The sequence below is a fragment of the Choloepus didactylus genome, chromosome X, assembly GCF_015220235.1.
Source record: "Choloepus didactylus isolate mChoDid1 chromosome X, mChoDid1.pri, whole genome shotgun sequence".
NCBI lineage: Eukaryota > Metazoa > Chordata > Mammalia > Pilosa > Megalonychidae > Choloepus > Choloepus didactylus.
The window spans coordinates 120,599,050-120,726,497 of NC_051334.1; the positions used below are offsets into that span (position 1 = coordinate 120,599,050).

The following is a 127,448-nucleotide window of genomic DNA, read 5'->3' on the forward strand; positions in this document are numbered from 1 at the left end:
TTTTTCCTGGAATCCCGTTTCCCAGTGAACTCTGAACTTCTCAGTAAGTTCTTCATTAACATGTATTTCTCTGCCTGAAAATCATCACACAAAAAGAGGAACATTGCCACTGAGATGCAAAAGAAACTCTCAGTACATAAGTGACATGAATGGATGTCAAAATCAGGACCTCGTGTGGTAGAATTTAATAATGTCTAAATATTTAACAAGTATCATGACACAAATACTATTTGCTTCACTTAGGTCCACAGTGGAAATTAAACACAGTCCAACCCTGTGAACTTTTACTTGCCCCCATTTTTTTGCAGATGCCAAAAGATACATCAAAAATTCAATAAACTAGAGGCTAGGCCTCCCTATAATTGTGCCTAAGAGCCTCTTCCCGAGTGCCTCTTTGCTGCTCGGATGTGGCCCTCTCTCTCTAGCTAAGCCAACTTGAAAGGTGAAATCACTGCCCTCCCCGCTACGTGGGATCAGACACCCAGGGGAGTGAATCTCCCTGGCAACGTGGAATATGAATCCCGGGGAGGAATGTGGACCTGGCATCGTGGGATGGAGAACGTCTATCTTGACCAAAAGGGGGATGTGAAAGGAAATGAAATAAGCTTCAGTGGCAGAGAGATTCCAAAACGAGCCGAGAGGTCACTCTGGTGGGCACTCTTACGCACACTTTAGACAACCCTTTTTAGGTTCTGAAGAGTTGGGGTAGCTGGTGGTGGATACCTGAAACCATCAAACTACAACCCAGAACCCATGAATCTCGAAGACAAGTGTATAAAAATGTAGCTTATGAGGGGTGACAATGAGATTGGGAAAGCCATAAGGACCACACTCCACTTTGTCTAGTTTATGGATGGATGAGTAGAAAAATAGGGGAAGGAAACAAAGAAACAAACAGACAAAGGTACCCAGTGTTCTTTTTTACTTCAATTGCTCTTTTTCACTTTAATTATTATTCTTGTTATTTGTGTGTGTGTGCTAATGAAGGTGTCAGGGATTGATTTAGGTGATGAATGTACAACTATGTAATGGTACTGTAAACAATCGAATGTACGATTTGTTTTGTATGACTGCGTGGTATGTGAATATATCTCAATAAAATGAAGATAAAAAAAAATTCAATAAACTTTGAAACCAACTTCTAGAAGCTCCCCTTTTTTGCTCCTTTTACTTTGTGGAACTATACCTGATATTCATGACTTGTTCTTGATCTAAAAATTCTGGAATATTTTTCTGTCCTTTCTATGAGAGACAAAATTTTAGCAAATCCCATTCCTTGTTCTCAAATTCGTGTTCTCGCAATATTGAAACTCACGTCACCGAGAACTGAGTACACCTCTCAATGGCTTTATAGTCATTCTGGATTTGACAATGTTAATTTGTATGAGATCAACGGATTTGATGGATATTTGTGGACATTTATTTGAAACTCTATGGTCTATTTACAAAACTATCATAAAAGGAGTCACTTGAAGTTGACTTGAGTATAGCTATGGTTTGAAATCAGCCATGAATAGACAGTTTAATCCTTTGAGATTGGGATGTGATACATAACAAACCCTGCAGTCATCTTTGTGACCAATCTCTTCTCTTCCACATTGATCGCCACTGGTATCAAGATCTTTTGTTGCACATATAACTTGGAAAAAGATTTTTACCTGCAACTGTAAGGGGAAAAAATAAATTGAACTTCCCTTAATTGATTTATTCTACATTAGTTTTATCCTCGCTTATTGAGCATATTGTTGACAATACGCACTACACAAATGATATCTAACCCATTCTGTCTTCGCATAAAATATTATCTATTAAAAGATGAAGGGAACAGGTTCTGATCATGGTAGCAGGACTTTTCCTTGGGGCCACTTTTGTTTTTTGTTTTTTTTGGTTTTCCAGTGCATATAAAAGTTGTGTGTACACTATACGGTAGTCTATTAAGCGTCCTTGGGGCCACTTTTAAAAACAGGTCCACATTTCAGATCTTCTCTTCTTACTACAATGTCCTAAACATGTGTTGTATTGATGCTAAAAAATTTTAAATGACATGAGCCCACAATTATATTATAAATGCAAGTATCAAGTTATCACATTTTCTATCCCTTATAACAGTAATGAAGTTGAACTGACAATAGGACTGAAGTTGATTTACCATTCACAGCATTGCTGAAGGGATGTGTATGTGTATTGTATGCCTGCCCTGGACCACACAAAGTTTTGCACACTTGAAAGCAATTGTTGCCTTTCCTTGCTCCAACCCTGGAACATCATGTCTCAGATAAATCCTGTTCCTAACAAAGCAACATGGAATAAAGTCAATTTTGCTATGAGAGAGGCAAGGTGGGGGGCAGGGGGGCACGTGTCATTCACTTCACATTCTGTTAGGTCTTGATGCCCTCAAATCTCTGCACTTGGCCATCCATCTATTCAGCCAAGTAAATAAACCTTGATCTACTTTTCAGAATCACTGAACCCTGTAACATTCCATCTTCTAGCTGCAACCTAGTCCACAAGCTTAATTACTTGCAACTTACTAAGTAACTTACTTAGATTTGTTTTTAAACTGCACCAATGTGTGTTTCAGAAAAACCTTTAATCTTTCACAATGAAAATCCAAGTAGCACCTTAAACATCTTCATAATTTTTTCGCCCTAAATGTGTATATCAATCTCATAAATTCCATGGTTCTTGGATGACAAGATAATTTATATAATACATTATAGGCATCTCTTCATATACTTAGTCAATTAGGCAGTCATACAATGGTTTTACAAAGGAGAGACTCTGCAGAAAAGTTATCAAAATAGGCACATAAATTTACCAAACATTATGGATATCATGATACAGTGTCTCTTCTCCGTCTTCTCAGAAGCTGTGTGGGAAAGCCACTGCTGGCACTCTGCTTCTGATGGTTCCATCTTATGCTCTCCAAGATAAACCTGGGTCATCTGTCACTTCAGTTCCCAAGGGAACTGGACAATAAAATCAGCACCAGTCTCTTTGCCTTCCCTTCTTACACTTTTTATTGTGTCAAAATCCACATGAAGTAGTATGACAGAAAATGGAGAAAGTTAAAGGAAAGATGTTAGAAAACATTCATGAGATGTACAAAACAAGCCAAGGTTACAGGAATAAATAAAATCCAAAAGAAATATATTGGAAAGTACATACTGTTGATATAACAAGCAGTGAAACTAATGAATTATAGGGCAGTATATCTGGAATATATATCTTTTATTCATATGTTCACTGCATAGTCATTGTGCTGTATCTTACCTGAGGCAAGAGTTAGAAACCACATTTCGTGCAATTAAATTTTAAAACAAATATTTAGACACTGAGCCATTTAAAATTTGGGGTATTGTTTATGGCCACTGAAAAGAAAGAAAAGAATAGAAATCTGATACCCCTTTGTTTTTAATAAAAGCTATGATATGAACAAATGTGTTTGATTCATAATAACTCGATTTAATTTAAATTAATCAATTGATTCCTTTAACAAATTTATTAACATGCTGTAAGATCACTGGTTAAGACTCCTTGATTATAGAAAATAGACCTTGATATTTATACTAAAAATTGTCAGCTGATTTGGAATTCAGACATACGAAAATCTTGAAAGAATTTGACCAAAGTTTCAATTCTGAGTATATTTTTACCAGGAAAACATTTGTGCTTACATTCAATTTCATAACAATTTCCTCTTGTTTTTGTTCCAGTTGAAGTTTCTTTTGTGCATTTTCCATTAACAATTAAAAACAAACAGCTTCATGTTAATTCATATACATAATATGATTCCCATATAAATAAGGGTTGTCCAGCCATAACAAAACCTGGGTAATGCATCATCTGAGTGCCTTTACAACAGGACTTACAAAAAAGAGGAATGTCTATTTCTCATCCCAAGGAGTCAGAGCAGTGGTACCAAAGATAAACAGTACCAAAATAACAGTTATGTTTTAAGCTAAATAAACACAGAAAAAAACATAAAAGTTTACAAAAGAAAATAAAAAAGCATCTCCCCTTCCTTAAAACAGAAGTCTTTAAACCAGGAAGCACAGGTATAAAGAGAGGTATTTACAGTTCTCAACATCAATATTTTCTTAGTAGACAGAAATTGTAAACCAGGAGTGGAAAAAAATAACTTTAACCTCATCAAAATCACAAATTTCTAAAAACAGCATTAAGGGGTTTAAACACGAAGCATCATGCACTCATACACTGAGAACTGTGCATCTGTATGCATAAAGATATATAATAGATTATATATGCCCCTTATATATATATGAATATATATATATGAAATATTCAATTATGTGACAAAATACTTAATATGTGAATGTGCATATATATGGAAGATATTTGTGTTCAGAATATATGAAGACTGCATGCAATAAAAATAAAATGAGAAACAACCAAACTAAAAATTGGTAATTTATTACAACTTGTTTTACCAACATGGGTCATATGCATGGATAATCACCATCATTAGTCACGAGGTAAATGCAAATTAAAACTACAGTGAGCCAACACTTCACCTATGCTGGAATGAATAAAGCTGCAAACGATGGCAACACCAGGTTTGAGAAAGAACGTAGAGTTCCTGACTATCATACATTGCGGGTGACAATGTAAAATGATTCAGTGACCTGGAAATCTATTTTAAAGTTTCTCATTGTTAAGTAAGCCCTTAAACAGTGATGTGCCAATTGCACTCCCGGATGTTTACCCAAGAGAAAGACAACATATGTCGACACAAAAACCAGTAGAGAAACCCTCAGATTATTGGTGGAAACCTCCTAACTGCTGATTACTTGGAAATTATATGGATTGTGGTATCGCCAAACCCTAATTCTGCTGGGCAATGAAAACAGGATGGATTACTGAGAAATGCGTCCTTGTGGATGAAATTAAAACACCATGCTCAGTGAAAGAAATCTCTTGCCAAAGACACTGTCTTCTCTAATTCCATTATGTGAAGTTCCAGAGCAGGGGAAAGAAAGGAGAACAGACACAGTGCCTGGTAGACAGGAAGGCATGAACTGGGAAGGGAAACGGGACTTTCGAGTGGGGAGGTGGTGACAGGGTGTATGCATTTCTCAAACCTGACCTGCACACTCCAAAGGATGAATTTTATTGCATGTAAATTATACCTCATTAATTTTAAAAGGAGTGGTTACATGTAATACTGTTTAAACATAGAAAGAAACGAGTTCGTAACATACGGTGTTAGTGTTTTTCTTTTTACTCTTTTTTGTGTCTGTGCTTCATCGTGTGCTTATATGTGCGTGTGGAAGGGGGAGAGAATGAGGGAGAGAAATTATCCATTTGTAACTAAATAATTAAGGTCCTCAAAAATCTACTTCATTCCATTTCTAAAACACATTTCTTATTTGTATCTGATTTAACTCCTTTATAAAGGAAACCCAATGACCTAGTTGGATCCAACATATTTTGTCCCAATTCCTCACAGATTTTTAACTTTATTCCTCTCCTGATTTCAACCCCTTACATTTATTTACACTAATCTTTTGATGTATAATCTATTTGTTCTTTTATTCCAACTAGGAAGTTTGCCCAGTTCTTGCATATCATAAAAATATTTTCTTCAAATCAGTTTTCTCTAGCATATCACTCTGCAAATCTCCTTTTTAATGCAAACTCCTTGAAAAATGTTTCTTCAACCTTTTACACATTTGAGTTCATACCAAAATGTCATTATTAGAGTCAGCACTTCATTAATAATCATTGAACAATTGAACGCTTTAATAAATTTTTTAATTTTAAATGGCAATGATTAAGTTTTTCATGGTAGATATCACTTATGTGTTTCACCTTCCACACAGAACTCTTTGGAGCATGTTTTCCCCTAACTTTAAAACTGTTTAAAAATCATACATAAAAGATTTGGCCAGTGGTGAAAAACTCTAGGATTTTAGATCACTACACTCTTTTGTTGCTTCCTGTCCTTCAATTCTTTCGTGAGATGAGTCAAACGTAGCTTCCGTGGCTCACTGTCCCCTAAGCCAATGTCCGTGGCATTCTTGGGGTCTTATACCAGTGTGGAGGACAAAATCACAAAGATACTTCTAAAGAAAATATCCTTTTTGTGCTCTTCAGCATAATCCAGATATTTCACGGCAAACATGGGAGTCTGACCCTTTCAAGAGTCAGACATTTCTATGGGGTTTGTTCTATGTCATCTTTACTTACATGATATAATGTTTGAAGAGAACTGTGCCACTAAAATCAATACTATGGACCTAAGTCTTGAATGGCCCATTTTTGTTCTTCCTTTTACTAGCTGCAACAAAAAGCAAGTTCCAGTGCCTGAAAATTATCAAAATTTCCATGAGAAGTCTTCATCAGATTTTTTATTTTCCCAAGACCATGCAACATGAATTACCCTTTCCCATTTTCTTTGCATTAAAAAAATAATATGAGTGAACAGAGAGGGCTTTACAAGTTAATATGAAAAATCAAATTCAGTGGTAATAGGAAATTGAGATGCTCCTGATATAGCTTAAGTACATACACTTATCAGATGCTATGAGGAACTGAAGTGGCATGCCTGGAGTCTTTGGTTATCAATACTAAGGACTAATATATTCAAAACTCAGTAGCTGAATGGGGGGAGAGCTGGGTAGGGAGGTAGACGGACAGACTATTTGCCCCTACACAGATACACAACACACACATCGTTCCCAGCCAGCCTTCCGCTCATACCTTTTGAGAGTTATTCCACAGATACACATTTCTGATCAGCACAAATCCAGAGCAGGTACAAGAGGCAACAGTAGAATCATCACATCCTCGTTGCTTGTCAGACTTTCTTCCAGAGATTCTAAGAGTGAGCCAGGGGTTGGTGGAAGATTCTGAGTATCTGCCTCTTTTTATATCATCCCTCTCTGAACATGGCAGATAGGGATTGGATTGTCAAGCGTAAAAACTTACCTTGAAATATCAACGATAAACATCCTGGTTGGTAGACGTGTGGCAAGCCTCATGCAAATTGTTCTCTCTTTCCTTGTCTCTCTAAAAATGTTCTGGAACTGGGCCTGGAAGGGGGCGGTTTGCTCAAATTTACGTGTCCCAGGTGACATGCAGCACCTGTCTTTTTTTTATAGTGCATGGACCATGATTTCCTGCTTTGGATATCACTTTTTTTTTTTTTTTCCTTCATGGAAAACAGGGCAATTTAGTCCATATACTATAATTAATCTGGATTCTGATTCCCACTGGGTTCATTGCTGTGGCTATTTTTTTGTAACTATTATCTGTTTTATAACTGGCCTGTAGAAATTTGTAAGATTCTATACTCCCTTTACAATCTGTACTCTATACAGTGTATGCAGTCTCTGCTGTGTTTGGGTTTTTTTTTTTTTTTTTTTTTCTATTTGTCTTCTTTTTCAGTCCTGGCTTCCAAGGGAAGGTCTTCCATGACTCAACACAGCTTAGTATTAATGCAATGTTTTCTTACTCTTCCTTAAACACCTGGAGTCAACAAATGGACTTCAGTGTGCATTGAGGCAGACCCTCAAAGCTCAGGAAATTCACAATTAGCCAGTAATGGCTCAGTAACAGGGGCCCTGGCTCTTTCCTCAATATACCTGCATCCTGGAAAGTGGGAACAGCTTTCCACACTTCTGGGAATAAATCAGAGGATTCCAAAGCTTCCTGTGAAGGTCTTGTTTTCCATACTTCCATCTGACATTTTTGGGTGGCTTCTTGCTAACTCAAATGCTAATGTAGTCTCAGGTGGCTGTGATGTTCTCCTTCCCCATCCCACGCTACCAATCAGTCGCTCTTGCTTCTGACAGTGCCTCTGGGTGTAGGGCATTTCAGGTGAGTGACAGTTAAGGACAGCCCTCATCAAGGGCAGTGAGATGGCTGGCTCACCGGCTGCAGGTGGAGTGGGAGGACAGTAGCTCCAAGTGAGACACCACAGACCCACGTCTTCTCCGCAGAGTCCAGTACTCTGTCTTGAATGAACATTTCTCTAACTATTGTATGCCTTTGGTAACTTCCTACACTTTTGAAATGGCAGTCATTCACCATTTTGCTAGATGTGAAATTGTTGGTTGGGGGAGAGAATTTGTGGAGCTTCTCATCCCACCACTCTGGAAGTCCCACCACAACCTTTGGGTTTTGCAAACTGAAATTGCTCCTTTGACTCATTCCATTAACGGGGTTGTGTTGAGAAAGTGCACAATAAATGTTTGATTCAGCATGGGTAAATATTTCTCTATTCTGTCCACCTAAAAACAGGCCTTTAGTTTCTGTAAATAACCTATTGGTTCTGGCTCTCTGAATTCTCACAGCATTGATTCTAACTTTAGAGTTTATCCATTGTGTAGGAAAGACAACTCTTTCATTTGCAACTTCATTGGATCTGCTTCCTCTATCCTAGCATCTTATCAGATCTCAGACACTCCCTCAATTCTGATGACTGATGACCTTATAAGGAAACATGAGGTCCCCCACACAAAGCAGCAGGCTTTCAACTGTAGTAGCTTCCTCTACATTATGACTTGGGACATTTATCATCTGCTGGTAAATCCCACACCCTACCTCTCAGGCAGCACATTCATCCTGTTCAACCAGGACATGATTAGCATGTTGCCTGGTGTCATTTAGGAAAACAGAAGCACTTTTTAAACACGTTCTGGCCATCCTGCCACATCCCAAAATAACATTGGATGGAAGGCTTACACCATGTTGTATAAGTAGCTTCCATGATGCTGCACCTAATCTTTCTCCTCTCACTATGACCCTCCCACTAAATCTGCTGTTAGTCAAAAAACAGAACTGCTTCTCCTTCCATTATAGGCATAGTTTTCTGGATGATGATATTCAAATAGATATTTTTGTGCATTACACACCAGGCACCTTCTTCAAAGACACATCTGAGTATATGGATTAAATCAGTTTATTTAATCACTTTGGAAATCAACTAACAAAACAGAGCCTAAAGGTTGACTAGAAGAAAACCCATTTGGGTAAAATATCATCACTTCATTGGATGGAAGAATATATGATTTCAAACCAAAGGCTGTTTGTCTTCCTATTTGTGGTCCTGAGGCCATGGAGCTGATGGTGTAGCTTCTATTCTTGATATCATTATCTTTTTCAACCATGTAAAATGATTTAAAAATAAAAATATACTGATGTTTATGAAATGGGCGAGGATGTCAAAGAAAGGTAAACGCATTTGTTAAGAACAAAGGAGAAATCCTCTGCAAAAGTCATCTCACAGGAAACCTTCTATGTCTGTACATGAGTTGGGTCCATATCAGGGCACATGTCTGGAGCTACTGAGCTGCTTTCTCAGGGCTCAAGAACATATAGTTGTTTCTGGTGTATTTCCATATGATACACTATGCTATAAATCTTAAAGTTATTGAAGATAAGGTGAATTTAAGGCAATTTATCCACACTGTGTCTTACCAGAATTAATCATTTTTCACCATTCATTGCTTTCATTCCTTCATCCCTGGAGGATACAATCCTTCTGTTTAGCCTAGATTAATGATACTGTTTTTGATGTATTAAAACAAAACAAGTATGGAAGTCATAAATTCTGTCACTCTTCGACAACACAAAGTTCTCATTCTGTACCAAAAATCAATAACCCTAAGGGCAAGGAAGACTGAAAGTCAAGAGGCATAGGTTGCATATTTCTACTTACCTAATGAGTGCTCTTAGGGCAGGTGTCTGTGACAGCAAGAACAGAAAAAATAATGATCAATATTCCTCAATATTTTCAGGTATTATTTAAATAACAGATTTGCAAAAAGATGATTTGTGAACAGGAATTATTTTTCCCATCCATTTAGTTGTCCATTGTTTTCTGCTTTGCTTTTGTTTCTTTAAAAAACTTTTTATTTTTAAAAAGCTTAAGCTTTACAGAAAAGTCAGGAAGATAGAACAGTGGGTTCACATATATCCTGTATGCAAGCTCCCCTATTGTTCACACCTATTAGCATGAATACAATTCTCACAAGTAGTGAACCAGCGTAAAATCCTTAATTTTTGCTGAGTTTCCTTTTTAGTTCCCAGGATCCCATCTGGAAACCACCTTATATTTAGTCATCTTGTCACCTCAGGCTCTTCTAGACTGTCACAGTTTCTCATACTTCCTTGTTTCGGAAGGCCTTGACTGTGTTCAGGAGTAAGGGTCAGGTGTTTTGTAGAATGTGCCATAATATGGCTTTGTATCAACATTACTCCTAGGAACTCGTTCTTTTTTTTTTTAAATAATTTTCTTTTAATAGAGACTTTGTGGGTTCAGAGAACAATCGTGTATAAAACATAGGATTTCCCCATGCCACTCTATTATTAGCCCTTGCATTGCTATGGAAAAGTTGTTACAATTATCGGAAACACTTTTTAAAAATTGTACCATGGTCCATGGTTTAATTTAGGGTTCACTGTTTGTGTTATACAGTTCCATGGAAATTTTTAAAAATTTTTATTTTTACCATATGTACAACATAAAGATTTCCCCTTTTAACCACATTACAATATATATTTCATTACTACTACTTACATTCAAAGTGTTTTGCTACCATCACATCCATCCATTACAAAAATATTTCCACTGCTCCAAATAAAAACTCTGTACATTTTAAGGCTTAACTTCCCCTTCCCTCTCCCCACCCCATCCCCTGGTAAACTATATTATGGATTCTAACTCTGAGTTTTCTTTTTGTCTGAACAGGAAATTTAAACTGAGAGTCACAACCGTATAGTTGTATATCGGGTACACTTTATATTCCAGAGAAAGTATAGTGGAGTTACCTGTATCGATGACTTTTAAGATGTTTTCTTTTGGAATACCCCTTTTGACGATCTCCTCTTCAAACTTCTCATATTCGTGGGCACTTACATGATTGCCTTTTGCTGCATATTGTGGAGGATAAGCAGACGAGATTCCCATTAGTATAATCAATATTTCAGAATTTTCCAGCAAGATGACAGAATGTGGAAATCACGTCTTCCTTAGTAAAATTTGGTGGAGTCCAAATATTTCACATTTTATCTTTTGCCTTTTCTGAGAGCTACTGACACAATTAAAGACAAGTCACCTGCAAACTTGAGCACCCCTATATTAGATGCAGGGGTTGGATGATAGTTGAGCCAGTGTCTTTCAGAATTCTCAAAATGGTAGCTGTTCCTTTTGTCTCCCCCACCCCCTCACTGTCCCACATGATAAGAAAGAATTCATTCTTCACTTTTTCAAAGAAAAGAATCATTGTCCATCTATGTCAAATGTGGATGTAATATCAGAATGGTTGAAATCCACCTATCAATACCTTGCGGAATTATTCCAATATATAGTGTCCACTAGAGTAGAACAATGAGTCGAAGGGTTAAAATCAGATTTAGTGTTTTTTGTTTTTCTTTTGCATTTCTAAGAGACGATCTTAGACCCTGTCTTAAAAATTGTGATACAGTGAAAGACTTGGGGTTGAGATGAACACATTCAAGGTTGGAAATAAGTTGGAATTGTGAAGTTGAATTTAAAATCTCAGTTAACTTAACTGACATAACTCATCTCTATGAGTAAGCAGTATTTGGCTACAACCTCATGGACCAATGTGCATACTACTGGATATCCAGGGCAAATGCATGGTGTGGTTGGAAAAGCCTTCTGATACGGCCCCACAGCAGATGTGTTCTTGTCATCCTTATAGACAAACTTTCAACGTCTATGACCTAAGACACATGAAGGCTGAATTCTCACAGATGAGCATCTCTCCACGATAAAGTGCTTACTAAAAATCATGCCCGCAGATAATTCTCTTCCTCATACAAATATAAATGACGTTCATACAGTTTATTAGGCAGAGAATAAGTGATTATACACACCCGTGAGTCCAGTCAAATTTGTGGTTTCACCATTCTCATCCACATTGACAATATATCAGGTACTGTTTATTTGAATCATAAATTTGGATATAATTTTTTCCACTGTCTGAAAGACAAAAAATATTTCAAACCCCTCTATGCCTTGATCCTTTTTAATATTGATATGTATTTTTTAGACCTGTCTTTATCTGACTTTTCTGTCACAAAGATCTCTGTCTCATTAACAAGCGTCAAATACATTGGAATCAATTACGAGTGCTAGCATGGTGCAGACTTTTACATAGCATCATCATCCTAATCTAGTAAAGACACTCCTTCTTTCATGACTTCCTAAATATGATCACAATGTATGTTTGCTAATGACAGCAAAGCTCTTTGAGACGTGCACTTTCTAGGTTTCTGACAAGTAGAGACATGGAGCCATTTCATAAAAACTCTCAAGAACTGATTGTTCAATTTTCAGGAATTTTGTGGGCCAACTGTAAAATACAGCCATTACAAGACTATACACACACACACACGTGTACATATATACATATATTTATATACACACATAATTCAATAATTTTTCACTGAGAATTTGGAGTTAAATTATATTATGAAGGGCATAGATGAATTAAAACACTATGAACTATGAAATGTATTAATATTGGTATCACTGAGTAGTGGGTCACAAGAGAGGTTTTCTAAATGGATTCTCTTAGGAAATGATCAGGAATTGCATATGCCCAGGTTTGTCTTCTTATCAAGACTGTGATTAGACTTGGTTGGGTGAGGTTGGGCTGACTAAAGGGAATTTCTTTATTGCACAGTGGTCAAAACCAAGCCCAATAAAATTCATTTCTCATTGCTTCTCACAGAAATACCTGAAAATACCAGAAACAGGAAAACCTAGCATGCATGGAAGGAAAGATGGTAGACACCATTGCTTATATTATTTTCTTCTGCTGATCATCGATGAAAGCAGAAGTGAAGAAATACAGTAAGTAATGAAAGAGCAAGCTACAAAATCTCTTATTGGCAAAATCTTGGGTATGCATTATATATACTTGTACTCCAAGTAAATCCTGCCATTTGCTCATTAAACCATACTGTTAGTCACAATCATGACCAAAAATTGTACTTTTTTTTTTTCATTAAAAAATTGAACATTTAAACACCTGGCCCCTTAATTTTATGGTATTTGTGTTTGAAAATTCATTATTTTTTTAAGTATATGGATAGGAATTTGTACTACTTCCCTCAGTGCTTTCAACTAAAGATAACATTATACCAAATTCTTCTGACATTTTTACTGCTATTTTAATTATACTGATACTTCTTTTTGGAATTTAAATTAGTAGGTCATATTTATTAGACAGTTTCATCATGACTTTGTAAGGGTTAGATTAAAGGCAAAAGTAATGTGTGTGGCTGAATAACAGGTAAAACACTGTTGAAATAACTGGTTTCATTAAGTAACTATAAACACTTTCCCACATACATGGACCATATTAAATAAGTGTACTGGGTCATGTGCTTAGACACAGTTAATTATACTATTTCCCACTAGGACTTTCTATGACATAGCATTTATCCTGTGTTTGTTCAACAAATTTAATGTTTGGAAAATTAAGTAACATTTCAGTCCATTTGTAAATTAATGTAGGCACTGTTCTAGAATCCAGACATCTGGAACTCCTGGGCAGAGCTAAGACCATGAATTGGAAAACCTTCTATGGTTTGAGACATTTACTCAGATGAGAACATCATTACTTACCGTCAAGATTATATTTTAGGTCTTTTCCTGTTCTCACTCCATTTTCTGTGAACTTTAGACATTCACCATTAATCCCGGAAATAAACAACAACAAAAAATCCCTGATTCCTAATTCACTCATCAGCACACTTTTATTTGGCTTAGGGATTACCAAGCATAAAACAAAAAAGTTAATTTCTAAACCAGTAGATTTTCAGTCTTACGTTCATGTGATCTCTCCAGAGGTTGCCGGGACAGCCTATTCCAAGGTTTCTCCAAGTGACGACCTATCAACATTCTGGACTGATGATTATTTGCCATGGGGCTTTCTCCTGAGCATCCAAGGATGTTGGTCATTCTTGGTCTCTACCCAGCAGCAACCACTGCTCCCCAAGTTGAGACAACTATGGTATCTACAGGCATTGCCAGGTGCCCACTGTTGGGTATGTAGAAACTCTTCCACTTGAGAATAACTGCTATATTCCTTTCATACAAGCAATTCCCCCCTCTCATTTTTCCATCATGCAAACCATTCCTCCACCTTTATCCTAAATACCAGTGCTTCCTTGACTCTGAAGAGGTCACTCATTCTGAGCTGAGGTTGGCAATTCTGTGAATTCATTTAACATTTGTGAGCATAAAATAAGCATGTCAGACATATAGAAATGGACAGAGAAATTTGAGATCCAGGTGTCAGGTAGACATTCTTTCGCATACAGCACTTCACACTGAAGCATATGGTGGAAGAAACTTTATGTAACTTGTTTCTAATACATGTAAAAACTCTGAAGCATCACACACATAGATTCTTGGCAGATGATTTCCATTGGTTTACACTTCAGGCTTTTGAGACCAGAGTTTTCTTTACTGTCTGTCGCCTTTTATCCATTATTAACAACACTGGTACAGATGGGCTACCTACCTCCTTGCCTGCTAAGAAAATATCATATGTCCATTTCCAGGTGGCTCCTTATGATACTGGCCATACACAACCTCACCAAGAACAAATTTATTCTAAGAATAAATTTCAGAGATGCAAATCCTTGAACATGATCCTGACATTTCAATTCAAATTCAATGCCAGACATTATCCTATATTTCAGTGTTTCTGTTCCTTAAACATATAGAATATTTTGCTTACTTGACATAGAAGGTGAAGGATAAAGTTTTGCCATCATTCAAGCATTCCATGGAGCGGAGATAAACCTGAAGTGGGCCATTGTAGCCTGTCTTACTTATATTATCAGATCCTATGTAAATGGTGTGCCATGCTCCTGTCAACTAAGAAGAAAACATTTTCATAAGAAAGGTTACTCATATCTGTTCTCACTCACATCCATTGTAAACATCGCTTCTGCTTTATTTCAATAGAAAAAATTCATATCCTATTGATAAAAACAGGGTTCTATTCACTGACTTCAATTACATACAATGAAATAATGATCCAAATTCAGACATGAAATATGGAATGAGCAGTTTCTTGTAATAGCTACAACATCATCATCAAATGTCATGGAAACTCAAAGCCAACATTCTGGTTATTGGGCATGTCCATTTATACACAACTAAGATGGAGACTTGGAGATGGAAGACAAGATATTTAATATACATACATAAGCAACTGTAGTTGGAGAGAGCAAGATTCAGATAAATTTGGATACACGCATATGTAACGGGAAGAGGGAGAAACACACATTTGCCCACAGGATAGGGCAAGCCCTCCTCCCCAGCAGTTCTGCCCCTAGTACCTTAGAACAGTCTTCCTCAACTGGAAGATCCTGGTCAGCACAAACCAGACCAAGTGCAAGACCCAGAAGCAGAATTTTCATCTTGTTGATTTCGTTGGTGCTTGTCAAGCCCTCCTCTGGAACAGTGCAGGGAAGCTCTGTGCTGGAGAGAATCTGGGCTTGTGCCTCATTTTATACCCTTTCCTGTTGGCAAGACACATATCTGTTATTGATCATAAGACAATGGGCATTCTTAAGTCATCCCCTAACATCCGGTTTGGCAGTGATGGGCTCTGTGTGGCTAATTTCATTTGCTTAATGAGATTACTTTCAAGAGAAGCTTAACATGCCTGGATGTGACCTTTCCTGTGAGAGAGCACAACACATCCAAGACATTTCAAGGACAGTAATATTTATTCTCTCTTGTAAACTGAGTTTGATAATGGGCTGTGCAGTACAAGAAACGAGTTCCAGACCCCTACATTATTTCTTTCACTGGGGAGATACATTCTGACTAATTTTCTAAAACCATTACTATCTCGTTTAAGAACATTAACACATGACATCTAAATCATGAATTACATTTTCAAGATGTCCATCAGAGAGGTCTGTATTTAAATCTTACAAAGCACTTTTCACAAAAATGCATTCTTAACTGTTATCCTACTAAGGTATCTCTCCCGAACCCGTTTCTACAGTTGGCATTTGCCATGTGTGTACAACTAAATCCCGTTACATTTTTTTCTTTTACATTCCTGCCTTATTTGAGGCTTGGAATATGGAGATACATGCTTTAACCACTCAACCTCTTGAATTCTCCATGCGCTACCCAGCTAGATTCCATTTGTAGATTTCCTAAGTGAATCCAGGCAGGTTGCCTAATTTTCAAGGGCCCAAAGGTCTAGAGGACATGATATTTATTATCCCCTTCTTCCATCAAACAGCCTCTTTAACCTTCCTGGCTGCAATGACCATTCTGGGTGAGGAACATGCCCCTTATTGTGGGAAAAGCAAAAAACCAATTCATTTCTATAGTTCTATTTTTATAATATATTAGAAAAAAATTTATGCTACGATATTCTAATTGACTCAACTGATTCTTCAAACATCAAAAAAAAAAAAAAAAAAAAAAGGGTGCTAGCTATCCCGGGCAACTTTGGCTGATTCCAACGCCAATGTTCTTTGCACCACACATTTTGGTAGCAAGGATATAGAGCCATCTTTCCAAAGGATGGACTGTTTTGTGTCTCCCCTGCAGTCCTGGTTTGGAAAGATTTCTATGACTATATTTTATCCTGGAGTTTTTCATTAATAGATTTGGGACGGGGCTCAGAAGTTGATTTGAGGTATTTCTACCGAACCAGAGATAATTTCACTGGACAGAAGACATGTGGCAATGTCTTGAGGTATTTTTGGTTATCAAAACTGGTGGTCAGCTGTACATTGTCACTGCTTTGTTGTCACAGTTTGGGGAGACAGTGCCCTCCAGTAGTAAACAGAGTCAGGGATTCTGATAAACCTCCTCCAACACACATGACAACAATGATTCACTCATGTCAAGTGGGCTCAAACTGAGAAGTCCTGCTTCTCTGTGGGAGTATGATCATCCCACACAGAGTCAAAATCCTCCTCCCTACAGTGCCCTGCAGTGCCCTCCACATTTTGCTTGTTCTCCTAACTCTTCTCCAACTTCTCTATGTCCTTCTCATTCTGTTCTGGCCCCACTAGGCTGGTTGCAGCTCGGTCCCATTTGTACCTGCTATTCCCTCAATCACTAACTCCTTTCATGTTTTTTTCTTCCCTTGTAGGCAATTTCCATCCCCTGGAGAGTCAACTCCATAGTGCCAGGGTCTGTATGCTTTGGTTTTAGTTTTTCCAGTATCCCTGGTGCCTAGGACTGGTTAATAAATGAACGATCATGTCAGAGTGTTATTTTAATTGGGAAAATTGAGAAAACACTGTTCAAAAACAGGTTTACTTCCTGGTGAAAGAAAATGCCAAAAAAAAAAAAATCCTGTTAAAAAACAAGAATCCAGAATCATGCCCAACATTCTACAAATCAGCCTCACTGGAGAAAGGCTAAATAGAAGGGATTCTTGCACGGCAAGTCAGTTGGACCATGAGCATGGCTCTGAAAGGTGCAGTGTGCCCAAATCTAGGTGTGCTTAAGAAGTAAATGTGCTGTAGGATGTCACCTAACACACATCAGGAGAGATAAAGTCATGTCACTTTCAATACAACACATGGGAAAACATAATGAAGGAAGGGAGACCCAAGATACCTTACTTAAAAGAATTTGTCATTGAGACAGGATAACAAGAAGTATTAAATAAATACCTGGGTCCTACAATTTAACTTAGCTCCCATGGGGCCATTTATTCTGGCCCAGTCAAGGGGCCGTCATTTTCCCATGAAAGGTCATTCATTTGAGGATGCACTGAGGTCGTAGACTACCCAGGTCAACTCAAAAACCACATTAGAGGCAAAACTCTGCCACTTTCCTCTAGGAGGTTTCAAACTCCATGCCTACCAAGAAAAATCCCTCAAATCCATCTAGATGAAAAGAAAAATATTTCTTTAAAAAAAGCTGTTACACCTTCCATGATGTTCCTATTCTAAGAAAAGCATCTGGAAACTTTTATGTATGGATGGATTCAGACAGGACTCATTATGAAATACTACAAGTATCAGAGAGGGCAGATTCCAGAAAGAAAGAAACCATTGTCTCTCTCCACTGTTTACCTTCAGTTTTGTGCTCATGTATTAGGGTTTTTGTTTGGTCGGTTTCTGTTTCCTCTTTGATTAACCTAAGCTTGGGAGTTTCATTTACCAAATGATTGGCATTTCATCTCTTGGTGATATTTTAATCAGAGTCACCCTCTGGACATAGTCTTTTCTCAAAATATTGTCATTCGAGTGTGCATTTCTTTTTTATCCAAGTTATTGTTGACTATTAGCTTATCCCGTTGCTGAAGGAAAAGCCAAGGGCATTGCTTTGGTTTGCTAAAGCTGCCAGAAACGCAACCTACCAGAGATGGATAGACTTTTACAATTGGGGATTATTAGTTCACAAATTTATAGTTGTAAGGCTTGAAAATATCCAAACTAAGGCATCAACAATAGGATACCTTCACTGAAGAAAGGCCGATGGTGTCCAGAACACCTCTGTCAGCTGGAAAGGTAGGTGGCTGGTGTCTTTTGGTCCTTTGCTCCTGAGTTGCGTTGCTTTCAGCTTCTGACTCCGGTGGCTTTTTCCTAAAGTGCCATGGGTTCTCACTTAGCTTCTTTGAGGCAACCTTTGGATTACGTATCTTAGCTTCTCTCCAAAATACCTCCCTGTTTCTTCAAGCATCTGGGTCTGTCTTGACCCCTGAGCTCTCTTAAGGACTCTAGTTAACTAATCATGACCCACCTTGAAAGGGTGTGGTCAGATCTCCATGTAAATAACCTAATCAAAATATCCCACCCACAATAAGCCTGCCAACACAAGATTTCACTAAAGGAACATGGCTTTTTGCTGGGTACATAATAGATTCAAACCAGCACAGTCACCAGCAATGAATTGGTGAGATCAAACCTTCTCAGTCTTGACAGTCAAGGATGCAAGAAATGGCAGATCTTTCTGAAATGATTTGTTCTTTCTATTATCTTATAAACTACTGAAAAATGATGAACAGACCAATATCTTTTATCTGACCTGTACTCATATTAAAACTACAAATGTATTCAATATTTTACAATAGTTGTCAAAACTAAAATCTTGCCTATGAGATCCCCATCATTGGTATATATAGTCATGATAGTAATTCTCCTTGTTTTATCTTGGGTTTTGAAAACTGTAGGATATATGGAGGCTATATGTGTCTCAGAAAGTAAACCACTCATTTTATTTATTCCTCCTAAATACTGCTTGGCACTCGTTTTATTTCCACCACAGGGTCCAGATCTCTGAGCATTGCCTGAACACTGGAGACAAATTCTGTGTCCACGTTGCTAGACCTCTCTTCATCATGGCACATGATGGACGTTCTCCGTCTATTTTAAAGGGAGACACTGCCACTCCTCAGAGACCCTCTGGCCTGCTGCCCTCTGAAGCAGAGCAGAATTTCCCCCCCTCAGCAATCTCACACACTGTGTGAGCCGCATCTCTCCTCTGGAGCTCTCACATCACACCTCCCCCAGGGACCCTTTGACTGGATCTCATCCTGTGTCTCCAATGCAAACTCATTGCTTTCAATTTACTCTAAGATGAGGAAGCAGGAGTTGTCCCCCCAGTATCAGAAGACAGTGGTGAAGTAGGAATTTCCCCTCAATTCTGATACATCACATCATAGTTTGTCTCTGTGCAAATCACCCCAAGCAGCCTATTGTGCTCCATTCCCCACAATGGATGAGATGCTTTCTGGGCACTCTTTCCCAGACCGTTCCCCATCCGCCACATCACAATACAGGAAAAGTAGCCCTCTGTATGCTTTTTAGTTCCTTCTTCCACTTTCACCTTGACACCTTTGGGATGATCTATTTGATTATCACCAAAATTATCTCAGGTGGAACACGCATTCCATGAGAGACACCATGCTCTGTAGAGGTCTATATAAAGGAGAGATTTGTGTGTTCCTAACTCTAGATGACTTTTCCCACACACGCAAATGTATCTTGCATGAAATTTAAAAAATTCTTTAAAAATTTAGGAATCTGGTGATGTCATCAGGAAGTGACCAGTGGAGATGAAATGGGGAATGGGGTGTACCTCCCAGGAGAGAAACTCAAGGCTGCGTAGGAGCAAGGAATGCTTTCTTCTTACTGATGATTCTTATTTCACACAAAAGTGCATGTCTCATTTTCTTGATTTCACTCCCCAGGAAAGATAATGACAACAGGACAAAATGTTTGGTTGTGTTAACCCACAAGGGTGAGCATCAAGATACAGACGTTCAGGTTTCAGAGGAACTGGGTGTTTACACAGTGGATGAATTTTCTCGTGGAATTTAATACATTCGCATCCCTATGACATGGGACAGTCCATTTGGAACTTTTCCAAGGATATATACCACATCTACATACATAAATGATGGGTCCAGGACTGAGTTAGACTCCTCTCCTTACAATTTTTTTTGTAACTTCAATATATTTTCACCCAGGATTTGTGGTTTTGCTTCCTTTTTTCTCCATTTTTTTTTCCCCCAACAGGAAAAAAAAACTCATGCTTTAGCCAAAATCAATGGTGTTTTCTGAGGATATCTCCCTCTGGTAAATCAAAAACTCGTTATTTCCCATGCCATTTAATGATTTCATTAAATGTATGTTTGTAAACGGGTGTGTTTGAAAGGCCACAGGTGTCCCACGACTATGTAAAATGAGATTCTGCTTAGAAATGACACCTTCTCCTAAGTTCACTTCTCAGGGATAACTCAAGCATGAACAAAGCAAGTAGGGCTGGTTGTATAAAACCTTCAACTGAACCTTTTTCTCCTTCAGTTCTTTGCCAATGTCCCCTACTCAGCCAACTTCTGCTACTTCCTCTTCAATGACCATCATTTGTACACTTCTTGCATGATCACCAAAACTTTGTCACCCAAAAATGCATGTGCCTTCATCACAGCAACCAATCTGACCCTGTAAGGTCCCAGTGGAAGAAGTTACCTCCCATCACAAGAGTGTCTTTCATAGCAAAATTTTAAGATATTGGCCCAAAAATGTAATTAATTTTGAAAATATGGCACCAATTCAGTCACAGTATTTGCTTGTTGAATGCCTTAACACACAGATAACAGAGAAATTTAACCTACTTTCAGAGTATTAAAGCCCTTGAATTCAGTGTCTCCAATCCCTTAATAATCAGAGCTCTTAGGACAACTGTCTGAAGAAAAACAGGAAGAGGAAAACAGCACGTGATGATCAACATTTCCAAAGATGTGTTCAGGTACAGATTTTCTAAACAATAATTTTTCGTCAAAGGAATTTAAAAGAAATAAATTGGTTTCCTATAATATGTGTATATACTTGAAGAATTACACATTCAGGAGCAAGTATAGTGCCATTACCTGTTTCACTGAGATTTGTGATCCTTTCTTCTGGAATCCCTTCTTTCCTTGTCAACTCTTTGAACTTCTCAATGAGTTCTTCATCAACGTACTTTCCTCTGCCTGAAAATCATCATGCAAAAGGAAGAATGTTCTCCGTTAAGACCCAGAAGAATTTCTCAGTCCGAAAGTGACATGAATGGATGTCAAACTCAGTTCTTCCTTTAGAATTCAATGTGGTCTAAATATTTAATAAGTATCATGTCACAAAGATCAATTACCTGACTTAAATCTACAACAGAAATGAAACGCAACCCAACTCTGTGAATGTTTACCTGCCCACATCATCTACTGTCCTCCAAAATACATAAAGACCTCCATGAATTTTGGTACCAACTCTTCTGGAATCTCTACTTTTGTCCTAAAACTTTATTAAATCTAACCCGATATTCATGCCATCTCCTGACCCAAATACACTAGAACATGTTTCAGTTCTTTGCCAGGAAACATGAGCCCCTGAAACAGTTATCTGGAATCTGATCTGTTCTGGGGCAGGTATACAATATATGTACAGGCCATTCAGTAGTGCCGTGAGGAATAAGTTGACTTTGGTCCTAAAGTCAGTTCAATCTCATTGAAGTTATAAGGGGAAGGAAACAAAAAAACCAAATATATACTTCTATTTATAATAGAACAGTGGGTTCATGTATAAAACATGTTGGCATGATTCGAACACATGGTTTAGAAATGTTGTAAGACTAGAAGACTGGAAATATGGACCTTTATATGGATTTACAAAAGAAATAAAATATATATTCCAGACCACTTTATCCTTATCAGCAAATCACATTCCTTTTTTCTCAAAACTGTTTTTTTCATTTGAACATCACATCACACAAATACAGCACACCCCTCAATGGTTTTACAGTGGCTTGAGGATTCAAACTGTCACTTTGTATGAGACAACTGATTTGAACATTAAATATTTATCAAGGTTGATTATAAACCCTGGAATCTCTTTTTAAACACGTCATAAAAGGAAGAGGGCCATGGCTTGAAATTATTTATTTGAGGTCTGGATATGATACATACCAAAAATTCCAGTCATCTGGGTGACTAAGACCTTCTCATCCACATTGGTATCATTTGCTGACATCTTTTGTTGCATAAATAAAAAAACAACAAGGAATAAAGTTTTACCTGCATCTGTAAGGGAGGGGAGGGCAGGCAGAAGTGACTTGAATTACACCTTAATTATACTAGATTAGATTTATCCTGACTTATTGAGCATATTGTTTGCAATATTTACCATACCAATGACCTTGACTCATTTTTCTTTGCAGTAAATGTAATAATCAATTAGGAGAGCAAGGAAGGTAGTAGGATCTTTTCTGTATGGCCACCTCCATATAAAGGTCCATATTTCCAATCTTTAGTCTAACAACGTTTCTAAACCATGTGTTTGAATCATGCCAAAATATTTTAGACATGAACCCACTGTTCTATTATAAATAGAAGTATATATTTGTTTTTTTTTGTTTCCTTCCCCTTATAAGTTCAATGAGATTGAACTGACTCTAGAACCAAAGTCAACTTATTCCTCACGGCACTGCTGAATGGCCATGTACATGTATTGTATACCTGCCCCAGAACAGATCATATTCCAGACATGTGACAGCAATTCTTGCGATTCCTTGGAACCATAGCCGAGGAATATTATGTCACAATTGAACCCTATCACTCACAACGCAATACTGAATAAAGTCAATTGTTCTTGTGAGGAGAGGCAGGTGTGGTGGTGACATGTGACAATTATTTTCCTGCTAGGACAGGGCACCCTCAACTCTCTGGATGCAGCCATCCATCTGCAGGCATGCCACTCTGTGGGAAGAAAATAAACCTTGATCAACTGTTCAGAGTCACTAAACCCTATAACTTTCTATCTCCCAGCCACAATATACTCTACAATATCAACTATATCACTTATCAGGATGTGTTTTCAAAAATGGACCCATGTGAGTTATGTACTGAAATATTTTCCATCTTACACAGTGAAAATCCCAACAGCTTCTGAAACAACTTCAATATTTTATAGCCCCAAACCTGTATATCAATCTCGTGGAAGCCCACTCTAAACCCACGGGTCTTGGATGATGTTGAGATGTTTTGTATCATATTATGCACATCTTTTCAGATACTTACTCAAGGAGGTCATACAATGGTTTTACCAAGGAGAGGTTTTACAGAAAAATTAAATAGGTTTCTGAAGTTAATAAAGGTCATGGATATCATTACGTAAGTTATCTCCTCTCAGTCTTCTCAGAAGTCATGTGGGAAAGCTACTGCAGGCATTTTACGTATGATGGTTCCACATTATTTTCTCCAAGATAAAGATGCTTTAGTTTGCAATTCCCAGTTCCCATGGGCTTTAAAGGCAACCCCATCTTTCTCTTCCCTTCTTACATTTGTTGCATCAAAATCCACATAAAATAGTATGACAGAAAATGAGAAATGGAAAGGTAAGTTGTTAGAAGACATTCATGAGATTTACAAAAGAAATAAAATACATAGAAATAAAACCAAAATGAAACACTGGTATTTATGTACTGTGGATACAGAAGAAGTGAAACTGGTGAATTGTAGAGCAGTGTATCTGGAACAGATATTTTTTATTGGTATGTTCATAGCATACTCATTGTGCTCGGTCTTACATAAGGCAAGTATTTGAAACACAGATTCAACCAATTAAATTTTAATCAAATATTTATTCACAGAGTTATTTAAAATTTGGGATATTTTTTATGATCAGGGAGAAGAAAAAGGATAGAATCTGAACAAACATCCCCTTTGCTTTTAAAAGAAGTTCTGATTATGAATTAATGAGCTTGGCTTATAACAACAGTTTCCTTTAGAATTTAAATTAATCAAATCATACCTTTAACAGATTTATTAAGATAGTTTAAGGTTATTTGTTAAGTGTGCTTGGTTATAGAAAATTGATCTTGATATTTATAGTCAAGATTCATGTTACTCTTTAGTTTGTAATTATCTCACAACCCTTTCCTGTAACATTATGAAACAAACATCCTCAGCACATGTTTTTAGTGCCTTACTGAATTGCATTCCAAGTTTTATGGGCTCCCAAAACCTATGATTTATCCAACTGCATATGACTTAATTGTGTGCTTGGAAAATTAAGAGTTTTTGCTTCCAATTGTCAGCTGAACTGCAATTCAGACATGTGGAGTTGTTCTAAAAATTTGTGAGAAGGAATTCTCTTCTGAATATATTTTTAGCAGGAAAACATGGGTACTTACATCCAATTTCAAAAAATTTCATTGTTTTTTATTCCAGTTGCAGTTTTCCCTATGTGTTTTCCATTAACACTTGAAAACAAACAGCTTCATCATGTTAACAGAGCTACATAAACAATTTCCATATAAAGTAGGGTGTTCCATGTTTAACCCCCCTATCAAAACCTGGATTAGGAATCATCTGAGTGCCTTTAAAACCAGACCTTTGAAAGAGAAGGAAGGTCTATTTCTCAACACATGGAATCAGAGCTGTGGCCCCAATATAAACAGAAACCAAAATAATATTTATATTTAAACCTAAATAAATGCAGATAAAAACATAAAAGTTTAGAAAAGAAGAATCCTCATTTCCTTAAAAAATATAAAAATTCTTCAACTTGAATACACAGGTATAAAGAAATCTATCCAGGGTTCTCAACATCAGTGATTTCTTAGTAGACAGAAATCATAAACCATGATGGAATAAATTTAATATCATCAAAATCACAAGCTGCTTTTCTTCCATAAACATCATTATGAAAATTAAACACCAAACCTCAGGTACACACATACATACACCCAGCCTGTGCATTTGTATGCATACATATAGATAACAGATTATATCTGGCTATTATATATGTATGTATATGTGTATGTGTGTATGTGTGTGTGTGTGTGTGTGTGTGTGTATGTAACATACATTCTAATTATTGTTTTTTTATTCCAGTTGCAGTTTTTCCTATGTGTTTTCCATTAACACTTGAAAACACCTTCATGTTCACAGATGTACATGACACAATTTCCATATAAATTACATATATATATATAATATATAGTACTTAATATGTTTCTGTGTGTGTATATACATGTATGTATATTAGGCAATATATTCCTGTTCAGAGTATATTATATAATAAAAATCATAAAATGAGAAACAATCAAATTAAAAATTGGCAAATTATTTGAACATATGTTTCACAACAGGTCACATGCATAGATGTTCACTGTTATTACTCCCAAGGTAAAAGCAAATTAAAACCCCAGAGAGATAAGACTACTTCATATTCACTAGAATGGATAAAATTGCAAAGGGTAGCAACACGAGGTTGGAAAAAGAATAAGAGTCCCTGAGTATCATATGTGACTGGGACAATGTAAAATGATTCAGTGACCTGGAAATCTACTGGATAAGTACTTAAACTGTGAAGTGCTGACTGCACCCTCAGATGTTTACCCAAGAGGAATGAGAACATATGTCAACAGAAAAACTCTACAGAAACCCTCAGATTATTGGTGGAAACCTCCTAGCTGCCGATTAATTGGAGAATGTGGATTGTGGTATCACCAAACCCTAATTCTACTTGGCAATGGAAACAGGATGGATCACTGAGAAATGTGTCCAAGTGGATAAATTTAAAACATCATGTTCAGTGAAAGAATCCTCGTACCAAAGATGCCATCTTCTCTAATTCCATTATGTGAAGTTCTCGAGCAAGGGAGAGAAAGGAGAACAGACACAGCACCTGGTAAATGGAGAGGCATGAACTGGGAAGGGAAACGAGGGGCCTTTCGGGTAGGGAGGTGGTGACAGGGTGTATGCATTTCTCAAACCTGATTTATGCACTCCAAAGGGGGAATTTTATTACATGTAAATTACACCTCAATACATTGAATTTTAGAAGGAGTAGCTACATGTAAAGCCAGTTAAACATAGAAGGAAACAAAAATATAAAAAATGGGAAAAGAAAAGGTTATATGGAGTTCCTGAAAAATCATTAATAGCAGATAGGTAATTGTATTGGAAGAATTCTCAGTGTGATCAAGTGTGACTACTTTGCTGATTGTCCTATAGTTTATTACAAGTGAATTTAGTGTTTTCATTTTTACTCTTTTATGTATCTGTGTTTTGATGTGTGCTTGCATGTGTGTGTGGAGGGGGTAGAGAGATAGAGAGGGAGAAAAATCATCCATTTCTAACTAAATAATTAAGGTCCTCAGAAATCTGCTTCAATCAGTTTCTAAAACACACTCTATTAGTATCTGACCTTAACCCCATTATAATAGGAAAACCCTGACTTTCCCAATTTGATTCAGTACATTTTTGTCCCAATGTCTCACAGATTAACCACATTGTTCCTCTCCTGATTTTAACGTCTTATATTAATTCTTTCACATACAATTTCTTCATAATAAGCACTGAGCTTTTTTTCCAACCCCGAAGTTTGCCCACATCCTACAAATTATAAAAATATTTCCTTCAAATCTGTTTTCTCCTAGAGCAACTCTGCATATTTCTTCTTTTTAAACCCACATTCCTTGAAACAGTTTCATCTTCCTTCATTACTTTGAATTCTTACCAAAATGCCTTCAGTAGAGTGAGCATTTCATTAATAGTCACTGAATAATTGAAATCTCTAATACATTTAAGAATTGATTTCAAATGGTCAAGATTACGTTTATCATGGTTGAGAACATTTTGTGTTTCTATGTACAACTTTTTGGAGCATGTGTCCACCCTAACTCTGCAATTTTTAAAGCATCATTCATGAAAGATTGGGCTGGTGGTGAAGAACTCTAGGATTTTAGATCACCACTCATTCCTTGTTGTCTGTCCCTCAACTCTTTGGTGAGATGAGTCCAATGCCGATTCCTTGGCTCCTGTAAGCCAGTATCCATGGGTTTTCAGGATCTTACACCAGCATGGAGGACACAACCACAAACACACTTCTAAGGAAAAGCTCTTGGATTTTGTTCAAGATCATATTCAAGATACTGCACTGCAAACATGGAGTCAGACCGTCTCCCAAGAGTCAGACCTTTCCATAGTGCTTGTTCTGTGTAATCATTACTTACATGACAATGTTTGAAGAAGACTACAACATCTGTGTCATTAAAATCAATATTAAGTTTTTCATGTATTCCCTGTATTATGCTGAGGATGTTTCCTTCTACTCCTTTCCTTTGAAGTGTTTCCATGAAGAAAAGATGTTGAATTTTGTCAATTGCCTTTTCTGTCAAATGTTGTTTCTGTGTCAGTTGAGATGGTCATGTGGTTTTTCCTCTTTAACTTACTGATGTGGTGTAGGACATTAAATGATTTTCTTTTGTTGAACCTCCCTTCCGTACCTGGAATAAAACCCACTTGGTCATGGTGTATAATTTTTTAATGTGCTGCTGGATTCTGTTTGCAAGAATTTTGTTGAGGATTTTTGCATCTATATTCATTAAAGACATTGGTCTGTACCTTTCTTTTCTTGTAGTATCTTTGTCTGGCTTTGGTAGTAGGGTGACACTGGCTTCATAGAATGAGTGAGGTAGCTTTCCCTCCTCTTCAATTTTCCTTTTGGAAGAATTTGAGCAGGATGGGTACTAATTCTTTCTTGAATGCTTGGTAGAATTCATATGTGAATCCATCTGGTCCCAGACTTTTCTTTTTTGGGAGCTTTTAATGATCGATTCAATCTCTTTACTTGTGATTGGTTTGTTTAGGACTTCTATTTCTTCTGAGTCAATGTTGTTGTTCACACTTTTCTAAAAAGTTGTCCATTTCATCTAAGTTGTTTAGTTTGTTAGCATATAGTTGCTCCTAGTATCTTCTCATATCTCATTTATCTCTTCGGGGTCAGTAGTTATGTCACCCCTCCCATTTCTGATTTTATTTATTTGCATCCTTTCTTTTTCTATATTATCTTAGTAAGGATCCATCTATTTTCCTGATTTTCTCAAAGAAGAAACTACTGGTTTATGTTGATTCTATCATTTTCATATCCTCATTTTCATTTCTTTCTCCTCTAATCTGTTATTTCTTTCCTTCTGATTGCATTTGGGTTAGTTTCCTGTTCTTACTATAGTTTCTCCAGATGAGCAGTTAAGTCAGTGATTTTCTTCTTTCTTCTTTTTTTTTTTTTTAATACAGACCTTTAGTGCAATGAATTTCCCTCACATCACAGCCTTTGCTGCATCCCTTAAGTTATGATGTGTTGTGTTCTCATTTTCATTTGCCTCGTGATATTTACTGATTTCTCTTGTAATTTCTTCCTTAGCCCACTAGCTGCTTAACAGTGTGTTTTGAAGCCTCCATGTATTTGTGAATTTTCCAGCCTTCCTACTGGTATTGATTTCCAACTTCATTCTGTTAGGATCTAAAAAAGGATTTTGCATAATTTTGATATTTTTAAATTATTGAGACCTTCTTTAAGACACGTGGCCTATCCTATACAATGTAAGATTTCTACTTTTAACCACATTTTGACATATATTTCATTACTATTAATTATGTTCAGAATGTTGTGCAACCATCACCACCATCCATTACCAAAACACTTCCATTGCTCCAAATAAAAACTCTATACATTTTAAGTCTTATCTTCCCCTTCCCTCTCCCCACCCTACTCCCTGGTAAACTATATTATGCATTCAAAATCTATGCATTTTCTATTTCTCTGAACAGGAAATTTAACTGAGAATGACAATAGTATAGTTATATACTGGGTACATTTTATATTCTAGGGAACATATAGCAGGGTTACCTGTATCAATGCCTTTTAAGATGTTTTCTTTTGGAATACCCATTTTGACAGTCACCTCTTCAAACTTCCTATATTCATCGGCATTTACATGATTGCTCTTTGCTGCATATGGTAGAAGATAAGCAGAAGATATTCCCATTAGCATAGTCAAGTATTTCGGAATTTTCCAGTGAGATGATACAATGTGGAAATCAGGTCTTAGTAAAATTTGGTGGAGCCCAAATATTTAAGATTCTATATTTTTGCCTTTTCTTAGGACTACTGACGCAATTAAAGACAAGTCATCCTGCAAATTTGAGCACCCCTATACCAGATGCAGGTGTTGGATTATAGTTGAGCATAAGCTTTTCAGAATTTTCAAAATGGTAGCTGTTCCTTTCGTCTCCCACACCCACTGTCCCACATGATAAGAACGAACTCATTCTTCATTTTTTTCAAAGAAAAGAATCATTCTCCATCTATGTCACATTTGGATCTGATATTGGAATGGCTGAAATCCACCTATCAATGCCTTGTGGAATTATTTAGATACATCCTGTCCACTTGAGTGGAACACTGGCTTGAAGAGATAAAATCTGATTTAATGTGTTTTGCTTTTGTTTTGCAATTCAGGAGAATCAGTCTAAGACACTGTCTTAAAAGTTGTGATAAAATTAAAGATTTGGGGTTGACATTAACATATTCAAGGTTGGAAATGAATTGGAATGCTAAACTTGAATTTAAAATCCCTGTTCACTTAGCTGACACAATTCATCTCTATGAGTAAGCAGTATTTGGCTACAACCTCATGGACCAATGTGAATACTACTGGATATCCAGTGCAAGTGCACGGTGTGGTTGGAAAAGCCTTCTGATACAGCCCCACAGCAGATGTGTTTTTTTTTTTTTATCCCCGTCACCAACCTTTCAACATCTATGACCAAAGAATCACAAAGGCTGAATTCTCATGGTTGAGCATTTCTCCACTATAAAGTGCTCAATAAAATCATGCCCACCCATAATTCTCTTCCTCAAACAAATATAATTGATGTTCATACAGTTTATTAAGCAGAGAATAAGTGATTATACACACCCACGAGTACCATCAAATACGTGGTTTCACCATTCTCATTCACATTGACAACATAAAATATCAGGAACCAAATATTTGAATCATAAATTTGGATATAATTTTTTCCACTGTCTGAAAAAAAAATATTTCAAACCTCCATATAACTTGTTCCTTTTTAATATTGATGTGTATTTTTTAGGCCTGTCTTTATCTGATTTTTCTGTCACAAAGATCTCTCTCTGTCTCATTAACACCTGTCAAACATGTTGGAATCAATTATGAGTGCTATATGGTACAGAGTTTTACATAGCATCATAATCCTAATCTAGTAAAGATACTACTTCTTTCATGATTTCCTAAATATAATCACAATTTATGTTTGCTAATTATAGCAAAGCTCTTTAAGATGTGCACTTTCTAGGTTTCTGACAAGTAGAGACATGGAGCCATTTCATAAAAACTCTCAAGAACTGATTGTTCAATTTACAGGAATTTTGTGAGCCAACTGTGAAATACAGCCATTACTAGACTATATAAGTCAATAATTTGGCACTGAGAATTTGGAATTACATTACATTATGAAGGGCATAGATGAATTAAAACACTATGAACCATGAAATGTATTAATATTGGTATCACTGAGTAGTGGGTCACAAGAGAGGTTTTCTAAATGGATGCTCTTAGGAAATGATCAGGAATTGCATATGCCCAGGTTTGTCTTCTTATCAAGACTGTGATTAGACTTGGTTGGGTGAGGTTGGGTTGACTAAAGGGAATTTCTTTATTGCATGGTGCCTAAAACCAAGCCCAATAAAATCATTTTGTCACTGCTTCTTACAGAAATACCTGAAAACACAAGTAAAGAAACAAGCAAATCTAGCACACATGGAAGGAAAGATGGTAGATAACATTACTTTTATTATTTCCTTATGCTGATCATCATTGAAAGCAGAATCGAAGAAATACACTAAGTATTTTAAAGAAAGAACTACCAATTGAGGTATTGGCAAAATTTTGGGAATACATTGTCTGTATTTGTACTCCAAGTGGATCCTGCTGCTTATTTATTTAACCCTACTGTCAGTCAAAATCACAACCTAACATTGTACTATTTTTTTTTTTTTTTTTTTTTCTATTTTTAAGATTTTATTTATTTACAATTTATTTATTTATTACATTTTTATCAGCTAAGTAAATGTATGGTTAATTTTTATAAAAGATCCATGCACATTTGAAAAGAACTTGCATTTTTTTTTGTACAAAGTTCTGGCCCTGTGTATAAAATCAAATTTAAAATTATTTAACTCAGATTATCTATACCTTTTTTAGACTACTTGATTTACATTATATATTTTACTTCTTTGTTGTTTGGCATTTCAGGATCTCTCACCTTGTATAACTTTACTATAACTTGAATATTTTATTTCTTTTAGTCCTATTTAATCCCTTTTGCCTTGAATCCTACTGCATTTTTTTTTTTTCATACAAAACAAATTGTACTTTCGATTGTTTACAGTACCATTACATAGTTGTACATTCATCACCTAAATCAATCCCTGACACCTTCATTAGCACACACACAAAAATAACAAGAATAATAATTAGAGTGAAAAAGAGCAATTGAAGTAAAAAAGAACACTGGGTACCTTTGTCTGTTTGTTTCCTTCCCCTACTTTTCTACACATCCATCCATAAACTAGACAAAGTGGTGTTTGGTCCTTATGGCTTTCCCAATCCCATTGTCACCCCTCATAAGCTACATTTTTATACAACTGTCTTCGAGATTCATGGGTTCTGGGTTGTAGTTTGATAGTTTCAGGTATCCACCACCAGCTACCCCAATTCTTTAGAACCTAAAAAGGGTTGTCTAAAGTGTGCATAAGAGTGCCCACCAGAGTGACCTCTCGGCTCCTTTTGGAATCTCTCTGCCACTGAAGCTTATTTCATTTCCTTTCACATCCCCCTTTTGGTCAAGAAGATGTTCTCCGTCCCACGGTGCCAGGTCTACATTCCTCCCTGGGAGTCATATTCCACGTTGCCAGGGAGATTCACTTCCCTGGGTGTCTGATCCCACGTAGGGGGGAGGGCAGTGATTTCACCTTTCAAGTTGGCTTAGCCAGAGAGAGAGGGCCACATCTGAGCAACAAAGAGGCATTCAGGAGGAGACTCTTAGGCACAAATACAGGGAGGCCTAGCCTCTCCTTTGCAGCAACCGTCTTCCCAAGGGTAAAACTTATGGTAGAGGGCTCAACCCATCAAACCACCAGTCCCCTATGTCTGTGGTCATGTTAGCAACCATGGAGGTGGGGTAGGCGAATACCCCTGCATTCTCCACAGGCTCCTCAAGGGGGCACTACATCTTTTTTTTTTTTTTTTTTTTTTTCCCTTGTTTGTCTTTTTTCTTTTCTTTTTTTTTTTTTTTTTTTTTTAACTTTCCCTTCTTTTTTCAAATCACCTGTATGAAAAAAAAAGTTAAAAAGAAAACAAACATACAATAAAAGAGCATTTCAAAGAGACCATAACAAGGGAGTAAGAAAAAGACAACTAACCTAAGATAACTGCTTAACTTCCAACATGTTCCTACTTTACCCCAAGAAAGTTACATAATATAGCAACATTTCAGTGAACTTGTTCCTACTACAACCATCAGAAATTAACAGACCATATTCATTTCTGGGCATCCCCAGAACGTTAAATAGCTTATCTGTTCTTCCTGGATTATTGTTCCCCCTTCCTTAATTGCTCTCTACTGCTAGTTCCCCTACATTCTACATTATAAACCATTTGTTTTACATTTTTCAAAGTTCACATTAGTGGTAGCATATAATATTTCTCTTTTTGTGCCTGGCTTATTTCGCTCAGCATTATGTCCTCAAGGTTCATCCATGTTGTCATATGTTTCACCAGATCGTTCCTTCTTACTGCCGCGTAGTATTCCATCGTGTGTATATACCACATTTTATTTATCCACTCATCTGTTGAAGGACATTTGGGTTGTTTCCATCTCTTGGCAATTGTGAATAATGCTGCTATGAACATTGGCGTGCAGATATCTGTTCGTGTCACTGCTTTCCGATCTTCCGGGTATATACCGAGGAGTGCAATCACTGGATCGAATGGTAGCTCTATATCTAGTTTTCTAAGGAACTGCCAGACTGACTTCCAGAGTGGCTGAACCATTATACAGTCCCACCAACGATGAATAAGAGTTCCAATTTCTCCACATCCCCTCCAGCATTTGTAGTTTCCTGTTTGTTTAATGGCAGCCATTCTAACCGGTGTTAGATGGTATCTCATTGTGGTCTTAATTTGCATCTCTCTAATAGCTAGTGAAGCTGAACATTTTTTCATGTGTTTCTTGGCCATTTTTATTTCCTCTTCAGAGAACTGTCTTTTCATATCTTTTGCCCATTTTATAATTGGGCTGTCTGTACTATTGTCATTGAGTTGTAGGATTTCTTTGTATATGCAAGATATCAGTCTTTTGTCAGATACATGGTTTCCAAAAATTTTTTCCCATTGAGTTGGCTGCCTCTTTACCTTTTTGAGAAATTCCTTTGAGGTGCAGAAACTTCTAAGCTTGAGGAGTTCCCATTTATCTATTTTCTCTTTTGTTGCTTGTGCTTTGGGTGTAAAGTCTAGGAAGTGGCCTCCTAATACAAGGTCTTGAAGATGTTTTCCTACATTATCTTCTAGGAGTTTTATGGTACTTTCTTTTATATTGAGATCTTTGGTCCATTTTGAGTTAATTTTTGTGTAGGGGGTGAGGTAGGGGTCCTCTTTCATTCTTTTGGATATGGATATCCAACTCTCCCAGCCCCATTTGTTGAAAAGACCATTATGGCTCAGTTCGGTGACTTTGGGGGCCTTATCAAAGATCAGTCGGCCATAGATCTGAGGGTCTATCTCTGAATTCTCAATTCGATTCCATTGATCTATATGTCTATCTTTGTGCCAGTACCATGCTGTCTTGGCAACTGTGGCTTTATAATAAGCTTCAAAGTCAGGGAGTGTAAGTCCTCCCACTTCGTTTTTCTTTTTTAGAGTGTCTTTAGCAATTCGAGGCATCTTCCCTTTCCAAATGAATTTGATAACTAGCTTTTCCAAGTCTGCAAAGTAGGTTGTTGGAATTTTGATTGGGATTGCATTGAATCTGTAGATGAGTTTGGGTAGAATTGACATCTTAATGACATTTAGCCTTCCTATCCATGAACATGGAATATTTTTCCATCTTTTAAGGTCCCCTTCTATTTCTTTTAGTAGAGTTATGTAGTTTTCTTTGTATAGGTCTTTTACATCTTTGGTTAAGTTGATTCCTAGGTACTTGATTTTTTAGTTGCTATTGAAAATGGTATCTTTTTCTTGAGTGTCTCTTCAGTTTGTTCATTTCTAGCATATAGAAACATTACTGACTTATGTGCATTAATCTTGTATCCCGCTACTTTGCTAAATTTGTTTATTAGCTCTAGTAGGTGTATCGTTGATTTCTCAGGGTTTTCTAGATATAAGATCATATCATCTGCAAACAATGACAGTTTTACTTCTTCTTTTCCAATTTGGATGCCTTTTATTTCTTTGTCTTGCCGGATTGCCCTGGCTAGCACTTCCAGCACAATGTTGAATAACAGTGGTGACAGCGGGCATCCTTGTCTTGTTCCTGATCTTAGAGGGAAGGCTTTCAGTCTCTCACCATTGAGTACTATGCTGGCTGTGGGTTTTTCATATATGCTCTTTATCATGTTGAGGAAGTTTCCTTCAATTCCTACCTTTTGAAGTGTTTTTATCAAAAAGGGATGTTGGATTTGTCAAATGCTTTTTCAGCATCTATTGAGATGATCAATTGATTTTTCCCTTTCGAGTTTTTAATGTGTTGTAATACATTGATTGTTTTTCTGATGTTGAACCATCCTTGCATGCCTGGAATGAACCCCACTTGGTCATGGTGTATGATTTTTTTAATGTGTCTTTGGATTCGATTTGCAAGTATTTTGTTGAGGATTTTTGCATCTATATTCATTAGGGAGATTGGCCGGTAGTTTTCCTTTTTTGTAGCATCTTTGCCTGGTTTTGGTATTAGATTGATGTTAGCTTCATAAAATGAGTTAGGTAGTGTTCCATTTTTTTCAATGTTTTGAAAGATTTTGAGTAAGATTGGTGTCAGTTCTTTCTGGAAAGTTTGGTAGAATTCCCCTGTGAAGCCATCTGGCCCTGGGCATTTATTTGTGGGAAGATTTTTGATGACTGATTGGATCTCTTTGCTTGTGATGGGTTGGTTGAGGTCTTCTATTTCTTCTCTGGTCAGTCTAGGTTGTTCATATGTTTCCAGGAAATTGTCCATTTCTTCTACATTATCCAGTTTGTTGCCATACAGTTGTTCATAATATCCTCTTATAATTTTTTTAATTTCTTCAGGATCTGCAGTTATGTCACCTTTTTCATTCATTATTTTGTTTATATGGGTCTTCTCTCTTTTTGATTTTGTCAGTCTAGCTAGGGGCTTGTCAATCTTGTTGATCTTCTCAAAGAACCAACTTTTGGTGATATTTATCCTTTCTATTGTTTTTTTGTTCTCTATGTCATTTATTTCTGCTTTAATCCTTGTTATTTCTTTTCTTGTACTTGGTTTAGGATTGGTTTGCTGTTCATTTTCTAGCTTCTTCAGTTGATCCATTAGTTCTTTGATTTTGGCTCTTTCTTCCTTTTTAATATATGCGTTTAGTGCTATAAATTTCCCCCTTAGCACTGCTTTTGCTGCATCCCATAGGTTTTGGTATGTTGTGTTCTCATTTTCATTCGTCTCTATATATTTAGCAATTTCTCTTGCTATTTCTTCTTTAACCCACTGATTGTTTAGGAGTGTGTTGTTTAACCTCCAGGTATTTGTGAATTTTCTAAGTCTCTGATGGTTATTGACTTCTAATTGTATTCCATTGTGGTCAGAGAATGTGCTTTGAATAATTTCAATCTTTTTAAATTTATTGAGGCTTGTTTTATGTCCCAGCATATGATCTATTCTGGAGAAAGTTCCGTGAGCACTAGAAAAGTATGTGTATCCTGGTGATTTGGGATGTAATGTCCTGTATATGTCTGTTAAATCTAATTCATTTATCAGATTGTTTAGGTTTTCAATTTCCTTATTGGTCTTCTGTCTGGTTGATCTATCTATAGGAGAGAGTGATGTGTTGAAGTCTCCCACAATTATAGTGGAAACATCAATTGCTTCCTTTAGTTTTGCCAATGTTTCTCTCATGTATTTTGTGGCACCTTGATTGGGTGCATAGACATTTACGATTGTTATTTCTTCTTGCTGAATTGCCCCTTTTATTAGTATGTAGTGGCCTTCTTTGTCTCTCAAAACATCCCTGCATTTGAAGTCTATTTTATCTGAGATTAATATTGCTACACCTGCTTTCTTTTGGCTGTAGCTTGCATGAAATATTTTTTTCCATCCTTTCACTTTCAATTTCTTTGTGTCCCTGTGTCTAAGATGAGTCTCTTGTATGCAACATATTGATGGTTCATTTTTTTTGATCCATTCTGCGAATCTATATCTTTTAATTGGGGAGTTTAATCCATTTACATTCAACGTTAAAACCGTGAAGGCATTTCTTGAATCGGCCATCTTATCCTTTGGATTATGTTTGCCATATTTTTCCCCTCTCTCTATTAATATCCTTTATTGTACCCATACCGAATCTCTTTAGTACTGAACCTTTCTCCAAGTCTCTCTGTCCTGTCTTTGTTTCTCTGTCTGTAGGGCTCCCTTTAGTATCTCCAGTAGGGCAGGTCTCTTGTTAGCAAATTCTCTCAGCATTTCTTTGTCTGTGAAAAATTTAAGCTCTCCCTCAAATTTGAAGGAGAGCTTTGCTGGATAAAGTATTCTTGGCTGGAAATTCCTCTCTCTCAGAATTTTAAATATATCGTGCCATTGCCTTCTCGCCTCCATGGTGGCTGCTGAGTAGTCACTACTTAGTCTTATGCTGTTTCCTTTGTATGTGGTGAATTGCTTTTCTCTTGCTGCTTTCAGAACTTGCTCCTTCTCTTCTATGTTTGACAGTGTGATCAGTATATGTCTCGGAGTGGGTTTTTTTGGATTTATTCTATTTGGAGTTCGCTGAGCATTTATGATTTGTGTATTTGTGTTGTTTAGAAGATTTGGGAAGTTTTCCCCAACAATTTCTTTGAATACTCTTCCTAGACCTTTACCCTTTTCTTCCCCTTCTGGGACACCAATGAGTCTTATATTCGGACGCTTCATATTATCTATCATATCCCTGAGGTCCATTTCGAGTTTTTCAATTTTTTTCCCCATTCTTTCTTTTATGCTTTCATTTTCCATTCTGTCATCTTCCAGGTCACTGATTCGTTGTTCAACTTCCTCTAGTCTTGTACTATGAGTGTCCAGAATCTTTTTAATTTGGTCAACAGTTTCTTTAATTTCCATAAGATCATCCATTTTTTTATTTAGTCTTGCAATGTCTTCTTTATGCTCTTCTAGGGTCTTCTTGATTTCCTTCATATCCCGTACTAGGGTCTCATTGTTCATCTTTAGATCTTTGAGTAGCTGCTCTAGGTGTGTCTCTTCTGGTCTTTTGATTTGGGTGCTTGGGCTTGGGTTATCCATATCGTCTGGTTTTTTCATATGCTTTATAATTTTCTGTTGTTTTTGGCCTCGTGGCATTTGCTGTCCTTGATAGGGTTCTTTTAGGGTTTGTAGACCAGTTGAAGTCCTTATCTCTAATTTATCAGATCTACAGCTTCGTGGAGTACACTTTCTCTAACTAACCAGCAGGTGGCGTCCACGAGCCACCTGTTCTCCACAAGCCAGATCTCCCCTGCTTAGCCTTTTTGGTGAGTGGGGGAGTGAGTCTTGTGGGGCCCATTTGGTGTCCCAAGCTTGCGTGTGTAGTTGGTGTTGCCTGCCCTGTATGTGGGGCGTGTTTCTGGGCAGTCGGGGAGGGGGGGGTGGCCCTAACAATCAAATCTCCCTGATGATCCTAGAGTTTTAAAGCTACTGCAATAGTCTAATCCTTCAGTTCAGTCCTGCCACAGTTTGTCTCTGCCACTGACCCACAAGTCTTTGGTATTGGCGTATGGCTCCTGAGACTTGCAAGTGGGCCCCTCTTCCAGGCTGTGCACCCCGGGTCCTCTGTTGAGGGATGACTGTGCTATGTCACAGGTGAGTGCCGTCCCCCCAGGGCAGTTCTGGGCTGCTGGGCTGTGTTGGGAGGCTCCCAGTCTGCTCAAATGATGGCTGAATGGGGCTCTGTTAATTCACACTGCTCCCCCTTCCCAGCTCTGGGACATTCAGCTGAGGTTGCAGGGAAGGCTAATGTCCACGCCCAGTTTTGTGGTGTGTGCCTGTTATTTGAAGCACTTCCGTCACACTGGGTTGTCTGGGGCAGCTCTGGGCTATGGGGCTGGAGATGGGCAGGAGTGTTTCCTGTCCACCAGGATGGTGGCTGTGAGCGGACACCCCCCTTTTCTTGGGAAGTTGTGTTGTTTAGTGAATTTTCTCAGCCACTGGATTATTGCCTTTTGTCTCAGAGCTCTCTTAGTTCTGCTCTTGACTTGACGTGCCCAAATTTCAATTCTTTGAAGCTTTCTGTATTGAGCTTCTTAGAGTAATTGTTTTAGAAAAAGCAAAAAGGATTTAAAAAAAAAAAAAAAAAAAAAAAAAAAAAAAAAAAAAAAAAAAACGGCCCTCCTCAGAGATCTAATGGGTTATTGAAATGCTAATAGACAAAGCAACCAGGGCCATTAAGGAAAGGTGCCCTGGGCAGAGAGATCAGCCTTGCTTCGGGATTTGCATATGCGCCTCAAGGCCTGATCTCCGCCCTTCCCCTTTCTGTGTTCACCAGAACTCCAAAAATCCTCTGCTTTTACTTTGGAGCTTCTCGTGTTGTTTTCCTTCTATGCCCGTCTCCTCTCTGCTGGGCTGGCTGCTCTCAGAGTCTCTGGTGTCTGGCCTCAGTCTATCTATGGTTGGAGTTTGAATCAGTAGAATGAGTTTCCGATGAGAGCAGCCACTGCAATTCTCCCTTCTCCTTCCTGGAGCTGACAGCCCCTCCTCCCCCGGGACTGAGCCTGGCAGGGAGGGGCGCGGGTCCCCTGGCCGCAAAAACTTACAGATTTCGCTGATCTCAGCAGTTCCACGTTTTCATGAGTGTTGTATGAAGTATGCCCAAAGACAGATTGCTCTGTGGTGTCCAGTCCACGCAGTTCCTGGCTTTTTACCTACTTTCCTGGAGGAGTAACTAAAACATACAGCTCACCAGTCTGCCATCTTGCCTGTACTATGTTTTTAACTAGAAAAAAATGGAGGCTTAAACATCTGGCCCCTAATTTTGTGGTACTTGTGTTTGAAAATTAGTTATAAATTTTTTGAACTATATGGATAGAAATTTGTACTACTTCCCTCACTACCTTCAACTAAAGATCATTATTATGCTAAATTCTTTTTATCCTTTCACTGCTATTTTAATTATACCAACAATTCTTTTTGGAACTTAAATTAAGTAGATCATATTTATTAAAAAAAACTTTCATCATGACTTTGTAAGATTTAGATTATTTAGTTAAAGGAAAAATTAATTTTGGTGGCTGAATAAGGGGTAAAACACTGTTGAAATAATGGGTTTAATTTGAAGTAACTTTAAACATTTTCCCACACACATGGGCCATATTAAATAAGTGTAGTGGGTCATGTTCTTAGATACAGTTAATTATGATATTTCCCACTAGGACTTTCTATGACATAGCATGTATCCTGAGTTTGCACAAAAAATTGTTTGTAAAATTAAGTGACTCTTCAGTCACTTTGTAAATTAGTGCAGGTAGTGTTCTAGATTCCACACATCTGCAACTCCTGGGCCGAGCTAAGACCATGAATTGGAACACCCTCCATGGTTTGAGATGTGTACTTATACGGGAACATCATTACTTACAGTCAAGATCATATTTGTGGTCTTTTCCTGTTGTCACTCCATTTTTTGTGAACCTTAGGCATTCACCATTAATCCTGGAAATCAACAACAACAACAAATAATCTCAATTCCCAATTCACACATCAACACACTTTTATTTGGCTTAGGAACTACCAAGCATTAAAAAAATGATAATTTCTAAACCAGTAGATTTTCAGTCTTTTGTTCATTTGATCCCTCCAGAAGTTGCTGGGACAGCCTATTCCAAGGTTTCTCCAACTGACCACCTTTCAACATTCTGGACTGATGATTATTTGCCATGGGGCTTTCTCCTGAGGATCCAAGGATATTGGTCATTCTTGTTCTCCACCCATTAGACGCCAGTAGCAACCACTGCTCCTCAAGTTGAGATAACTATGGTATCTACAGGCATTGCCAGGTGCCCACTGTTGGGTATGTAGAAACACTTCCACTTGAGAATAACTGCTATATTCCTTTCATACAAGCAATTCCCCCCTCTCATTTTTCCATCATGCAAACCATTCCTCCACCTTTATCCTAAATACCAGTGCTTCCTCGACTCTGAAGAGGTCACTCATTCTGAGCTGAGGTTGGCAATTCTGCGAATTCATTTAACATTTGTGAGCATAAAATAAGCATATCAGACATACAGAAATGGACAGAGAAATTTGAGATCAGGCGTCAGGTAGACATTCTTTTGCATACAGCACTTCACACTGAAGCATATGGTGGAAGAAACTTTATGTAACTTGTTTCCAATACATGTAAAAACTCTGAAGCATCACGCACATAGATTCTTGGCAGATGACTACCATTGGTTTACACTTCAGGCTTTTGAGACCAGAGTTTTCTTTACTGTTGCCTTTTATCCATTATTAACGATACTGGTACAGATGGGCTACCCACCTCCTTGCCCGCTAAGAAAATATCATATGTCCATTTCCAGGTGGCTCCTTATGATACTGGCCATACACAACCTCACCAAGAACAAAGTTCTAAGAATAAATTTCAGAGATGCAAATCCTTGATCATGATCCTGACATTTCAATGCAAATTTGATGCCAGACATTATCTGAAATTTCAATGTTTCTGTTCCTTAAACATATAGAATATTTTGCTTACTTGATGTAGAACATTAAGGATAAATTTTTGCCTTCATTATAGCATTCCACCCAACAGAGATAAACTCCAAGTGGGCCATTGTAGCCTATTTTGCTTATGTTATTGGATCCCATGTAAACGGTGCACCAGGCTCCTGTAATCTAAAAAGAAAACATTTTCATAAGAAAGATTAGTCAATATCCAGTGTCACACATATCCACTGAAACACTGCTTCTGCTTTATTTCAATAGAAAAAAAAATCATATCCTATTTTAAAAAAAAAAAAAACAGGGTTCTCTTCAGGGACTACAATTACACGCAATGAAATAATGATCCAAATTCAGTCATGAAATATGGAATGAGCAGCTTCTTGAAATAGCTACAACAGCATCCTCAGATGTCATGGACAATCAAAGCCAACATTCTGGTTATTGGGCTTCTCCATTTATAGACAAATAAGATGGAAATTTAGAGATGGAAGACAGGATATTTAATATATCTACATATGCAACTGTAGATGGAGAGAACAAGATTCAGCTAAATTTTGATACACCCATATGTAATGGAAAGAGTGAGAAATACACACTGGCACTATAGAATAGGACAAGTCCTCCTCCCCAGTACTGTTCTGGCCCTAGTATTTAGAACATGGGTCCTCAATTGGAAGGTCCTGGTCAGCACAAACCAGACCAAGTACAAGGCCCAGCAGCAGAATCTTCATCTTGTTAATTTCATTGGTACTGTCAAGCCCTCTTCTGGAGCAGTGCAGGGTGAGCTCTGTGCTGGAGAGAACCTGGACTTCTGTCTCATTTTACACTCTTTTTCTGTTGGCATGACATGTATCTGTTATTAACAATAAGACAATGGTCTTTCTTGAGTCTTCTCATAACATCCTGGTTGGCAGTGATGGGCTTTGTGTGGCTAATTTCATTTGATTAATGAGATTACTTTCAAAAGAAGCTTAACATGGCTGGATAACTGACCGTTACTGTGAGAGAGCACAATACATCCAAGACATTTCAAGGGCAGTAATATTTATTCTCTCTTGTACACTAAGTTCAATAATGGGCTATGCAAAACAAGAAACGAGTTCCAGAACCCTGCTTGCTTCTTTCACTGAGGAGGTACATTCAGACTAATTTTTAAAAACTGTTACTACCTCATTTAACAACATTAATACATGACAACTAAACCAGGAATCTCAATTGTCAAGATGTCCATCAGAGAGGTCTATATTTAAATCTTACAAAACATTTTTCACAAGAATGCAGAAGAGAAACTCAAGGCTACATAGGAGCGGAGAATGCTTTCTTCTTATTGATGATTCTGATTCCACACAGAAGTGCATGTTTCAGTTTGTTGATTTCAATCCCCAGAAAGGATAATGACAACAGGACAAAATGTTTAGCTGTGTTAACCGTTTAACAGCCTAATAATGTTGAGCATCAAGATACAGTGGTTCAGGGTTTGGAGAGCTGGGTGTTTACATAGTGGATGAATTTTCATGTAGAATTTAATACATTTGCATCCCTATGACATGGGATGGTCCACTTGGAACTTTCCCAAGGATATATATACCACATATATATACATAAATGATGGGTCCAGGACTGAATTATACTCCTCTACTTTATGGTTTTTTAACTTCAATAAATTAATTTCACCCAGGTTTAGTAGTCTTGTTTCCTTTTTTCTCCATTTTTTTCCCAACAGGAAAAAAAAGGTCATGCTTCAGCCAAAGTTCATGTAATTTTCTGATGATATCCCTTGCATAAATTAAAAATCACACTTATTTTCTCATGCCTGGAGTAATTACATTAAATGTAGTTATGTGTGTAAGTGGGTATGTTTGGAAGGCAACATGTGACCCATGACTATGTAAAATTAAAGTGTATTTAGAAATTACACCTTCTCATAAGCTACCGCTCAGCAATAACTGCTGCATAGACTTAATCATGTGGGAACTGGTTGTATTTTACCATGAACTGAATTTTTGTCCCCTTTACTTCTTTGCCAGTGTTCCCCTACTCAGCTGACTTCTGCTCCTTCCTTTTCAACTGCCATCAATTGGATGATTCTTGCATGAAATTGCATTGTCATCAAAACTGCCTCTGCCATTATCACCACAACCAATCTGACCTTTTAAGGTCCAAGTGGAAGTAAAGTTACCTCGCAACCCAAAAGTGTCCTTTTGTGGCAAAGTTTTTAAGTTATTGACACAAGAAAGAAAGTTACTTTAAAAAATTTGGCACCTACTCAATCACAATATTTTCTTGTTGAATTGAATTATTTAACACAGTGGCATGGATTCAAGTGGAGTTTAACCTACTCCAAGAATACAAGAGGCCTTGAAATCAAAATTGTTTCTAATCCCCTCATAATCAGAGCTCTTAGGACAAGTGTCTGTGAAAAAAATAGGAACAGGAAAAAAAGCAATGAGGAGCAATATTTTCAAAGGTGTTTTAAGGTACAGATTTTATAAAGGATACTTGGATAATTTCTGGTCAAAGAATTTAAAATAAATAAGTTGGTTTCCTGATAGCATGTGTATATATTAGATGAATTATACATTCAGGAAAGAAGTATAGTCACCTTACCTGTATCACTGAGATTTACAACATTTTTTTCTAGAATCCCTTCTTTCTTCATCAAGTCTTTGAACTTCTCAGTGAGTTCTTCATCAACATACCTTCCTCTGTCTGAAAATCATCATGCAAAAGGAAAAATATTCTCCATTAAGACCCAGAAGAAATTATCAGTACATAGTGACATGAATGGATATCAAAATCAGTTCTTCATTGAGAATTCAACATGGTCTAAACATTTAATAAGTATCATGTCACAAATATCAGATGCCTGACTTAGATCTACAATGGAAATTAAATGCAATCCAACCCTGTGAACTTTTACTTGCCCACATCATCTGCTGGTCTCCAAAGATAAATAAACCCTCCATGAATTTTAGTACCAATTCTTTGGAACCTCTACTTACTATGTCTTACCACTTTGCGGAATCTACGCCCAAGATTCATGCCTTCTCTTGACCCAAATAAACTATAATTCTGGTTTGCAAAAGCTGCTATTAAGCAAAATACCAAGAATTGATTGGATTTTATAAAGGGGATTTATTAGGTTACAAACGTATAGTTCTAAGACCATAGAAGTGTGCAAAATAAGGCATCAATAAAAGAATACCTTCACTGAAGAAAGGTCAATGGCATCTGGAACACCTCTGTCAGCTGGGAAGGCACGTGGCTGTTGTCTGCTGGTCCTTTGCTCCTGGGTTGCATTTCAAAATGGCTTTCTCCAAAATGTCTCTGGGCTTCTGTTTCTCTCAGCTTCTGTCAGCTCTCTGCTGGGTTCTCTTGGGGCATTTCTCTCTAAGTGTCTGGCAGTTCTCTCGTAGCTTCTTTGGGGCAAACTCCGGGCTTCATCTCTCAGCTTCTCTCCAAAATGTCTCTCTCAGCTTCTCTGAGCTTCTCCTCTCCATGGCTTTCTCTTAAAGCACCCAGTGAATTAATCACCGGATGGGTGGAGTCACACCGCCATGGAAATGATCTAATCCAAAGGTCTCACAGTTGCGTAGGTCACATCTCCATGGAAACAACCTAACAAAATGTCACACCCCAATCAAAAGACTAGTAAGTCTGCTCCCACAAGATTGCATTAAAGAACAGGGTTATTGTGGTTGACATAATAGATTCAAATCAGCACAGCTAGATATGTTTCATTCCTTTGCCAGGAAACATGGCCCCCTGACAAACGGTTATCAGGGACCACTTATTCTTATTGGAATATCACACTCCTTTTTCTCCAAACTCTGTACTTGTTAACTTGAACATCACATCCCAAAAGTACAGCACACCTATCGATGGCTTTACAGTTGCTTGGGGAATGAAATCATCAATGTGTATGAGACAACAGATATGAACATTAAATATTTATGAAGGTTTATTGTAAACCCTGAAATTTCTTTTTAAACATGTCATAAAAGGAAGAGTTAGTTAGGGGTTGACTTAGAGCCATGGCTTGAAATCAATTCTTGGAGGTTGGGATGGGATACAGACTAAAGACTCCAGTCATCTTGGCACCAAGCCCTTCTCATCCACATTGGTAGCATTTGCTGACATAGCCTCTTTTGTTGCATAAATAACTTGGAATCAAGTTTTACCTGCATTTGTAAGGGGAGGTGGGGGCAGCAATTTGAACTATGCCTTAATTGAATTATATTGAGAATACTGTTGGCCCCAGTTACTGTACCAACAACCTTGACTCATTTTTCTTTGCAGTAAATAGAATAATCAATTAGGAGAGCAAGGAAGGTTGCAGTTACTTTTCTGAATGGCCACCTCCATATAAAGGTCCATATTTCCCATCTTCTAGTCTTACAACAATGTTTCTAAAACATGTTCTAACCATGCCAACTTTTTTTTTGACATGAACCCACTCTTCTATTATAAATAGACATATATATTTGGTTTTTCATTTCCTTCACTTATAACCTCAATAAGATTGAAATGACTGTAGGACTGAAGTCAATTTACCACTCACAGCATTGCTGAACAGCCAAGTACAAATACTGTACCCCTGCCCTGGACCAGATCAGATTCGGCACACTTATCAGCAATTCTTGCCTTTCCTTGGAACCACAACTGAGGAATATTATGTCACAATTGGACCCTGTCACTAACAAAAAATAGGGAATGAAGTCAATTTTTCTTGTGAGGAGAGAATGGGGTGACATGTGACAATTACTTTCCCACTAAGGGAGGACACCCTCAACTCTTTGGACTTGGTTGTCCATTTGCCAGGCATGCCACTTTGAGGGAAGAGAATAAATCTTGATCAACTTTTCAGAGTTTCCATCTGCCAGCCACAATATACGCTACGATGTTAATTAAATCACTTATCAGATGTGTTTTTAAAACTGTACCAATGTGAGTTACTTCCTGAAATATTTTCAGTCTTACATAGTGAAAACTCCAGGAGCATCTGAAACAACTTCAATATTTTATAGCCCCAAACCTGTACGTCATTCTCGTGGAAGCTCACTCTTAACTAAACCCATGGATCTTGGATGATGTCAAGATATTTTATACCATATCATGTGTATCTCTTCAGATACTTAGAGGTCATACAATGGTTTTACCAAGGAGAGGTTTCACAGAAGAATTAAATAGGTTTATGAAGTCAATGAAGGTCATGGATATCATTACATAAGTTATCTCCTCTCAGTCTTCTCAGAACTCCTGTGGGAAAGCTACTGCAGGCATTTTACATATGATGGTTCCACATTATTTTCTCCAAGATAAAGCTGGTTAGTTTGCAATTCCCAGTATCCATGGGCCTTTAAGGCAGCCCCATCTTTCTCTTCCCTTCTTATATTTGTTGCATCAAAATCCACATAAAATTATAGGACAGAAAATGGAGAAAAGTAAAGTTAAGATGTTAGAAGACATTCATGAGATTTACAAAAGAAATAAAATATATAGAAATAAAGCCAAAATGAAACACTTGTATTAAGGGCTGTTGACACAGAAGAAATGAAACTGGTGAATTGTAGGACAATATAACTGAAATATATATTTTTATTAGTATGTCCATAGCAGTCATTGTGCTAGGTCTTACATAAGGCAAGTGTCAGAAACAGATTCATACAATTAAATTTTAATCAAATATTTAGTCACAGAGTTATTTAAAATTTGGGATATTGTTTATGACCAGTGAAAAGAAAAAGGAAATATGAATAAACATCCACTTTGCTTTTAAAAGGTCTGATTATGAATTAACAAGCTTGATTTATAACAACACTGTCTTCTTTACAATTTAAATTAATCAAATCATACCTTTAACAGATTTATTAAGATATTTTAAGGTTATTTCTTTTGTGTGCCTGGTTACAGATTATTGACCTTGATATTTATATCCAAGATACATATTACTCTTTAGTTTTTAATTATCTCACAACCCTTTTCTATAACATTATGCAATAAACATCCTCAGCACACATTCTTACTGACTTATAGAATTGCATTCAAATTTTTACAGGCCTCCAAATCCTAGGGTTTACCTGACTGCATCTGATAAAATTATGTGTTGGAAAATTAAGTGGTTGCTCTTCCAATTGTCAGCGGAACTGCAATTCATTTCTTGTTCGTCTAAGAATCTGAGAGAAGGAATTCTAGTCTTAATATATTTTTAGCAGGAAACATGGGTACTTAAATTCAATTCCATAAAATTTCCTTCTGTTTTTTATACCAGTTGCAGTTTTTCCTATGTGTTTTCCATTAACACTTGAAAAAAACTTCATGTTAACTGAAATACATAATACAATTTCCATATAAAGTAGGGTGTTCCTTGTTTCACCCTAACAAACCCTGCGTTAGGCATCATCTGAGTGCCTTTAAAACCAGACCTTCAAAATAGAAGGGAGGTCTATTTCTCAACACAGGGAATCAGAGGAGTGATCCCCAAGATAAACAGAAACCAAAATAACAGTCATATTTAAACCTAAATAAGCACAGAAAGAAACAAAAGTTTAGAAAAGAATCCTCGTTTCCTCATAAAACAAAACAAAACAAAATCCTGAAACTAGGATGTATACTTATAAAGATATATACTCATGGTTCTCATCAATGATTTCTTATTAGACAGAAATCATAAACCATGATGAATAAGTTTAATATCATCAAAATCACAAACTTTTCTTCCGTAAACAGCATTAAGAAAATTAAATACCAAGACTCATGTACACACATACATATACCCAGACTGTGCATTTATATGCATACATATAGATAATAGATTGTATCTGGCCATAATATATATACAACATACATGATAATTATGTGACAAAGTACTTAATATATGTGTGCATGTATACATGTATGTACATTAGGCAAGATATTTATGTTCAGATTACATGAAGGCTACCTATAAATACAAGCAACATGAACAACTATCAAATTGAAAATGTGTAAGTTACTTGAACATTTTCTTCACCAAGTTGAGTCACATACATAGATGTTCACCATTATTAGACACGAGGTAAATGCAAATTTAAACCCCAGAGTGTTATCACCTCACATCCATTACAATGGATGGAACTACCAACGATGCCAACATGATATTGGAGAAAAAATAAGAGTTCCGAGTATCATACATTGTGGGTGAGTATGTAAAATGATTCAGTGACCGGGAAATCAATTTCAAAGTTTCTCACTGCTAAATAAGCCCTTAAACTCTGACATGCCAATTGCACTCCCGGATGTTTTCCCAAGAGAAATGTGAACATATGTCAACACAAAATCCAGTACAAGGAAACACTCAGATTATTGGTGGAAACCTAACTGCCAATTAATTGGAGAATATATGGATTGTGGTATTGCCAAACCCTAGTTCTAGTGGGCAATGAAAACAGGATGGATTACTGACAAATGCATCCATGTGGATAAAATTAAAACACCACAGTGAGTGAAAGAAGCCTCTTGCCAAACATGCCATCTTCTCTAATCCCATTACGTGAAGTTCTAGAGCAGGGGAGAGAAAGGAGAACAGATCAGTGCCTGGTAGACAGGGAGGCATGAACTGGGACGGGAAACGAGGAGACTTTCAAGTGGGGTGGTGTTTAAAGTTGTGTATGCATTTCTCAAACCTGACCTACAGGCTCCAAAGGGGGGTTCTTATTAAAGGTAAATTAAAAATCAATATATTCATTTATAAAAGCAGTGGCTACATATAAAGTCAATTAAATAGCAGGAAACAAAAAGAGAAAAAATGGAAAAGAAAAAGGTCATCTGATGTTCTTGAAGAATTACTAAATGTAGGCAGGTATTTGTGTCAGGACAATTCTCAGTGTGATCAAGTTGTGACCACTTTGCTGATTGTCCTCGAGTTCATTACAAGTGATTTTAGTGTTTTCTTTTTACTCTTTTATGTATCTGTGTTTTGACATGTGCTTGTATGTATGTGTGGAAGGGAGAGAGAAAGGGAGAGAAATTGTTGATTTCTAACTTAAATTAAGACCCTCATAAATCTATTTCAATCAATTTCTAAAACACATTATTTATATCTGACTACCTCATTGTGATCCAGTTTGATCCAGCACATTTTTGTCCCAGTGACTCACAGATTAACCATTTTGTTCCTCTCCTGATTTGAACCTTATATTAATTAAACTAATACTTTACATACAATTTCTTCATAATAAACACAGAGTTTTCTTTTTGCCAACCAGGAAATTTGCCCATGTTTTGCAAATTATAAAATTATTTCCTTCAAATATGTTTTCTCCTAAAACAATTCTCTGCACTTTTTCTTTTTAATGCCAAATTACTTGAAACAGTTTCTTCATCTTCTTTTATTCTTTTGAATTCTTACCAAAATGCCTTCAATAGAGTGACCATTTCATTAACAGTCATTGAAGAATTGAAGTCTCTAATAAATGTAATAATTGATTTTAAATGGTCAAGATGAAGTTTATCATTGTAAAGATCATTTTGTGTTTCACCTTGATGCACAACTTGTTAGAGCAGGTTTCCCCTAACTCAAAAACTTTTAAGAAAATCATACATGAAAGATATAATGTTATAGAAGATATAATGTCTATAAACTCTAGGATTTTAGATCACTACTCATTCCTTGTTTCCTGTCCCTCACTTTTTGGTCAGATGAGTCCAATGCAGATTCCTTGGCTCCTTCTCATATAAACCAACATCTATGGTGTTCTCGGGGTCTTACACCAGTGTAGAGGACACAACCATGAGATCACTTCCAAGGAAAAGCTCCTGGATTTTGCTCTTGATCATAATCCAGGTATTTCACTGCAAACATGATGTGAGACCATCCCCCAAGATTCAGTTATTTCTGTGGTGTTTGTTCTGTGTAATCAGTTGTTACTTACGTGACATACCGTTTGAAGGCGGCTATGTCATCTGTGTCATTAAAATCAATATTAAGTTTTTCATACATTCCCTTTATTATATCAAGGATACTTCTTCTAGTCCTATCCTCTGAAGTGTTTTCATCAAGAAAGGCTGTTGAATTTTGTCAATTGCCTTTTCTGTGTCAATCGAGATGGTCATATGGTTTTTCCTATTTATTGATATGGTGTATTACACTAAATGATTTTCTTGTGTTAAACCTCCCTTCCATACCTGGAATAAAACCCACTTGGTCATGGTGTATAATTCTTTAATGTGCTGCTGGATTCCATTTGCAAGTATTTAGTTGAGGATTTTGGCATCTATATTCACTAAAGAGATTGGACTGCAATTTTCTTTTCTCGTAGTATCTTGATCTGGCTTTGGTATTAGAGTGATGCTGGCTTCATAGAATGAGGTAGCTTTCCCTCCTCTTCCATTTATTTTGAAGAGTTTGAGCAGGGTAGATACTAGTTCTTACTGGAATATTTGGTAGAATTCACATGTGTAGCCATCTGGCCCTGGACTTTCATTTTGGGAGTTTTCTGATGACTGATTCAATCTCCTTACTTGTGATTGGTTTGCTGAAGTCGCCTATTTATTCTCAAGTCAATGCTGCTTGTTCATACTTTTCTAGAAAGTTGTCCATTCATCTAAGCTGTCAAGTTTATTAGCATATATTTTCTTATAGAAGCCTCTCACTATTGCCTTTATCTCTTTGGGGTCAGTAGTTATGTCCCCCTCCCATTTCTGATTTTATTAATTTGCATCCTCTTTTTTTCTTTGTCATCTTAGCTAAGGGTCCATCAATTTTATTGATTTTCTTAAAGAACTTCTGTTTTTTTTTTTAATTCTCTATTATTTCATGTTCTCAATTTCATTTTATTTCTGCTCTAATCCCTATTCTTTCCTTCTCATTGCTTTGGGGTTAGTTTCCTGTTCTTTCTGTAGTTCCTCCAGGTGAGCAGTTAAGTAACCAATTTTTCCTCCTTCCTTTTTTTTTTTTATTATAGGCATTTAGGGCAATGAATTTCCCTCTCTGCATTGCCTTTGCTGCATCCCATAAGTTTTGATACATTGTGTTCGCAATTTCATTTGCCTCCAGATATTTACTAATTTCTCTTGTAATTTATTCCTTTCTCACTTATTGTTTAAAAGTGTGTTGTTTAGCCTCCATATACTTGTGAATTTCCCAGCCTTCCATGTTGTATTCTTCCTAGCTTCATTCCATTATGATCTGAGAAACTGTTTTGTATAATTTTATCTTTTTAAATTTATGGAGACCTGCTTCATGACACAACATGCGGCCTTTCCTGGAGAGTGACCCATGAGCACTTAAAAATTGTGTATCCCACTCTTTTTGGGTACAATGTTACATCTAGTTTGTTAATCATAGTATTCAGACTACGTTTCTTTATTGTTCCTCTGCTTGTGATGTTCTATCCATTGATGAGTGGTGCACTGAAGTCTCCAACTATTATCGTAGAACTGTCTTGTCTACTCCCTTCAGTGGTGTGTTTGTCTCATGTATTCTAGGGCACCTTGGCTAGGTGCACAGACATATATGACTGTTAATGTCTTCTTCAAGGACTGCCCCTTCTATTAATGTATAGTGCCCTTCTTTGTTTCTTCTAATGGTTTTACATTTCAAGTTTAATTTGTCTGATACTAGCATAACTACCCGTTCTTTTCTGATTGTTGCTCACATGAAATATCTTTTTCCAACCTTTCACTTTCAACCTGTTATTGTCCTTGGATCTAAGTGAGACTCTTGTAGACAGCAAGCATGTAGACGAATCCTGTGTTGATATCTGTTCTGCCAATCTAAGTATTTGATTGGGGGAATTTAATCCATTAATGTTTAATGTTGTTACTTTACTATAAAGGCAGTACTTTCTTCAACCAGTTTTTTTCCTTTGGATTTTATATGTCATCTTTTTTTTTTCCCTCTCTCTTTTTATCCTATTCATTACCTTTGCTGATAATCTTCATTTCTACACTTTTCTCCAAACCTCTCTCTCCTGTCTCTTCCTATCTGCCTATACTGCTCCCTTTAGTATTTTTTGTAGAGCAGGTCTCTTGTTCATGAACCCTCTCAGTGTCTGTTTATCTGTAAATATTTTAAGCTTTCCCTCACTTTTGAGGAACAGTTTTGCCAGATGTAGAATATATGTATTTGGCAGTTTTTATCTTTCAGTATCTTAAATATATCATATCACTACATTCTCACCTCCACAGTTTCTGCTGAGAGATCTGCACATTGTCTTATCGAGTTTCCCTTGTATGTGATGGATCACTTCTCACTTGTTAATTTCAGAATTCTTTGTCTTTCAGATTTGACAATCTGATTAATAAACATCTTCCAGTAAGTCTATTTGGATCTATTCTGTTTGTGGGTATGCTATGCTCTTGGATCTGTAACTTTATGTCTTTCAGAAGAGTTGGGAAATTTTCAGTGATTATTTCCTCCATTATTCTTTCTCCCCCTTTTCCCTTCTCTTCTCCTTCTGGGACACCCATAACATGTATATTCACATGCTTCCATGTTGTCATTCATTCCCTGAGACCCTGTTCATGTTTTTCCATTCTTTTGGCTGTTCTTTTGTATGCAGGATTTCAGATGTCCTGTCTTCTAGTACACTAATCCTTTCTTCTGCTTCTTCAGATCTATTGTTGCATGTCTCTATTATGGTTTTCATCTCTTCTATTGTGCCTTTCATTCCCATAAGTTCTCCCATTTATCTTTTCAAGCTTTTGAGTTATTCTGTATACACATGGTGTATTCTTTATATCCTTCAGCTCTTTTCCACACTTTCTTTCAACTCACATGCTTGATTTAGAAAGTTTGTTTGAACATCTTAATTGTTTCAACTGTATCTCAGTTGAGATGTTAGTTTCTTCTTTTGACTGGGCCATACCTTTTGCTTCTTTGAATAAATCAGGATTTTTTGCTGGCGTCTAGGCATCTGATGTTCTTGATTAGATTATACAGGCTATCATTTTATCTATTTTGCATAGGCTTTTCTTGTTAGTTGGCATTGTTAATTAACTGTTCATCTCTCTCACTGGCCAGCTGTCAGACTGGCAATGCCACCCGCTCTACCCAAAATCAGGCACACATAGTATCTTGCCTCAGTAATTGTTGGTAGGTACTGGTCACCAGAGCAAGAATGAAAAAGAATGAAAGAGGACCTCTATCTCACACCTTCTACAGAAAATAACTCAAATGGATCAAAGACCTAAACTTTAGAGCTAAGACTGAAAAACTTTTAGAAGAAACTTTAGGGAAATATCTTAAACATCTTTTGAAAGAAGGTCATTTCCTAGACCTTACACCCAAAGCACAAGCAATGAAAGAAGAAATAGATAAATGGGATCTACCCAAAATTGTGTATTTTTGTACATCAAAGGACTTTGTCAGGAAACTAAAAGGAGCCTATGCTTTGGGAGACAGTATTTGGAAACCACATATCAGATAATGGCTTAATATCCAGAATATATAGTGATCCTACAACTCAACCAAAAGACAAACAACTCAATTAAAATGGGCAAAAATCTCTAAGCCAACTTGGCAAGTGGACTCACTACCTACCCCTTCTTGGGACACAACTCCTGGGGCTGTAAATCTCCCTGGCAATATGGGACATGACTCCCAGAGATGAGTCTGGACCCTGCATAGAGGAACTGAGAAAGCCTTCTTGCCCAAAAGGGGGAAGAGAAATGAAACCAAGTAACATTTCATGGGCTGATAGATTTCAAATGGAGTCAAGACGTCATTCAGGAGGTTATTCTTATGCATTATATAGATATCCCTTTTCAGTTTTTAGTGTATTAGAGTTCTAAAAGTTAGAAGGAAATATCCAAAACTTTTGAACTGTAACCCTGTAGCCTTGTTTCAGAAATGCAAATCAAAACCACAAGGAGATATCATCTCACACCTATTAAAATGGATATTATTTAAAAAAAACCTGACAACTACAAGTGTTGGTGAGGATGTGGAGAAAGAGGTACACTCATTCACTGTTGGTGGGAATGAAGAATGTTACAGCCACTCTGGATGGCAGTTTCGTGTTTTCTCAGGAAGCTAAATACAGAACTGCTGTATGATACAGAAATCCCATTACTAGGTATATAATAGAGGAACAGAAAGCAAGGACACAGACATTTGGATGCTGTTGTTTACAGCAGCATTATTCATTATTACCAAGAGATGGAAACAGTCCAAACACCCATCAATGGATGAGTGGATAAACAAACTGTGGTATATACATATGATGGAATATTACACAGCTGTAAGACAGAATAAAGCCATGATACATCAACAACATGGATGAACACTGAGGACATGATAATGAGTGAAATAAACCAGAAACTAAAGGACAAACACTGTATGGCCTTACTGATATGCACTCTCTATGATGAGCAAACCCAGAGTTAAATTTGAGAACACAGGTTATGAGGAGACAGAAAGAGGGTAGAAATAGGACATTTGATACTGAAGAAGTACAGAACATTCAGCAGGATGGATTGTAAAGATCCTGAAATGGATAGCAAAATTCTATGTGATGGTACCACAATATTGTAAGTATAATGAACAAAGCTGAGCATACAGATGAAAGAGGAAGGCTAGGGGCATGTATTACACCAGGAGGAAAGATATAGGATAAAAACCAGGGAGGTGGGGCAAGATGGCTCCATCAAGAGGTGGGAGATTTAGTTAGTACTCTAGAGCAATTAATAAATAGCCAGGAACAATTAGTATATAGTCTGAAACAATTGTTGGGTGACATTCATGATTGGACACACCATACACCAGCCTGGAATGGGTGGTCTGGCTGAGATCAAAGCACAGAACTGTAACTAAAACTCCACAAATGGCAGAGCTGGCAGCCTTCCCCCACAGGCACATCAGACTGAGCTGAAATACTTCCCTCTGGAAAAAAGAAGCTGGTTACCTGTAATGAGGGAAACTAACTCAACCAAGCTCCAATTGTGGTTTTAGTTAACAAATTGGGACTACTGAATACAAGTTAGAAGCACAGATAAACCAAGAGCAAATAGGAAAGGAATCTGAGGTTCCTCATGGCAGACAGGAGGCAGGGCTGATGGAAAAACAACACATAAATAAATACAAACAGAGGCTTTTGGAGATGGCTGGGCTCAGAATACTGGAAAATGGCTGCATCCCAAGAAAAGGGGCACAGAGGATCTTGTACCAACACCAGATGACCGGCAAAACTGGAGGGCTGGGGACTGGCTCTGAAAAGGGGCTTCAACTCTTTTTTCCCTTTTTCCCCTCAATCTAAGCAACTCATTAGAGAAAGCCTCAGGCATTTTCAATTGTCAACCCAAGCAAGGATGGAGTTAACAGAGTCAGAGAGACAAAGGAGGAATTCAAGTGTAGAAAATAATTCCCTAAATGGTGTGTCTTCCCCAAGAAAAGGGGGATGGAGCTCAGCTCAAGTGGCTACCCCTCCTCAGTGAACTCAGACCCCAGTGCCTATGGGAGGGTGGAACAAACCAGAAACAACTTAAGCTTGGCTTCTGACACCCTCAGCTCCCGGCCATGACAGGGTCCACTGAGAATTCAAGGGACCACACCACTTTACACCAGTCAGGAGCTGCAGGCTGAGAAGTGTCACCTGCTGGGCAGGATAAGAAAAGCACAGTATCTATAGGCTTCTCAGGAAATTCTGACAACCTGCTCCTCAGGGAAACTTGACACTGATTAAATCTGACCCCTGGGACATGGACCTGTGTGGTCTGGAAAATCTGATTGGGGTTATCAAGGAAACAGGATGCCCAGACAACAAAATACTATGGGTCACATTAGGGAAAATGAAGATATGGCCCAATCAAAGGAACAAACTTACATTTCAACTGAGATACAGAAATTGAAACAACTAATTATTAATCAAACAAATCTCCTAAATCAATCAAAAAATCAAGTCAACAAGTTGGGGGAAGATATGACAAAAGAGATGAAGGATATAAAGAAGACACTAGGCAACCATAAGGAAGAACTCAAAAGTTTGAAAAAACAATTGGCACAACTTACTGGAATGAAAGGCAAAATGCAAGAGATGAAAAACACAGTGGAGACACACAACAGCAAATTTGAAGAGGCAGAAGAAAAGATTCATGAGCTCGAGGACAGGACATCTGAAATCCTACACACAAGGAACAGATAGGGAAAATAATGGAAAAATATGAGCAGCATCTCAGGGAACTGAATGAAAAAATGAAGTGCAAGAATGTACATGCCATAGGTTTCCCAGAAGAAGGAGGGAAGGGAAAAGAGGCAGAAGTAATAATGGAGGAAATAATCACTTAAAAACTTCCATCACTTAAGAAAGACATAAAATTACAGATCCAAGAAGCACAGCATACCCCAAAAAGAACAGATCTACACCAAGACAGTTAATAATCAAATTATCAAATGTCAAAGCCAAAGAGAGAATTATGAAAGCAGCAAGAAAAAAAAAAATCCATCACATACAAGGGAAACTCGATATGACTATATGCAGATTTCTCAGTAGAAACTATGGAGGTGAGAAGGCAGTGGTAAGATCTATTTAAGATACTGAAGGAGAAAAACTCCCAAGAAAGAATTCTATATCTGGCAAAACCAACCATTGAAAATGAGGGAGAGTTTAAAATATTCCCAGACAAATAGACACTGAGACAGTTTGTGAATAAGATACCTGCTCTACAGGAAATACTAAAGGGAGCACTACAGGCAGATAGGAAAAGACAGGAGAGAGAAGTTTGGAGCACAATAGGGGGTGATGATAGCACAATAATGTAAGTACACTGAACAAAGGTGAATGTAAGTATGGGTGAAAGATGAAGGTTAGAGGCACGTAGGACACCACAAGAAAGATAGAAGATAAAGACTGGGACCGTATAACTTAGTGAAAACTAGAGTGGTCAATGACTGTGATTAAATGTACACATATGTTTTTACATGAGGGAGAACAAATGAATGTCAACTTTGCAAGGTGTTAAAAATGGGGTGGTATTGAGGAAAAACATAATCACTACAAACTTAGTCTATTGTTAACGGTAACATTGTAATACGCTTCCATTAATGATACCAAAGGCAATATACCAAAGCTAAGTGTCTTTAAGAGGGCGATATAAGGGAAGGGTTTGGGATTCTTTGTGTTGGTGGTGGTGTCTGACTGTTTATTGTATTTTAATCATATTTTTTCTTTTGTTGCTTTTCAGTTATCATTTTTTTCTTTTTCTTTTTCCTTTTTACTTTGTTTGGCCTTTTTCTCTTCCTTTGTGGAAGAAATTGAAAGGTCCTTATATAGATAGTGTTGGTGAATGTATAACTACGTGATTATATAGGGAACCACTGATTGTTTACTTAGGATGGAACCTATGGTGTGTGAATAAAATCATCTGTGCCAGTTTGGATGTATTATGTCCCCCCAAACACCATGTTCTTTGATGCCAGTCTTCTGGGGGCAGAGGTATTAGTGTCGATTTGCTTGGAATCCTATGATTGACTGTTTCCATGGAGATGTGACCCACCCAACTGTGGGTGAACCTTTGGTTAGATTGTTTCCATGGAGGCATGGCCCCATCCATTCAGTCTGGGTCTTGATTAGTTTACTGGAGCCCAATAAAGCCTCAGACAGAAGGAGCTCAGTGCTGCTGCAGCTTAGAGAGACATTTTGGAGATGGCCATTGAAAGCAGACTCTTACTGATGCTTTGAAGATACTAGCCCAGAGTTTGCCCTGAGCAGCTAAGAGAGACATTTTGGAGAACCCATTCTGAAGCACAACCTGGGAGCAACCTACGTGCCTTCCCAGACAACAGAGGTTTTTCCAGGCACCAATGGCCATCCTTCAGTGAAGGTACCCTGTTGTTGACACCTTAACTTGGACACTTTTATGGCCTTAGGACTGTAACTTTCTAACCAAACCCCCTTTATAAAAGCCAATTCATTTCCAGTATTTTGCATAATGGCAGCATTAGCAAATCAGAACACCATCTAAAAAATAAACAGAGGGATACAAGTGCTGGAGAAAATGTGGACAAAGAGATATAGCTAATCACCGCTGGTAGGGAAGTAGAATGGTACAGCCATTATCCATGCTTCCCAGACCTCTAGGAATAAGCCTGGGGTTTCCAAAGATTCCTATGAAAGTACTGTTTTCCATAACTCCTTTTTACATTTTTGGCTACCTTCTTGCTTGTTCCAAAACTAATATAGTCTTAGGGGGCTGAGATGTTCTCCTTCCCCATACTTTGCCACCCGTCAACTGGTCACATTTTTGAGAGGGCTTCAGCATTTGTGACATTTTTCCAGCCTGCCAATTAAGGACAGCACTAGTCAAGGACAGTGAGAAGGCTGGCTCATGGTTACCAGCCATCGAGTTGAGTGGGATGACAGTAGCTCCAAGGAAAACTCCATGGACCCCAGTCTTCTCAAAAGGTCCAGTAGTTTAGCTCGAGAGAACATTTTTCAAATTATTGTATATGCCTTTGGAAAGTTGCCAAAGTTTTGAAAGGGTTGTCTTTCACTGTTTTGCCAGATTTGAAAATTGTTGGTTGGGGAAAAAAGTTTGCCGAGTTTCTCATTTTACCACTGAGGAAGTCCTACCTCAACCTTTGGTTTTTGCAAACTGAAGTTGCTCCTATGACTCATCCCATTGGTGAGATTTCACTGATGGAAATGCACAATAGATATATGGTTCAGTGTAGGTAGATGTTTATGTATTCTATCCACACAAAAACAGGCCTTTAGTTTTTATAGATACCCTATTGTTTCTAGCTCTCTGAATTCCCACAGCATTGACACAACTTTTGGAGTTTATGCACTGTGTATGAAATAACTTTTTCATTTGCATCTTCATTGAATCTGCTTCTTCCATCTCAGGAACTTATCAGTTCTCAGACACTCCCTCAATTTTGATGAATGATGAACCTAATATAAGGAAACACAGGGTCCCCCATCCAAAGTAGCTGCTATATGAGGCAGCAGTTATGGCTTCCTCTAAGTTATGACTTGGGACATTTTATATCTACTGTTTAATCCCACTCCTTACTTCTCAGGCAGTACATCCATGCTCTTCACCCACGACATGATTAGATGCTGTCTACTGTCTTTTAGGAAAACACAGCCATTTCTTAAATGTGGTCTGGCCAGCTTCATCCCACAAATAATACTGGATGGATGCTTACACCATGTCGTATAAATAGCTTTCATGATCCTTTACCTAATTCTTCTCCTCTCACAATGACTATCCCAATAATTCTACTCTTAGTCCCAAAAGGAACTCTTTCTCCTTCCATTATAAGCATGCAGTTCTGGATGATTATATTCAAATAGGTATTTTTGTGCATTACAAACCAGGTAACTATTCCGCAAGTCCACATCTGTGTATTTGGATTAAATCAGTTTATTTAATCACTTAGATATCAAGAAACAAACACAGAGGAAAGAAGTTGACCAAAAGAAAAGCCATTGGTTAAATATCATAGCTTCCTTGGATGGAACAATATTTGAAGGTAAAGGCTGTGTATCTTCCCAATGATGGTTCTGAAGCCATAGAGAAGATGGTATAGCTTCTATTCTTGATTTCATTATCTTCTTCAACCATGTAAAATAATTTATGTTAAAATATAGGGATGAGGATATCAAAGAAAGTCAATTCAGTTGTTAAGAACAAAGGGGAAATTCTCATGCAAATCTCATCTCACAGAACTCCCTCCATGTTGTGCATGGGTAGGGCCAATATCAGGGCGATTGTCTGGAGTTACTAGTCTACATTTTCAGGGCTCAGAGTTGTAGATTATTTTCAGTGTGGATTCATATGACAAAATTCTTCTATAAATCTTATTTAAAGTTATTAATCTATTCACACTGTCTCACCAGAAATAATGATCTTTCACAATCCACTGCTTTCATTCCTTTGTGCTGGATGGGGAGAACCTCTCTGTTCAGCATAGATTAATGTTATTGTTTTTGATGGTTTAAAACCAAACTAGTTTGGAAGTCATACACTTTTTCACCCTTCAGGTAACACAATGTGGTTATTCAATACTTAAAAGTCAATAGCCCTATGGGTGAGGAAGTACCGAAAAACTCAGAAGGAATAGGTAGTCTACTCGTACTTACCTATTGAGTGCTCTTAGGGCAGGTACCCATGACAGAATGAATAGAAAAAAATGATGAAAACTTCTCAATATTTGTTATTCAAATAACAGCTTTTTAAAAAATGATTTGTGAATAGGAATTATATTGTTATAGTCTGTAATGATTTGTTTATTCTTTTAAGTTTTGCTTTTGTATCTTAAAAATTTTTTACTGTAGAATTGCTTTAGCTTTACAGAACTATTTGGGACACCACCTTATATTTAGTCATCATGCCTCCTTATGCTCTCCTAGACCATCAGAGTTTCTCAAACATAACATGTTTCAGAAGGCCTTAATTGTGTTCAGTAGTAATTATCATATCTTGGTAGAATGTCCCATAATATTGGTTTGTCTGATAGTTATCCCTGGGACCTCTTTAATTTTTAACTGTTTTTTATTTTAGTTGAGAAATTATGGGTTTACAGAAACTATGCATAAAATAAAGGATTCCCATATACCATCCTAGTATTAACACCTTGAGCTGATGTGGAACATTTGTTAAAAATGATGAAAGCACATTTTTATAGTTGTACTATTATCTGTAGTCCATGGATTCACTTAGGGTTCTCTGTGTAGTTCAGCATCATGGATTTTTTTTAAAAATTTTTACTCTGTACCATGTGCACAACCTAACATTTTGCCTTTTATCAACATTCAGATATTAATTACATTCAAAATGTTGTGCTCCCATCACCACCATCCATTATCAAAACATTTCCATCATTCTGAATTGGGTCCCTGTACATTTTAAGCCTGATGTTCCCATTCCCTTTCTCAACCCCATCCCCTGGTAACCTATATTCTAGATTCTAAGTCTGTGAGTTTCCTTATTATCTGAACAGGAAATTTAAACTCAGAATTGTAATAGTACAGTTTATGTCAGGTACATTTTACATTCTAGGGAAGTAGAGCAAGGTTACGTGTATCGTTGACTTTTAAGATTTTTTTTTCGGAATACCCATTTTGATGGTCACATCTTCAAACTTCTTATATTCTTGGGCACTGACATCATTGTCTATTGCTGGATATTTTAGAGAATAAGCAGAAGAGATGCCCATTAGTATACTCAAGTATTTCTGAATTCTCCAGTGAGATGACAGAATGTAGAAATCAGGTCTTCTTTAGCAAAATTTGGTGGAGTCCAAACATTTAACAATTTATCTTTTTCCTTTTCTTAGGACTACTGAGGGAATGTAAGGCATGTCATCCTACAACCTTGACCATATCCATATCAGACACAGGGGCCTTGTTGATAGTTGAGCTTGAGGCTTTCAGAATTCCAAAAATGAAAGCTGTTCCTTTTCTCTGCCCACCTTCTAGAGTCTATATACTGGTGTTCCCAAACTGTACCCCAATAATAAGGAAAAGGGATTTGTACTCTCCACTCTCACACATAACAAAGAACTCTTCACTTTTGTCAAAGAAATTTTCATTCTCTATGTCAAATTTGGATGTATTACTGGAAACACTGAAAGGATCAACCTATCAGTGGCCTTGTGGAGTTGTCAGAGACATAAGTTGTCCAATTGGGTTAGGCTGAATTTGAATTTAAAATTCCAGTTCACCTCTTTACTAATAAGTACTGTTTGGCTACAACCTCATGGACCAACCTGGGTATTACTGGAATTCCATGGCAAGTGCAAGAGGTTTCTAGAAAAGCCTTATGACAGGGTCACCCCATAGAGGATGTTTTTGTCATCCCTATTGACAACTTTTCAACATCTGTGACCAAAGAAACACAAAGACTAAATTCTCATGGTTGAGCATTTCTCCACTATAAAATGCTTAATAATCATCATGCCCACCCATAATTCTCTTCCTCTTAAGAAACGTAAATGATATCAATACAATTATTCTGCAGAGATTAAGTGATTACATATACCTGTGATTGCAGTCAAATGCGTGGTTTTGCCACTGTCATCCACATTGGTAAAACGTGTATCACGGTTAGATATGATATCCTAATATGAACCAATTCCACAGAATTTTCCCCACTGACTGAAAGACAGAAAATATTTAAAAAAAACCTCTGTATAGCTTGCTCCATTTAAATTGTGATATGTATTTTTTTCAGCATACCCTTATCTAGTATATCTTTCACAGTGATCTCTGTCTCATTAACAGTTCTCAAACATCTTGGAATGAATTATGAGTGCTAGCTTGTAGAGAATTGTTTTACCTATCATCATCATCCTCCCAAACTAGTAAATATACTCCATCTTTCATTATTTCCTAATATGATCACAATGAACATCTGCCAATGATAGCAAATCTCTTTCAGTGACATGAACCCAGTAGGTTCACAAGATTTCACAACAGCCAATTGTTAAATTTTCAGGAATTAGCCACTTTTGAAGTACAGCCATTACTAGACTATATTTAGGCATAAACCAATGATTTCAAACTGAGAATTTGGAGTTAAGTTTCAAAATGAAGGGTATAGATGAATTTAAAGACTATGATCCATGAGATGTATCAATATTGATATCACTGAATAGTGGGTAAGAGGAGAAGTTTTCTAAATGGATGCACTTAGGTCATGATCAGGAAGTGCAAATGCCCAGGTTTGCCTTCTTATCAAGGCTATGATTATACTTGGATTGCTTAAGGTATCCAAAATCTACTTCCCGAACCACAGTGACTACAGGCAATTTGTTTATTGTATGGTGCCCAAAACTGAGCAAAATAAAATTCATTTTTCACTGTTTCTTACAGAAGATACCTCAAATTACAAGTAAAGTAAAAAGAAAACATAGCATGCATGGAAGGGAAGATGGTAGACAACAATGCTGTCATTTTTTTTTTTTCTGGTGATTAGCAAGGGAAGCAGAATTGAAAAAATAAAATAAGTAACTGAAAGAGCGAACTATGAATTCAAGTAATGGCAAAATCTTTGGAACGCATTGTATGTAATTGTACTCCAAATAGATCCTGCTGCTTTTTCATTAAAACAGATGGCAGCATAGAGAGGAGTGGAAGCTAGTTAGTCCCCCTGGAACAATTAATAAACAACAGAAACAACAAGTAAATGACCTGGAATAACTTCAGGGAGACAAATGTGACCATCCACTCATCATACACCAACCTGAATTGGGAGGAATGCCCAAGATCACAGCATAAAATCTGTAAGTAAAAACTGTGGACCCAAACCGAGAGCCAAGAGCCCCTCCCTCATGGAAGCCTGGTTGTGCTAGAGAGCAGCACTCTCTAAACAAGTGAATATCCCTCAGCCCAGCTCCAACTTAGATTTTAATGTAAACCACTCAATACAAACTGTGAATTCCCAAAAAGCACACAGAGGCTTTTGGATGACTGACCTTGGAGAGTCGGGATGTATCTGTCTCGGGATAGATTGGGTGCTCTCTCTGGCTGATGGGTGAATCTGGGGGCCATGGATAGGAGCTTCCTGTCTCTTTCTCTCTCTGTCAACCTGGGCGGCTCAGTGGAGAAAGCCTCAACCATTTTCAGCTCACAGTGCTCTGCAGTAGAGAAAGCCTCAGCCATTTTAAACTTGCAGCACTCTGACCCAGACAAGAGTGGAGATGGCAGTCAGAGAAACAAAGAATCTATTTATATGCAAATGACCTCTCTTGAGGGGGCATGTCTTCCCAAGAGGAAAGGAGCGGGGCCCAGCTCTACTACCTGCCTTACATTCAGAACCAGACCCCAGAGCCTGGGGGAAAACAGCCACAGGCCATACCTCCCTATACCAGTCTGGAGTGACAGGCTGACAGGTGCCACCTGCTGGGCAGAAAAGCACAGGGTGTGTCAATCCTCTGAGAAACACCATCAGAGAAACCGGATACTGAATATTTCCTCCTTCTGGGACCTGAGCCTGCTCTTGTCTTGGAAAAACTGATTGGGGTGGCCAAGTAGGCCAGATGCCTAAACAACAGAAAACTACAACCTACACTAAGAAAAACAAAGTTATGTCCCAATCAAAGCAACACTTACACTTCAACTGAGGTACAGGAATTTAAACAACTAATGCTAAATCAATTCAAAAAGTTTAGAGAAGATATGGCAAAAGATATAAAGGCTATAAAGAAAACACTGGGTGTACATAAGGCAGAAATTGACAGAAAAAAAAACTAGCAGAATCTAAAGAAATGAAAGGAACAACACAAGAGACAAAAGACACAATGGAAACATACAACAGCAGATCTCAAGAGGCAGAAGAAAACACTCAGTAACTGGAGAACAATGCACCTGAAAGCCTACACACAAAAGAAAAGATAGAGAAAAGAATGGAAAAATATGAGCAAAGTCTCTGGGAATTGAATGACAACATGAAATGCAGGAATTCATGTGTCATGGGTGCCCCAGAAGGAGAAGAGAAGGGAAAAGGGGCAGAAGCAATAATAGAGGAAATAATCAATGAAAATTTCCCATCTCTTATGAAAGACATAAAATTACAGATCCAAGAAGCACAGCATACCCCAAACAGAACAGATCTGAATAGACCTACACCGAGACACTTAATAAACAGATTATCAAACATCAAAGACAGAGAATCCTGAAAGCAGCAAGAGAAAAGCAATCCATCAACATACAAAGGAAGCTCAATAAGACTATGCATGGATTTCTCAGCAGAAACCATGGAGGCAAGAAGGAAGGGATGTGATATATTTAAGGTACTAAAAGAGAAAAACAGCCAACCAAGAATCCTATATCTGGCAAAACTATCCTTTAAATATGAGGGAGAGCTCAAAATATTCTCTGACAAACAGGCAATGAGAGTTTGTGAACAAGATACCTGCCCTACAGGAAATACTAAAGGGATTTCTACAGACTGATAGAAAAAGACAGGAGTGAGAAGTTTGGAACACAATTTTGGGTGATGGTAGCACAGCAATGTAAGTACACTGAACAAAGGTAATGATGAATAGGGTTGAAAGAGGAAGGTTACGAACATGTGGGACACCAGAAGGAAAGAGGAAAGATAAAGACTGGGACTGTATAACTCAGTGAAACCTAGAGTGTTCAACAATTGTGATAAAATGTACAAATATGTTTTTTCACAAGGGAGAACAAACAAATGTCAACCTTGCAAGGTGTTAAAAATAGGGAGGTATTGGGGGAAAAATATAATCAATGTAAATAGAAAAACCAGATTCTCAGCAAAAATCATAATGCAAAATCATATTTTTTTCATAAAAAAATCAAACTTTTATAGATCTGGCCCTAATATTTTATGATACTTGTGTCTGAAAATTAGTTATAGCTTTTAGTTATAGCTATGGGCAGAAATTTGTACTAATCCCCTCACTGCTTTCAAATAAAGCTCAAATTACATCAAAATTATTTTGGTACTTTACTACCATTTTAATTATTTACACTTTTTTTGGAATTTAAATTAAGGACATCATATTTATTAAAGAGTTTCATTGTGCCTTTTAAAATTTAGATAATTTAGTTACAGGCAACAGTAATCCTGGCAGCTGAATAAGAGAGAAAAACCTCTTGAAAGAATTGTTTTAATTTTAAGCCACCGTAAACACTTTCCCATGCATGTGAATCATGTTAAATAAGTATACTGGGTCATGTTCTTAGATACATTTGATAATAACCTTTCCCACACAACTTTCCTATGACACAACATTTATCCTGGGACTGTTTAGACAATGACTGTTTGGAAAATTAAGTGACTCATCAGGTGGCATTGGTAATTAGTGTAGGAACTGTTCTAGAATCCAGACATCTGGAACTCCTGGACAGAGCTAAAACCATGAACTGGAACAACCGCAATGGTTTAAGATGTGTACTCATAGAAGAACATTACTACTCACAGGTAATTTTGTATGTTGGATCTTCTTCTGGTCTCACTGCCTCTGAGGTGAGCTTTTGGCATTTACCATTAACCCTTGAAAAAAAAAAACATCCATGATTTGTCATCACTCATCAACACTTTTATTTGGCTTGAGGGACTGCCAAGGTTAAATAACATGGTAACTGCTAAAAACATATTTTTCAGTCTTTTGCACATTTGATCTCTCCAGAAGTTGCTTGGACATCCTATTCCAAGGTTTCTCCAAGTGACCACCTATCAGCATTCTTGGCTGATAATTATTTGCCATGGGGCTTTTTCCTAAGCATTGAAGGATGTTTATCAACCTGGTCTCCACCCAGTAGATGCCAGTAGCAATGACTGCCCTCCAAATTGAGAAAATGATGGTATCTCCAATCATAGCCAGGTGCCCACTATTGGACAAGAAGAAACACTTCCAGTTGAGAATAACTGCTATATTCCTAAGATACAAGTAATTCCACCCTCTCTTTTTTTCTATCCTGTAGACCATCCTTCCAACTCTATCCTAAATATTGTTTCCCTAGACTGAAGCATTCACTCTTTCTGAGTGAGTCTGAAATTCTGTGAATCATGTTAACACTACTTGTGCAAAAAATATTCAAATATATCAGATGGAGAAACAGACCAGGGAATCTGACATCAAGGAGTCAAGTAGACATTCTTGTGGGTGTAGCACATCACTTTAAAGTGGATATTAGAAGAAACATTATGTAACTTGTTTCCAATACATATAAAAATGCTAGAAGCATCAGGGACAGATTTTTGGCAGATGACTGCCATTGGTCTAAATTTTTCTTTACTGCCTGTGTCTCTCCATTATTAATGACATTGGTCCATCTGGGCCACTGCCCCCATTGCCCTCTAGGAAAACACCATATGGCCATGCCCAAGTGGCTCCTTATGATGCTGGCCATGCACCACCATACTAAGGGCACACTTCTAAAACTAAATTTAAATGATGCAAATCATTGAACACAATTCTGGCATTTTGATGCAAATTTAAGGCCAGACCCTATGTCAAGTTTCAATGTTTTTGTTCCTTTAACATACTAGGTGGATAGGAGAGACAGAGGAAAAAAAAATCTCCATGAAAAATACTAGATAAAAGACAGAAAGTGATCCAGAACACCAGTTCCAGCAATGCACCAGCTGGACAAGTTCTGCTAAATCCACAGGGACCATGCAATTGGTGAAAATGGCAGTCTGCATTCTGAAATGAGTGTGAGCCTGCTGAATAACCAGCAGCCATGCTGCAGTCTGTGGAAACCATGGGTTGGCACTTGGAGTTGGACTAGTTTTAAAAACCCAAAAGCAGCTGTAGATATGGCAGCAAGAACTGCACAGTGAAACGTGGCAGGAACTGTGTCCCCACAACCTGTGGGCGTGCCTCAATATATGGCATGGGCGACAGCCTTTCGCACAACTGCTGCTAATTGTCTTGGAGCTAGGAAGCCAGAGATTAGCCAAAAGGGGAAAATAACCATGCCCCCTACAGCCATCTTCCCGGTGGGCTTGAAACTCCCCTGCCTGGCACTGGTGCCGCAGCCAAGAGCTGCACCAAACAACCCACTATGATGGGAAGTATTTGCAGCAACACACACACATGCCACAATATCTGGGTGGATGACAGCCTTTTGCATACCCTCAGCTAATTGTCCTGGAGCTAGGAAGGTGGAGGTGTGCAAAAAATGGGGAAATTAACATGTCCCATACAGCCATCCTTTCAGCAGGCTGGGAACACCCTTCCATGGCCCCAAAGCCCAGAACTTCCCTTGGGGAATGGCACTCACTTTGACATAGCAGTCTTTCCTCAGCAGAGGCCCTAGAGGGCACAGCTTGGAAGAGGGACCCACTCAGAAGTCCCAGGGACCATACACCAACACCAAGGACTTGTGGGTCAGTGGCAGAGACAAACTGTGGTGAGACTGAACTGAAGGTTTAGACTCTTGCAACAGCTTTAAATCTCCAGGGACACCTGGCAGGTTTGATTATTTACACCACCCTCCCTCCCTAACCACTCACATACATGCCCCACATTCAGGGTGGGCAGCACCAACTACACATACAAACTTGGTGCACCAATTGGACTCCCACAAGATACAGACCCCCACTCACCACAAAGACAAAGTTGGGGAGAGCTGGTTTGTGGGGAATAGGTGGCTTGCAGACATCACATGCTGGTTAGTTTGGGAAAGTGTACACCAACAAGTTGTAGATCTGAAAAATTAGAGGAAAGTGTTTGAATACGTCTACATATCCTAAAAGAATCCTATCAAGTTAAGCAAATGCCAAGAGGCCAAAAAACAAAAGAAAATTTTAAAGCATGTGAAGAAACCAGAGGATATGGATGACTCAAACCCAAACACCAAAATCAAAAGATCAGAGGAGACAGTACTTGGAGCAATCAATCAACGAACTAAAGACAAACAATGCAAGTAGTTTGTTGAAGATTTTAGCATCTACATTCATTAAAGAAATTGAAGTGTAATTTTCTTTTCTTGTAGTATCTTTGTCTGGTTTTCATGCTAGGCTGATCCTGGCTTCATAGAATGAGTTAGGTCACTTTCCCTCCTCTTCCATTTATTTTGAAGAGTTTGAGCAGGATAGATACTAGTTCTTTCTAGAATGTTTGGTAGAATTCACATGTGAAGCCATCTAGCCCTGGACTTTTCTTTTTTGGGAGTTTTTTGATGGCTGACTCAATCTCCTTGTGATTGGTTTGTTGAAGTCATCTATTTCTTTTCAAGTAAATGTTGGTTGTTCATACTTTTCTAGAAAGTTTTCCATTTCATCTAAGTTGTCCAGTTTATTAGCATTATCGTTACTCATAGAACCCTCTCATTATCGCCTTTATCTCTTTGGGGTCAGTTGTTATGCCCCATTCCATTTCTGATTTTATTAATTTACATCCTCTTTTTTTCTTTGTCATCTTAGCTAAGGTCTATCAATGTTATTGATTTTCTTAAAGAACAAACTTCTGGGTTTTTTTTTTAAATTCTCTGTATTGTTTCATGCTGTCAATTTCTTTTATTTCTGCTCTAATATCTGTTATTTCTTTCTTTCTAATTGCTTTGCTGTTAGTTTCCTGTTCTTCCTCTAGTTACTCCAGGTCAGCAGCTAAGTCACTTCCTTCTTTTTAAATATAAGCATGCAGGGCCATAAATTTCTCCCTCAGTACTGTCTTTGCTGCATCCCATACATTTTGATATGTTGTGTTCTCATTTTCATTTGCCTGAAGATAATTACTAATCTCTCATAATTTCTTCCTTTACCCACTAGTTCTTTAAGAGTATGTTATTTGGCATCCATATATTTGTGAATTTTCCCACCTTCCACCTGTTACTGATGTCCAACACAAATTCCATTATGATCTTTAAAAGTGTTTTCTATAATTTCTATCTTTTAAAATATATTGAGACCTGCTTTGTGACACATATGTTCTATCCTGGATAATGACCCATGAGCACTTAAAAAAAAAAAAATGTGTATCCTGCTGTTGTTGGGTACAATGTTCTGTGGATGTCTGTTAAGCCTAGTTCATTTATCATATTACTCAGACTATGTTTCCTTACTTATCCTCTGTCTACTTGTTCTATCCTTTGATGAGTGGTATACTGAAGTCTCCAATTATAATCATAGAAGAGTCTACTTCTCCCTTCAGTGTTGTGTTTTCCTCATGTATTTTGGGGCACCTAGGATCAGAGCATAGAAAATTATAATTATTATGTCTTCTTGATGCATTTTCCCTTTTATTAATACATAGTGTCCTACTTGGTCTCAATTGTTTTACACTTCAAGTTTAATTTTTCTAATATTAGTAGAGCTACCCCTGCTCTTTTCTGATTGTTTGCATGGAATACCTTTTTCCAGCCTTTTGCTTTCAACCTGAGACTCTTGTAGACAGCAAGCATGTAGATGGATCCTGTGTTTTATCCCTTCTGCCAATATAAGTCTTTTGATTGGGGAGTTTAATCCATTAACGTTTAATGTTTTTAGTATAAAGGCAGTAATTTCTTCAACAATCTTTCCCTTGGATTTTATATGTCACATCCCATTTTTCCTGTTTTTATCCTGTTAGTTATCCTTACTGATAATCTTCATTTCTATACTCCTCTCCAAACCTCTCCATCCTGCCTTTTCCCATGTGCCTGTAGTGCTCCCTTTAGTATTTCCTGTAGAGCAGATAGGTCTCAGGTTCACAAACTCTAACAGTGTCTGTTAATCTCTCTATATTTTAAACTCTCCCTCACTTTTGAGGGACAGTTTTGCCAGATACAGAATTCTTGGTTGGCAGTTTTTCTCTTTCAGTATCTTAAATATACCACAACATTGCCTTTTCAACTCCATGGTTTCCACTGAGAAATCCACACATGGTCTTATTGAGCTTTCCTTGTATGTGAAGGATTGCATTTCTCTTGCTGCTTTCAGAATTCTTCGTCTTTGACATTTGACAGTCTGATTAAGTGTCTTGGGATAGATTTATTTGAATCTATTGTTTCTGGGGTATACTGTGCTTCTTTGATCTGTAACTGTCTTTCATGTGAGTTGGGAAATTTTCAATGATTATTTCCTCCATTCTTCTTTCTGCCCCGTTTCCCTTATCTTCTCCTTCTGAAACAACCATAAAACATATATTTGCATGTTTCCATGGTGTCATTCAGTCCCCTGTGATCCTGTTTATATTTTTCATTCTTTTCCCCATCTGTTCTTTTTTGTGTAAGATTTCAGATGTCCCATCTTCTAGTTCACTAATCCTTTCTTCTGCCTCTTCAGACCTGTTATATGTCTCAATGGTGTTTTTCATCTCTTGTATCGTACCATAAAATCCCATAAATTCTGCCATTTGTTTTTTCAAGTTCTTAAGTTCTTCTGTTTGGACACACTGTGTATTCTTTATATCTTTCATCTCTTGCCACATTTTCTTTCAACTCATAGATTAGATTTAGAAGATTTGTTTGAAGGTCTTTAGTTGTTTCAACTCCTGTAGCTCAGTTGAGGTGTTAGTTTCTTCCTTTAACTGTGCAATATCTTCATGCTTGCTTGTATAAGTCATGATTTTTTCTGGTATCTAGGCATCTAATGTTCTTGATTACTTACGGGATGTCATTTTCTCTCTTTTGCCTAGGGTTTTCTTGTTGGTTGTCATTGTTGCCTAACTATACATCTCTCTCTCTCTCTCACCAGTTGTCAGACTGGCTCTGATCCCCCACTCTCCCCTGCAAAACAGGCAACCACAGTGGCCCAACTCAGGGATGGAAGGTAGGCAATGGGCACCACAGCAAGAATGAAAAAGAATGAAAGAGGAGTTAGATCTCACACCTCTACGAAAATTACCACAAAGTGGATCAAAGACCTAAACATTAGAGTTAAGGTTGTAACACTTTAGTGGAAAATGCAGGGGAATATCTTAAAGGTCTTGTGATAGGACATGGTTTCCTAAACCTTACAACTAAAGAAAGAGCAATGAAAGAATAAATAGATAAATGGGATCTCCTCAAAATTGAATACTTTTGCACATCAAAGGGCTTTGCCAGGAAATAAAGACAGTCTACACAATGGGAGACGATATTTGGAAATGACATATCACATAAGGTGTAATAACCAGAAATATAAAGAGATCCCACAACTCAACAAAAAGACAAACAACCCTATTAAAAAGTGGGCAAAAAGACATGAACAGACACTTTTCTAAGGAGGAAATAAAGATGGTTCAAAAATATATGAAAAATGCTCAACTTTACAGGCTATTACAAAAATGTAAATTAACACCACAAAGATAGTTTTTTCTTAAGTAAGAAAAATTGACTTCCACCATTGTAACATGTTAAAAATGGGATGGTATATGGAAAAAATACAATTAATGCAAACTTGGGCTTATGGTTAACAGTAACTTTGCAGTTTTCTTTCATTAATTGCAAAACAGGCAATATTCCAAAGCTAAATGTCAATAAGAGGGGGATAAAGGACTGGGGTTTGGGATTCCTGTTGTTGCCATTTCTCTTTTTCGTTTCTTCTTTTCTCCACTTCTTTGCAGCAGAAATGGAATGTTCTCATATGGATTGTGGTGGTAAATGCACCACTATGTGATTATACCAGGAATGATTGACTGTATAATTAGGATGGATTGTGTGGTGTGTGAATTAAAATGTTTAAAAAATAAAAAGAAGCATACAAGGGCTGGAGAAGATGTGGAGAGAGGGATATACCTATTCATTGTCGGTAGGGAAGGAGAATGGTGCAGCCCTCTGGAGAGCAGTGTGGTGGTTCTATAGGAGGCTAAGTATAGGATTGCCACATGATCCCCCAACCCCATTATTAGACAAAGACTTGGAATAACTGACATCAGGGACATGGATAGACAGTTGTACACTAATGTTTATGGTGGCATTATTCATAAGTTGCAATGGATGGAGGTGTTCTAAAGGTACATCGACTGATGAATATAAGGATGAACTCTGGTGGATACATATGACAGAAGATTGAGTTGCAGCAGTGTGCCAGTTTGAATGTATCATGTCCCCCAAATGCCATTATCTTTGATGTAATCGTGTATGGGCAGATGTTATCAGGGTTGATTAGATTGTAATTCTTTGAGTGTTTCTTTGGAATGCGCCCCACCCAGCTGTGGGTGATGACTCTGATTGGATAATTCCCATGGAGGTGTTGCTCCACCCATCCAGGGTGGGTTTAAGTTGATCAGTGGAGCCATATAAATGAGCTGACATAACAGAAGGAACTCAGTGCAGCTGTGAGTGACGTTTTGAAGAGGAGCAAGCTTGCTAGAGAGGAACGTCCTGGGAGAAAGCCATTTTGAAACCAGAACTTTGGAGCAGATGCCAGCCACGTGCCTTCCCAGCTAACAGAGGTTTTCCGGATGCCATTGGCCATCCTCCAGTGAAGCATTAGCAAACTAGAATAAGCAGCAAGGAATAAAGTCATGTTGCATGCAACTAGCAGAATGAACCTTGAGAACTTTATGTTGAGTGAAGTAAGTTAGAAACAAAGGAAAAATATTGTATGGCCTCACTGATACAAACTATCTATAGTGAATAACCTCTGAGAATTTCATAAGATATTATAGGTCATCAGAGGATACAAAGTTGGCAGAGATTGTGCAATTGATGATTAAGAGTACAGAATGTTCAAATAAGGCCCATTTTAAAGGTTTTTAGATCATATGCTCTTATAGCAGTCACAAGTATTCCTTAGTTTTAACTGTTTTTTCTAAATTCTGAGATGCTGAGCTCTTTTTGTATAACCTGGTAATTCCCTGGAATAATGGGTAACTGTGTGACAACTGAGACTCAAGAGTTCTGCAGCTCTGAAATTCAGCACTACTCCATACTCCAACTGTTAAAGAAGCTGAAGAAGGGATAGACTTCAATTAGAGACATGAATGAAATGGACCTGTTTAGGATGAATGTAAACCATAATTCAGGGTAAAGGATGATTTTGCCTGTATTTTAAAACTTCAACTTCCGTGTGAGACCAAAGGAAGAGATGTTTATTTTGTGCAACATTTAAATTTTCTGTATTTGAACTGTCTGGCCAGTTTATTTACACAACCTAATGACATGGAACCTAGAATATGGAATGATATCTTATTGTTTGGTACAGGATAACGTAATACCAGACACATTCCAGAGCGTTTTTGGCAGAAAATAAAGTATTTGCAAAGTCTCCTTGATGGACTGGGGAAAAATGTGGAACAATGAAATTTCCCCTCATGGGGAATTCCTGATATTTTCTCAAGCATTAGGGACTCCCAATTTAATAAGTCAAGCCCTCAATCTTGAGGCTTGAGCTTATGAAACTTATGCCTGCAATGGGGAAGTTAGGCCACCTTGTGATTATGTCTTAGGATCACCCCCAGAGAGCCTCTTTTATTGCTCAGATTTGGCCTAAGACAACTCTGCAAATATACTCGCTACCCCCCACCCATGTGGGACATGATTTCCAGGGGTGTAAATCTCCCTGGCAACAGGGACATGGCTCCCAGGGATGAACCTGGCCCTGGCAGCATGGTATGGAGACGGCCTTCCTGACCAAAAGGGGGAGAAGAAATGGAGCAAAATATAGTTTCAGTGACTGAGATATTTGAAATAGAATTGAGCAGTCATTCTGGAGATTATTCTTATGCAAGCTTTAGTCAGATATTGCAAACTACCACAGTATGTCAAGCCCCAACCAACAGTATTCCTAAAAATCCTAGGGAGTGCCCTGGGCTCTATCTAAGTCTCTATAAAAGTTTTTCTTAGTAACCTTATTTTTTTTCAGAAACTTGAGGCCTTTGGATTCAACCCATCCCAGACAAGCCCTGAAACCCAGAAGTACCAGTCTCTCCAAGAACATCAACCAGTTTCATTCCTCTACCCCAACACCCCTTTTCAGCATGAAGAATTTAAAATAGTCATTGCCCAGATATCCCTGAAGATTGAGAATGATCAAATGAGAGATAGGAGGGGTAACTGAGAAATTAGGACTTAAGTAATGACTATGACTATTTACCTATTATATAGATATTTCTTTTTAGTGTCTACCTAAGTGTTTTAGTATATACAGAAGGAAATACCTGAAGTTGTTGAACTGTAATACAGTAGCCCTAATCTTTTGATAATGATTGCATAACTGTATAGCACACACAAAAAGTCAATTGCCCATGTTTATATGGATCTACTTCTGGGTGTGTTTTTCTGTTCCATTGATTTAAATATCTATCTCTGACAATACTACATTGTTAGTTAACCTACCTCTATTGTAAATCTTAAAACTGGGTAGAGCACAATACTAGTGGTCAATTTGAAGTGGGGGTTGGTGAGTGGGTAAGGGGTTTGGGATGTATGGCATCTTCTTGTTTCTTTTTCTTTTTTTTTTTTTTTTTTGGAGTAATGTAAATGTTCTAAAAATGATCATGGTGATGAGTGCACATCAATGTGATCATACTGTGAACCACTGAATGTATAAGTTTGGATGGATTATATGGTGTGTACCTCAAAACAATTACATTTAAAAATCAATATTAAGGACCTAAGTCTCAAATGATCCATTTTAGCTCCTCTCTTTTTGGCTAGTTTCTACAAAAACCATGTTCCAGTGCCCTGAAAACTATAAACAAAGTTCCCTTAAGAAGTCTTGGTCAAACTTTATTTCTTCAAGATCATTCATCATGAATTACCCTTCCCCTTTATCTTTGCATTAAAAAATTAGTATTAGTGAGCAAAGCGGGCTTCCTAAGTTAATGTGAAAAACCAAAGTTGGCAGTAAAAGGAAATCAAGATACTACAGATATAGCTCAAGCTCAATAATCAAATAATATGAAAAACTCAAATAGCATGCCTGGAGTCTTTGACTAATAACCCTAAAGATGAGTAGCAGAAACTTAGTAGCTGAGTGGGGGGGAGCTTGGTTGGGAGGTAGATGGATAGACTAAATGCTCTTGTATATATACACATATAAAAACCACAAGAAGGACACACACATATCTTGACACAGCCAGCATGCCCCAGATGATTTTGAGAATTCTCCCCAGATGCACATTTCTGATCAGCACAAATCCAGAGCAAGTACCAGGGGCAACAGGAGAATCTTCCTATCTTTGAGGCTTGTCAGACTCTTCTCTGGGGGCTCTAAGAGTGACTCAGCCATTGATGGAAGATTCCAAATTTCTGCCTCTTCTTATACCATCTCTCTCTGTCCAAGATACTTTGTGATCAGATTGTCAAACCTAAGAAATCATCTTGAAATATTGACAATACATATCCTGGTTGGCAGCCATGTGGCAAGCCTCGGGTAAATTGCTCTCTCTTCCAATGTCTCTATAAAAGTTCAGGAACAGGGCCTGGGGGATAGCTTAGCTCAAATTTACATGTCCCAAGTGACATGCAGGCAACTGTCTGTTCTAGTGTCTCTTATTTTTCCTTGTCTATTGGCCATGCATTCTTCCTTTGGATATCATTTTTATATTTTCCTTCATGGAAAACAGGGTGATTAATTCCACATGTTTTAACTAATATGGATTCTGATTCCCACTGGGTTTGTTGTTGTGACTGTTTTTTTTGTTTGTTTTGTTTTTTAATATATCTATTATCTACTTTGTGACTGGCCTGTGGGAGTTCTTTAGAGTCCATACACCTCTTCCGGTTTGCTAATGCTGCTGTTATGCAAAATACCACAAATGGATTTGCTTTCATAAAGGGCATTTATTAGGCTACAGATTTACAGTTCTAAGATCATAGAAGTGTCCAAACTAAGGCACCAACAAGAGGATACCTTCACTGAAGCAAGCATCCAGAACACCTCTGTCAGCTGGGAAGGCACGTAGCTGGTGTCTGCTGTTCCTCTGCTCTCAGCCAATCCAAACGGCTTTCTCCAAAATGTCTCTGGGCTTCTGTCTCTCTTAGCTTCTCTCAGCTCTCTGCTTGGTTCTCCTGGGCATTTGCCTCTAAGCACCTGAGAGTTGTCTCTTAGATTCTCTGGGCTTCATCTCTTAGCTTGGCATCTCCAAATGTTTTTCTGTGTCTCCCAGCATCTCCAACCATCTGGGTCTGTGTTGGCTCTTAGGTTTTCCCTGGGAAAACTCTGGATTACATATCTTAGCTCCCTTCCAAACTGTCTCAGTTTCTCTGAAATACTCCTCTCCATAAGCTCTCTTAAAGGGATTCCAGTGAACTAATCACTGGATGGGTAGGGTAGAACTCCATGGAAATTATCTAATCAAAGTTCTCACCTACATTTGGGTAGATTATATCTCCATGGAAACATTCAATCAAAAGGTTCCACCCAAAACAAAAGACTACTAAGTCACCCACCAAAAGACTGTATTGAAGAACATGGCTTTTGTGGGGTCATAATAGATTCAAACCAGCACAATTCTCTTTACAGCCTGTACTCTAGACAGTGTACGCAGCCTTTGCCATATGTGGGTTTTTTAAAAATTCCTTTTTCTTCATTTTAGTCCTGGCTTCAGAGGGGTCATCCCTGAGTCAACATAGCTTAGAATTCATGCAAAGATTTCTCACTCTTCCTTAAACACCTGGAATCAACAAATGGACTTCAGTGTGCATTGAGGCAGACCCTCAAAGCTCAGGCAGATTATAATCAGCCAGGATCCGTCAGTAAGGGGGGATCTGGGCCTTTCCTTAACATACCTGCACCCTTTCAGGTGTCCTCAGCTTTCCAGACATCCAGGAATAAATCAGAAGTTTCCAAAGATTCCTATGAAAGTCTCATTTTCCATACCTCCCTTTGACATTGTTGGCTAGCTTCTTTCTTGCTCCAACCCTATTGAAGTCTTAGGGGAACTGTGATGTTCTCCTTCCCCATCTCTGCCACCAGTCAATTGCTCTTGTTTTAGACAGTGCCTCTGGGTATAGGGCATTTTGCTGAGTGATATTTAAGGAGAGTTTTCATCAAGGGCAGTGAGATGGCTGGCTCACCGGTACCAGCTGTAGGCTGAGTGGGAGGACAGCAGCTCCAAGTAAAACACCACACAGCCCAGTCTTCCCAACATGGTCCTGTAGTTTATCTTGAATGAACATTTCTCTAATTATTGTATGCCTTTGGTACCTTCCCACAGTTCTGAAATGGCAGTCATTCACCATTTTGCTAAATTTGAAATTGTTGGTTGTGGGGAGAGAATTTGCCAAGCTCCTCATCCCACCACTCTGGAAGCCCTACCTCAACCTTTGGATTTTGCAAACTGAAGGTGCTCCTTTGACTCATCCCATTAATGGGGTTTTGTTGAGAAAGTGCACAATAAATATTTGATTCAACATAGGTAGACATTCCTCTATTCTGTCCATTTAAATACAGGATGTTAGTTTATGTAGATAACCTATTGGTTCTGGCTCTCTGAATCCCCATAGCATTGATTCAAACTTTAGAGTTTATCCATTGTGTAGGAAAGACAACTCTTTCATTTGCAACTTCATTGGATCTGCTTCCTCTATCTTGGCATCTTATCAGATCTCAGACACTCCCTCAATTCTGATGATTGATGAACTTATAAGGAAACGTGAGGTCCCCCACACAAAGCAGCAGGCTTTCAACTGTAGTAGCTTCCTCTAATTTATGACTTGGGACATTTATCATCTGCTGGTAAATCCCACACCTTACCCTTCAGGCAGCACTTTCATCCTGTTCAACCAGGACATGAGTCACATGTTGCCTGGTGTCATTTAGGAAAACAAAAGTACTTTTTAACCATGTTCTGGCTATCCTGCCTCATCCCATAAATAACACTGGATGGAATGCTCACACCATGTATTATAAATTGCTTCAATAATGCTCTACCTCATTTTTCTCCTCTATGATCCTCCCACTTATTCTGCTGTTACTCCTGAACAGAACTGTTTCTCATTCAATTATAGGCATAGTTTCTGGATGGTTATATTTAAAGAAATTTTTTGTGCATTGCAAACTAGGTACCTTTCTTCAAAGACACATCTGAGTACATGGATTGTATCAGTTTATTTAATCACTTAGAAATCAAGTTATAAAACAGAGCCTAGAAGTTGACCAGAAGAAAAGCCATGTGAGTATAAATATCGTCACTTCCTTGGATGGAAGCGTGTACGATTTAAAAGCCAAGGCTGTTTCTCTTCTTATTCATGGTTCTGATGCCATGGAGAATACAGAGTAGCTTCTAATCTTGATGTCATTATCTTCTTCAACCATGTAAAATAATTTAAAAATAAAGAATAACTGATGTTTATGAAATGGGTGAGGGTGTCAAAGAAAGGTAAATGCATTTGTTAAGAATAAAGGAGAAATTCTCATACAAAACTCATCTCACAGAACTCCCTCCATGTTTGTGCATGTGTTGGTCAATATCAGGGTGCACGCCTGGAGCTCCTGAACTACTTTCTCAGGGCTTGAGAACATATAATTATTTCTGGTGTATTTCCATATGACACACCTATTCTATAAATCTTCAAGTTATTAAAAATAAGGTGAATTTAAGTTAATTTATCCACACTGGTCTCACCAGAATTAATCATTTTTTACAATCCATTGCTTTCATTCCTTCATCCCTGAAGGATAGAATCCCCCTGTTTAGCCTAGATTAATGTTACCTTTTTTGATATATTAAAACCAAACTAATATGGAAGTCATAAGTTTTGTCACCTGTTGACAACACAAAGTTGTCATTCAATACTTAAAAATCAATCCTAGGGGCAAGGAAGACCGAAAAACACAAGCGGCATAGGTATTGTATTTCTACTTACTTAATCAATGATCCTAGGGCAGATGTCTGTGACAGAAAGAATAGAAAAAATAATTATCAAAGTTTCTTAATATTTATAAGGAATAATTAAATAGAGTTGCAAAAAGATGATTTGTGAACAGCAATTATTTTTTACCACCCATTTATTTGTCCATTGTTTTCTGTTTTGCTTTTGTTTCTTTAAATAACTTTTTATTTTAAAAAAAGTTTAAGCTTTAGAGAAAAGTCAGGAAGGTAGAACAGTGGGTTCACATATATCCTGTATGCAATCTGCCTTTTTGTTAACAACTATTAGCATGAATACAATTCTCACAAGTAGTGAAGCAGTGTAAAGTCCTTAATTTTTGCATAGTTTCCTTTTTGGTTCCCTGGATCCCATCAGGACATCACCTTACATTTTGTCATCATCTCCTTAGGCTTTTCTAGATTGTCACAGTTTCTCATACTTTCTCATACTTCCTTGTTCGGAAGGCCTTGACTGTGTTCAGGGTCAGGTATTTTGTAGAATGCCCCATAATAGGGTTTGTATGAACATTACCCCTAGGAGCTTTTTCTTTAATAATTTTTTAATAGAGAAGTTGTGGGTTTAGAGAACAATAATGTATAAAAAATAGGATTTCCCCATGCCACTCTATTATTAGCCCCTTGCATTGGTGTGCAACATTTGTTACACTTGATGAAAGTACTTTTTAAAAATTTTTACCATGGTCCATGGCTTAACTTAGGTTCAGTATTTGTGTTATATAGTTCCACAGATATTTTAAAAAACATTGTTATTATTACCATATGCACAAACTAAGATTTCCCCTTTTAACCATATTCTGATATAAATTTCATTGCTACAAATTACATTCAAAATATTGTGCTGCCATCACTACCATCCATTACCGAAACATTTCCATCGCTCCGAATAGAAACTACATTTTAAGCCTTAGCTTCCCCTTCTCTCTCCCCACCCCATCCCCTGAGAAACTATGCTATGGATTCTTCTAATTCTATGAGTTTTCTATTTCTCTGAACAGGAAATTTAACCGAGAATCCCAATAGTGTACTTGTATATCGGGTACATTATATACACACACACACACACACACACACACACTCGGGAAAGTATCATGAATTACCTGTATCGATGACTTTTAAGATGTTTTCTTTTGGAATACCCATTTTGATGGCCACCTCTTCAAACTTCTTATATTCTTGGGCACTGACATCATTGCCTCTTGCTGAATATTTTAGAGGATAAGCAGAAGAAATGCCTATTAGTATAGTCAAGTATTTATGAATTTTTCCAGAGAGATGACAGAATGTGAAAATCAGGTCTTCTTTAGTAAACTTTGCTGGAGTCCAAGTATTTAACATTTTACCTTTCTGACATTTCTTAAGACTACTGGGGCCATAAAATGCATGTCATCATGCAAACTTGATCATGTCCCGATCAGACACCGGGACTTGGTGAAAGCTGAGCTTGAGGCTTTCAGAATTCTCCAAATGGTACCTGTTCGCTTTCTCTACCAAATGCCCACATGATATGAATGAACATACTCTTCACTTTTGTCAAATAAAAGGCTCATTCTCCATCTACTTCAAATTTTAATCTGATATCAGAAAGGCTGAAATATACCTACCAATGTCCCTGCGGAGTTATTTAAAGACACACATTGTCCACTTGGGTGAGGACACTTGATTGAAGGAATAAAATCTAATTTATTGTTTTTTATTTTTTTGTTTGCTTGTTTTTGTTTTTCTGAATAGCAACAGCACCAGAATTGAACACTGTCTTGAAAATTATGGTAAAATGAAAGATTTGGGGTTAAGATGAACACATTCAAGGCTGGGAATGAGTTGGAATGTGGAACTTGCATTTAAAATCCCAGTTCACTAAGGTGACATAACTCATCCCTATGAGTAAGCAGTATTTGGCTACAACCTCATGGCCCAACTTCGGTACTACTGGATATCCAGGGCAAGTGCATGATGTGGTTGGAAAAGCCTTCTGATACAGCCATGCAGCACCTGTGTTTTTGTTGTCCCTATCAACAACCTTTCAACATCTATGACCTAAGAACCCCAAAGGCTGAATTCTTACAGATGAGCATTTCTCCACTCTAAAGTGCTTAATACCATCATGCACACCCATAATTCTCTTCCTCATAAAAAGATAACTGATGTTAACACAGTCTATTCTGCAGAGAATAAGCCATTATACCTACCCATGATTGCAGTCAAATGTGTGGTTTCACCGTTCTCATCTACATTGACAAAATAATATACCTGGAACTGTTTACTTGAATCATAAATTATGATATAATTTTTTCCACTTTCTGAAAGACAAAAAATATTTTAAGCCTCACTGTAACATTTTCCTTTTTAATTTTTTAGGCCTGCCTTTATCTGTTTTCCTTTCACAATGATTTCTGTCTCATTAACTCATTTCAAGCACATTTGAATCAATTATGAGAGCTAGCATGGTGCAGACTTTTACATATCACCATCATCATAATCTATTAAAAATTACATCTTTCATGATTTCCTAAATATGATCACAATATATGTTTGCTAATGATAGCAAAGCTCCTTAATCCACTTAAATCCTGTAGATTCATGGCAAATGGAGACACGGAGCCATTTCACACCAACTCACAAGAGCTGATTGCTCAATTATCAGGAATTTTGTGAGTCAACTGTGACATCGTCTTTACTAGACTAAATACACACACACACACACACACACACAAATAATTAATTTGTCACTGAGAATTGGGAGTTAAATTACAATATGAATGGCATAGATGAATTGAAACTCTATGAGCCATGAAATGTGTCAATATCAGTATCACTGAATAGTGGGTAAGAAGAGAGGTTTTCTAAATGGATGCACTTAGGTATTAATCAGGAAGTATATATGCCCAGGTTGGTCTTGTTTCCAAGAATATTCCTAGACTTGATTCGGTGAGGTTGAATTGCCTAAAGGGAATTTTTTTATTGCATGGTTCCTAAAACCAAGCCCAATAAAATCCATTTCTCAATACTTCTGACATAAATACCTGAAAATACAAGTAAAGAAACAGGAAAACCTAGCATCCATGGAAGGAAAGACAGTAGACAACACTGTTTCTATCATATTCTCCTGCTGAGCTTCGATGAACACAGTAAGTAATTGAAAGAACAAGCTAAAAATTCTGGTATTGGCAAAATCTTATGTATACAATATGTATACTTGTTCTCCAAGTAAATCCTGCCACTAGTTCATTAAAACAACAATGTTAACTAACATTAATGTTAATTTTCTTGGGGTATGGTAGGAACATACTGGAAGCAATGAAGTTTTTTAGATTGTTTTTCTTATTCCATTGTTTGGTTATGGTTTGTTAATTTTCTTGGGGTATGGTAGGAACATACTGGAAGCAAAGTATTTATATCTCAGGTTATTTGTTTTTCTTAGTCCTTTGCTTTGTTTGAAATGTTGTGGGTTGTTTGTTTTTTTAATTTTTTGATAAAGTTTTAAAAACAAAAACATTATCACAGCCAAAATCATGACCTAAAATTGTACTATTGTTTTCTAAAAAACAAAATCAAACACTTAAGTATCCGGTCCATTAATTTTAATTTTATGGTTTGAAAATTAATTATAGCTTTTCTGAACCACATGGATAGAAATTTGTCCTGATTCTCTCACTAGTTTCAACTAAAGCTCAGATTTGCTCAAAATTCATTGATGTTTTACTGCATTCTAAATTAGACTAACACTTATTTTTTAGGATTTAAAACAAGCAGATCATATTTATTAAACAGTTGCATCATGACTTTGTTAAGATTTACATTACTTGATTAAAGGCCAAAGTAATCTTGGTGGCTGATAAAAGGTAAAGCAATGTTGACATTATTGGTTTCATTTGAAGTAACTTTAAACACTTTCCCATGCACATGACCCCTTACAAATAAGCACACTGGGTCATGGTCTTAGACACATGTGATGATGACATTTCCCCCATGGACTATCTATGACCTAACATTTATCCTGAGTTCCCACGAGAAAATGAGTATTTAGAAAATTAAGTGACTTTTCAGGTTGCATCTGTAATTAGCGTAGGGACTGTCCTAGAAGCTAGATATTTTGAATTCCGAGACAGAGCTGAGACCTTGAATTGGAAAACCCTCCATGGTTTGAGATGTGTACGCATATGTTCTAGTTTGCTAATGCTGCCCGAATGCAAAACACCAGGGATGGATTGGCTTTTATAAAAGGGGGTTTATTTGGTTACACAGTTACAGTCTAAAGGCCATAAAGGGTCCAAGGTAACACATCAACAATCATGTACCTTCACTGGACGACAGCTAATGGCATCTGGAAAACCTCTGTTAGCTGGGAGGGCACGTGGCTGGCATCTGCTCCAAAGTTCTGGTTTCAAAATGGCTTTCTCGCAGGATGTTCCTCCCTAGGCTGCAGTTCCTCAAAAATGTCACTCTTAGTTGCACTTGGGGTATTTGTCCTCTCTTAGCTTCTCCGGAGCAAGAGTCTGCTTTCAACAGCCATCTTCAAACTGTCATCTGCAGCTCCTGTGCTTTCTTCAAAGTGTCCCTCTTGGCTGTAGCTCCTCTTCAAAATGTCACTCTCAGCTGCACTGAGTTCCCTCTGCCTGTCAGCTCATTTATATGGCTCCACTGATCAAGGCCCACCCTGAATGGGTGGGGCCACACCTCCATGGAAATATCAGAGTTATCACCTACAGTTGGGTGGGGTGCATTTCCATGCAAACAACCTAATCCAAACATTCCAACTTAATCCCCACTAATATGTCTGCCCCACAAGATTGCATCAAAGAATATGGCTTTTTCTGGGGGACATAATACATTCCAACCAGCACAGCATACGAGAACATCACTACTTACAGTCGAGGCTGTAGGTCTGGTCTTCTCCTGTTCTCACTCCCTGCTCTGTGTATTTTATGCATTCACCATTAATCCTGGAAAAAAAAATCCCTGATTCCTAATCCAGTTACCAATGCACTTTTATTTGGCTTTGAGGGACTGCCAATGGTAAATAATACATTAATAGCTAAAAAATGTAGATTTTTCAGTCTTATAGTCATTTCATCTCCCCAGAAGTTGCTGGAACAACATATTCCAAGTTTTCTCCAACTGAGCACTTATAGATATCCTGGACCGATAATTATCTGCTGTGGGGACCTTTTCCTGTGTATCCAAAGATGTTGGTCATTCTTAGTCTCCACCCAATAGATGCCAGTAGCAACCACAGCCCCCAAGTTCAGACAGCAATGGTATCTACAGCTATCGCCAGGTGCCCACTGTTGGGAAATAAAGAAAACTTCCACTTGATAATAACTGCTGTAGTATTTGATATAGAAATTCCACCTTCTCATTTTGTCTATTGCCCAGACCATTCATTCAGCTCTCCCCTAAATACCAGTGCTTCCCTAGGTCACCCATTCCAAGCCAAAGTTGGCAATTCTATGAATTCATTTAACACCTTTTTAGCAAAAACTATTCAAGTGTCAGAGATGTAGAAATGCATGGAAAAATTTGAGATAAAAGGGTCCATTTTTTTGCATAGAAAACTTCACATTTAAGTGGATGGCAGAAGAAACTATGTAACTTGTTCCCAATACATGAAAAACTCTGAAACATCATGCACATACATTCTTGGCAGATGACTGCCACTGGTCTACACTTCAGGCTTCTGAGACAAGAGTTTTCTTTAGTGCCTCCATGCATCCATCATTAATGATACGGGCTTACCTCCCCTCCTTGCCCTCCAAGAAAGTACCATATGGCCATCCCCATGTGGCTCATTATGAAACTGGCCACACACCACCATACTAAGAACAACCTTCTAGGAATAAATTTCAGAGACGCAAATCCTTGAACATGATCCTGATATTTCAAGGCAAATTTAACTCCAGACACTATCTGAAATCTCATTGTTTCTGTTTCTTAAACACACAGTATATTTTGCTTACTTGACGTAAAACGTGTAGGACAAAATTTTGCTTTCATTCAAGCATTCCATCGAGTGGAGGTAAGCCTGAAATGGGCCATCAGAGCCAATCTTGTTTATGTTATCAGATGCCATGCTCCTGTCATCTAAGAAGAAAACATTTTCATAAGAAAGGTTAGTCAATATCTGTTCTCACCCACATCCATTGTAAACATTGCCTGTACTTTATTTCAATAGAAAACAAAATCATATCCTATTGAAAAAAAACATGGTTCTATTCACTGACTATAATTACATACAACTAAATAATGATCCAAATTCAGACATGAAATATGGAATGAGCAGTTTCTTGAAATAGTTAAAATAGGGTCATCAAATGTCATAGAAACTCCAAACCAACATTTTGCTTTTTGGGCTTGTTCATTTATGGACAACTAAGATGGAGATTTAGAGATGAAAGACAGGACATTGAATATATATAGACATGCAACTGTAGATGGAGAGAACAAGATTCAGATAAATTTGGATACACGCATATGTAATGGGAAGAGGGAGAAACACACATTTGCCCACAGGATAGGACAAGTCCTCCTCCCCAGCAGTTCTGCCCCTAGCACCTTAGAACAGTCTTCCTCAACTGGAAGATCCTGGTCAGCACAAACCAGACCAAGTGCAAGACCCAGAAGCAGAATTTTCATCTTGTTGATTTCGTTGGTGCTTGTCAAGCCCTCCTCTGGAACAGTGCAGGGAAGCTCCATGCTGGAGAGAATCTGGGCTTGTGCCTCATTTAATACTCTTTCTCTGTTGGCAAGACACGTATCTGTTATTAACAATAAGACAATGTCCATTCTTAAGTCTTCCCATAACATCCTAGTTGGCTGTGATGGGCTTTGTGTGGCTAATTTCATTTGATTAATGAGATTACTTTCAAGAGAAGCTTAACGTGCCTGGATATGTGACCTTTACTGTGAGAGAGCACAACACATCCAAGACATCTCAAGGATAGTAATATTCATTCTCTCTTGTACACTGAGTTCAATAATGGGCTATGCAGTCCAAGATATAAGTTCCAGACCCCTGCGTTACTTTTTTTCACTGATTTTCTAAAACAGTTACTGCCTCATTTAACAACAATAATCCATGCCATTTAAACCATGAATTACAATTTAAGACTTCCATTAGAGGGGTCTATGTTTAAATCATACAAAACATTTTTCACAAGAATGCATTCTTAACTGTTATCCTACTATGGCTATTACTCCCATACCCATTTCTAGAGTTCACATTGCCATGTATATACAACTAAATCTCATCTTTTTTTTTAAACATTCCTACCTTATTTATGGCACCAAATATCATGATACGTGCTTTTACCACTCATCCTCTTGAAGTTTCCATGTGGTAGGCAACTAGATTCCATTTGTAGATTTCCCAAGTGAATTGATACAGGTTGCCTATTTCTCTAGGGCCCAAAGTTCTAGAAGGCATGACTTTATCATCTCCTTCTTCCCCCCAAACAGCCTCTTTAATCTTCCTGACCACAATGATCATTCTGCATCAAGGACCTGCCCATACTGGGGTAAAAGCAGAAAAACAATTTATTTCTATTGTTCTAATTTTCTAATATATTAGAAATGATTTTATGCTGCTATATATTAGTTGACTCAACTGATTCTCCAAGCATCCAAAAAAGGGTGCTAGATATCGCATGCAATTTTGACTTATGTCTATTCTGATGTTCTTAGCACACACATTTTGGTAGCAAGGGTTTACAGCCATCTTTCCAAAACTTGGCCTGTTTTAAGACTCTGCTTTTGTCCTGGTTAGAAAAGATTCCTATGTCTATATGTTTATCCTGGAGTCTTTTATTACTAGATTTGGGACAGGGGCTCAGAAGCTGATTTGGGGTATTTGTACTGAACCAGAGATAATTTCACTGGACAGAAGACATTTGGCAATGTCTTGAGGTATTTTGGGTTATCAAAACTGGTGGTCAGCTGTATATTGTTACTGCTTGGTTGTCACAATTTGGGGAGACAGTGCTCTCCAGTAGTAAACAGAGTCTGGGATTCTGGTAAACCTCTTCCACTGCACATCACAACAAGGATTCACTCATGTCAAGATGGCTCAAGTTGAGAAGTCCTGCTTCTCTATGAGAGTATGATCATCCCACACAGAGTCAAAATCCTCCTCTCTACAGTCCCCTGCAACTCCCTACACATCTTGCTTGTTCTCCCAACTGTCCCCAAGTTCTATACGTCCTTCTCACTCTACTCGGGCCCCACTAGGCTGGTTGCAGCTCAGTCCCATTTGTACCTGCTATTCCCACATTCACTAACTCCTTTCCATTTATGTTTTGTCTTCCCTTATAGGCAATTTCCATCCCCTGGAGAGTCAACTCCATAGTGCCAGGGTCTGTATGCTTTGATTTTAGTTTTTCCAGTATCCCTGGTGCCTCAGACTGGTTAATAAATGAAGGATCATGTCAGAGTGTTATTTTAATTGGGAAAATTGAGAAAACACTGCTCAAAAACAGGTTTACTTCCTGGTGAAAGAAAATGTCAAAAAACCTGTTAAAAAACAAGAATCCAGAATCGTGCCCAATACTCTACAGTCAGACTCACTGGAGCAAGCCATAAATAGAAGGGATTCTTGCATGCGAAGTCAATTGGACCATGAGGCATAGCTGTGGAAGGTGGAGTGTTCCCAGATCTAGGTCTGCTGAAGAAGTACTTGTGCTGTAGGATGTCACCTAACACACGAGGAAAAGGAAAGTCATGTCACATTCAATACAACACATGGGAAAACATAATGAAGGAAGGGAGACCCGAGATTCCTTACCTAAAGAATTTATCATTTAGAAGTGGGTTAACAGGAAGTATGAAATACCTTGGTCTTACAATTTAACGTAGCTCCCGTGGGGTCATTTATTCTGACTGAATCAAAGGGCCATCATTTTCCCATCAAAGCTCATTCATTTGGAGATGCTGTGAGGTGGCAGATGAGCCAGGTAAACTCAAAAACCACATTAGAGGCAACAAACTGAAACTTTCCTCAAGCTTGTTCTCTCAAATACTTTCCTGTAAGAGGCCCCTTAAGTCCATGCCTGCCAAGAAAAATCCCTCGTATCCATCAATGTGGACAGAAAATTTTCTTAAAAAAAAAAAAAAAAAAACAAGCTGTGACATAGTCATGATGATCATATTCCAAGAAAAGTCTCTGGAAAGTTTTAGTCTTGGACAGATTTGGACAGGACTCATTATGATAGCCTACAAATGTCAGAGAGGACAGTTTCCAGAAAGAAAGAAACCATTGCCTCTCTCCACTGTTGACCTTCAGCTTTGTGCTCATGTGTTAGTGTTTTTGTTTGGTTGGCTTCTGTTTCCTCTTTGTTAGACCTAAGCTTTGGAGTTTCATTTACCAAGTGACTGGCATTTCATCTCTTGGTGATATTTTAATCAGAGTCAAAGCCTGGAAATAGTCTTTTCTCAAAATATTGTCACTCAGGTGTGAATTTATTTTTTACCCAAGCAACTGTTGACTATTAGCTTGTCCCATGTTTGAAGGAAAAGCCAAGGTCACTCTTCCCATTTTCTAAAGCTGCTAGAAATGCAACATACCAGAAATGTATTGGCTTTTACAATGGGGATTTATTAGTTCACAAATTTATAGTTCTAAGGCCACAAGAGTGCCCAAACTAAGGCATCAACTAGAGGATACCTTCACTGAAAAATGGCCAATGGCATCCAGAACACCTCCGTCAGCTGGAAAGGCAAGTGGTTGGTGTCTGCTAGTCCTTCGTTCCTGGGCTGCATTGCTTTCAGCTTCTGACTCTAGTGACTTCCTCCTTAAGTACTATGGGTTCTCACTTAGCTTCTCCAAGGCAAACTCTGGATTACACATCTTATCTTCACTCCAAAATGCCTTTCTCAATTTCTTCAGGCATTTAGGTCTGGGTCTTGTTGGCCCTTGAGCTATCTTAAGGATTCCAGTAAACTCATCCAGACCCACCTTGAATGGGCGGGGTCACACCTCCATGGATATAATCTAATCAAAAGGTCCCACCAGTTGAGTGTGTCACATCTCCATGGAAACAACCAGATCAAAAGATTCCACCCACAAAGAGTCTGCCTTTACATGATTACATTAAAAGAACATGGCTAGTTGAGAATCATGATTGTACAACAAAGTAAGATAATGTAAGAAACCAACCATTTATCTTTGGATAGAATACATATTAAGTGAAATTAACAACCCACTACTTAATAAATCAGACCCTTGACTTGAGGTTTTCTCTTGTGAAACTCAAGGGTTGTAAATAGGAGGCTGAGCCCTCCTAAAATTATGCCTAAGTGGCACCTCCAGGAAACCTCTTTTGTTGCTCAGATGTGGCCTCTCTCTCTCTAAGCCCAACTCAGCAAATAAATTCATCCCCCCCTCTTCCACCAGAGGGACATGACTCCCAGGGAATGAATCTCCTTGGCAACGTGGGACATGGTTCCCAGGAATGAGCCTGGCCCTGGCAGTGAGGGACTGAAAATGCCTACTTGACCAAAAGGGGGGAAAAAGAAAGGTAACAGGCTGAGGTCCCAGTGGCTGAGAGATCCCAAATAGAGTTGAGAGGCTATCCTGGAGGTTTCTCTTATGCAAGCTCCACCTAGACATCCCAGTTGGCCACAGCATGCCATACCCTTACCAAATGTAGTCCCCAAATACCTAAGTCCCTACTTGAGATTCTATAAAAGATTCATTGACTAAGTTTTCTCTCTCAGAAACTTAAATCCTCCAGAGTGTTCCTATGCCAGACAAGTCCTAAAATCCAGAGGCAGCAGCTTCTTTTAGAACAACAATCAGATGTAGCCCCCTTCCCCATACTGGGGACACCCCCTTTTAATATGAACAAGTTAGGGTGCTCACTGCCTAGACACCTGTGTTGGTTTATACATATTATATCCCCCAGAAAAAGCCATATTCTTTAATGCAATCTTGTAGGGGCAGGCATATAAGTGTTGATTAGATTGGAATCTTTTGATTGTTTCCATGGAGTTGTGATTCAATCAACTGAGTGAAACGTTTGATTGGATGATTTCCATGGAGGCGTTACTCCACCCATTCAGGGAGAGTGTTAATTGGATCACTGGAGTCATATAAAGGAGTTCACAGACAGAAGGACCTCAGAGCAACTAAGAGTGATGTGTTAGAGAAGAGGTGAAGCTGAGAGAGACATTTTGAAGACAGCCATTGGAAGCTGACACTGACATCTTGGAGAAAGCCATTTTTGAAACCAGAACTCCGGAGCAGACACCAGCCACATGCCTTCCCAGCTAACAGAGGTTTTCTGGACACCGTTGGCCATCCTCCAGTGAAGGTACCCTGTTGTTGATGGACACTTTATGGCCTTAAGACTGTAATTTTGTAACCAAATAAACCCCCTTTATAAAAGCCAATCCATTTCTGGTATTTTGCTTAATGGCAGCATTAGCAAACCAGAACAAAGATCAACACTCAAAAATGAATAATAAAAATGAAGGAAAACAAGTGAACAAAGCCTAAGGGACATGTGGGACACCATCAAATGGACAAACTATGCCAGTTTGGATGTATTACTTCCCCCAAAACACCATTATCTTTCATGCAGTCTTGTGTGGGCAGATGTATTAGTGTTGATTAGATTGTAATTCTTTGATTGAGTGTTTCCATGGAGAAGCAACTCACCCAACTGTAGGTGATAACTCTGATTAAATAATTTCCATGGAGGTGTGGCCCCATCCATTCAGCCTGGGCCTTGATTAGTTTACTGGAGCACTATATAAGCTCAGACAGAAGGAGCGAGCTTGCTACAGCCAAGAGGGACACTTTGCAGAACACACAGGAGCTGAGAGAGGAGCTGCAGCTTACAGAGACATTTTGGAGATGGCCTTTGAAAGCAGACTTTTGCTCTGGAGAAGCTGAGAGAGGACAAATGCCCCAAGAGCAACTAATAGTGACATTTTTGAGGAACTGCAGCCTAGAGAGGAATGTCCTGGGAGAAAGCCATTTTGAAACCAGAATTCTGGAGCAGATGCCAGCCATGTGCCTTCCCAGCTAACAGAGGTTTTCTGGACACCATTGGCCATCCTCCAGTGAAGGTACCCTTTGTTGATGCCTTACCTTGGACACTTTATGGCCTTAAGACTGTAACTTTGTAACCAAATAAACCCCCTTTATAAAAGCCAGTCCATTTCTGTTTTTCAAAAGGGCAGCATTAGCAAATCAGAACAACACCCCTGAAGATGGAGAAAGAAAGTAAGTTAAGAGGAAGGGGTAGCAACAAACAAGATTTAACAAAGGTCTATGAATAATGAAACTAAATATAAATATGTGTGTTTGTTTAGATGCTAGGATGTTGGAATAGCTATAAGGGGGTGGATGACATGGTAGAACTGTAACCCATAACATTCTTTGAAATTTGCTCTAAAGCTACTCATTGAATTGTGCTTTGAAAGCCTTCACCATTCTGTGTATACCACACATTGCATAATAAGGAAAGAACTGAAACTGGAACGGTAGCCCATAACAATTTTTGAAATAACCTGTATAACTGCTTGTTGAGCTGTATATCAAAAATTAACACCTTTCTGTGTCTATGTTATATTTTACAATAATGGAAATAGCTGAAGTTGTAGAAATGGGACCCATAATATTCTTTGAAATTTGCTCTCTGCTTGTCAAATCGTATTTTGAAAGTTATCACTATTATGTATATATGTTAAAGTTCACAATAAAAAATGCATTAGAAATTTTTTTTAAAAGTGAAAAAAAGAACATGGTGTCTTATAGGGTACATAATAGATTTGACCTAGCACAGTCACCAACAATGAATTGGTGCGATTGAACGTTCTCAGTCTTGGCACTCAAGCATGCAATAAACGGCAGATCTTTGCAGAATGATTTGATCTTTCTTGTTTATCTTAGAGATAAACTATTGAAAAATTCAGAATAGACATCATCTTTTATCTGACCCACACTCACAGAACTACAAATGTATTCAATATGTTAAAATAGGTGGCAAAACTAAAACTTTGCCCATGAGATCCCCTTCATTGGTATCACTAATCATGATAATAATTCTCCTTGATGTACCTGGGTTTGGCAAACTATAGGCTATATGGAAGCCGTGTGTGCCTCAGTAACTAAACCACTTAGTTATTCACCCTAAATACTGCTTGGCACTAATTTTATCTCCACCATTGGGTCTAGATCTCTGAACTTTAACCAAACACTTGGGACAAGTTCTGTGTCCACGTTGCTAGACCTCTAGGTGGTAAACCTCTTTTCATCATGGCATATGATGGATGTTCTCTGTCAGTTTTAAAGTGAGAGCACTGCCACTCCTCAGAGACCCTCCCGCCTGCTGCCCTCTGAAGCAGAGCAGAATTTCCCACCCTTGCAAGCCTCACACACTGTGTGAGCTGCATGTCTCCATTGGATCTCTCACCTGATATCTCCCCTAGGGACCCTCTGTCTGGATCTCTCCTGTGTCTCCACTGCAGACTCATAGTTCCACTTAACTTGAAGGTAAGGAAACAAGAGTTGCCCTCCCAATTTCAGAGGAAGGTGATAAAGTAGGCATCATAGTCTGTCTCTGCAAATCACCATAAGCAGCTCACAGTGTTCTGTTCCCCATAATGCAAAAGGTATTCCTTGGGGCTTTTCCCAGACCCCTGCCTATACCCTGTCATGACAGAACAAAGTAGCCACCTGTCTGTCTCAGCTCCTTTTCCCACTTTCACCTTGACAACTCCTGAGATAATCTATTTAATTATCACCAAAATTCTCTCAGGTGGAACACTCGTTCCATGTCAGACACCGTGTACTTTAGAGCTCTACTTGAAGGAGAGATCTGTGTGTTTTTAACTTTTGATGACTTTTCCCACAGACACAAATGTATCTTGTGTATAATTCAAGAAATGTATTTAAAATTTAAAAATCTATTGATGACATCAGGAAGCAGCCAGTAGAAATGAAATGGGGAATGGGGTGCTTCTCTCAGGAGAGAAGCTCAAGGTTATGTAGAAGCAAGGAATGCTTTCTTCTTATTGTTGATTCTGATGCCACGCAGAAGTGCATGTCTCAGTTTCTTGATGTCATTATGTTTTTTGGGGGGAGTGAATAGAGGACAAAACTTTAGTTGTGGTAACCCATTAACAGCCTGATAGGGGTGAGCATCAAAATATAGGGGTTCAAGGATTGGAGGAGATGGGAGGTTAAACCCAGATGAATTTTTATGTGGAATGTAATACATTGCATCTCTGACATAGTCCATTTGGAACTTTTCCAAGGATATATACCCCATATTTACATAAATGCCAGGTCCAGGACTGAGTTACACTCCTCTTCTCTAATTATTATTATTTTTTTTTTTGTAGCTTAAATAATATGAATTTCAGCCCTGAGTTGCTGGTAGTTTCCTTTTCTCTCTTTTTTTTCCCCCCCAACCAGATAAAAGGTCATGCTTTAGCCAAAATTAATGTCATTTTCTGAGGATATCTCCCTTTAATGAATTAAAAATCGCACTTATTTTCCCATGCCTAGAGTGATTTCATCAAATACAGCATGTGTGTGTAAGTGGGTTTGTTTTGGAAGGCCACATGTGATCCATGACTATGTAAAATGAAAGTATGTTTAGAAATGACAACGTCTCCTAAGCCCACTGCCCAGAGATTACTGCTGCATGAGCAAAGCAAGTAGGGCTGATTGTATAATACCAAAAACTGAATCTTTGTCTCCTAAAATTCTTTGCCACGGTTCCCCAACCTCAGCTGACTTCTGCTACTTTCTCTTCAATGACCATCATTTCCATAATTCTTGCCTGATAATGCTTGGTCACCAAATTGCATCTAGCTTCATCACCACAATTTGACCTTGTAAGGTCTCAGTGGAAACAAAATTACCTTGCATCCCAAGAGTGTCCTTTCGTGGCAAAATTTTAAGTTATTGACACGAGAGTAATTACTTTCAAAAAGATGGAACCTACTCAGTCAGCATATTTGCTTGTTGAATTAATTAACATAGTGGCATGGATAACAGAAGAGTTTAACCTACTCTCTCTATACAGGAAGGTTTGAAGTCAGCGTTTCCAATTCCCTAAATTCAGAACTCTTAGGACAAGGATCTGCAAAAAAAAAAAAAAAAAAAAAAAAAAAAAAAAAAAACAAAAACAAAAACAAAAACAAAAAAGAAAAGAAAAGAAAAAAAAATAGGAACAGGAAAAAAGCAAGTGATGAACAACATTTCCAAAGATATTTTAAGGTACAGATTTTATAAAGGATAATTTCTGGTCAAAGGAATTTAAAAGAATTAAGTTGGTTTCCTGATATTATGTGTATACATTAGATGAATTATACATTCAGGAAAAAGTATAGTTGCATTATCTGCATCACTGAGATTAATGATATTTTCTTCTGGAACTCCTTTCTTTGTCAACTCTGAATTTCTCAATGAGTCCTTCATCAGTATAATTTCCTCTGCCTGAAAATCATCATGCAAAAGGAAGAATGTTCTCCATTATGATCCCGAAGAAATTCGCAATACATGGTGACACAAATGGATGTCAAACCCAGTTCTTCATTCAGAATTCATCACAATCTAAATAATTGATATTATCACATCAGAAATATGGTTTTCTGAGTTAGGTCTACAACTGCAATCCAACACTGTGAAATTTATTTATCCACATCGTTTGCTGGCCTCCAAAAATACATAAAGATCTGCATGAATTTTGGTACCAGTTCTTCTGGAATCTCTTACTTCTTGTGTCTAGACCCAATATTCATGCCCTCTCTTGACTGAAATAAACTAGAATATGTTTCAATCCTTTGCCAGAAAGCATGGCTCCCTGACAAACAGATATCAGAGACTACTTATTCTTATTAGCATATCACATTCCTGTTTTGCAAATCCCTGTTCTTGTCAATGTGAACCTCACATCACAAAAAATACAGCACACATATCAAACGCTTTACAGTTGTTTGGGGATTGAAACCATCAATGTGTATGAGACAACAGATTTGAACATTAAATATTTATGAAGGTTTATTGTAAACCCTGGAATCTAGTTTTAAACATGTCATAAAAGGAAGAGTTAGGGGTTGACTTACATAGAGCCATGGCCTGAAATTAATTCTTGGAGGTTGGGATGGGATACATACCAAAGATTTCAGTCATCTTGGTGACCAAGCCTTCCTCATCCACGTTGGTAGCACGTGCTATCACAGCAGCTTTTGTTGCATAAATAACTTGGAATAAAGTTTTACCTGCATCTGTAAGGGGGGGGGGGTGTTGGAAATCAACTTGAGCAACACGTAAATTGAGTTATACAAGATTAGACTTATCCTGGCTAACTGAGCATATTGTTGGCAATACTGTACCAATGACTTTGGAATCACTTTTTCTTTGCAGTAAATGCAATAATCAATTAGGAAAGCAAGGAAGGTTGTGGGAACTTTTCCGTACATCCACTCCCATAAAAAGGTCCACATATCTTCTTGCCTTACAGTGATGTTTCTAAGCCATGTGTTCTAACCATGCCAAAAATTTTGTAGACATGAATTGTGTTCTACTGTAAACAGAAGTACATATTTGGTTTCTGGACATGCAACAACAATTCTTGCCATTCCTTGGAACCACAACCCAGGAAAATTATGTCACAATTGAACCCTGCCACTCACTACATAATATGGAGTAGAGTCAATTTTGCATGTGAGGAGAGGCAGGGGTGACACGTGACAATTACTTTCCCACTAGCGGAGGACAACCTCAACTCTCTGGACACAGCCATCCCTCTGCCTGGAATGCCACTTTAAGGGATGAGAACAAACCTTGATTGAGTTTTCATGGTCACTATACCCTATAACTTTCTATCTTCCAGCCACAATATACTCTACATTAATTAAACCACTTATCAGAGGTGTTTTTCAATCTGCACCAATGTGAGTAACTTCCTGAAATATTTTCAGTCTTAGTAAAAATCCCAGGAGCATCTGAAACAACTTCAATATTTTATAACCCCAAATCTGTAGAGCAATCTCATGGAAGCTCACTCTAAATCCATGGATCTTGGATGGTGTTGAGATGTTTTGTATCATATTATGCACATCTCTTCAGATACTTAGTCAAGGAGGTCATACAATGGTTTTACCAAGGATACATTTAGCAGAAAAAATGAAATAGGTTTCTGAAGTTAATGAAGGTCATGGCTGTCATTATATAAGTTATCTTCTCTCAGTCTTCTTAGAAGTCATGTGGGAAAGCTACGGCAGGCATTTTACGTATGATGGTTCCACATTATTTTCTCCAAGATAAAGATGCTTTAGTTTGCAATTCCCAGTTCTCATTGGCTTTAAAGGCAACCCCATCTTTCTCTTCCCTTCTTACATTTGTTGCCTCAAAATCCACATAAAACAGTATGACAGAAAATGAGAAATGGAAAGGTAAGCTGTTAGATGACATTCATGAGATTTACAAAAGAAATAAAATACATAGAAATAAAACCAAAATGAAACACTGGTATTTAGGTACTCTTGATACAGAAGAAGTGACACTGGTGAATTGTAGAGCTGTATATCTGGAATAGGTATATTTTTATTAGTATGTTTATAGCATAGTCATTTTGCTAGGTCTTATTAAGGCAAACATTAGAAACACAGATTCATACAATTAAATTTTAATCAAGTATTTACTCACTGAGTTATCTAAAATTTGGGATGTTATGTCCAGTGAATAGAAAAAAGACAGAAATCTGAACAAATATCCTCTTTGCTTTTACAAGGAGTTCTGACTATGAATTAACAAGCTTGATTTATGAAAACACTGTTTTCTTTAGAACTTAATCAAATCAAACCTTTACTAGATTTATTTTTTAAGGGTGCTTGGTTATAGAAAATAGATCTTGATATTTATACTCAAGAAAGATGTTACTGTTTAGTTTTTTGCCATTAATAATTATATCACCCCCTTGCCTATAACATTCTGAAATAAACATCCTCAACAAACATTATTACTGAATTACAGAAATGCATTCAAAATTTTATGGACCTCGGAACCTATGGTTTATCCCACTGCAGATGATAAAGTTATGTGTTGGAAAATTAAGTGGTTGCTCTTCCAATTGTAAGCAGAATTGCAATTCAGACATTTATTTTTCTTCTAGGAATCTGAGAGAAGTAATTCTATTCTTAATATATTTTCAGCAGGAAACATGGATACTTACATTCAATTTCATAAGAATTTCCTGTTTTTTTTCTAGTTGCAGTTGCTCCTATGCATTTTCCATTAACTCTTGAAAACAAACAGCTTCATGTTAACTGAGATACAATAGTACAATTTCCATATAAATTAGGATGTTCCATGTTTAACCCTAACAAACCCTGGGTTAGACATCATGAGTGCCCTGACAACAGAACCTTCAAAAAAGTATGGTCTTTTTCTGAATATGTGGAATCAGAGCAGTGATCCCCAAGGTAATCAGCAAGCAAAAATAAGCTATATTTAAACATAAATAAAAACATAAAAGTTTAGAAAAGAAGAATCCTCGGTTCCTTAAAAAGTTAAAAAAAAAAAAATCCTTAAACTAGAGGGTGTTGGTATAAAGGTAAGAATTCATGATTCTAAACATCAGTGATTTCTTAGTAGACAGAAATCATAAAACATGATGGGATAAGTTTAATATCATCAAAATCACCAACTCCTTTTCTTCCATCATCATTAAGAAAATTAAACACCAAGTCTCACGTACACACACACACACACACATATTCACCCAGAACTGTGCATTTGTATGCATATAGATTTAATAGATTATATCTGTCCATTATATATATAACGTATGATAATGATGTGACAAGACATAATACATGTGTATGTATGTATATATACATGTATGTATATTAAGCAAGATATTTCTGTTCAGAGAATATGAAGACTTTATATAATAAAAATCATAAAATGAGAAAATCAAATTAAAAATTGGTAAGATATTTGAACATATGCTTCACCAATAGAAAAAAAGCATAAATGTTCACTGCTAAGACTCCTGACATAAAGGTAAATTAAAACCCCTGAGAGACATGACTACTTCACAATCACTGTAATGCAGAAAATTGCAAACGATGGCAACACCAGGTCAGAGAAAGAATAAGAGTCTCTGAGTATCATATATGTCTGGTGACAATGTAAAATGATTCAGTGACCTGGAAATCGACCGGAAAGTTTCTCATCATTAAATAAGTACTTTAACTGTGATGTGCCGATTGCACTCCCGGATGTTTATCCAAGAGAAATGAGAACATATGTCAACACAAAAACCAGTACAGAAACCCTCAGATTATTGGTGGAAACCTCCTAGCTGCCGATTAATTGGAGAATGTGTAGACTGTGGTATTGCCAAACCCTAATTCTACTTGGCAATGAAAACAGGATCAATTACTGAGAAATGCATCCAAGTGGATAAATTTAAAACACCATGCTCAGTGAGAGAAGCCAGTTGCCAAAGATGCCACCTTCTCTAATTCCATTATGTGAAGTTCTAGAGCAGGGGAGAGAAAGGAGAACAGATGCAGTGCCTGGGAGATGGGGAGGCATGAACTGGGAAGGGAAACAAGGGGACTTTCCAGTGGCGTGGTGGTGACAGGGTGTATGCATTTCTCAAACCTGATTTACACACTCCAAAGGGGGAATTTTAGTACATGTATATTATAGCTCATTGATTTTTAAAAGGAGTGGCTACATATAATACCATGTAAACATAGAAGGAAACAAAAATATAAAAATTGGGAAAGAAAAAGGTCATCTGATACTCTTGAAAAATTACCAAAATTGGATAGGTAGTTGTATCAGATCACATTGTAACTTCTTTTGCTGATTGTCATCGAGTTCATTACAAGTGATTTCATTTATTTGTTTTTATTCTTTAAGCCACATGCCTGTGTTTTGACATGCAAGAGAATATGTGTGTGTGTGTGTGTGTGTGTGTGTGTGTGTGTGTGTGTGTGTGTGTGTGTGTGTGTAAGGGACATAGCAAAAGAGAGGAAGAAAAAAATTTGCTGTTGATTGCTGGAGTCCATTTCTAATTCAAGAAATAAACACAATCCACAGAAATCTCCTTCATTCAATTTCTAAAACACACTTCTTGTTTGTATCTCACCTTTACTCCTTATAACAGGTGAACACCCCCCTAGTCTGAGCCTTTACATTTACTCCCCAATTCCTCACAAATGGCTAACTTTGTTCCCCTCCTGATTTCAACCCCTTACACATAATTTAAACTAATAATTTCACATATAATTTCTTCATAAGCTAATTTTTCTTTTCTTCCAACTAGGAAGTTTGTCCAAGTTTTGCAAACTAGACCAATATTTCCTTCATGTCTGTTTCTCCTAGAGCAACTCCCTGCAAATTTCCTATTTCTTCTTATTGCCAAATGCATTGAAAAAAAAATTGCATCATCTTTCATTTATGTTCTTACCAAAATGCCTGCAATATAGCAAGCATTTTCATGAATAACTACTGAGGAATTGGAAGCTTTAATCAACTTAATAATTGATTTTAATGGTCATGATTAAGCTTGTCATGGTAGAGAACATTTTGCATTGATCCTTTTATTCACAACTTTTTGGAGCATGTTTCTCCTAATTCCAAAACTTTAAAAAATTATACATGAAAGATTTGACTAGTCAGGAAGGACTTGAGTATTTTTAAGTTAGACTCATTTCTTGCTTCCTCTGTCCCTCAATTCTTTGGTGAGATGAGTCAAGTGTTGCTTCCTTGGCTCCTTGTCCCCCAAGCCAATGTCCATGGTGTCCTTAGGGTCTTAAACCAGTAAGGATGACACAACCCTGAAGAAACTTCTAAGCAAAGCCTCCTGAGTTATGCTTCTTGAGCATAATCCACATATTTGACTGCAAACATGGAATCAGACTTTCTCAAGAGTCAGACGTTTCTGTGGGGTTTGTTTCATGCAATATTTACTTACACGGAATAATATTTGAAGATGACCATGCCATCTTTATCCTTAAATTCAATATTACAGATATAAGTCCTGAATGGCCCATTTATGTCCAGCTTCTCTTTGTTATTAGCTGCAACGAAAATGAGGTTCCAGGGTCCTGAAAACTAAAAAACAATGTTACTGTAAGAAAGCTTAGTCAATCTCTTTTTTTTATTTCCCCAAGATTATCCATCATGAGTTTCCATTCCCCTTTAACTTTGCATAAAAATATCTAATATTAGTGAACAAGGCAGGTTTTATGAGGTCATCTGAAAACCCAAAGTTAATGGTAAAACAAGAAGGTGAGTTATTCCTGACATAGCTGAAACTGCATTAACAAAACTTACAAGGAACTCAAATTCAACATCCAGTTTCTTTGGCCTATAAACCTGATGCATTCTAGATGTATAGGAGGGTATAAGTAGCAGGTACATAGGAAGATAGCTAGGTTGTGAGGTGGATAGACCTAGGTGTCCATACATTTGAATCCATGCCTAAAAATCCCAAAAGACGTAGACACACAGACCTCCTCCTTCCCGGGCAACCTACACCTCATACCTTTGAGAGTTCTTCCACAGATGGAGGTTTCTGGTTAGCAACAACCAGAGCAAGCAGAGGAGTCAACAGCAGAATCTTCATCTTGTTGGAGCTTGTCAGTCCCTCTTCTGGAAGAGCTAAGAGTGGACCAGGAGTTGGGGAGATTCTGAAATGCTGCCTCTTTTATATCATCTCTTTGTTGACATAGTACATTATCTACTTGTTATTAGTGATAAGGAACCATCTTAAAATATTGACAGTCAACATCCTGGTTAGCAGTCATATTCTCTGAGGATTTTGTAGAATTTGTGCAAATTACTCCTTCTCCCCATGGTTACCTAAAAGAATTTCAGGAACTGGGTAAGGTGGGTTGCTTGGATCCAGTCTGCATATCTTAGATGACATACCTGGAACAAACCCTGTCCTTCACTCCTTCCCACTAATTTTCATGGAATTAAACCTTCTGGCCCCAGCACAGCTCCTTCATTTTTGTGGTTGGAGAACAAAAGTTATACCCTATGAGCCTTGAGAAATGCCAAGCCATAAACCCATGTGTCAACATGTGGTCCCAAGTCTGCCTCAGGCTCGTAAACAGAACTTGCTGGAGTTTACACCACATTGGAAGCCTCTATAGGGACAGTGTGTTTATCACTCCAGAGCAGGGAGGGAAATACCTGTTTCTTCCTCTTGCTGCCCCAGACTTGTCCTCTGAATTTCTTACGACCATTTGACAATTTCATATCCATGTACATCTCTTAGATCCATACTTGGCTTATAGAGAACTGTTCTTTATGAAGTAGCTCACATTATTTTCTCTCAAACACCAATGAACTCACCTCCAGAATAAAAGAGTCATCTTGGAGAATGTCAAAATGGTACATTTCTTCTTAAGTAAGTCAACTTGCTATTCAAACTTACAGGCTAACAAAGTGAAAGAACAGCAACAATAAAATGCTCCTTTGCAATCCCTTATTTTGCCAGCTGTTAAATAGAAGGAATAAATGAGTTCTAGAATAAGGGCAGGGACATTGGGATGCCAAGGACAAATGACCACATTTTTGAATAAGAATAAAAGACCCGGATGAATAAGTTATGAAGTTCAGTCTATTGTGATCAATACCTTCGTGGTCCATCTTGTTTAAATTCAACTTTGTCCCTTCGCCTAAGGAACTACAAACTCTACCAGCTTGTGGCTGACCTCACTCGGCCCAGGAAAGAAGATGTCTTATTACTATCAGGCCAAGATCATATTGGGAGATGGGAATTAAATTCTCTTCATTCCTTAAAGGATCCAGGCATTGTTCTCTGCAAATCCCTGATTACCTTCATTGAAATAAAGTAAATAAATCACTGATTGTCTTTCCTTCTACTGAAGGTTTGCATAGAAATTTGAAGTTGTCATGGGTTAAAAATGACTAACTTAATTGTTTTTCAAACAACCATCTTGTCCCCCATATTCTCGGAATATAAAAAGGAAGAAAGCATCTTCTCATTTCACTAGAGATTTGGTTGTCCTCTGAGAACTTGGGAGACCAGGGAAATTCTGATTTGTTGTCATGTCTTTGTGTATTTACTTTCACCCAGGTGAACACCCTCAAGATATTTTCTCTCCCTCCCTCAAGAAAGAACAAATGTTTGTGAAAAGTGTATTGAACTGCACAATACAAACAGTGACTCCTAACATAAAACACAGGCTACAATTAATACAATTATAGTAATATTCTCTGATCAACTCTAAAAAATATACCATACTTCAATACAAATGCAAAATGTTAAGGGGGGGGGGGGTCAGGTATACGGCAACTCTGTATTTTCTGCATGATTTTCCTGTAAACTACGATTTCTCTAATAAAAATTTTAAACTACTATATTGAGTTACCCAGAGCATTGACTCAGAGTTCTCTACTCCAGGGAACTATCATACCCTCTGAGTTTTCATGAAGGTTCAAAAAAATGACACCATACCCACCAACTGGTCGCTTTCCTTTTTGTTCATAAATCATCAACTTTGCTCTTTGATTCTGGCCTTATGTTCTTTTTTCTTTCTTTTTGTATTTAGGTGTATCTTTTTTTTCTCTTCTACATATTGCTTATATTCTTCTGTGTGGTTGTCTGTTGCATGAATTATTTTTTTAATTCCATATCCAACAAGGTTCCTTCCATTCTCTTCCATTCCCAACATCCCCAGATGGACAATACTCTCCGTCAATCAACAAGGGGACTCAATCCAATGTTATCATGTCTTGCTCCATTTAATCTCATCTCATCTCCCTTGAACCTCCTTAGGATCCTGACTCCATAATGTTCTTGGACATGTTATAACTCAGGGCATGCTGTACTACAGGAGATTGATCAACTTGAAGCTCAACTATTAATATTTCCAATTATTCTCGATGCTGATTTTCTCTTTGCCTTCAAAATTATGTCCAGATTTCCCTAGTTGTCTAGGATGGCTAGACCAAGTCTGCACATTTTCTTCCCAAGGTCTTTGTTTTCTAATTTCTGATTTCTTCAGGTACAAGCCAAGTTGATGATGGTAATCAAATATTTTCCTCATTTCTAGAACCATTTCTAGGAGTTCGGTATGTCTTCTTTTCTTTTCCTATTGTTTTTGTCTGTGCCTTTATTTTTCAAGATTGAGCAAAGAGACTGGCCCACTGTGTCCTAAATAAGATTGACAACAGAAAACCATTGGCCACACTTTCAAGGCCACTCAGTTCATATTAAAAGGAGGTAATAGAAAATTCCACCTATTAAGTGAATCTTGCAATTAAAGCCTAAAGCTTCTATCTCTGACTACCACAGACATCTTAATGTTTGGAGAAATATCATCCGTTATTGAGAACACATATCTTAGAAAAGTTCCTCATGATAAGTAATTATTGGATCCTACATTCTACAGTACCATTTTATGGGGCTATAAGTATTTGCCCAGCACAACCAAAGTTGAGCTCACTCCCTGCAGTGTAACAAAGTTAGTTTTCTAGCATTAACCTTCAGATTGTTGGGAAACAATCTGAGTTGGCAGAGTTCAGGCAAAGATGGGACACTACTTTTCTCTCTCAATGGAAGCATGAGAAGCAAGACTCTATCTGTCCTCATGCTGTTTTCACTCCAGAAACCCTCTTGTATGCTTTCCTTAAGCCATGCAAATATCTACCCATCTGTGCACATGGAGAAAGAAAGAGAAATATAAAAGCCACCGCAAGACAGTTCGTGATCACCCTAATTCCAAGACACACACACAGTGGGTTTCATTCATGAAAAAAATAATTGCTATGGGCAGGGCTAGAGAAGATGTCCTATAGTGTCTGCAAGTGTCAGGGGGGGCAGCTTCCTGCAGAAAAGTCACCCGCCTCTCTGCATTATTAACTTTGGTTTTGGCTTCATGCATTTGTTTTATTAAACCACAGACACCATATTTCTCTGTTGATATGCCAGTAGATGTAGTTCTTCATCAACATCTTTCTTGTTGATGAACTGATTTTTTTTTCTTTTCTAAGGTCTTGGACAATAGCAGTACCATTTTTGAAGAAAGAGCCAATATCAGTGAAAAGACATCAGAGTGGAAATGTGAGAAGAGCTCCTTCTCAAGTCCATCCTAGCCAGACACTAGATTCCATGAACCTGCAGGCTCTCTGATATCTAGAATGTGTGGGTGTTAAGAATTGGATGGTGTTCCTCAAAAGAGTCACGTTCGATTGGTAAGCCTGGGTCCTGCGAGTGTGGTCCCATTTGGGAATAGAATCTTAGAAGAATGATTGGTTATATTGAGGCAAAGGAGGATTAGGAGGTGTCCTAAACCAGAATGAATGGAGTCTTTATGAGAAGAGAAATTTGGATAGAGTAAGTAAGGAGACAGACAGAAAGATGATCACATTTGGAAGCAGAGATTCTTACACCATAAGGCAAGGAACATCATAGGTTACTGGCGACAGCCGGAACCCTACAGACTCCTGAGGGAACAAAGCCCTGCTGACATCTTCGATTAAGACATTCCGCCTCCAGAAATGAGAAATAAACTTCTGATGTTGGAAGCCACCCAGTTTGTGTCATTTGCTATGGCATCCCTAGGAAACAAAGACAGTGGGTTGTCTCTGATTTTTTTTTAATTAACATTGGAACACACAGCAGAGAACAGCATGCTCATTTACCTGGCTACATTGCAAAGGAGGTGGGATTTCTCACAGGTACTAATGCCAAGGTCTTGCTGTGTCACACGTCTGTGATGAGCTCACTGTTCCAGGCCTGCAGGGAGAAGGACAGACAGGTAAATTCCCTACAAGAGCAAGGAATTCAATGATGTAGTAAAATGCTCTACTGCCAACCTGACCGACTATGCTGTAAGTGAGATATATATTTTCAAACAAAAAGGAAGGGAATTCCTCATGAACTTACTATTAATTAGGGAAATGCAGGTAAAAGAAATTGATCCTACATAAAATTTGGGGATGCACAAAGGAAGAAAACTCAATGAAATGGCAAAGATGGGAGAAAACAAAATTGTTATGAGATTAAAAACTTGTTTGTAAAAATAAAAAAAATCTTTGTATGTAAAATAAAAATAAATAAAAAGGTAGAAAGTCTCATGTAGGGAAATCACATGCTGTAACAGAAACTGCACAGTCTGGTCATCTTAGAAAGTCTTCCCAGAAAAACTATCAAACCCTTTAAAAAAAAAAAAAAGACTTTAAAAAAAAAAGGAATGGAGAATGAAAATGCAATTGCACATTTGAAATGGATCATTGTAGTTAAGTGTTTCTCATATCCTTGTATTATCATAGAATAAAAATTGAATTAATTTGAACCTTTTTCAGTCAGTGATATATTCTGCAACCACTAGGCCTAAGATTGATAACAATTTACATAATTCAGCTTATTGAAAAAAAACTAAATATTCAATTGAACAAAATAAAATCAAAAGACAATTATATATGTATATAGAAATATGCAGTTAAATTTTATATATTATAAAACATATGGCTATATATTATCATAATACATGTGTATGTATGTGTATAGTAATGAGGTAAATTAAAACATACTATAGTCTATATAAAAGGGAAAGATTATCAGGCCAGATTAAAAGCACACAGTATGTATAATGTTTCCGGAGACACCCCTTAAATATGGAGAAGCAGAAAGGTTAAAAGTAAAAAGTTGGAAATAGGTTAGGAAAACAATAAAACATCTCTGGCTTCCCCAGTGATTCTGTAAAAAGCCCCAGCCTCCTGAGACACTGAAATATATATGTGATTTAAAGATGAGGAACATTAATTTTCACTTCTCCTAGAAACATTTTCAAATATCATAAAGATTAGCTCTGTAGTCATTTGTTTCCCTGATGATGGCTCTAATTGCTTTGGTCTAAAAAAAGGTGAAAAAGGTAACTTCTCTCCTCCAAGGCCAAATATTTTCCACCCAAACCAGGTCCGAGGTTAAGCCCCAAGATGTCCAGAAAACCTGGGTGACTATCTCCCTAGGTATTTGTGTTTCCAGGAGAAATTTCTCAGGTTCCTGGAGATATTTTATTTATATTTCAAAGGTCTGAAGGGAAGACTATAACCCCCTTTGTACACAGAAAAATGTCATTTTGTGTTTGGGGTGTCCTGCCACCCACAGAGGGCAAAGGATCAGGTTATCAACCCCCCCCCATCCCCCATGGATAAACAGAGGAAAAAAGCAGTGTCTCCACACACTTATTATTTTCTGTGAAGAGTTTAATAAGAAATTAGTTTCTGGTCCAGAACACCTTGTGTGCACATTCTGGAAAAAGTTAATAAAAACCCAACCTCTAAACATAACTTGCTGTTGTGGATATGGTACTATCCAAAAAAAAAAAAAATTATAAGGAAAAAAAAATTCCAAGAGGAAAATAAGGATCAACTCATGATTATGAAAGGTGAGGCACAGCAAGAAAGCATAACAAACTGTATGTGACTCATGCTACAGCTTGGAACCACCAAAGCAAATATTGACAGAACTCTAAGTCCAATATTATAGTGAGAGACTTTAACACCCTCTTCTCAGAACTGAGAAAAAAACTTCTATAAAATATTGGTATGAAGAAAGAAAATTTGGAAAAGCAAATTAGTGAAGTGGAACTAATTAATATATGTAAAATAATGAACATAGGAGTATACTGCTACTTTGAAAAGTACAGTAAAATGTTCTATATGCTGAAAGTTAAGATGTCTCAATACATTATAAAAAACTAAAATACAGATTATTAATAAATGAAGGCAAGCTGGAGATCACTAACAAAAAGGTGTCTAGAAAATGCCCATGTGTTTGGAGTTTTGAATTAATTTCTAAGAAATCAATAGGTTAAATAGGAAATATTTTGAATTTAATCAAATGCTACATATCAAACCTGAGTAGTCTGGTCTAAGTGCTTTACACATCCCTCTCTAAATTCTTATAGCCACACTCTGAATTAGGCAGTATTTTTAACCTTAGCTTACAGATGAGGAAACAGGGCACAGAAACTTTAGGTAACTTGATGAAACACAGCTATGATGTTGGGGTAAGAAATAAAGAAATGTGTCATAAATAAGAATGAGATAAATTTACAACTGCTTAAACATCAACATGGAAACGTAAACAGCTACTGAAAACTTCTCTCCTGGGATTCAGTGGAAAAAAAAAAAAAAAAAAAAAAAAGGACAATTCTGAATTGTTTGAAAGTCTAGACGAGGATATAGACTGGAGAAAGACCCTGTAGATGCCAAATTGAAGACAGAGAAGAAATATCCCAGGCAGACAAGCGAGTCAGCGTCTAGCCTGCCCAGAAAGCCACTGGGGAGTGTGCAACCAAGCTGCAGAAAAGCGAGCCGGTGCTCGCCCTGGAGAGCTGCTGGAAAGCCACCAGGGAGTGCAGAGCCGAGCTGTAGATGAGAGGACCCACATCCAGGAACCCCCATGCTAGGGATTGGCCATTGCAGCAGATGAAGGAGAGCAGAAGGAGGTGGCTCTCCACACCCCAGGCAGCCATCTTTGCAGCTGGCTGGGAGACACTCCTGCATGGTGCTGCAGCTGAGGGCCTCCTTTGGGGAGCTCGGAAATCAGTGGGCTTGTGAGAGTGACCACCCTTCCTCCACAGAAGCCCATGGTGTGCACAGCCTAGAGACAGGGGTGCTGCACAGAAGTGCTAGGAGACCTCCCCCAATCCCAGGGACCCGTGGGTGTCCTGAAGAGAGGGACTGCAGGGCATTTGAACTGGAGGGGGAGATGCACAGCTCTGCAGCTGCAGGGTGTCACCTGCAGCCATGGGACAAGCTGAGATCACTGTGTCCTAAAACAGTCTCCCTGCCAAACAGCATAGGGCATAACTGCAAGCAAAGGGCTGGTGGCCCCCACTGCAAATGGAAAATTGGTCCACTGATGGGACTTCCACATGGTTCAGACCCCCACTTAGCACCTAGATGAAGTTGGAGAGAATGGGCTTGAGGGTAAGAGGTGGCTCAGGAGTGCCATCTGCTGATAGGTCAGGGAAAGTGCACTCCACCAAGCTGTGGCTCTGTCAAATTATATGTAAGTGTGAAACAAGCCTACATATCCGTAAAGAACCCTATCAAGATAAGCCAATGCCAAGAGGCCAAAAACAACAGAAAATAATAATGCATATGAAGAAACCAGAAGATACAGATAATCCAAATGCCCAACTTAAAAAGCCAGAGGAGACAGAATTTGGAGCAATTAGTCAAAGAAGTGTTCACAAACATCAATATCATGGCTCAGGATATAAAGCATATGAAGAAGAACCTAGAAGAGCATAAAGAAGAATCTGCAAGAAAAAACTAAAACATAGAGGGTCTTATGGAAATAAAATCTTCTGTAAGACCAGATTTGAAGAGGTACAGGAAATCATTAGTGAACTCAAAGATAGCATGATGGAAAGTGAAAGCACAAAAGAATAAATGGTGAAAAAAAAATTGAAAAATTTGAAGATCTCAGGGAAATGATGGACAACATGAAGCACTCAAATATAAGAATCATTGGTGTTCCAGAAGGGGAAGGGTAAAGGGCTAGGAAGAGTATTTGAAGACATCATTGGCAAAAACTTCACAACCCTTCTAAACAACATAAATATGCAAATCATAGATGCCCAATGAACTCCAAATATAATAATTTTAAATAAACTCACTCTGAGAAATATTTTGATCAAATTATCAAATGCTGAAGAGAAGGAGAAAGTTCTGAAAGCAGCAAGAGAGAAGCTATTCACCACATACAAGGGAAACATGGTACTCAGCGGGCACCATGGAGGCAAGAAGGCAGTGGTATGACATATTTAAAATTCTGAAAGAGAAAAACTGCCAAGCAAGAATTTGTTATCCAGTAATGCTGTCTTTCAAATTTGAGGGAAAGCTTCAAATTTTCACAGACAAACAAATGCTGAGAGAATTTGCCAACAAGAGACCCGCTCTACAAGAAATACTAAAGGGAGCTCTAGTAGCTGAGAAAAAAAAAGAAAGGAGAGAGAGGTCTGCAGAAGGGCACAGAACTGAAAAGCTTTAGTAAGGACAACTTAAAGGAAATAAAAACGAGAGGAAAAAATATACCTGACAAATAAAACCAGAAGATATGATGGCTGATTCAAGAACTGCTTTCACAGTAACGACATTGAATGTAAATGGATTTAAACTCCCCAATTAAAAGATTTAGATTGGCAGAATGGATTTAAAAATATGAACCATCAATATGTTGTTTACAAGAGACCCATCTTAGAACAAAAAACACAAAGAAATTCAAAGTGAAAGGATGGAAACAAATATTCCATGCAAGCTACAGCCAAAAGAAAGCAAGCATAGCAGCATTAATCTCGGATAAAATAGACTTTGAATGCAAGGATGTCATAAGAGACAAAGAAGGACACTATATACTAATGAAAGGGACAATTCAACAAGAAGAAATAACAATCTTAAGTGTCTATGCACCCAATCAAGGTGCCCCAAAGTACACGTGACAAGCATTGGCAAAACTGAAAGAAGTTTCCACAATAATCATGGGAGACTTCAATACATCACTCTCTCCTATAGATAGATCAATCAGACAGAGGACCAATAAAGAAACTGAAAAACTAAACAATGTGATATAAATGAATTTGACTTAACTGCTATATAGAGAGCATTATATCCCAAATCATCAGGATACACATTCTTTTCTAAAGCTCATGGAAATTTCTCCAGGACAGATCATATTCTGGGGCATCAAACAAGCCTCAGTATATTTAAAAAGATTGAAATTATTCAAAGCACATTCTCTGACCACAATGGAATATAAGTAGAAGTCAACCACCAAAGATCTACAATATTCACAAATATCTGGAGGTTAAACAACACATTCCTAAATAATCAGTGGGTTAAGATGAAATTGCAAGAGAGAGAGGGGACACTACTGTGAATCCCAAAGAAATTTTAAAAATCATGAGGATACTATGAACAACTGTATGGCAACAAACTAGATATTTTAGAGGAAATGGACAATCTCCTGGAAACACATGAACAACATAGACTGACCAGAGAAGAAACAGAAGACCCCAACAAATCAAAAAGCTTCCCACAAATAAATGCCCAGGGCCAGATGGCTTCACAGGGGAATTCTACGAAACCTCTCAAAAAGAACTGACACCAATCTTACTTAAACTATTTGAAAAACATTGAAGAAAATGGAACACTACCTAACTCATTTGATGAAGCCAATATCACTCTAATATCAAAACCAGGTAAAGATGCTACATGAATGGAAAACTACAGGCCAATCTCCCTAATGAATATAGGTGCAAAAATTTTCAACAAAATACTTGTAAATCGAATCCAAAGACATATTGAAAAAATCATACAACACTACCAAATGCAGTTTATCCCAGGCCTGCAAGGATGACTCAACATAAGAAAAATCAATCAATGTAATACAACACACTAACAAAGCAAAAGGGAAAAATCAAGTGATCATCTCAATAGATGCTGAAAAGTCATTCGACAAAATCCAGCATCCTTTTTTGAAAAAAAAAAAAAAAAAAAAAAAAAAAAAAAAAAAAAACACTTCAAAAGGTAAGTAAAGGAATCTTCCTCAATATGATAAAGAGCATATATAAAAATCCCACAGCCAGCATAGTACTCAACGGCAAGAGACTGAAAGCCTTCCCTCTAAGATCAGGAACAAGACAAGGATGCCCGCTGTCACCACTGTTATTCAACATTGTGCTAGAAGTGCTAGCCAGAGCAATCTGGCAAGACAAAGAAATGAAAGGCGTCCAAACTGGAAAGGAAGAAGTAAAACTGTCATTGTTTGCAGATGATATGATCTTATATCTGGAAAACCCTGAGAAATCAACGATACAGCTACTAGAGCTATTAAACAAATTTAGCAAAGTAGCGGGATACAAGATTAATGCACATAAGTAATGTTCCTAAACACTAGAAATGACCTAACTGAAGAGACACTGAAGAAAAATTCCATTCTCAATAGCAACTAAAATAATCAAGTACCTAGGAATAAACTTAACCAATGATGTAAAAGACCTATACATAGAAAATAACATAACTTGACTAAAAGAAATAGAAGGGGACCTACAAATATGGAAAAATATTCCCTGTTCATGGATAGAAAGGCTAAATGTCATTAAAATGTCAATTCTACCCAAACTCATCAACAGATTCAATGCAATTCCAATCAAAATTCCAAAGCCTACTTTACACACTTGGAAAGCTAGTTATCATATTTATTTGGAAGGGAAAGATGCCTCAAATTGCTAAAAACATTCTAAAAAAAGAAATACAAAGTGGAAGGTCTTACACTTCCTGACTTTGAAACTTACTATAAAGACACAGTAGTCAAAAGAGCATGGTACAGTCACAAAGATAGGCTTACTGATTAATGGAATTGAATTGAGAATTCAGAAATAGACCCCCAGATCTATGGTCTACTGATCTTTGATAAGTCCCCCAAACCCACTGACCTGGGGCAGAACAGTCTCTTCTACAAGTGGTGCTGGGAGAACTGAATAGCCATATCCAAAAATATGAAAGAGGACCCCTACCTCACACCCTACACAAACACTAACTCAAAGTGGATCAAAGACCTCAATATAAGAGACAGTACCATAAAACTCCTAGAAGACAATTTGGGGAAACATCTTCAAGACTTTGGGTTAGGAAGTCGCTTCTTAGACCTTACACCCAAAGCACAAGCAATTAAAGAAAAAAATAGATAAATGGGAACTCCTCAAATGTAAAACCTTTTGTACCTCAAAGGAATTTGTCATAAAGGTGAAGAGGCAGCCAACGCAATGGGAAAAAAAATATTCGGAAACCATGTATCTGATAAAAGACTGATGTCTTGCAAGTATAAAGAAATCCTACAACTCAATGACAATAGGACAAACAACCCAATTATAAAATGGGCAAAAGATATAAAAAGACAGTTCTCTGAAGAGGAAATACAAATGGCTTAAAAAACACATGAAAAAATGTTCATCTTCACTAGCAGTTAGGGAGATACAAATTAAGACCACAGTGAGATACCGTCTCACACCAATTAGAATGGCTGCCACTAAACAAACAGGAAACTACAAATGCTGGAGAGGATGTGGAGAAATTGGAACTCTTATTCATTGTTGGTGGGACTGTATAATGGTACAGCCACTCTGGAGGACAGTCTGGTGGTTCCTTAGAAAACCAGATATAGAGTTATCCTATAACTCAGCAATTTCACTTCTCAGTATAAACCCGGAAGATGTGAAAGCAGTAACACAAACAGATATTTGCACACTGATGTTCACAGCAGCAGTATTCACAATTGCCAAGAGATGGAAACAATCCAAATGTCCTTCAACAGATGAGTGGATAAACAAAATGTGGTATATACACAAGATGGAATACTATGTGGCAGTAAGAAGGAACGATGTCATGAAACAGAGGACACCATGGATGAACTTTGAAGACATAATGCTGAGTGACATAAGCCATTCACAAAACGCGAGATATTGTATGTAATCACTACTGTGAACTCTGTGAAAAATGTGAAATAATTGTTTTATATTGTAGAATGTAGGGGACCTCTAGATTGACAGCAACTAGTGAATGATAATATAATAAGAACAGATAAGATATGGAAAGTAATCTTGATATAGAAATGCTCAGGAATGACTATGGGTTGTTAATTTGGGGGGGTTATGGTAGGAACATGTTGAAGCAATGTTGTTATTTTAGGTATTTGATTTTCTTATTCCTTTGTTTTGTTTGAAATGTGTTTTTTAAATCTTTTGATAAAAAAAGTATAAAAAATAAACAAAAATTGCTTAAACAATTGATAGTAAACTCTCCAGGCTTAGTTCAGACCTGGGAAACAGGAGCTTTAAACCATACCAAATATCTTTACAGCTCTAAATATACACATGATTATAGATTCAGAAAGGAGAGCAAACATCAAACCAGAAATACAATGTACAGATGGGAAAATTGAAAAAACAAAAGCCAAGCATGGTGGTTCATTTGCATCATCCCACTTAATCATGTAAAATACCAAAAATGGCTTAAGAAAGTTTGGATAGACCCATAGGTCTCACTTGTTTGCCCAGTCTAGGCCATCTTTTAGTTTCATTTTAAAGGGGCTAAAACATTTGTTCACGTTGACTACCAAAGTTGATTGGATCACATGGAGACCTGTAAACATTTTAAGATGTGGGCTCTCACCCTTAGTAAAATAGAAAACCATTGGTAGGTTTTGAACCAAGGAAACGTGATGAGACTTACATTTTAACAGATCACTCTAGCCGATTTCTTGGTGGTAGATGGTCAAGATGGATGGGACAAAGCAGGGGCACCACCAAGGAAGTTTGTTTAAAAAATACGGATGACGTTAGCTGGTCTGGGTGCAGGTGATGGTGGAATTCATGACTGGTGTCCACATTCTCTAAACATCGTGAGATAGAACCATCACACTCAGCTGACAAGTGGACACTAATTGATAAGAGAAAAGAGTGGCTGGAGGACAATGCAAGCTTGTAGGAAGCTGGAGTGGACTTGCCTCTGGATAGATTTGGGCACACGGTGATAAGTTTGTTTTTACACACACTATTTCTGAGGAAGTTGTTCAACATTTGTACTGGTCAGCTTAGCTGAAGTCGCAAACACCCATCTTTGGTGGTGGAGGTGGTGAGTCAATTATTATTTATACCCTGAAACCTTGGACAAGCCTCCCAGGCTCTGACCCGTGTCCTCCCCTTCCAGAGCTCATGCTGAGGAGTGGTCCCAGGGGGGATGTGCTCATTCTATAAGGCAGGGAATGAGCAAGAGTGGGCTCTGGACTGCACCGTCCCTTTCAGATTCTCTTCACAGAGGCGGCACCGAGCATGCCCGCTATGGGAAAGTTTAACAGATGAGCATTTGGCATCACCCATCGCACAGCACTTGTGGAAGTCAGTGAAATGTGGGAGAATCCCGTCTAGTTATCAATCACCTTTTCTGCTCATTTCAGCTTAATAAACCCTCCCTGTCTAAGTCACATTCTGCTCCAGGCTCTGGGGTGGATTCAAGATACCCTCGATGGAAAGAAATAGAAGTATACAAACTTATACAACTCTCCTGAGGAGGTTTGCTAGAAAGGAGGAGAGAAATGTGGCAGTCAGAAAGCAATTGGGGTAGAAAGGAACAGAGAAACGTAGCATAGTCAGAAAAGGAATTGGGGTAAAGAGGGCATTTATGCAATTTTTTTTTCCAGTAGGAGCAATAATCAAAATAAATGATCCTGGAGAAACAAAAATAATCAGATAGAGCAAATAACATCTCTCTTAATCCACACAATGATGTTTGCAAGCCATGTGGGTTTCTTTCATACTTAAATTTAAATAATTGTTCAAGGTAGCTGACGGAGTTCCAGGCATCATATCTACATTTCAGAGAAAGGAGATAATAAAGGTAGAAAATCCCTGTCCTCCAGGTGAATCAGTCTCTCTTAAGGTACCTTTCTGAAAGCTCCTTCCAATGTCACCCACTTCCGTCTCATGGACTGGAAGCGAGGGCAAGAAAGACGTTCTTAAACTGAGTACGTTGTGGCTGGGTATATAAAAAGGATTCTCTTTAAGGAGCAGGGGGAAAGAGAGTATGTAGGCAAGTAGCTGTCTTCCACAAACATCCTCTTTAGTAGGAAATAAACTTTCAAGACTTGTATTCAGGAGAAGAAATGCACCTTTTATTTTTTACTTCTCTGTACCAAATTTATTTTCTATCTAGGGCCCAGTAACAGAAAATCTAATCTTATTCATTCAGAGTAAACCTCATGAATTTTTTCAATTGATTTGGAGCAAATTCAGTTGACACAGGAATCTCAATTTCCCCATTTTCCTGATGGTTTGTACTTACTTATTTCTGTTAATCTATTCATGATTTTCTTCCACTCTAGAAAGTAAGTTATGACTTACATAATTTTTAGTTGTCAGCACAAGGCATGTTAGATGTGTGGTAGATGTTGACAGTACGTACCGTTGACATGGGGTGATGAGAATGGCACATTAACTCTGTGGTCCTCTTAGCAAAAACAAATAATGCTATTCTACTCAATATAAAAATATCAGACAAATATCAGTCAAGGGACTTCCTACAAAATACCTCACCAGTACACCTCAAAACTGTCAAAATTAACAAAAACAAGGAAAGTCTGAGAAACTGTCATAGCCAAGAGAAGCCAGAGGAGACTTGATGAGTAAATGTAATGGGGGACACTGGAAAAGAAAAAGGGCATTAAGGAAAAACCTGTGAAGTATGGAAACACTATTAAAAGATGAACTTTAGCTAATGGATCAGTATTGTTCCATTACTTGTGATGAACACACTACAGCAATCTAAGATATTAAAGGGGAAGCTGGTTGCAAAGCTTATGGGTATTCTGTTTATAGAAATAATTACATTTGTAATTTGTCCATAAATTAAAGCTATTCTACAATAAAAAACCACCAGTTAGTAAGACATGATACATGTACATATTCTTAAGTGTTGGTTTGGGGGAGAATAATTTTTTAAACAGTTATGGACTTCCAGTCATCTATTGGATTAATTAGGTTCTCTAAAGAAAGAACAGGAGATATCTGTCTATAAGTAAATATATAGATAGATGGGGGGTGGAGAGATAAAGGAATTGGCTCGTGCAATCGTGTGTGTCCAAATTCCACAGTTCAGGCTCGAAATTCCAATAAGAGTGCTGTTGACATCTTGAGTGAATTTCTCAGGGGAAGCCAGCAGGTGGAAATCCATGGAAATCAGGAGAGTGTAGCCTCAATGCACAATTCTACTTTGTTCCTGAAACCCTCAATTCTTTGCATTCAAGGCCTCCAACTGATTGGCGGTACTCTCCTTTACCTTCAAGTCAACTGATGCGAATTCCCACCTACAAATTACCTCCACAGAAACATCTCAACTAGTAATTGATCAAACAACTGGACACCTAGTTTTGTGTCAACCTAGCCAAGGTAACACAAAATTAACCACCGCATCCCTCTACTGAGACCCTGTAGATTAGCTCTTTCCAAACAAACCAGAGGAATATCAGTCCTGAATGGTGAATGGGGAGGCTGAAAGAGGCTCTCTGCAGACAGTTATGAGGACTGTGATCTGCCCAAAACACAGGTTGATGTTCACGTAGATGACAAAGTAAAGATTGTTCCTGGAGGTGGGTAGCACGGCAGTCCCATTTGGCTTTCGCCACACCAAAATTTCATTAAAATTTTAGCCAACCCTGTATTTTATTTAAAATTCATATATTTTTTAACCTAAAATATGTCCATCCTAAAAAGTTGATTTTTTTTTTTTTTTACTTAAACTCAACTAACATTTCAATGTATACTTGATAAAATTGGAAGTAAGCAGACTTCACTTGACTTGATACAGATTAAAAAACAAAGTATTTCTTAGGCATTCTCTGATTCAACTCAGGTAGAAAAATACAGTTATAAAGACTTCCAAATGTATTTTATGTCTGAAAAGCCTTCATGTTAAAAAAGTTTAAAATATAGGACTCCCTATTTCTGGTCAGTGGCCTTATGTTTTTCAATCTTAGAATGGATACAGGGACTTTCATTCACCAAGAGTAGAAATAACACAGGATTATTCCCTCAAGATAGGCATTATTATACATCAACTTACTTTTGCAAAAGACACTAGTTATTTCAATATCTACAAAATTATATATTTCTGACTCACTTTTGGTATATTGAGAATGTACTATAAAAATGTACATGAGATTCATGTTCAATGTATGACGGTGGAAAAAGGAAAGTTTAGACAAGCAAGCAATATCTTCTTAATGTATTGGCCAGAGTCATATTTATTGTCTTCAAGATAAGGGTAAGTTCTGAGACAATTGGTAAGTAAGAATACATTTGTGAAGATGTGAAATATACAGAAATGCTTGGTTCATGGACAGAATTAAGCAAGTTTCTTGAGAAATAAAAGCGCAAAGAAACTTTTCTAGGTAATTAAGTAAAAGTAGCTTTCTGGTGTAATAAAATGTGGCTATTTTGGGTTTATGTATCTTCCAGCATCTATTAGATAATCAAAAAGTGCTTGCCATATCCTTAGCTCTTTAAACCACATGAACCATAGATAAAGAACAAAATATTGACTGTTCTCTGTATTTAATTTTTGAAATGATAGTTTCTGTAGGTACACTACCTAAAGTTTAATTACAAATAGCACTTATGTTTTTACTACAATAGTCACAAAGCTGAAATTACTCTGTATGTTGAAGTTGAAAGCAATTCAATATAATGAAGCAAATGGTGCTATTCGATGTATGTTGAAATACATCTCTTAGCTCCATGTGGATGAAACAGGGGTGATCTCGTTATTAGATAAAATAGGCTAGTTTCTATAAAAAAAAATTGCTTCACACTCATGTTCGTTTTTGGAAAATGGTACAGTTGTATTATCTGATACATGGAACTTTGAAGTGTGAGCCACAGTAGAACTTGGTAATTAACTATTCGTTGACAGCTTGCAGACGGAAAACTTGATGTTAGTTGAAAACCTGTGACTTCTGGCTACATACACTGACAATAGTCCCACTGACTACACTTTTCAGGTGACACAGGATCTGAACATGGCATACCATCTGTAAGAACCATGTAAGACCCAGCCTTCTATTCCATTTCAGGAGAAATTAATATTTTTTAGAGAAGTATTTCTTTACTGCTTCTTTCAAGATTTATTTACTGACTTCCTGCTATGTGTCAAGCAGTGCACTAGGTGTCATTTACAGTTTTGAAGGATATAAATATGTTCCCTGCCTTCAGGGTCTTACACATTTATGTCGCAAATTGAGGAAGAAAGTTAAACATAACATTTAGAAAGAAAGAAAGCAAAGTGAAGATGACTGAGGGAGATATGATTAATAGAATACTATCAGATGGTTGCTAACATGCCCACAGACATAGGGGACTGGTGGTTTGATGGGCTGAGCCCTCTACCACAGGATTTACCCTTGGGAAGACGGTTGCTGCAAAGGAGAGGCTAGGCCTCCCTATAATCGTGCCTAAGAGCCTCCTCCCGAATGCCTCTTTGTTGCTCAGATGTGGCCCTGTCTCTCTAGCTAAGCCAACTTGAAAGGTGAAATCACCGCCCTCCCCCCTACATGGGATCAGACACCCAGGGGAGTGAACCTCCTTGGCAATGTGGAATATGACTCCGGGGGAGGAATGTAGACCTGGCATCATGGGATGGAGAACATCTTCTTGACCAAAAGGGGGATGTGAAAGGAAATGAAATAAGCTTCAGTGGCAGACAGATTCCAAAAGGAGCCAAGAGGTCACTCTGGTGGGCACTCTTACGCACACTTTAGACAACCCTTTTTAGGTTCTAAAGAATTGGGGTAGCCGGTGGTGGATACCTGAAACTACCAAACTGCAACCCAGAACCCATGAATCTCGAAGACAATTGTATAAAAATGTAGCTTATGAGGGGTGACAATGGGATTGGGAAAGCCATAAGGACCACACTCCCCTTTGTCTAGTTTATGGATGGATGAGTAGAAAAATAGGGGAAGGAAACAGACAGACAGACAAAGGCACCCAGTGTTCTTTTTTACTTTAATTGCTCTTTTTCACTTTAATTATTATTCTTGTTATTTTTGGGTGTGTGGTAATGAAGATGTCAGGGATTGATTTAGGTGACGAATGTACAACTATGTAATGGTACTGTGAACAATCGAATGTACGATTTGTTTTGTATGACTGCGTGGTATGTGAATATATCTCAATAAAATGAAGATTTAAAAAAAAATACTATCAGAAATAGGAATTACTTTTAAAAATAGGCTTTGCAGGAACAGATGAAAAAAGGTGTTGGAAATCCAAACTGCAGAATCATAAGATATGTAGTAGATTCTTAAGAGGCAGCAAGTTGCATGACTTTGAACAAAGTCATAGGAAATTAACAATTTTTGTTAGGACCATAAAGCTGTAATGAAATAGGGCATGCTTGAGATAAAAATCAAAGAATAAATTTTACCATATATATTTTTTTCTAAAAAAATGAATTACACTACATTGTTAGAAGTCACATATTTCTAGGTGACAGTGACACGAAAAGGACATTTCCTAATTTGTTTCATGGATTGATGATCACTTTTTTCTGACATACTATCACATGTTACTTGATGTGTTTTTTCTTTAAAAGACAACTTTTTTTTTTCCATCTGAAGGATAATAAAACTATGGTGAGGATCTCAATTTCTCTATCATTTTCCCCAAATAGTTGATGTTTGAAAAGTTAGCTAATTGGCAGCTATAAAGATCAAATATTTTTAAATTACAAATAAATACCCTTCAACCTTTTCCCCTCCTTCATGCCTTTTCTTCTTTTTTGGTTAATCTAAATAATAAGCACCTTAAAGATTCTTTCAAGAACAAATCAGAACAGCTGTATGCAGCTGTAATAGCAATGTTAAAGCAAAATAACTAAATATATGGAGAATTTACATTCACATGGGAAAGCTTAAAATGAAGACTCAGGTAACAAGCTATATGATTAATTCTGCTCCAGGCTTTCCATATTTAAATAGTGCTCTTCATCCTTGGTGTCTTATAAGATATGATGGGGGTGGGAACTCAATAATATACCTTCATTATGCAATAGGAAGTAAATTTTGCAAATCTCAAGTGTGGTATCTGACAAATAGACCTTAGTTAAGAGACTGTGCTTACACATGACAGCCACGATTCTCTGATTCAAAATTCTGATTGCTACTTGTCGCTTCTCTGGGATGATATATAAAGGAATATATTTCAATCTGGTTGACTTAAAAATCTGTAAAGGTAAGAGTCAATGTAAAAAAAAATTTACTCTTTTGAGTCAGAAAATAAAAGTAAGTGCACTGAAGTCAACTGAAATTGGTTTCAAGATTGAGTTTTTTCCCATTCATCATGCTCTTTATATTCATATAGACACATACCTCATTTTATTGCTCTTAGCTTTAGCACACTTCTCAGATATGGCATTTTTTACAAATTGAAGGTTTGTGGCAACCTGTGTCAAGCAAATCTATCGGCACTTTTTCCAATATCATCTGTTCACTTTGTGCCTGTGTCACATTTTAATTAAGGTATGTACACTTTTTCTTAGATAATGCTATTACATATTTAATACACTATGGTATAGTGTAAACATAACTTTTATATGCACTGGGAAATCAAAAACTTTGTGACTTGCTTTATTGTGGTGATCTGGAACTAAACCCACAGTATCTCCGACGTATGCCTATGTGGATATTTTCTTTTATTCCCTTAAATCCATCGACCAGTTATCAAAAAACACAGAACAAGGAATGATCAAACCTATTAGAATATCATATGTAAAACATAAGTTGACTAAAATAGAGTACTATGGTACGGCTAATGGAGCTTGAGCTAAATAAATCTTTATGTGTAGGAAATCTCTCCTTAATATGTCCTTTGAGAGTCTCACCTGTTTACAGTTTATGGTTAAGCAAAACAAACAACCAAAGAGCAACCACACATACCATCCCACTTAATAAATGCAGGGAAGGACAGACTTTATCAAGATTTAAAGAAAACACATCAATGATTTTGAGAACAAACTTTGTTATCAAGCAGAACTTTTCTCAAACAGATTGCTACATAGATAATTGTACCAAGTACTATTAATGAGAACTTTAAATCAAGAGTGAATAATAGGGTTTAGGAGTGGTAATATTTAAGCTCAATATTAAATATTATTCAGAATTCAACTAAGCAAACAGAAGAGCACCCAACAAACTTCTGTAAAACAACAGAATGTGAAAGCATAGATTGAAACTACATTAGAAAGACAAACCAGGGCTGAGTTCATTTGAAAAGGGGGAATAAAGAGCTTCAAAATCCATAAAACTGCTCTTCTGTGTTGGGCATTAGAAACAATTAAGTATGTTTCCCTATGGCTCAGTAGTTCTTAGCATTAAACTTCAACACAATCAGAAAACCCATTCAACTTTTTCACCCCTGGGTATTTATACAAGAAAATAGTCCATATTGCCAGCAATTACATCCATATCTCTGGGCAGGCAGATTGTCAGACTTTGAAGACTTAGTAGACAGAACACAGCAAAGCTAACAACAATTTTCCAAGTTTTAGCAAGTATAGATTATATGGAATAGGAAAATCTTCAATGAAATAACTTTTAAGTCTTACTTCACCAGACTGCCATCACCAGAGAATTCATAGTAAGTGGCAGCTGTCTTAAATCTCATACCTGAGACAAGATGGTCTATTCAAGTGAGTTGCCTCTAGAATAGTCATTCAGTAATTCTTCCTCCACCATTTAAAACTTCTTTACAAACACACCAGATGCTAGTTTCAGCTTCTTAAGAATTAAAAAAAAAAAAATCATAGTGTAATTCAAAGAGCTACTCAAAGCCTCTTTCCTTGAAAAGTTCAAGATGGGCTATTTCTACTGTTTCCCTCTTTTATTCTATTTGAAGTTGCATTTTTAAGGACTGTGCTTACTACACAAAATACACTTGACCTTTCTGCCTATATCTGGTTTTATTTTTTAAATTAAAACTCCAAGAAGGTATGGAAATGTTCTACAAACCATTCTGTGTAGAATGTAGTTCAATAAAAGAACATTCATTCTTGGCTGCACTTCCAGGAGTGTTTAGTGATGAACAAAGGGACTGGATTAAAAGATCTAACTCTGAATGTATTTCCACATACTGATGGTAATGGGAACAGTATTACACAGAGATTCCAATGAACATGTCCAAGTCACCAATATTTGAAATGTTAAAGCCTAGGATATATTTGGCTCACTTTGGGCAGCAGACATCTTTTAATTTATAGACCAATGACCAATATACAATAGATAAATAAGTCCAAATTATAAGTCTTGTTTAAACATTAAATTGGTCTTTTATTTAAAATATACTCATAGCGAGAAGTAGTAAATTGCCAAAACAGTTGTTTTCAAAAGTGATAGGTGGTTGAAAATGGTTATTTTTTGAAAGGGAGAAAGAAAATAAAATTCACATTATTTTAAATATTTCAGGGCTTCCTCTTAAGAATTTGTGAAAAAAAAATGGATTAAATGTGGTTTACTAACTCAGAGTTAATCAATAAAGCATAGCTGCCATTATATCATACATGATAATCGGAGTAACCATCACTATTTGAATCCACCTATTGAAGCAAAGGATGTTAATGCATAATGCTACAAGTAGAAATTTAGGTTCTTGCTATTAAATTTAAGGGTAACATGAAGGTATCTCTGACTTTTGGGTCAAAATAACATTTGCATGTTACTTGCCACTTATAGTCAACCCTGACAAAATGTTGTGGGGTTTTTTGTTTTGTTTTGTTTTGTTTTTTTTTTTTTTTGGCATGTAAGAATACCGATTCCTGTGTGTCATGGTTAGGTTGATGTGTCAACTTGGCCAGGTGATGGTGCCCAGCTGTCTGGTCAAGCAAGCACTGGCCGATTTGTTGCTTCAAGGTCATTTCATGGACTTAAGTCATCAATATGTTGATTGCACCCATGGCTGATTAGATCTGCAATGGGCTAAGGAGAGTATCTTCCACAATTGATTAATCTTATCAGTTGAAGGCTTTTAAGGGGTAGGTAATGACTTCAGCAGTCATAAGAAAGAACTTTCATCTCTAATTCAGCCAGCCAGCCAGCCTCTCCTGGGGAATTCATCAAAGACCTTCATCCGAGTACCACCTCATAGCCTGCCCTACAGAATTTGGTCTCTTGCATCCCCACAGTTGTGTGAAATATTTTTATAAAATCTCATACTACTTACAGCCATCTCCTGTGTTGGTTCTGTTTCCCTAGGGAGCCTTGACTAATACACTATGCAATATGTCTATTTTTTTTTCAGAAAGATACACCCAGAGACAACCTTGGAGAAACATATCCTCAGAACACCCAGAAATCTCAGAAAGCCACTAACTGGGGACAGGAAGTAACAGCAAAGAGGAGGGCAGAACTAATGGCAAGCATTAGAGATTGTGATTATCAATTCCTTTCACTCATGTGACCAGGAAGATTTCTCTCAAGGACAAAGAACGTTTCTGAGAAAGACCAAATCCCCCATCCTAGAAGAGTTGAGTATCCTGCAGGAACAGCTAGAAGATTCCCTGAAATCAAATTTTCTTTCTAAGAACAGTACTGCCAACACTATGAATGAGAGAAGAACATGCAACAGTTCCCTCTTTTTCCCCATATGAAGGAAGGTATTGACTTGTGCAAACCTGCACGTGAAGATGTGCATGGGCAGGTCACGTTGACTAGCCAACTTGAGCTACCAGCCATGTTTTTTTCCCCAAAAGGTAAACTAATGACAAGCCATTATATTTACAGAATTTCCTCAAGCATAAAGCTGGATGTTCTAAATGCATTTTTAATTGAAGTCTTCTGGGAGAACAACAGGAAACTGTGTGAAAACTATAGACATATTTATTGATTATAATCCTTAGTCCAACATAATCTTCCTAGTAGGGTCTAAGTGGAGAAGGCAGGCTTTGAAATCAGATCAAATTGGTGCAGGACATTCTGCTCATTAGCTCTGTGTATGAATAAGACAATATTTGTAAAGCTGTTTCCATAGTCCTTGAATATTTGCTCAAGTTCAGATACCAAAAGAAAAAGAAGGGAAACTGATGTTCTCCATACTCCTCCATAAAGTATTAAGTAAGATATTTCACACAGGCAAAGTTACAAATGTTGAACTTTTCTCTTTTCTTGAACATAATTTCCAGACTACTTCTAGTTCAAATCATTCCTGTGCAAAAATATTCCAGATGAACCAAGCCGCCTGACAAGTAAATAAACAGAAGTCTCATGATGTTATTTACCACTTACAAAGTACAAAGCTTTCACAGGAAAGCCTTTCCCCTGTCCTCTTCCCTTGAAGAACTTGATCGGGATTCCTCTAAATCCACCATCATCTTTGAATCTTCTGCTCCCCTCCACATCAAATCCATCATCTAATGCTTTCAGCTCTACCCTCCCATAATCGTCTTTCCAGCCATGGTTGTGCAGTATTTGCCCAGCACAGTGCCTTCCTAACTGACCTCTCTCTTCTTCCCATGCTCTGCCACAGTCCATTCTATGCAAAGTATCCTAATGTCCCTTTTAAGATGTGCATGGGGGCATGGTACCTCGTTGCCTTCCGCCTAAGTCACAGTAATTGCCAAAGTCTTCATGACTCTTATAAAACACAGATGCATCACAGAAATCTGCCCTTTTCCTTCCCATTATCTGGAATAACCTTCACTGCATGGGGAATCCCTCCTCAAGCTCACTGGTCACTGTCAACACAATTAATCTTACTCTATTTTTTCACATGACATACTATATATTCACTGATTTACTTGTTTGCCTGCCTTCACCCATGCAAGGGGAAACTCCATGAGAGAAGAGCCTCAAGAGTTGTTGCAATACTTCCTATCCAGTGCCTAGAAAAAAAGCTCGATAAATACTCAAAGAATGAGTGCATCCTGATTGTTCTAGTCCCCAGTCATGTTTCTACAAGTTTCTCTCTGCCTTCTCAGGCTATGCATAGGAAAAGCTGCCTGATATGCCACAAGGCAATCTTCTTCACTGGTTCCCATAAGAAGTCTGCTCCTTCAACAGTTGTCAGGAATTTTTCCTATGCCATAATTGGGAAGGGTCACGAAGCAATCTATCCTACAGCTTATCTTTCAGCCCTTCTCCCTGCCTTTTCAATCTGAAGCTCTCTTATTTTCTCATCATGCTCATTGCACCTCTGGAAAGAATTATTTTCCAGGTCTCAGACTCTCTAAGGAAAATAAAGCACACCTTTGAAAAATTGTTCTGAACACCCACATGTTCTCTGTTGTATTTATATATCAGTTTCTGTTCATTTGTTATGATTTTTCTCCCTTCAACATTATGTTGGGTTTAACTTGCTCTTTCTTTTTGTGGCTTCTTTAACTGGTGGCTTAGTACATCTGCATAATCTCACACTGACCACAATCAAAACATACAACATTCCCATAAACCCAAAGCATTCCCTCATGCCACTTACTCATCAGATTTCCCCACTAATTCTAGCCACAGGCAACCAACAATCTGTTTTCTGTCACTGTAGATTAGATCAAGTGTTCCAGAATGTCAAATAAGTTTCTTATACAGCATGTACCTTCTTGTATGTAACTTCATTGGCTCACCATATTTAGATGTTAATCCACCTTTCTGCATGTGTTGGTGTTTGAATCGTTTCCAATGATGAGTAATTCCAAATGTTTTCATACATTTATTCTGAATATATATATACACATATATGCAGTAATTTATTATATTTTTGCATTTTATTGGATATCCAACTTCTTTCTAGTCTAAGATGATTTGAACAAATACTTGCACAAATATTTGTGTGTCTATATGTTCTTACTGATCTAGCATAAGAAACTAGTATATGGACTGCTGGATTGTGTGATGTGTATTTTTAAAATTTATATATACTGTTAATACATTCTGTAAAGTGATCAACCAGCAGTTAGTAATAACAGAATTCCAATTCTCTTGATGTGAGACTTCTGAGAAAAGTTGGTAGATTTTTTTCAGTCTTTAAGACTCACAGTGATACTTTATAATCTTCAGTATAAATACTGCAAAAACTATGCTACAATTATTGTGAGTGGGGGGCAATATGGCAGATTAGGAGAGACAGGGCAAAATTCTCCTCCATGAAAACACTAGAAAAAGGACAGAAAGTGCTTGAGGACAGCAGTTCCCTGGTTCCACTGGCTGGATAGGGACTTCTACATCCATAGTGAGTGTGTACTTTAGAAACCAAGGGGCAGTGTTTAGAGATGGGTGAGTGTTCTGCCTGAATGCCACCAAGGAATGGGTGGCTGGAGCTGATTGAGTACCAGGGAGGAGCATCCTTCCATGCCCCTGACATCTTCCTCAGTACCTGGCATTGGTGATAACCCTTCACAGACCCATGGCCAAGAGTCACTGTGCCAGGGACTGGCTGTTGGAACAGACAGAAGATTGCAGAAGGGGGAAGATTTCCACACTCTGTGCAGTTATATTGGCAGCTGGCTGAGAGACACCCATTCACAGCCCCACGTCCGGGAGTTCCTTGAGGGAATTCGGGAGTTGGCAGGCTTGTGATGGCATCCATTCTTCCTCCTTGGAAGCCTGCAGTGTGCACAGCCTAGAGGCAGGGGTGCCACATGGAAGTGCCAGGAGCCCTCCCCAAATCCCAGAAACTTGTGGGTGCCCAGCATAGAGGGACTGTGGGGCAGTTGAGCTGGAAAGTGTGACACGTGGCTCTGCAACCCCAGAGTATGCCACCATAGCCCTGGGGACAGATGGACCACTGTGTCCTGGAGCAGACTCCCTGCCAAACTGCACAGTGGCACACCACACACCCACAGGGCTGGCAGCCCCAACTGCACACAGAAGTTTGCTGCACTGATAGGTGCCCCACATAGTTTGGACCCCTACTCTGTGCATAGATGAAGTTGGGGAGAACTGGCTTGAGGGTAAGAGGTGGGTCAGGAGCACCAACTGCTGGTAGATCAGGGAAAGTGCACTGCACCAAGCTGTAACTCTGTCAAATTATAGATAAATGTTCAAATAAATCTGCATATGCTAAAGAAACACTATCAAGATAAGCAAATACCAAGAGGCCAAAAACCAACAGAAAATTATAAAGGATATGAAGAAATCAGAAGATATGGATAACCCAAATGTCCAAATTAAAAAGCCACAGGACACACAGAACTTGGAACAATTAATCGAAGAAATACCCACAAACATCAATATCATGGCTCAGGATATAAAGGACATCAAGAAGACCCTAGGAAAGCATAAAGAAGAATTTGCAAGAGTAAATTAAAAACAGTGGATCTGACAGAAATAAAAGATACTGTTGATCAAATTAAAATGATTCTTGAGACCCATAAAACCAGATTTGAAGAGGTAGACGAACAGATTAGTGAACTCAAAGATACCAGGATGGAAAATGAAAGCAAAAAAGAACAAATGGTGGGAAAAAAAAAAAAAAATATTTGA

General features: G+C 37.6%; 2 protein-coding genes and 2 long non-coding RNA genes across 4 annotated transcripts; all 4 read right to left on the reverse strand.

The window, feature by feature from the left end:
* Positions 1 to 5,579: 5,579 nt before the first annotated feature.
* Positions 5,580 to 11,899, reverse strand: LOC119523749. Its single transcript, XR_005214663.1, has 6 exons — positions 11,869 to 11,899; positions 10,798 to 10,899; positions 9,686 to 9,711; positions 6,952 to 7,055; positions 6,724 to 6,841; positions 5,580 to 6,327 (listed from the first exon to the last, which is right to left on the reverse strand). It is a non-coding gene; the product is annotated as an uncharacterized LOC119523749 (long non-coding RNA).
* A 2,877-nt stretch (positions 11,900 to 14,776) lies between these two features.
* LOC119523623 (odorant-binding protein-like) lies at positions 14,777 to 41,333 on the reverse strand. Its single transcript, XM_037822431.1, has 6 exons — positions 41,299 to 41,333; positions 40,177 to 40,250; positions 29,179 to 29,280; positions 21,378 to 21,479; positions 15,355 to 15,537; positions 14,777 to 14,887 (listed from the first exon to the last, which is right to left on the reverse strand). The coding sequence occupies exons 1-5, from the start codon at positions 41,310 to 41,312 to the stop codon at positions 15,521 to 15,523; spliced, it is 309 nt and encodes a 102-aa protein (XP_037678359.1). The 5' UTR covers positions 41,313 to 41,333; the 3' UTR covers positions 14,777 to 14,887; positions 15,355 to 15,520.
* Positions 41,330 to 81,697, reverse strand: LOC119523624. Its single transcript, XR_005214647.1, has 8 exons — positions 81,600 to 81,697; positions 80,511 to 80,612; positions 79,388 to 79,413; positions 68,277 to 68,378; positions 66,142 to 66,215; positions 62,235 to 62,350; positions 43,875 to 43,976; positions 41,330 to 41,438 (listed from the first exon to the last, which is right to left on the reverse strand). It is a non-coding gene; the product is annotated as an uncharacterized LOC119523624 (long non-coding RNA).
* Positions 81,698 to 84,180: 2,483 nt separating this feature from the next.
* On the reverse strand, positions 84,181 to 104,835 carry LOC119523544 (odorant-binding protein-like). Its single transcript, XM_037822356.1, has 10 exons — positions 104,808 to 104,835; positions 100,929 to 101,245; positions 100,356 to 100,495; positions 97,596 to 97,663; positions 95,536 to 95,646; positions 87,970 to 88,097; positions 86,681 to 86,919; positions 85,963 to 86,146; positions 85,368 to 85,491; positions 84,181 to 84,353 (listed from the first exon to the last, which is right to left on the reverse strand). The coding sequence occupies exons 2-7, from the start codon at positions 101,007 to 101,009 to the stop codon at positions 86,893 to 86,895; spliced, it is 555 nt and encodes a 184-aa protein (XP_037678284.1). The 5' UTR covers positions 101,010 to 101,245; positions 104,808 to 104,835; the 3' UTR covers positions 84,181 to 84,353; positions 85,368 to 85,491; positions 85,963 to 86,146; positions 86,681 to 86,892.
* Between the last annotated feature and the right edge of the window lie 22,613 nt (positions 104,836 to 127,448).

Coding starts and splice junctions, on each gene's coding strand:
- LOC119523623 (XM_037822431.1), bottom strand. Junction 29,281..40,176: donor CCACAAATATGATCTTGACT/GTAAGTAATGAT, acceptor TACCATATGCAG/CAAAGAGCAATCATGTAAAT. Junction 21,480..29,178: donor CTTAAAAGGCATTGATACAG/GTAACCCTGCTA, acceptor GATGATTTTCAG/GCAGAGGAAAGTACGTTGAT.
- LOC119523544 (XM_037822356.1), bottom strand. CDS start 101,009: ATGAAGATTCTGCTGTTGACTCCTCTGCTTGCTCTGGTTGTTGCTAAC. Junction 95,647..97,595: donor AAATTCTTATGAAATTGAAT/GTAAGTATCCAT, acceptor CCCCCCTTACAG/ATGCAGGTAAAACTTTATTC. Junction 88,098..95,535: donor CAAGATGACTGAAATCTTTG/GTATGTATCCCA, acceptor CTCGTGTGTTAG/GTGACATCCTACAGCACAAG.